This window comes from Leptodactylus fuscus, unplaced genomic scaffold (assembly GCF_031893055.1).
Source record: "Leptodactylus fuscus isolate aLepFus1 unplaced genomic scaffold, aLepFus1.hap2 HAP2_SCAFFOLD_194, whole genome shotgun sequence".
NCBI classification, from domain to species: domain Eukaryota; kingdom Metazoa; phylum Chordata; class Amphibia; order Anura; family Leptodactylidae; genus Leptodactylus; species Leptodactylus fuscus.
Window position 1 is genome coordinate 17802 of NW_027440217.1, and position 144179 is coordinate 161980.

General features: G+C 46.8%; 1 long non-coding RNA gene across 1 annotated transcript; it reads right to left on the reverse strand.

Moving 5' to 3' along the window:
• Window positions 1-26719: 26719 nt before the first annotated feature.
• LOC142187324 (uncharacterized) lies at window positions 26720-78443 on the reverse strand. Its single transcript, XR_012712551.1, has 3 exons — window positions 78321-78443; window positions 40803-40923; window positions 26720-26843 (listed from the first exon to the last, which is right to left on the reverse strand). It is a non-coding gene; the product is annotated as an uncharacterized LOC142187324 (long non-coding RNA).
• Window positions 78444-144179: the final 65736 nt, after the last annotated feature.

A 144179-nucleotide genomic window follows, 5' to 3' on the forward strand; every position in this document is an offset into this window, starting at 1 on the left:
TGTATTATACTCCAGAGCTGCGCTCACTATTCTGCTGGTACAGTCGCTGTGTACATACATTACATTACTTATCCTGTATTATACCCCAGAGCTGCGCTCACTATTCTGCTGGTACAGTCACTGTGTACATACATTACATTACTTATCCTGTATTATACTCCAGAGCTGCGCTCACTATTCTGCTGGTGCAGTCACTGTGTACATACATTACATTACTTCTCCTGTATTATACTCCAGAGCTGCGCTCACCATTCTGCTGGTGCAGTCACTGTGTACATACATTACATTACTTATCCTGTATTATACTCCAGAGCAGCGCTCACTATTCTGCTGGTGCAGTCACTGTGTACATACATTACATTACTTATCCTGTATTATACTCCAGAGCTGCGCTCACTATTCTGCTGGTACAGTCACTGTGTACATACATTACATTACTTATCCTGTATTATACTCCAGAGCTGCGCTCACTATTCTGCTGGTACAGTCACTGTGTACATACATTACATTACTTATCGTGTATTATACCCCAGAGCTGCGCTCACTATTCTGCTGGTACAGTCACTGTGTACATACATTACATTACTTATCCTGTATTATACCCCAGAGCTGCGCTCACTATTCTGCTGGTACAGTCACTGTGTACATACATTACATTACTTCTCCTGTATTATACTCCAGAGCTGCGCTCACTATTCTGCTGGTGCAGTCACTGTGTACATACATTACATTACTTATCCTGTATTATACTCCAGAGCTGCGCTCACTATTCTGCTGGTACAGTCACTGTGTACATACATTACTTATCCTGTATTATACTCCAGAGCTGCACTCACTATTCTGCTGGTACAGTCACTGTGTACATACATTACTTATCCTGTATTATACTCCAGAGCTGCGCTCACTATTCTGCTGGTGCAGTCACTGTGTACATACATTACATTACTTCTCCTGTATTATACTCCAGAGCTGCGCTCACTATTCTGCTGGTGCAGTCACTGTGTACATACATTACATTACTTATCCTGTATTATACTCCAGAGCTGCGCTCACTATTCTGCTGGTACAGTCACTGTGTACATACATTACATTACTTATCGTGTATTATACCCCAGAGCTACGCTCACTATTCTGCTGGTACAGTCACTGTGTATATACATTACATTACTTCTCCTGTATTATACTCCAGAGCTGCGCTCACTATTCTGCTGGTGCAGTCACTGTGTACATACATTACTTATCCTGTATTATACTCCAGAGCTGCGCTCACTATTCTGCTGGTACAGTCACTGTGTACATACATTACATTACTTATCCTGTATTATACTCCAGAGCTGCGCTCACTATTCTGCTGGTACAGTCACTGTGTACATACATTACATTACTTATCCTGTATTATACTCCAGGGCTGCGCTCACTATTCTGCTGGTACAGTCACTGTGTACATACATTACATTACTTATCCTGTATTATACTCCAGAGCTGCGCTCACTATTCTGCTGGAACAGTCACTGTGTACATACATTACATTACTTATCCTGTATTATACCCCAGAGCTGCACTCACTATTCTGCTGGTACAGTCACTGTGTACATACATTACTTATCCTGTATTATACTCCAGAGCTGCGCTCACTATTCTGCTGGTGCAGTCACTGTGTACATACATTACATTACTTCTCCTGTATTATACTCCAGAGCTGCGCTCACTATTCTGCTGGTACAGTCACTGTGTACATACATTACATTACTTATCCTGTATTATACCCCAGAGCTGCGCTCACTATTCTGCTGGTACAGTCACTGTGTACATACATTACATTACTTATCGTGTATTATACCCCAGAGCTGCGCTCACTATTCTGCTGGTACAGTCACTGTGTATATACATTACATTACTTCTCCTGTATTATACTCCAGAGCTGCGCTCACTATTCTGCTGGTGCAGTCACTGTGTACATACATTACATTACTTATCCTGTATTATACTCCAGAGCTGCGCTCACTATTTTGCTGGTGCAGTCACTGTGTACATACATTACATTACTTATCCTGTATTATACTCCAGAGCTGCGCTCACTATTCTGCTGGTACAGTCACTGTGTACATACATTACATTACTTATCCTGTATTATACTCCAGAGCTGCGCTCACTATTCTGCTGGTGCAGTCACTGTGTATATACATTACATTACTTATCCTGTATTATACTCTAGAGCTGCGCTCACTATTCTGCTGGTGCAGTCACTGTGTATATACATTACATTACTTATCCTGTATTATACTCCAGAGCTGCGCTCACTATTCTGCTGGTACAGTCACTGTGTATATACATTACATTACTTATCCTGTATTATACTCCAGAGCTGCGCTCACTATTCTGCTGGTGCAGTCACTGTGTACATACATTACATTACTTATCCTGTATTATACTCCAGAGCTGCGCTCACTATTCTGCTGGTGCAGTCACTGTGTACATACATTACATTACTTATCCTGTATTATACTCCAGAGCTGCGCTCACTATTCTGCTGGTGCAGTCACTGTGTACATACATTACATTACTTATCCTGTATTATACTCCAGAGCTACGCTCACTATTCTGCTGGTACAGTCACTGTGTACATACATTACATTACTTATCCTGTATTATACTCCAGAGCTGCGCTCATTATTCTGCTGGTGCAGTCACTGTGTACATACATTACATTACATATCCTGTATTATACCCCAGAGCTGCGCTCACTATTCTGCTGGTACAGTCACTGTGTATATACATTACATTACTTATCATGTATTATACTCCAGAGCTGCGCTCACTATTCTGCTGGTGCAGTCACTGTGTACATACATTACATTACTTATCCTGTATTATACTCCAGAGCTGCGCTCACTATTCTGCTGGTACAGTCACTGTGTACATACATTACATTACTTATCCTGTATTACACTCCAGAGCTGCGCTCACTATTCTGCTGGTGCAGTCACTGTGTACATACATTACATTACTTATCCTGTATTATACCCCAGAGCTGCGCTCACTATTCTGCTGGTACAGTCACTGTGTATATACATTACATTACTTATCCTGTATTATACTCCAGAGCTGCGCTCACTATTCTGCCGGTACAGTCACTGTGTACATACATTACATTACTTATCCTGTATTATACTCCAGAGCTGCGCTCACTATTCTGCTGGTACAGTCACTGTGTACATACATTACATTACTTATCCTGTATTATACTCCAGAGCTGCGCTCACTATTCTGCCGGTACAGTCACTGTGTACATACATTACATTACTTATCCTGTATTATACTCCAGAGCTGCGCTCACTATTCTGCCGGTACAGTCACTGTGTACATACATTACATTACTTATCCTGTATTATACTCCAGAGCTGCGCTCACTATTCTGCTGGTACAGTCACTGTGTACATACATTACATTACTTATCCTGTATTATACTCCAGAGCTGCGCTCACTATTCTGCTGGTGCAGTCACTGTGTATATACATTACATTACTTATCCTGTATTATACTCCAGAGCTGCGCTCACTATTCTGCTGGTGCAGTCACTGTGTATATACATTACATTACTTATCCTGTATTATACTCCAGAGCTGCGCTCACTATTCTGCTGGTGCAGTCACTGTGTACATACATTACATTACTTATCCTGTATTATACTCCAGAGCTGCGCTCACTATTCTGCTGGTACAGTCACTGTGTATATACATTACATTACTTATCCTGTATTATACTCCAGAGCTGCGCTCACTATTCTGCTGGTACAGTCACTGTGTACATACATTACATTACTTATCCTGTATTATACTCCAGAGCTGCGCTCACTATTCTGCTGGTACAGTTACTGTGTACATACATTACATTACTTATCCTGTATTATACTCCAGAGCTGCGCTCACTATTCTGCTGGTCACTGTGTACATACATTACATTACTTATCCTGTATTATACTCCAGAGCTACGCTCACTATTCTGCTGGTACAGTCACTGTGTACATACATTACATTACTTATCCTGTATTATACTCCAGAGCTGCGCTCATTATTCTGCTGGTGCAGTCACTGTGTACATACATTACATTACATATCCTGTATTATACCCCAGAGCTGCGCTCACTATTCTGCTGGTACAGTCACTGTGTATATACATTACATTACTTATCATGTATTATACTCCAGAGCTGCGCTCACTATTCTGCTGGTGCAGTCACTGTGTACATACATTACATTACTTATCCTGTATTATACTCCAGAGCTGCGCTCACTATTCTGCTGGTACAGTCACTGTGTACATACATTACATTACTTATCCTGTATTACACTCCAGAGCTGCGCTCACTATTCTGCTGGTGCAGTCACTGTGTACATACATTACATTACTTATCCTGTATTATACCCCAGAGCTGCGCTCACTATTCTGCTGGTACAGTCACTGTGTATATACATTACATTACTTATCCTGTATTATACTCCAGAGCTGCGCTCACTATTCTGCCGGTACAGTCACTGTGTACATACATTACATTACTTATCCTGTATTATACTCCAGAGCTGCGCTCACTATTCTGCCGGTACAGTCACTGTGTACATACATTACATTACTTATCCTGTATTATACTCCAGAGCTGCGCTCACTATTCTGCCGGTACAGTCACTGTGTACATACATTACATTACTTATCCTGTATTATACTCCAGAGCTGCGCTCACTATTCTGCCGGTACAGTCACTGTGTACATACATTACATTACTTATCCTGTATTATACTCCAGAGCTGCGCTCACTATTCTGCCGGTACAGTCACTGTGTACATACATTACATTACTTATCCTGTATTATACTCCAGAGCTGCGCTCACTATTCTGCTGGTACAGTCACTGTGTACATACATTACATTACTTATCCTGTATTATACTCTAGAGCTGCGCTCACTATTCTGCTGGTGCAGTCACTGTGTACATACATTACATTACTTATCCTGTATTATACTCTAGAGCTGCGCTCACTATTCTGCTGGTGCAGTCACTGTGTATATACATTACATTACTTATCCTGTATTATACTCCAGAGCTGCGCTCACTATTCTGCTGGTGCAGTCACTGTGTATATACATTACATTACTTATCCTGTATTATACTCCAGAGCTGCGCTCACTATTCTGCTGGTGCAGTCACTGTGTACATACATTACATTACTTATCCTGTATTATACTCCAGAGCTGCGCTCACTATTCTGCTGGTACAGTCACTGTGTATATACATTACATTACTTATCCTGTATTATACTCCAGAGCTGCGCTCACTATTCTGCTGGTACAGTCACTGTGTACATACATTACATTACTTATCCTGTATTATACTCCAGAGCTGCGCTCACTATTCTGCTGGTACAGTCACTGTGTATATACATTACATTACTTATCCTGTATTATACCCCAGAGCTGCGCTCACTATTATGCTGGTACAGTCACTGTGTACATACATTACATTACTTATCCTGTATTATACCCCAGAGCTGCGCTCACTATTCTGCTGGTGCAGTCACTGTGTACATACATTACATTACTTATCCTGTATTATACACCAGAGCTGCGCTCACTATTCTGCTGGTACAGTCACTGTGTACATACATTACATTACTTATCCTGTATTATACTCCAGAGCTGCGCTCACTATTCTGCTGGTGCAGTCACTGTGTATATACATTACATTACTTATCCTGTATTATACTCCAGAGCTGCGCTCACTATTCTGCTGGTGCAGTCACTGTGTACATACAATACATTACTTATCCTGTATTATACTCCAGAGCTGCGCTCACTATTCTGCTGGTACAGTCACTGTGTACATACATTACATTACTTATCCTGTATTATACTCCAGAGCTGCGCTCACTATTCTGCTGGTACAGTCACTGTGTACATACATTACATTACTTATCCTGTATTATACTCCAGAGCTGCGCTCACTATTCTGCTGGTGCAGTCACTGTGTATATACATTACATTACTTATCCTGTATTATACTCCAGAGCTGCGCTCACTATTCTGCTGGTGCAGTCACTGTGTACATACAATACATTACTTATCCTGTATTATACTCCAGAGCTGCGCTCACTATTCTGCTGGTGCAGTCACTGTGTACATACAATACATTACTTATCCTGTATTATACTCCAGAGCTGCGCTCACTATTCTGCTGGTGCAGTCACTGTGTACATACATTACATTACTTATCCTGTATTATACTCCAGAGCTGCGCTCACTATTCTGCTGGTACAGTCACTGTGTACATACATTACATTACTTATCCTGTATTATACTCCAGAGCTGCGCTCACTATTCTGCTGGTACAGTCACTGTGTACATACATTACATTACTTATCCTGTATTATACTCCAGAGCTGTGCTCACTATTCTGCTGGTACAGTCACTGTGTACATACATTACATTACTTATCCTGTATTATACTCCAGAGCTGCACTCACTATTCTGCTGGTACAGTCACTGTGTACATACATTACATTACTTATCCTGTATTATACTCCAGAGCTGTGCTCACTATTCTGCTGGTGCAGTCACTGTGTACATACATTACATTACTTATCCTGTATTATACTCCAGAGCTGCACTCACTATTCTGCTGGTACAGTCACTGTGTACATACATTACATTACTTATCCTGTATTATACTCCAGAGCTGCGCTCACTATTCTGCTGGTACAGTCACTGTGTACATACATTACATTACTTATCCTGTATTATACTCCAGAGCTGCGCTCACTATTCTGCTGGTGCAGTCACTGTGTATATACAGTATATACTCTGGCCCCTATAGCTGTTATAGTAGATCTCCTTCCACCTGAGAGTAGCGCCAGCCCAGACAAGCAGTGACCCCACTGCCCCCCACCCCCCCATGTCTTGGCAGCACATGACCCAGCCCTTCCCAGTATAGCAGACTATAGACAATATACACCCACTATAGACATGATATATTCCCCCTACAGACACGGTATATACCCCCTACAGACACGGTATATACCCCCTACAGACACGGTATATACCCCCTACAGACACGGTATGTACCCCCTACAGACACGGTATATACCCCCTACAGACACGGTATGTACCCCCTACAGACACGGTATATACCCCCTACAGACACGGTATATACCCCCACTACAGGTGCTGCCCCCTGAGCCCATAGACCAGGTAGGTTGGCAGGGCCCCTCCGGGCGGGGGTGACGCCGTGACCTACCGCACACAGCCCCATCAGAGCTTCTCCCCAGATCCGCGCAGACTATGAACAGTCGGAGCTGTACGAGCCCCTCAGGTGCGCTCCGTCTCGCTCTCGCTGGCGTTCTGACCCCTGGGATTGGAGCGCAGGACGAGCAGCATTTCAGGGGCGGACGAAAGAGGGAGAGGGTTACTGGTTCCTGATATAAATCCGCCCGGGACAATAGCGCCCTGCGGAAGTCTACGTTACTTGAAAGGGCGACACATCGTTTATCTGCCAGGCTGACAAGCTTTCACAGGGGCTCAAACAAGTGAGTCCTAAGTCCCTGGCCCCCCCATAAGATGTGCAGAGGAGGGGGCGCCGCTCCATTCCCAGGCGCTGCCCCCATCCACTTGCTCCGCAGCACTTTCTCTACTTTCTATTCAGCCCTTGTTGCGGTGAAAGGCACAGAAGCCCCCGAGCCCCCCGCCCTAGCGCCGCACAAAGGAAGGGAACTTCTGACCTTCTTCTTTTTGGTGTCTCAACCAACTTGGAAGACGACAAAACGTTTAACGCCAGGAGAAGGGGGCAGCGAAGGAAGCGTCCCTGAGGACAGAAGAATCCCCCCTTGTCTTCTGGACGCCCCCATGGCCCGCCACCCGTATCTGCTATCTCCCCCGTCCCCCCCCCAATGTACATGTAGAGGAGGTAGGAAACAAGCAGCCCCCCCCCCCCCCCATAGGGTAAGGTATAATAAGTCAGAGGAGGCGGAGGACATAATTCCAGAGTGCAGCCCCGCAGTCGCCCCGGGAGCCCACTACAATGAGGCATTGACACAAAAGCAAACCTCTCTGTGTGTCCTTGTAGCCGCTGCCCTGCGCCCGCCTGGGCCTCGGAGTTCTCCTCTGCACCTGAGAACAGCTCTATAAGGTCACCCCTATATACACCAAGGGAGCTCCGAGCCTCCATGGCTGAAGTACTACTGCATAGTGTGTACAGTGACCTGGATAAGGGCTGCACCTACTCTACACTGCAGCTCTGGATGTGACAGAGGGGACCCAGCAGTCAGATCCTGCAGAAAATGCAGCTCTGGAAGTGACTGGAGTAGGACAGTATCTTGGATGGAAAGTCAAGAATCTTTCAGACCATATATCAAAAATATTTGAAAAACTTTAGTCAGCAGCATCCTATATAATATAAGACAAAAAGATCCCGGGGATACGCTCCACCCCCGCAGGTCTTTAGAGAAGGCATAGACAGCTAAATAAGACAGAGGAGACTGGAGGAAAACTGAAAGGTCTGGAGGGAGACAGAAGGGAAACAGATGAGGGGGATAGAGGGGACTGGAGGAGAGGACAGAGGATTCTAGAAAGACAGAGAATTCTGGAGGGAGACAGAGGAGTCTGGAGGGGAATAGAAGTGTCTGGAGGAGGACAGAGGAGTCTGGAGGGAGACAGAGGAGTCTGGAGGGAATAGAAATGTCTGGAGGAGGACAGAGGAGTCTGGAGGGGAATAGAAATGTCTGGAGGAGGACAGAGGAGTCTGGAGGGGAATAGAAATGTCTGGAGGGAGACAGAGGAGTCTGGAGGGAGACAGAGGAGTCTGGAGGGAGACAGAGGAGTCTGGAGGGAGACAGAGGAGTCTGGAGAGAGACAGAGGAGTCTGGAGAGAGACAGAGGAGTCTGGAGAGAGACAGAGGAGTCTGGAGGGAGACAGAGGAGTCTGGAGGGGAATAGTAGTGTCTGGAGGGAGACAGAGGAGTCTGGAGGGAGACAGAGGAGTCTGGAGGGAGACAGAGGAGTCTGGAGAGAGACAGAGGAGTCTGGAGAGAGACAGAGGAGTCTGGAGGGGAATAGAAATGTCTGGAGGAGAACAGAGGAGTCTGGAGAGAGACAGAGGAGTCTGGAGGGAGACAGAGGAGTCTGGAGGGAGACAGAGGAGTCTGGAGGGAGACAGAGGAGTCTGGAGGGAGACAGAGGAGTCTGGAAGGGAATAGTAGTGTCTGGAGGAAGACAAAGGAGTCTGGAGGGAGACAGAGGAGTCTGGAGGGGAATAGAAATGTCTGGAGGAGGACAGAGGAGTCTGGAGAGAGACAGAGGAGTCTGGAGGGAGACAGAGGAGTCTGGAGAGAGACAGAGGAGTCTGGAGGGAGACAGAGGAGTCTGGAGGGAGACAGAGGAGTCTGGAGAGAGACAGAGGAGTCTGGAGAGAGACAGAGGAGTCTGGAGGGGAATAGTAGTGTCTGGAGGAAGACAAAGGAGTCTGGAGGGAGACAGAGGAGTCTGGAGGGAGACAGAGGAGTCTGGAGAGAGACAGAGGAGTCTGGAGAGAGACAGAAGAGTCTGGAGGGGAATAGTAGTGTCTGGAGGGAGACAGAGGAGTCTGGAGAGAGACAGAGGAGTCTGGAGGGAGACAGAGGAGTCTGGAGGGAGACAGAGGAGTCTGGAGGGGAATAGTAGTGTCTGGAGGGAGACAGAGGAGTCTGGAGGGAGACAGAGGAGTCTGGAGAGAGACAGAGGAGTCTGGAGGGGAATAGAAATGTCTGGAGGAGGACAGAGGAGTCTGGAGAGAGACAGAGGAGTCTGGAGGGAGACAGAGGAGTCTGGAGGGAGACAGAGGAGTCTGGAGGGAGACAGAGGAGTCTGGAGGGAGACAGAGGAGTCTGGAGGGAGACAGAGGAGTCTGGAAGGGAATAGTAGTGTCTGGAGGAAGACAAAGGAGTCTGGAGGGAGACAGAGGAGTCTGGAGGGAGACAGAGGAGTCTGGAGGGAGACAGAGGAGTCTGGAGAGAGACAGAGGAGTCTGGAGGGGAATAGTAGTGTCTGGAGGAAGACAAAGGAGTCTGGAGGGAGACAGAGGAGTCTGGAGGGAGACAGAGGAGTCTGGAGAGAGACAGAGGAGTCTGGAGAGAGACAGAGGAGTCTGGAGAGAGACAGAGGAGTCTGGAGGGGAATAGTAGTATCTAGAGGAAGACAAATGAGTCTGGAGGGAGACAGAGGAGTTTGGAGGGGAATAGTAGTGTCTGGAGGAAGACAAAGGAGTCTGGAGAGAGACAGAGGAGTCAGGAGGGGAATAGTAGTGTCTGGAGGGAGACAGAGGAGTCTGGAGGGAGACAGAGGAGTCTGGAGAGAGGAGTCTGGAGGGAGACAGAGGAGTCTGGAGAGAGACAGAGGAGTCTGGAGGGGAATAGTAGTGTCTGGAGGAAGACAAAGGAGTCTGGAGGGAGACAGAGGAGTCTGGAGGGAGACAGAGGAGTCTGGAGAGAGACAGAGGAGTCTGGAGAGAGACAGAGGAGTCTGGAGAGAGACAGAGGAGTCTGGAGAGAGACAGAGGAGTCTGGAGAGAGACAGAGGAGTCTGGAGAGAGACAGAGGAGTCTGGAGGGGAATAGTAGTGTCTAGAGGAAGACAAAGGAGTCTGGAGGGAGACAGAGGAGTCTGGAGAGAGACAGAGGAGTCAGGAGGGGAATAGTAGTGTCTGGAGGGAGACAAGAGGAGTCTGGAGGGAGACAGAGGAGTCTGGAGGGGAATAGAAATGTCTGGAGGAAGGCAAAGGAGTCTGGAGGGAGACAGAGGAGTCTGGAGAGAGACAGAGGAGTCTGGAGGGGAATAGTAGTGTCTGGAGGAAGGCAAAGGAGTCAGGAGGGAGACAGAGGAGTCTGGAGGGAGACAGAGGAGTCTGGAGAGAGACAGAGGAGTCTGGAGAGAGACAGAGGAGTCTGGAGAGAGACAGAGGAGTCTGGAGGGAGACAGAGGAGTCTGGAGGGAGACAGAGGAGTCTGGAGGGAGACAGAGGAGTCTGGAGAGAGACAGAGGAGTCTGGAGGGAGACAGAGGAGTCTGGAGGGAGACAGAGGAGTCTGGAGGGGAATAGTAGTGTCTGGAGGGAGACAGAGGAGTCTGGAGGGAGACAGAGGAGTCTGGAGGGAGACAGAGGAGTCTGGAGGGAGACAGAGGAGTCTGGAGAGAGACAGAGGAGTCTGGAGAGAGACAGAGGAGTCTGGAGGGGAATAGAAATGTCTGGAGGAGAACAGAGGAGTCTGGAGAGAGACAGAGGAGTCTGGAGGGAGACAGAGGAGTCTGGAGGGAGACAGAGGAGTCTGGAGGGAGACAGAGGAGTCTGGAAGGGAATAGTAGTGTCTGGAGGAAGACAAAGGAGTCTGGAGGGAGACAGAGGAGTCTGGAGGGGAATAGAAATGTCTGGAGGAGGACAGAGGAGTCTGGAGAGAGACAGAGGAGTCTGGAGGGAGACAGAGGAGTCTGGAGAGAGACAGAGGAGTCTGGAGGGAGACAGAGGAGTCTGGAGGGAGACAGAGGAGTCTGGAGAGAGACAGAGGAGTCTGGAGAGAGACAGAGGAGTCTGGAGGGGAATAGTAGTGTCTGGAGGAAGACAAAGGAGTCTGGAGGGAGACAGAGGAGTCTGGAGGGAGACAGAGGAGTCTGGAGAGAGACAGAGGAGTCTGGAGAGAGACAGAAGAGTCTGGAGGGGAATAGTAGTGTCTGGAGGGAGACAGAGGAGTCTGGAGAGAGACAGAGGAGTCTGGAGGGAGACAGAGGAGTCTGGAGGGAGACAGAGGAGTCTGGAGGGGAATAGTAGTGTCTGGAGGGAGACAGAGGAGTCTGGAGGGAGACAGAGGAGTCTGGAGAGAGACAGAGGAGTCTGGAGGGGAATAGAAATGTCTGGAGGAGGACAGAGGAGTCTGGAGAGAGACAGAGGAGTCTGGAGGGAGACAGAGGAGTCTGGAGGGAGACAGAGGAGTCTGGAGGGAGACAGAGGAGTCTGGAGGGAGACAGAGGAGTCTGGAGGGAGACAGAGGAGTCTGGAAGGGAATAGTAGTGTCTGGAGGAAGACAAAGGAGTCTGGAGGGAGACAGAGGAGTCTGGAGGGAGACAGAGGAGTCTGGAGGGAGACAGAGGAGTCTGGAGAGAGACAGAGGAGTCTGGAGGGGAATAGTAGTGTCTGGAGGAAGACAAAGGAGTCTGGAGGGAGACAGAGGAGTCTGGAGGGAGACAGAGGAGTCTGGAGGGAGACAGAGGAGTCTGGAGAGAGACAGAGGAGTCTGGAGAGAGACAGAGGAGTCTGGAGAGAGACAGAGGAGTCTGGAGGGGAATAGTAGTATCTAGAGGAAGACAAATGAGTCTGGAGGGAGACAGAGGAGTTTGGAGGGGAATAGTAGTGTCTGGAGGAAGACAAAGGAGTCTGGAGAGAGACAGAGGAGTCAGGAGGGGAATAGTAGTGTCTGGAGGGAGACAGAGGAGTCTGGAGGGAGACAGAGGAGTCTGGAGAGAGGAGTCTGGAGGGAGACAGAGGAGTCTGGAGAGAGACAGAGGAGTCTGGAGGGGAATAGTAGTGTCTGGAGGAAGACAAAGGAGTCTGGAGGGAGACAGAGGAGTCTGGAGGGAGACAGAGGAGTCTGGAGAGAGACAGAGGAGTCTGGAGAGAGACAGAGGAGTCTGGAGAGAGACAGAGGAGTCTGGAGAGAGACAGAGGAGTCTGGAGAGAGACAGAGGAGTCTGGAGAGAGACAGAGGAGTCTGGAGGGGAATAGTAGTGTCTAGAGGAAGACAAAGGAGTCTGGAGGGAGACAGAGGAGTCTGGAGAGAGACAGAGGAGTCAGGAGGGGAATAGTAGTGTCTGGAGGGAGACAAGAGGAGTCTGGAGGGAGACAGAGGAGTCTGGAGGGGAATAGAAATGTCTGGAGGAAGGCAAAGGAGTCTGGAGGGAGACAGAGGAGTCTGGAGAGAGACAGAGGAGTCTGGAGGGGAATAGTAGTGTCTGGAGGAAGGCAAAGGAGTCAGGAGGGAGACAGAGGAGTCTGGAGAGAGACAGAGGAGTCTGGAGAGAGACAGAGGAGTCTGGAGAGAGACAGAGGAGTCTGGAGAGAGACAGAGGAGTCTGGAGGGGAATAGTAGTGTCTGGAGGAAGACAAAGGAGTCTGGAGGGAGACAGAGGAGTCTGGAGGGAGACAGAGGAGTCTGGAGGGAGACAGAGGAGTCTGGAGGGAGACAGAGGAGTCTGGAGGGAGACAGAGGAGTCTGGAGGGAGACAGAGGAGTCTGGAGGGAGACAGAGGAGTCTGGAGGGAGACAGAGGAGTCTGGAGAGAGACAGAGGAGTCTGGAGAGAGACAGAGGAGTCTGGAGGGGAATAGTAGTGTCTGGAGGGAGACAGAGGAGTCTGGAGGGAGACAGAGGAGTCTGGAGGGAGACAGAGGAGTCTGGAGAGAGACAGAGGAGTCTGGAGAGAGACAGAGGAGTCTGGAGAGAGAGTCTCCACTTTTCCCATTGAGAGTGGGTTGGGGGTAACGCGAGAAGCTCAGACTTCAGCTCAACAATGGGTTAAATGCCATTGGAAGATGTGGGGAAGGAGCAGGAGAGAATCCGCTGCCTTAATTATGTCTCATTAGAGGGGATCCAGCTGCTTCTCTCTGCCCCCCACCCTTATTTATTACACACCCGATTACACCGCTGCCTTCACTAAGGAGACCACAACACCCGGGCAAAGATTTTAACTTCTTGTTGGCACTGAGGGCGATTTTCACAGAGACACAAAATGGAGGGCAGTTGTTTGTAGCTCCATTCACTAGAACAGCGCACGTGTCACCATTACTCCACCGGCCCGCGCCAAACACAACGCTATGAGATTGGACCGGGTAATGTCCGAAACCCATCTGCCTCATCTGCACCACTTCTAGCGACATCAGCCAACCTGGCAAGAAACAGATAGAGCTAAGAAATGGATAAGAAACTTCTCATTGCAGAATAATCCAGAGTCTGAGTGGAGAACCAGAGGCAATGACTGGGCAGGCGCAGCGCCCCCTGGTGACCCCTCATCCAGTTATAGAAGGAAGATTCTGTAACATTCACTTCATTCAGATGGAGGAGACTCCATGTCAGGCAGTGGCGAGGTGAGGATCTGATCAACAAACATGACAAAGCCTCGCAGCCTCCTCCTGGCACTGAGGTCTTCAAGGAAGAGCAGCAAGCATAACATAGCAGATGGCAGTACCTCCACCCCATAACATGACAGGTGCCCTACAGTAGGCCCACCCTATAACATGACAGGTGCCCTACAGTACACCCACCCTATAACATGACAGGTGCCCTACAGTAGGCCCACACTATAACATGACAGGTGCCCTACAGTAGGCCCACACTATAACATGACAGGTGCCCTACAGTACACCCACCCTATAACATGACAGGTGCCCTACAGTAGGCCCACCCTATAACATGACAGGTGCCCTACAGTACACCCACCCTATAACATGACAGGTGCCCTACAGTAGGCCCACACTATAACATGACAGGTGCCCTACAGTAGGCCCACACTATAACATGACAGGTGCCCTACAGTACACCCACCCTATAACATGACAGGTGCCCTACAGTACACCCACCCTATAACATGACAGGTGCCCTACAGTAGGCCCACACTATAACATGACAGGTGCCCTACAGTAGGCCCACCCTATAACATGACAGGTGCCCTACAGTACGCCCACCCTATTACATGACAGGTGCCCTACAGTAGGCCCACCCTATAACATGACAGGTGCCCTACAGTAGGCCCACCCTATAACATGACAGGTGCCCTACAGTAGGCCCACCCTATAACATGACAGGTGCCCTACAGTAGGCCCACCCTATAACATGACAGGTGCCCTACAGTAGGCCCACCCTATAACATGACAGGTTCCCTACAGTAGGCCCACCCTATAACATGACAGGTGCCCTACAATACACCCACCCTATAACATGACAGGTGCCCTACAGTAGGCCCACCCTATAACATGACAGGTGCCCTACAGTAGGCCCACCCTATAACATGACAGGTGCCCTACAGTAGGCCCACCCTATAACATGACAGGTGCCCTACAGTACACCCACCCTATAACATGACAGGTGCCCTACAATACGCCCACCCCATAACATGACAGGTGCCCTACAATACGCCCACCCCATAACATGACAGGTGCCCTACAGTAGGCCCACCCTATAACATGACAGGTGCCCTACAGTACACCCACCCTATAACATGACAGGTGCCCTACAGTAGGCCCACCCTATAACATGACAGGTGCCCTACAGTAGGCCCACCCTATAACAGGACAGGTGCCCTACAGTAGGCCCACCCTATAACATGACAGGTGCCCTACAATACGCCCACACTATAACATGACAGGTGCCCTACAGTACACCCACCCTATAACATGACAGGTGCCCTACAGTAGGCCCACACTATAACATGACAGGTGCCCTACAGTAGGTCCACCCTATAACATGACAGGTGCCCTACAGTACACCCACCCTATAACATGACAGGTGCCCTACAGTACACCCACCCTATAACATGACAGGTGCCCTACAGTACACCCACCCTATAACATGACAGGTGCCCTACAGTACACCCACCCTATAACATGACAGGTGCCCTACAATACACCCACCCTATAACATGACAGGTGCCCTACAGTAGGCCCACCCTATAACATGACAGGTGCCCTACAGTAGGCCCACCCTATAACATGACAGGTGCCCTACAGTAGGCCCACCCTATAACATGACAGGTGCCCTACAGTAGGCCCACCCTATAACATGACAGGTGCCCTACAGTAGGCCCACCCTATAACATGACAGGTGCCCTACAATACGCCCACACTATAACATGACAGGTGCCCTACAGTACACCCACCCTATAACATGACAGGTGCCCTACAGTAGGCCCACACTATAACATGACAGGTGCCCTACAGTAGGCCCACCCTATAACATGACAGGTGCCCTACAGTAGGCCCACCCTATAACATGACAGGTGCCCTACAGTACACCCACCCTATAACATGACAGGTGCCCTACAGTAGGCCCACCCCATAACATGACAGGTGCCTTACAGTAGGCACACCCTATAACATGACAGGTTCCCTACAGTAGGCCCACCCTATAACATGACAGGTGCCCTACAGTAGGCCCACCCTATAACATGACAGGTGCCCTACAGTAGGCCCACCCTATAACATGACAGGTGCCCTACAGTAGGCCCACCCTATAACATGACAGGTGCCCTACAGTAGGCCCACCCTATAACATGACAGGTGCCCTACAGTAGGCCCACCCTATAACATGACAGGTGCCCTACAGTAGGCACACCCTATAACATGACAGGTGCCCTACAGTAGGCCCACCCTATAACATGACAGGTGCCCTACAGTAGGCCCACCCTATAACATGACAGGTGCCCTACAGTAGGCACACCCTATAACATGACAGGTGCCCTACAGTAGGCCCACCCTATAACATGACAGGTGCCCTACAGTAGGCCCACCCTATAACATGACAGGTGCCCTACAGTAGGCCCACCCTATAACATGACAGGTGCCCTACAGTAGGCCCACCCTATAACATGACAGGTGCCCTACAGTAGGCCCACCCTATAACATGACAGGTGCCCTACAGTAGGCCCACCCTATAACATGACAGGTGCCCTACAGTAGGCCCACCCTATAACATGACAGGTGCCCTACAGTAGGCACACCCTATAACATGACAGGTGCCCTACAGTAGGCCCACCCTATAACATGACAGGTGCCCTACAGTAGGCCCACCCTATAACATGACAGGTGCCCTACAGTAGGCACACCCTATAACATGACAGGTGCCCTACAGTAGGCCCACCCTATAACATGACAGGTGCCCTACAGTAGGCCCACCCTATAACATGACAGGTGCCCTACAGTAGGCCCACCCTATAACATGACAGGTGCCCTACAGTAGGCACACCCTATAACATGACAGGTGCCCTACAGTACACCCACCCTATAACATGACAGGTGCCCTACAGTAGGCCCACCCTATAACATGACAGGTGCCCTACAGTAGGCCCACCCTATAACATGACAGGTGCCCTACAGTAGGCACACCCTATAACATGACAGGTGCCCTACAGTAGGCACACCCTATAACATGACAGGTGCCCTACAGTAGGCCCACCCTATAACATGACAGGTGCCCTACAGTAGGCACACCCTATAACATGACAGGTGCCCTACAGTACACCCACCCTATAACATGACAGGTGCCCTACAGTAGGCCCACCCTATAACATGACAGGTGCCCTACAGTAGGCACACCCTATAACATGACAGGTGCCCTACAGTAGGCCCACCCTATAACATGACAGGTGCCCTACAGTAGGCACACCCTATAACATGACAGGTGCCCTACAGTAGGCACACCCTATAACATGACAGGTGCCCTACAGTAGGCACACCCTATAACATGACAGGTGCCCTACAGTAGGCCCACCCTATAACATGACAGGTGCCCTACAGTAGGCCCACCCTATAACATGACAGGTGCCCTACAGTAGGCACACCCTATAACATGACAGGTGCCCTACAGTAGGCACACCCTATAACATGACAGGTGCCCTACAGTAGGCCCACCCTATAACATGACAGGTGCCCTACAGTAGACCCACCCTATAACATGACAGGTGCCCTACAGTAGGCCCACCCTATAACATGACAGGTGCCCTACAGTAGGCACACCCTATAACATGACAGGTGCCCTACAGTAGGCACACCCTATAACATGACAGGTGCCCTACAGTAGGCCCACCCCCACAACACATGGTCCTGTACAAATCCCCCTTTCGTCACCATTCAGGGACATTGATACCAGACTCCCACCTGATGGGCCCCAATATTAGGGTGTGAGGCTCTTGCAGACTCCTGAGCGGATACAAAGGGTTAATATTTCGATGTCTCCCAGAACTTGTGAGATGAAATGCCAGAGATCAGGCGAGGTCTAATAGCAAATATAGAAAACGAACAGACGTGGACCAAATGGCCCCGCACCCCGCTCCTCGCTCCCCGCTGTCACTCCCCATCTACGCACTCGTTTCTCTGGCTGAACACGCCATTCACGTTATCTCCTGTGTTACAGAAGGTCGATGCCCCCGCCCCAAATAAAGGTTTATCTGGTGGACTAGAAGATGAGTCACAAGAGCCCCAACCACAGACCCTCCAACAACCCCCCCCCCCCCCCCCCCCCGCCCGGCTCTGTCAGATCTGGACGCCGCTTCTCTCCCTTTCCAGTTCCATTTCTCTACACATTTGGAGAATTTGGCTTGGAGGGTCCCAGCTGTTACCACGTGCGCAGCTACAAAGTGCCCTCACGAGAGAACACGTCCAAAAGCCAAGTGAAGCACAAACGAGACGTCCACCGAGCGAGGAGACCATATGTGTTCCCGAGAAAAGAGTCAGCAATCACACGGAGGCGGGTGAGGAGGTCCGGGCCCCGCTCCACATACTGCGCACCATAGCACGGGGCCAGTGAAGAACATTCTAGACCCTGGACCACAAAATAGCTCAACAAGGATCCCAACTGTATAGAAACAGAATAGAGAGCGCAGCTCTGGAGTATAATACAGGATAAGTAATGTAATGTATGTACACAGTGACTGCACCAGCAGAATAGTGAGTGCAGCTCTGGAGTATAATACAGGATAAGTAATGTAATGTATGTACACAGTGACTGCACCAGCAGAATAGTGAGCGCAGCTCTGGAGTATAATACAGGATAAGTAATGTATGTACACAGTGACTGTACCAGCAGAATAGTGAGCGCAGCTCTGGAGTATAATACAGGATAAGTAATGTAATGTATGTACACAGTGACCGTACCAGCAGAATAGTGAGCGCAGCTCTGGAGTATAATACAGGATAAGTAATGTAATGTATGTACACAGTGACTGCACCAGCAGGATAGTGAGCGCAGCTCTGGAGTATAATACAGGATAAGTAATGTAATGTATATACACAGTGACTGTACCAGCAGAATAGTGAGCGCAGCTCTGGAGTATAATACAGGATAAGTAATGTAATGTATGTACACAGTGACTGCACCAGCAGAATAGTGAGCGCAGCTCTGGAGTATAATACAGGATAAGTAATGTAATGTATGTACACAGTAACTGTACCAGCAGAATAGTGAGCGCAGCTCTGGAGTATAATACAGGATAAGTAATGTAATGTATGTACACAGTGACTGCACCAGCAGAATAGTGAGCGCAGCTCTGGAGTATAATACAGGATAAGTAATGTAATGTATGTACACAGTGACTGTACCAGCAGAATAGTGAGCGCAGCTCTGGAGTATAATACAGGATAAGTAATGTAATGTATGTACACAGTAACTGTACCAGCAGAATAGTGAGCGCAGCTCTGGAGTATAATACAGGATAAGTAATGTAATGTATGTACACAGTGACTGCACCAGCAGAATAGTGAGCGCAGCTCTGGAGTATAATACAGGATAAGTAATGTAATGTATGTACACAGTGACTGTACCAGCAGAATAGTGAGCGCAGCTCTGGAGTATAATACAGGATAAGTAATGTAATGTATGTACACAGTGACTGTACCAGCAGAATAGTGAGCGCAGCTCTGGGGTATAATACAGGATAAGTAATGTAATGTATGTACACAGTGACTGTACCAGCAGAATAGTGAGCGCAGCTCTGGAGTATAATACAGGATAAGTAATGTAATGTATGTACACAGTGACTGTACCAGCAGAATAGTGAGCGCAGCTCTGGAGTATAATACAGGATAAGTAATGTAATGTATGTACACAGTGACTGCACCAGCAGAATAGTGAGCGCAGCTCTGGAGTATAATACAGGATAAGTAATGTATGTACACAGTGACTGTACCAGCAGAATAGTGAGCGCAGCTCTGGAGTATAATACAGGATAAGTAATGTAATGTATGTACACAGTGACCGTACCAGCAGAATAGTGAGTGCAGCTCTGGAGTATAATACAGGATAAGTAATGTAATGTATGTACACAGTGACTGCACCAGCAGAATAGTGAGCGCAGCTCTGGAGTATAATACAGGATAAGTAATGTATGTACACAGTGACTGTACCAGCAGAATAGTGAGCGCAGCTCTGGAGTATAATACAGGATAAGTAATGTAATGTATGTACACAGTGACTGCACCAGCAGAATAGTGAGTGCAGCTCTGGAGTATAATACAGGATAAGTAATGTAATGTATGTACACAGTGACTGCACCAGCAGAATAGTGAGCGCAGCTCTGGAGTATAATACAGGATAAGTAATGTATGTACACAGTGACTGTACCAGCAGAATAGTGAGCGCAGCTCTGGAGTATAATACAGGATAAGTAATGTAATGTATGTACACAGTGACCGTACCAGCAGAATAGTGAGCGCAGCTCTGGAGTATAATACAGGATAAGTAATGTAATGTATGTACACAGTGACTGCACCAGCAGGATAGTGAGCGCAGCTCTGGAGTATAATACAGGATAAGTAATGTAATGTATATACACAGTGACTGTACCAGCAGAATAGTGAGCGCAGCTCTGGAGTATAATACAGGATAAGTAATGTAATGTATGTACACAGTGACTGCACCAGCAGAATAGTGAGCGCAGCTCTGGAGTATAATACAGGATAAGTAATGTAATGTATGTACACAGTAACTGTACCAGCAGAATAGTGAGCGCAGCTCTGGAGTATAATACAGGATAAGTAATGTAATGTATGTACACAGTGACTGCACCAGCAGAATAGTGAGCGCAGCTCTGGAGTATAATACAGGATAAGTAATGTAATGTATGTACACAGTGACTGTACCAGCAGAATAGTGAGCGCAGCTCTGGAGTATAATACAGGATAAGTAATGTAATGTATGTACACAGTAACTGTACCAGCAGAATAGTGAGCGCAGCTCTGGAGTATAATACAGGATAAGTAATGTAATGTATGTACACAGTGACTGCACCAGCAGAATAGTGAGCGCAGCTCTGGAGTATAATACAGGATAAGTAATGTAATGTATGTACACAGTGACTGTACCAGCAGAATAGTGAGCGCAGCTCTGGAGTATAATACAGGATAAGTAATGTAATGTATGTACACAGTGACCAGCAGAATAGTGAGCGCAGCTCTGCAGTATAATACAGGATAAGTAATGTAATGTATGTACACAGTGACTGTACCAGCAGAATAGTGAGCGCAGCTCTGGAGTATAATACAGGATAAGTAATGTAATGTATGTACACAGTGACTGTACCAGCAGAATAGTGAGCGCAGCTCTGGAGTATAATACAGGATAAGTAATGTGTGTACACAGTGACTGCACCAGCAGAATAGTGAGCGCAGCTCTGGAGTATAATACAGGATAAGTAATGTAATGTATGCACACAGTGACTGCACCAGCAGAATAGTGAGCGCAGCTCTGGAGTATAATACAGGATAAGTAATGTATGTACACAGTGACTGTACCAGCAGAATAGTGAGCGCAGCTCTGGAGTATAATACAGGATAAGTAATGTAATGTATGTACACAGTGACTGCACCAGCAGAATAGTGAGCGCAGCTCTGGAGTATAATACAGGATAAGTAATGTAATGTATGTACACAGTGACTGCACCAGCAGAATAGTGAGCGCAGCTCTGGAGTATAATACAGGATAAGTAATGTAATGTATGTACACAGTGACTGCACCAGCAGAATAGTGAGCGCAGCTCTGGAGTATAATACAGGATAAGTAATGTAATGTATGTACACAGTGACTGTACCAGCAGAATAGTGAGCGCAGCTCTGGAGTATAATACAGGATAAGTAATGTAATGTATGTACACAGTGACTGTACCAGCAGAATAGTGAGCGCAGCTCTGGAGTATAATACAGGATAAGTAATGTAATGTATGTACACAGTGACTGTACCAGCAGAATAGTGAGCGCAGCTCTGGAGTATAATACAGGATAAGTAATGTAATGTATGTACACAGTGACTGTACCAGCAGAATAGTGAGCGCAGCTCTGGAGTATAATACAGGATAAGTAATGTAATGTATGCACACAGTGACTGCACCAGCAGAATAGTGAGCGCAGCTCTGGAGTATAATACAGGATAAGTAATGTAATGTATGTACACAGTGACTGCACCAGCAGAATAGTGAGCGCAGCTCTGGAGTATAATACAGGATAAGTAATGTATGTACACAGTGACTGCACCAGCAGAATAGTGAGCGCAGCTCTGGAGTATAATACAGGATAAGTAATGTAATGTATGTACACAGTGACCAGCAGAATAGTGAGCGCAGCTCTGGAGTATAATACAGGAGAAGTAATGTAATGTATGTACACAGTGACTGTACCAGCAGAATAGTGAGCGCAGCTCTGGAGTATAATACAGGATAAGTAATGTAATGTATGTACACAGTGACTGCACCAGCAGAATAGTGAGCGCAGCTCTGGAGTATAATACAGGATAAGTAATGTATGTACACAGTGACTGCACCAGCAGAATAGTGAGCGCAGCTCTGGAGTATAATACAGGATAAGTAATGTAATGTATGTACACAGTGACCAGCAGAATAGTGAGCGCAGCTCTGGAGTATAATACAGGATAAGTAATGTAATGTATGTACACAGTAACTGTACCAGCAGAATAGTGAGCGCAGCTCTGGAGTATAATACAGGATAAGTAATGTAATGTATGTACACAGTGACTGTACCAGCAGAATAGTGAGCGCAGCTCTGGAGTATAATACAGGATAAGTAATGTAATGTATGTACACAGTGACTGTACCAGCAGAATAGTGAGCGGTGCTCTGGAGTATAATACAGGATAAGTAATGTAATGTATGTACACAGTGACTGCACCAGCAGAATAGTGAGCACAGCTCTGGAGTATAATACAGGATAAGTAATGTAATGTATGTACACAGTGACTGCACCAGCAGAATAGTGAGCGCAGCTCTGGAGTATAATACAGGATAAGTAATGTAATGTATGTACACAGTGACTGTACCAGCAGAATAGTGAGCGCAGCTCTGGAGTATAATACAGGATAAGTAATGTAATGTATGTACACAGTGACTGTACCAGCAGAATAGTGAGCGCAGCTCTGCAGTATAATACAGGATAAGTAATGTATGTATGTACACAGTGACTGCACCAGCAGAATAGTGAGCGCAGCTCTGGGGTATAATACAGGATAAGTAATGTAATGTATGTACACAGTGACTGCACCAGCAGAATAGTGAGCGCAGCTCTGGAGTATAATACAGGATAAGTAATGTAATGTATGCACACAGTGACTGCACCAGCAGAATAGTGAGCGCAGCTCTGGAGTATAATACAGGATAAGTAATGTAATGTATGTACACAGTGACTGTACCGGCAGAATAGTGAGCGCAGCTCTGGAGTATAATACAGGATAAGTAATGTAATGTATGTACACAGTGACTGCACCAGCAGAATAGTGAGCGCAGCTCTGGAGTATAATACAGGATAAGTAATGTAATGCATGTACACAGTGACTGCACCAGCAGAATAGTGAGCGCAGCTCTGGGGTATAATACAGGATAAGTAATGTAATGTATGTACACAGTGACTGTACCAGCAGAATAGTGAGCGCAGCTCTGGAGTATAATACAGGATAAGTAATGTATGTACACAGTGACTGTACCAGCAGAATAGTGAGCGCAGCTCTGGAGTATAATACAGGATAAGTAATGTAATGTATGCACACAGTGACTGCACCAGCAGAATAGTGAGCGCAGCTCTGGAGTATAATACAGGATAAGTAATGTAATGTATGTACACAGTGACTGTACCGGCAGAATAGTGAGCGCAGCTCTGGAGTATAATACAGGATAAGTAATGTAATGTATGTACACAGTGACTGCACCAGCAGAATAGTGAGCGCAGCTCTGGGGTATAATACAGGATAAGTAATGTATGTACACAGTGACTGTACCAGCAGAATAGTGAGCGCAGCTCTGGAGTATAATACAGGATAAGTAATGTAATGTATGTACACAGTGACTGCACCAGCAGAATAGTGAGCGCAGCTCTGGAGTATAATACAGGATAAGTAATGTAATGTATGTACACAGTGACTGTACCAGCAGAATAGTGAGCGCAGCTCTGGAGTATAATACAGGATAAGTAATGTAATGTATGTACACAGTGACTGCACCAGCAGAATAGTGAGCGCAGCTCTTGGAGTATAATACAGGATAAGTAATGTAATGTATGTACACAGTGACTGTACCGGCAGAATAGTGAGCGCAGCTCTGGAGTATAATACAGGATAAGTAATGTAATGTATGTACACAGTGACTGCACCAGCAGAATAGTGAGCGCAGCTCTGGGGTATAATACAGGATAAGTAATGTAATGTATGTACACAGAGACTGCACCAGCAGAATAGTGAGCGCAGCTCTGGGGTATAATACAGGATAAGTAATGTAATGCATGTACACAGTGACTGCACCAGCAGAATAGTGAGCGCAGCTCTGGGGTATAATACAGGATAAGTAATGTAATGTATGTACACAGTGACTGTACCAGCAGAATAGTGAGCGCAGCTCTGGGGTATAATACAGGATAAGTAATGTAATGTATGTACACAGTGACTGTACCAGCAGAATAGTGAGCGCAGCTCTGGAGTATAATACAGGATAAGTAATGTATGTACACAGTGACTGTACCAGCAGAATAGTGAGCGCAGCTCTGGAGTATAATACAGGATAAGTAATGTAATGTATGTACACAGTGACTGTACCAGCAGAATAGTGAGCGCAGCTCTGGGGTATAATACAGGATAAGTAATGTAATGTATGTACACAGTGACTGTACCAGCAGAATAGTGAGCGCAGCTCTGGAGTATAATACAGGATAAGTAATGTAATGTATGTACACAGTGACTGCACCAGCAGAATAATGAGCGCAGCTCTGGAGTATAATACAGGGTAAGTAATGTAATGTATGTGCACAGTGACTGTACCAGCAGAATAGTGAGCGCAGCTCTGGGGTATAATACAGGATAAGTAATGTAATGTATGTACACAGTGACTGTACCAGCAGAATAGTGAGCGCAGCTCTGGGGTATAATACAGGATAAGTAATGTAATGTATGTACACAGTGACTGTACCAGCAGAATAGTGAGCGCAGCTCTGGAGTATAATACAGGATAAGTAATGTATGTACACAGTGACTGTACCAGCAGAATAGTGAGCGCAGCTCTGGAGTATAATACAGGATAAGTAATGTAATGTATGTACACAGTGACTGTACCAGCAGAATAGTGAGCGCAGCTCTGGGGTATAATACAGGATAAGTAATGTAATGTATGTACACAGTGACTGTACCAGCAGAATAGTGAGCGCAGCTCTGGGGTATAATACAGGATAAGTAATGTAATGTATGTACACAGTGACTGTACCAGCAGAATAGTGAGCGCAGCTCTGGAGTATAATACAGGATAAGTAATGTAATGTATGTACACAGTGACTGTACCAGCAGAATAGTGAGCGCAGCTCTGGAGTATAATACAGGATGTAACTCAGGATCAGTACAGGATTCGTATAAATATATATATATCTGCATTGCCTTCTTTGACATTCCAGGAAATATTCATCCTAATCAGATTCTATATAGTGTCCCTTTTATCTGGACAGGTAACATATAGGTCAGAGCTTATAGATGTTGTTACACACTATATCCATGGTGGAAAACCTATGACATGCGTGCCAGAAGTGGCACTTAAAGCTCTCTCTGTGGGTACCCATCTGTGAAACAGATTGTACTGTGTGTGGGCCACTGTGGAGCAGATTGTACTGTGTGGGGGCCACTGTGGAGCACATTATACTGTGTGGGGGCCACCATGGAGCACATTATACTGTGTGGGGGCCACCGTGGAGCAGATTGTACTGTGTGGGGGTCACTGTGGAGCAGATTGTACTGTGTGGGGGCCACTGTGGAGCAGATTGTACTGTGTGGGGGCCACCGTGGAGCAGATTGTACGGTGTGCTGTAATAACATTGCGATGTAAGTAGTGAGTATTAATTGTTCACTACTACCACACGCCGAGACCTTCACCCTCTGTACAAAGTTGTTTGAATCATTGAAAGCTGGGCCCCATTCACACTAGCTTATTTTGGGGGTCTGTAATTGCGGATGCGCACAGTATGAGGTGTGAATTGGCGTGTTGGCACTTTGCAATGTGTTGGCGTTTGGGCGCTCAGTCTCTGCCCTATGTATTATACAGATGTGGGCGATTCCATCCATTACAGTTTGTGTATTTCGGAGGTGAGGTGGTTCCTCTCCATCTCTATACAGTGAGGTATAATGAGGGGGGGGGGTCTCTGTGAGGACAGGTGATGCTGCAGTGGGGGGAGCCTGACACGTGCACATGATGGAATGCTGCGTCAGCGCCCCCCTGAGGCAGAGTTTCCAGGTCATGGGCCTATTATACACATTCGGATGACTGGCTGTAAGTGGACCCATCTGTGGTTCTCTGTTAACCCCGTAGGCTACTGATCCCGTAACACAAGGCCGTACGCTGCGCGTTCTGACTAAGAGCAGGCGGCATATTAACCCTCTCCCTGCAGCGGAGAATGGTGCGGGTCCGATAGGCCATAGCCCACTGATCTCCCTACCTGGGCCCATTACCTGACTGCCGGTGATGTCATGTACTGCAGTGCATGATGATGTCATGTTCTGGAATAGATGATATGACGATGTCACAATGCAATACTTCATGATATGACACCCTGCAATAGATGAGGAATTCACACAACTATACATGATGATGTCACACAGTACTGTATAGTACATGATGATGTCACACAGTATAGTACATGATGATGTCACTCCCTGCAGTACATGATGATGTCACACACTATAGTACATGATGATGTCACACAGTATAGTACATGATGATGTCACTCCCTGCAGTACATGATGATGTCACTCCCTGCAGTACATGATGATGTCACACAGTATTTTACATGATGATGTCACACACTATAGTACATGATGATGTCACTCCCTGCAGTACATGATGATGTCACTCCCTGCAGTACATGATGATGTCACACAGTATTTTACATGATGATGTCACACACTATAGTACATGATGATGTCACTCCCTGCAGTACATGATGATGTCACACACTATAGTACATGATGATGTCACTCCCTGCAGTACATGATGATGTCACACAGTATAGTACATGATGATGTCACTCCCTGCAGTACATGATGATGTCACTCCCTGCAGTACATGATGATGTCACTCCCTGCAGTACATGATGATGTCACTCCCTGCAGTACATGATGATGTCACTCCCTGCAGTACATGATGATGTCACTCCCTGCAGTACATGATGATGTCTCACACGGTCAGTCAGTATTATTACTTTTAGTAACCTCCATTGAGTTGCGGTCGCCTCTGCCCCCATCACACAGTGGGTGCCCTCATTGCAGCACTATCACCCCCATCATCTGTCCGCCATTCTGTAATCTCACATTGAGACTTCTGTATTCTGTTGCCCTCAGTCAGACATGACTTTGTGTTTCCCCTTCATAGAGTGACCTTGATGTGATGGAGGCGACGGACCGCACCATATGCTGCTATAGCGGCGTCCATCTGCTGCAGCGACCCGCCCAGCGTCCATCACCGACATCAGTCCCAGTCATGGCTCCTACACTTTCTATAGGCTCCTCAGCACCGTCTCCTTGGGGTCACTGTTCTTGGCTGCGATCTCAGTATGTGATATAGAGTCAGTGATAAAGGCCTGGTACACAGTCATCTTAAAGGGGTGGCCCAGGGCGTGTCACTGACCTGTTCTGCTGGACTCTTGTTGATGGACCCCACCTGGGCCCAACCCCCAGGTCATGTGATCAAAAGCACTGCTCCACCCCCTACCCACCTGTGCTATAGGGGTTGGCTTGGTCAACCAGAACCCCCGGGGCCATCATCTGAAGTCCACTGTATACTCCCCAGACAAGCCCTATATATATACACACTGTATATAGATATAGCCCTAGATATATAAATCAGACCCCAGGAGAAGAAAACTCTGCGATCACAGCGGACTCTGCAGTATATACATGGTTATATTCAGGGGGTAGATATAGTATATAGATGGTTATATACGGGGGTAGATATAATCAACCGACCCGAAATCAAGACACTGCTCACAAACTTCCATACAAACAACTATCAGCCAGACCAACAGGGAGTCACCAGAGCTGTGAAGGATCTCAAGTACATCCTACAGACCACAGCAGAACTAGCAGGCCTGAAACCAACCAAACCCATAAGACAAACCAACAAACAGTCCCACAAATGGTTCGACAGCGACTGCAGAGCACTACGCCATACCCTAAGAACAGCCTCCAACCAAAAACACAGGGACCCCAACAACAAGGAGGTGAGGGAAGCCTACAGCAATCTATGCAAGCAATACAAGGGCACCCTCAGAGAGAAGAAACAGAGATACCTCTCCCACAAAATCCAGCAACTAGAGGACTCCCTCCAGGACAGCTCATTCTGGGAGACCTGGCACCACATGGGCACAAAGCCCAAGAAAAACTCTCTCCACATCCAAAATGGCAATATCTGGCTCAACTACTTCAGAGGTCTCTACAAAAACATCCCAGAAGAAGAACTAACTCCAGAACAGCAACAGATAATCACCAAACTGAGGGACATGGAGAAAGTCATCAAAGACTTCCAGAACCCTCTGGACTCGCCAATCACCATAAAAGATATACAGGAAAGAATTGTCCTGCTGAAAGGCAAAAAGGCCAGTGGCTCTGACGGCATCCTACCAGAGATGATCAAATACAGCTCTCCAGCAATACACGCGGCACTGGCAAAGCTATTCACCCTCGTGCTCAATGCTGGACACTTCCCCGAAGACTGGAACAAAGGGCTCATAACCCCCATCTACAAGAATGGGGACCAATATGACCCCAACAACTACAGAGGGATCTGCGTCAGCAGCACATAGCTGGGGAAACTGTTCAACAGCATCATCAATAACAGAATCCTCACCTTCCTCACACAACACGGGGTCCTCAGCAAGAGCCAAGCAGGGTTCATGCCAAACCACCGCACCACAGACCATATCTACACCCTGCACAGCCTCATCAAGACGCACGTCCACAACACCAGAAGAGGCAAGATATTCACCTGCTTCGTGGACTTTAAGAAGGCGTTTGATTCAGTATGGCACCCAGGCCTACTTCTAAAACTCCTAGAGAGTGGAATAGGAGGAAGAACGTACGACGTCATCAAGAGCTCCTACACCGGAAACCAGTGCAGTGTGAAGGTGAATGGGAAAAGGACCGCATACTTCCAACAGGCCCGAGGGGTCAGACAAGGCTGTAGCCTGAACCCAACGCTCTTCAACATCTATATCAATGAACTGGCTACAGCCCTGGAGGCCTCACCAACCCCAGGCCTCACCCTGAACAATCGAGAGGTGAAGTTCCTGCTATACGCCGATGACCTCCTACTCCTGGCCCCCACCGAGAAAGACCTCCAAGAAAGCCTGTCAGTGCTGGAAAAATTCAGCACCACATGGGCCCTACCCATCAACCAGAAGAAGACCAAAGTCATGGTATTCCAGAAGAAGGGCCACAATAAAGCCTCCACCACCTCACAATTCACACTGAACGGCTCCACACTGGAGAAAACCAACAGCTACACCGACCTGGGGCTGGAGCTCAGCCAATCAGGAAGCTTCAAAGCAGCAATAGAAACCCTGAAAGCAAAAGCCTGCAGAACCTTCTACGCCATCAGAAGACAACTGTACCACCTCAAACCACCGGTGAGGGTCTGGCTGAAGATATTTGACGCAGTCATCTCCCCGATCCTTCTCTATGGCAGCGAGGTTTGGGGCCCAGCCACCTACCCAGACCAGTCACAGTGGGATTCCAGCCCAACAGAGAACTTCCACCTGGAGTTCTGCAAGTACCTGCTCCATGTCCATCGCAACACCACCAACATGGCCTGCAGGGCAGAGCTAGGCAGACTCCCCCTATGGCTCACCATACAGAAGAGGGCGCTAGCTTTCCAGGCACACATCCAGGGGAGCGACTCCTACCACCACCAAGCATGGCTAAGCCACCTGAGCAAACCAGACACTCACCAACCAAACAGCAGCCAACCACCAAACCAAAAACACCAACAGATGATAACCAAGGCCGAAATAAAGGCGACCACAGAGGCAAACAGAGAGCGGTACATTGAAGAATGGAGAAACGAAATAAATAACTCCAAGAAACTCACCAATGTGTACCAATCCCTACAAAGGGACTACACCATGGCCACCTACCTGGAGAGAATACGCCACCCCAAGCACAGACAGACCCTGAGCCGATACAGACTGAGCGCCCACAACCTAGAGATAGAGACGGGGCGATACAGACAGACGTACAAGCCACGGGAGAAGAGACTGTGCCAGCACTGTGACCAGGGGGCCCTAGAAGACCAGACCCACTTCCTGCTACACTGCACCAAATACTCAGCTGTGAGGGCCGTCTACTACCAAAGACTCTCTGCCCACATCCCAGACTGGGAGAAGAGGAAACTCTACATCCTACTGGGAGAAGAAGAGGCCACTGTGGAGATCGCTGCCCAATACGTGTCCAGCTGTCACCAAACCAGAGGAAGATGAGACTCCATGGACTGTTATATTTATCCCAATACACCCGCCCCACCCCCACCTCCCCATATAGCAGCCACCAACGAAGAGGAAGATGAGACTCCACGGACTGTTATATTTATCCCAATACACCCGCCCCACCCCACCCCACCTCCCCATATAGCGGTCACCAACGAAGAGGAAGACGAGACTCCACGGACTGTTATATTTATCCCAATACACCCGCCCCACCCCCACCCTACCCCCACCTCCCCATATAGTGGTCACCAACGAAGAGGAAGATGAGACTCCGCGGACTGTTATATTTATCCCAATACACCCGCCCCGCCCCATATAGGGTATATAGATGGGTATATACAGGGGGTATAGTATATAGATGGGTATTTACAGGGGGTATAGTATATAGATGGGTATTTACAGGGGGTATAGTATATAGATGGGTATATACAGGGGGTATAGTATATAGATGGTTATATACAGGGGTAGATATAGTATATAGATGGTTATATACGGGAGTAGATATAGTATATAGATGGTTATATTCAGGGGGTAGATATAGTATATAGATGGGTATATATGGGAGTATAGTATATAGATGGGTATATACAGGGGGTATAGCATATAGCTGGTTATATACAGGGGGTAGATATATTATATAGATGGGTATATATGGGAGTATAGTATATAGATGGGTATATACAGGGGGTATAGTATATAGATGGGTATATCTGGGAGTATAGTATATAGATGGGTATATACAGGGGGTATAGTATATAGATGGGTATATATGGGAGTATAGTATATAGATGGGTATATACAGGGGGTATAGTATATAGCTGGTTATATACAGGGGGTAGATATAGTATATAGCTGGGTATATACAGGGGGTAGATATAGTATATAGCTGGGTATATACAGGGGGTAGATATAGTATATAGATGGGTATATATGGGAGTATATAGATGGGTATATATGGGAGTATATAGATGATTTTGCAGTTCCCTGGACATCAGTAAATAGGATTATCTGGAGTCGGCTCCCCCCCCCCTTCCCGCCTGATGTTTGGGTACACGGAGTCTGCAGGGGACGCTGGGGTCGCTGGGAACACATGACCCCAGATGAAAGAGGCAGCTATATACCTGCTGAGCCCAGACAGACAGACAAACATCCCCTCCCCCATCCCCCGCTGACAATCTCATAGCTGCCAGTACTAGCGCTCTCCAAGGGACTGCTACCCAGCTTTCCCAGAGCTCTGAGCAACCCCTTTATAGCCGTACAGCTTCTCACCCAGCTTTCCCAGAGCTCTGAGCAACCCCTTTATAGCCGTACAGCTTCTCACCCAGCTTTCCCAGAGCCCTGAACAACCCCTTTATAGCCGTACAGCTTCTCACCCAGCTTTCCCAGAGCCCTGAACAACCCCTTTATAGCCGTACAGCTTCTCACCCAGCTTTCCCAGAGCTCTGAGCAACCCCTTTATAGCCGTACAGCTTCTCACCCAGCTTTCCCAGAGCCCTGAACAATCCCTTTATAGCCGTACAGCTTCTCACCCAGCTTTCCCAGAGCCCTGAACAACCCCTTTATAGCCGTACAGCTTCTCACCCAGCTTTCCCAGAGCCCTGAACAACCCCTTTATAGCCGTACAGCTTCTCACCCAGCTTTCCCAGAGCCCTGAACAACCCCTTTATAGCCGTACAGCTTCTCACCCAGCTTTCCCAGAGCCCTGAACAATCCCTTTATAGCCGTACAGCTTCTCACCCAGCTTTCCCAGAGCCCTGAACAACCCCTTTATAGCCGTACAGCTTCTCACCCAGCTTTCCCAGAGCCCTGAACAACCCCTTTATAGCCGTACAGCTTCTCACCCAGCTTTCCCAGAGCCCTGAACAACCCCTTTATAGCCGTACAGCTTCTCACCCAGCTTTCCCAGAGCCCTGAACAACCCCTTTATAGCCGTACAGCTTCTCACCCAGCTTTCCCAGAGCCCTGAACAATCCCTTTATAGCCGTACAGCTTCTCACCCAGCTTTCCCAGAGCCCTGAACAACCCCTTTATAGCCGTACAGCTTCTCACCCAGCTTTCCCAGAGCCCTGAACAACCCCTTTATAGCCGTACAGCTTCTCACCCAGCTTTCCCAGAGCCCTGAACAATCCCTTTATAGCCGTACAGCTTCTCACCCAGCTTTCCCAGAGCCCTGAACAACCCCTTTATAGCCGTACAGCTTCTCACCCAGCTTTCCCAGAGCCCTGAACAACCCCTTTATAGCCGTACAGCTTCTCACCCAGCTTTCCCACATCTGATATTTAAAGGGGTTTTCTGGAAGTTTCCACTCTCCCCCTCCATCTCTAGTTGGCGCTGACCCTGGTGGCGTCGGGGCAAAAGGTCACGAGAAGGGTCAATGCTCAGCTGTGCTGAGGTATTTGAGCGTCAGACAATGAATGACCCCTGACCCCCAATATCTGTGCTGCTGAGAGTCGGAGGCCACGGCCCCCCAAGCAGCGTGCAGGTCACCTGTACCCCAGGAATACTGGGGGGCACTAACGCCCAGAAGGACTCCTCACACCAGGCACCCAGCTTTCCTCTAGCCTCTCCGTCCTGTCCTGGATTCCTCACTCAGCTTTCTGTCCACCCTGAGCAGCAAAGACTTTTGAGCACCATATGAGATATCATTCAGGGCGACACCCCCGCCATGGCGGCCATTAGTGACTGTCACCCAGTCCTTGTGTCCTCTGCACGGACGGTGTCTGACAACTACCTGGGTTTCTTACCAGTGCCAATAGTAGTCGTCATCCAGCTTTCCAGGCCTCTCTTTTCATGTCAGTGTTCACTGCACATCTAGCATTCTGTTCATATCTTGTCCCTGATAATAATCTGTGGCTATCAGCGGATTCCTCAGGGATCTGTCCTGCACTGATATTACCGCTCTATGGTTCTGCTGATGCACCGCCACTCACAGCCCCACCTGCAGGCTGGCCCTCACTTTTTGCCTGCGTATTTGGGGTTAATGAGGTGACCCAAGTCTAAGATTTGGCCTAGTCCTGCCCAGTGCCCAGAAGGTAATAACAAGGGGTTAATAGCCCCGCTCTCAGGAGAGGTCTGGACACGGAGATAGAGGCGTCTATGAATGACTGGTGTCAGCGCCGCCTGGTGTGTGCGCCCAGGGTGGGGTCACTGCTGTGAAGGATAAGGAGAGACCCCTCCCTGCACCGCCAGACCCCACTCACTACCAGAAACATCCTCCGCTAAGACTTAGTCACACAAAGCAGATTTCTGTGACTATCAGCTCCATCCATCTGAAAACTATACCGCCACTCTATATCACTACACCGCTACACTATATCACTACACCGCTACACTATATCACTATACCGCCACTCTATATCACTACACCGCTACACTATATCACTATACCGCTACACTATATCACTACACCGCTACACTATATCACTACACCGCTACACTATATCACTACACCGCTACACTATATCACTATACCGCCACTCTATATCACTACACCGCTACACTATATCACTACACCGCTACACTATATCACTATACCGCCACTCTATATCACTATACCGCTACACTATATCACTACACCGCTACACTATATCACTATACCGCTACACTATATCACTATACCGCTACACTATATCACTACACCGCTACACTATATCACTATACCGCTACACTATATCACTACACCGCTACACTATATCACTACACCGCTACACTATATCACTACACCGCTACACTATATCACTATACCGCCACTCTATATCACTATACTGCTACACTATATCACTACACCACTACACTATATCACTATACCGCCACTCTATATCACTATACTGCTACACTATATCACTACACCGCTACACTATATCACTATACCGCCACTCTATATCACTACACCGCTACACTATATCACTACACCGCTACACTATATCACTACACCGCTACACTATATCACTACACCGCTACACTATATCACTACACCGCTACACTATATCACTACACCGCTACACTATATCACTATACTGCTACACTATATCACTACACCGCTACACTATATCACTACACCGCTACTCTATATCACTACACCGCTACACTATATCACTACACCGCTACACTATATCACTACACCGCTACACTATATCACTACACCGCTACACTATATCACTATACCGCTACACTATATCACTACACCGCTACACTATATCACTATACCGCTACACTATATCACTATACCGCTACACTATATCACTATACCGCTACACTATATCACTACACCGCTACACTATATCACTATACCGCCACTCTATATCACTACACCGCTACACTATATCACTACACCGCTACACTATATCACTATACCGCCACTCTATATCACTATACCGCTACACTATATCACTACACCGCTACACTATATCACTATACCGCTACACTATATCACTATACCGCTACACTATATCACTACACCGCTACACTATATCACTATACCGCTACACTATATCACTACACCGCTACACTATATCACTACACCGCTACACTATATCACTACACCGCTACACTATATCACTATACCGCCACTCTATATCACTATACCGCTACACTATATCACTACACCGCTACACTATATCACTATACCGCCACTCTATATCACTATACTGCTACACTATATCACTACACCGCTACACTATATCACTATACCGCCACTCTATATCACTATACCGCTACACTATATCACTACACCGCTACACTATATCACTACACCGCTACACTATATCACTATACCGCTACACTATATCACTACACCGCTACACTATATCACTATACCGCCACTCTATATCACTATACTGCTACACTATATCACTACACCGCTACACTATATCACTATACCGCTACACTATATCACTATACCGCTACACTATATCACTATACCGCTACACTATATCACTATACCGCTACACTATATCACTACACCGCTACACTATATCACTACACCGCTACACTATATCACTATACCGCTACACTATATCACTATACCGCCACTCTATATCACTACACCGCTACACTATATCACTATACCGCTACAGTATATCACTATACCGCCACTCTATATCACTATACCGCTACACTATATCACTATACCGCCACTCTATATCACTACACCGCTACACTATATCACTATACCGCTACAGTATATCACTATACCGCTACACTATATCACTACACCGCTACACTATATCACTACACCGCTACACTATATCACTACACCGCTACACTATATCACTATACCGCTACACTATATCACTATACCGCTACACTATATCACTACACCGCTACACTATATCACTATACCGCCACTCTATATCACTACACCGCTACACTATATCACTATACCGCCACTCTATATATCACTACACCGCTACACTATATCACTATACCGCCACTCTATATCACTATACCGCTACACTATATCACTACACCGCTACACTATATCACTATACCGCTACACTATATCACTATACCGCTACACTATATCACTACACCGCTACACTATATCACTATACCGCCACTCTATATCACTACACCGCTACACTATATCCCTATACCGCCACTCTATATCACTATACCGCTACACTATATCACTACACCGCTAAACTATATCACTATACCGCCACTCTATATCACTACACCGCTACACTATATCCCTATACCGCCACTCTATATCACTATACCGCTACACTATATCACTACACCGCTAAACTATATCACTATACCGCCACTCTATATCACTATACCGCTACACTATATCACTACACCGCTACACTATATCACTATACCGCTACACTATATCACTACACCGCTACACTATATCACTATACCGCTACACTATATCACTATACCGCCACTCTATATCACTATACCGCCACTCTATATCACTATACTGCTACACTATATCACTACACCGCTACACTATATCACTATACCGCTACACTATATCACTACACCGCTACACTATATTACTATACCGCTACACTATATCACTATACCGCCACTCTATATCACTATACTGCTACACTATATCACTACACCGCTACACTATATCACTATACCGCTACACTATATCACTATACCGCTACACTATATCACTACACCGCTACACTATATCACTACACCGCTACACTATATCACTACACCGCTACACTATATCACTACACCGCTACACTATATCACTACACCGCTACACTATATCACTACACCGCTACACTATATCACTATACCGCTACACTATATCACTATACCGCTACACTATATCGCCACTCTATATCACTACACCGCTACACTATAACACTATACTGCTACACTATATCACTATACCGCTACACTATATCACTACACCGCTACACTATATCACTACACCGCTACTCTATATCACTACACCGCTACACTATATCACTACACCGCTACACTATAACACTATACTGCTACACTATATCACTATACCGCTACACTATATCACTATACCGCCACTCTATATCACTATACTGCTACACTATATCACTACACCGCTACACTATATCACTATACCGCTACACTATATCACTACACCGCTACACTATATCACTATACCGCTACACTATATCACTATACCGCTACACTATATCACTACACCGCTACACTATATCACTATACCGCTACACTATATCACTACACCGCTACACTATATCACTACACCGCTACTCTATATCACTACACCGCTACACTATATCACTATACCGCTACACTATATCACTATACCGCTACACTATATCACTACACCGCTACACTATATCACTATACCGCCACTCTATATCACTATACCGCCACTCTATATCACTATACCGCCACTCTATATCACTATACTGCCACTCTATATCACTATACCGCCACTCTATATCACTATACCGCTACACTATATCACTATACCGCTACACTATATCACTATACCGCTACACTATATCACTATACCGCTACACTATATCACTATACCGCCACTCTATATCACTATACTGCTACACTATATCGCTACACTATATCACTATACCGCTACACTATATCACTACACCGCTACACTATATTACTATACCGCTACACTATATCACTATACCGCCACTCTATATCACTATACTGCTACACTATATCACTACACCGCTACACTATATCACTACACCGCCACTCTATATCACTACACCGCTACACTATATCACTACACCGCCACTCTATATCACTACACCGCTACACTATATCACTATACCGCTACACTATATCACTACACCGCTACACTATATCACTACACCGCTACACTATATCACTACACCGCTACACTATATCACTATACCGCTACACTATATCACTACACCGCTACACTATATCACTATACCGCTACACTATATCACTACACCGCTACACTATATCACTACACCGCTACACTATATCACTACACCGCTACACTATATCACTACACCGCTACACTATATCACTACACCGCTACACTATATCACTACACCGCTACACTATATCACTATACCGCTACACTATATCACTATACCGCTACACTATATCGCCACTCTATATCACTACACCGCTACACTATAACACTATACTGCTACACTATATCACTATACCGCTACACTATATCACTACACCGCTACACTATATCACTACACCGCTACTCTATATCACTACACCGCTACACTATATCACTACACCGCTACACTATAACACTATACTGCTACACTATATCACTATACCGCTACACTATATCACTATACCGCCACTCTATATCACTATACTGCTACACTATATCACTACACCGCTACACTATATCACTATACCGCTACACTATATCACTACACCGCTACACTATATCACTATACCGCTACACTATATCACTATACCGCTACACTATATCACTACACCGCTACACTATATCACTATACCGCTACACTATATCACTACACCGCTACACTATATCACTACACCGCTACTCTATATCACTACACCGCTACACTATATCACTATACCGCTACACTATATCACTACACCGCTACACTATAACACTATACTGCTACACTATATCACTATACCGCTACACTATATCACTACACCGCTACACTATATCACTATACCGCCACTCTATATCACTACACCGCTACACTATATCACTATACCGCTACTCTATATCACTACACCGCTACACTATATCACTACACCGCTACACTATATCGCCACTCTATATCACTACACCGCTACACTATAACACTATACTGCTACACTATATCACTACACCGCTACACTATATCGCCACTCTATATCACTATACCGCTACACTATATCACTATACCGCTACACTATATCACTACACCGCTACACTATATCACTATACCGCTACACTATATCACTATACCGCCACTCTATATCACTACACCGCCACTCTATATCACTACACCGCTACACTATATCACTACACCGCTACACTATATCACTACACCGCTACACTATATCACTATACCGCTACACTATATCACTACACCGCTACACTATATCACTATACCGCCACTCTATATCACTATACCGCCACTCTATATCACTATACCGCCACTCTATATCACTATACTGCCACTCTATATCACTATACCGCCACTCTATATCACTATACCGCTACACTATATCACTATACCGCCACTCTATATCACTATACCGCCACTCTATATCACTATACCGCTACACTATATCACTATACCGCTACACTATATCACTATACCGCCACTCTATATCACTACACCGCCACTCTATATCACTACACCGCTACACTATATCACTACACCGCTACACTATATCACTATACCGCTACACTATATCACTACACCGCTACACTATATCACTATACCGCCACTCTATATCACTATACCGCCACTCTATATCACTATACCGCCACTCTATATCACTATACTGCCACTCTATATCACTATACCGCCACTCTATATCACTATACCGCTACACTATATCACTATACCGCCACTCTATATCACTATACCGCCACTCTATATCACTATACCGCTACACTATATCACTATACCGCTACACTATATCACTACACCGCTACACTATATCACTATACCGCTACACTATATCACTATACCGCTACACTATATCACTACACCGCTACACTATATCACTATACCGCCACTCTATATCACTATACCGCTACACTATATCACTACACCGCTACACTATATCACTATACCGCCACTCTATATCACTATACCGCCACTCTATATCACTATACCGCCACTCTATATCACTATACCGCCACTCTATATCACTATACCGCCACTCTATATCACTATACCGCTACACTATATCACTATACCGCCACTCTATATCACTATACCGCCACTCTATATCACTATACCGCCACTCTATATCACTATACCGCTACACTATATCACTATACCGCCACTCTATATCACTACACCGCTACACTATATCACTATACCGCCACTCTATATCACTACACTGCTACACTATATCACTATACCGCTACACTGTGACAGAATATACAGATCCGCCCACAAGCTCCCATTTCTGACCCCTGACCCTGTAGGTGATAGCCGGATATATATGACGCCTCCTCAGGTATCTCAGAGCCGGTTCTGCTGGCCGGGCGACCTGTGTCACACAAGCATGGGGGCTAGGCACGCCCCGCCATATACATCCTGTGACATCATCGCCAGGGAAAGTTTCAGTGTTTAAATTACAAAAATAATCAAAAAGTTTCTCTCTATTGTAGATGAGTATTGGAGGTCGGTGGAGAGCGTCAGTAAGCAGCATCGCCCTATGGCTGCAGGTGACTCTCCCCACCCCCTCCCAGTCACTGTGTCCAGTGTGAGGTGAGAACGTGTCGCCAGATGGTGGCGCCTCACACGTGTCCGACCTCACTGCAGTGACAATTTGTGTGTAATGCGCTGCGGTATAGGTCACCGCCATGTGTATAACGGGAACTCTTACCAGCATGCCGTCTCCACACTTTTCAGCCGCCATGGTGTGAGACGTGTTCCCGGTGCTGCTCCTCGCCGTTCGCGCGCTTGTGAAGGTCGCAGCGTCTGTGTCACTCCCGCAATTCTCTGAGCTGGAAAAAACAAACAAAGGATTTACTGCGAGGAAACAAAATCCCGGAACGTCCGGTAAATAAAGACTGTGTCACGCTCCTGTACACACCAGAGCAGGCGGGCGCTGCCATACCTCCAGGGGGCTCAGCGCCATCTGCACATACATGGTCTATACTGACCAGACCACATACACAGCTGAGAGTCTGTCACAATGTATCAGCGGGAGCCAAAGGGCCCCCAACAGCAAGCTTTGTTACAATGTATCAGTCTTGGTGTATAGCACCTCTTATAATAGATCCGAGACCTCCCTACGGTCACCCCTTCCCATATATAAGATCTCAGCCCCCTTATAGGTCACAGATCTCCTATTGAACCTTCCCCATAGTTCACAACCCGCCCTATAGATCCCACACCTCATAGATCACAGGCGGCCCCTCCTACAGATCACAGGCGGCCCCTCCTACAGATCACAGGCGGCCCCTCCTACAGATCACAGGTGGCCCCTCCTACACATCACAGGTGGCCCCTCCTACACATCACAGGCGTCTCCTCCTACAGATCACAGGCGGCCCCTCCTACAAGTCACAGGCGGCCCCTCCTACAAGTCACAGGCGGCCCCTCCTACAGATCACAGGCGGCCCCTCCTACAGATCACAGGTGGCCCCTCCTACAAGTCACAGGCGGCCCCTCCTACACGTCACAGGCGGCCCCTCCTACAGATCACAGGCGGCCCCTCCTACACATCACAGGCGGCCCCTCCTACAGATCACAGGCGGCCCCTCCTACAGATCACAGGCGGCTCCTCCTACAGATCACAGGCGGCCCCTCCTACAAGTCACAGGCGGCCCCTCCTACAGATCACAGGCGGCCCCTCCTACAAGTCACAGGCGGCCCCTCCTACAGATCACAGGCGGCCCCTCCTACAGATCACAGGCGGCCCCTCCTACAAGTCACAGGCGGCCCCTCCTACAGGTCACAGGCGGCCCCTCCTACAGATCACAGGCGGCCCCTCCTACACGTCACAGGCGGCCCCTCCTACACGTCACAGGCGGCCCCTCCTACACGTCACAGGCGGCCCCTCCTACACGTCACAGGCGGCCCCTCCTACAAGTCACAGGCGGCCCCTCCTACAAGTCACAGGCGGCCCCTCCTACAGATCACAGGCGGCCCCTCCTACAGGTCACAGGCGGCCCCTCCTACAAGTCACAGGCGGCCCCTCCTACAAGTCACAGGCGGCCCCTCCTACAGATCACAGGCGGCCCCTCCTACAGATCACAGGCGGCCCCTCCTATAAGTCACAGGCGGCCCCTCCTACAAGTCACAGGCGGCCCCTCCTACAGATCACAGGCGGCCACTCCTACAGATCACAGGCGGCCCCTCCTACAGATCACAGGCGGCCCCTCCTACAGATCACAGGCGACCCCTCCTACAAGTCACAGGCGGCCCCTCCTACAGATCACAGGCGGCCCCTCCTACACGTCACAGGCGGCCCCTCCTACACGTCACAGGCGGCCCCTCCTACAGATCACAGGCGGCCCCTCCTACAAGTCACAGGCGGCCCCTCCTACAAGTCACAGGCGGCCCCTCCTACAGATCACAGGCGGCCCCTCCTACAGATCACAGGCGGCCCCTCCTACAGATCACAGGTGGCCCCTCCTACAAGTCACAGGCGGCCCCTCCTACACGTCACAGGCGGCCCCTCCTACAGATCACAGGCGGCCCCTCCTACAGATCACAGGCGGCCCCTCCTACAAGTCACAGGCGGCCCCTCCTACAGATCACAGGCGGCCCCTCCTACAGATCACAGGGAGCCCCTCCTACAGATCACAGGCGGCCCCTCCTACAGATCACAGGCGGCCCCTCCTACAGATCACAGGCGGCCCCTCCTACAGATCACAGGCGGCCCCTCCTACAAGTCACAGGCGGCCCCTCCTACAGATCACAGGCGGCCCCTCCTACAGATCACAGGCGGCCCCTCCTACAGATCACAGGCGGCCCCTCCTACACGTCACAGGCGGCCCCTCCTACACGTCACAGGCGGCCCCTCCTACACGTCACAGGCGGCCCCTCCTACACGTCACAGGCGGCCCCTCCTACAGTTCACAGGCGGCCTCTCCTACAGATCACAGGCGGCCCCTCCTACAAGTCACAGACGGCCCCTCCTACAGATCACAGGCGGCCCCTCCTACAGATCACAGGCGGCCCCTCCTACAAGTCACAGGCGGCCCTTCCTACAGATCACAGGCGGCCCCTCCTACAGATCACAGGGAGCCCCTCCTACAGATCACAGGGGGCCCCTCCTACAGATCACAGGCGGCCCCTACTACAGATCACAGGCGGCCCCTCCTACAGATCACAGGCGGCCCCTCCTACAAGTCACAGGCGGCCCCTCCTACAGATCACAGACGGCCCCTCCTACAGATCACAGGCGGCCCCTCCTACAGATCACAGGCGGCCCCTCCTACAAGTCACAGGCGGCCCCTCCTACAGATCACAGGCGGCCACTCCTACAGATCACAGGCGGCCCCTCCTACAGATCACAGGCGGCCCCTCCTACAAGTCACAGGTGGCCCCTCCTACAGATCACAGGCGGCCCCTCCTACAGATCACAGGCGGCCACTCCTACAGATCACAGGCGGCCCCTCCTACAGATCACAGGCGGCCCCTCCTACAGATCACAGGCGACCCCTCCTACAAGTCACAGGCGGCCCCTCCTACAGATCACAGGCGGCCCCTCCTACACGTCACAGGCGGCCCCTCCTACACGTCACAGGCGGCCCCTCCTACAGATCACAGGCGGCCCCTCCTACAAGTCACAGGCGGCCCCTCCTACAAGTCACAGGCGGCCCCTCCTACAAGTCACAGGCGGCCCCTCCTACAGATCACAGGCGGCCCCTCCTACAGATCACAGGCGGCCCCTCCTACAGATCACAGGTGGCCCCTCCTACAAGTCACAGGCGGCCCCTCCTACACGTCACAGGCGGCCCCTCCTACAGATCACAGGCGGCCCCTCCTACAGATCACAGGCGGCCCCTCCTACAGATCACAGGCGGCCCCTCCTACAAGTCACAGGCGGCCCCTCCTACAGATCACAGGCGGCCCCTCCTACAGATCACAGGGAGCCCCTCCTACAGATCACAGGCGGCCCCTCCTACAGATCACAGGCGGCCCCTCCTACAGATCACAGGCGGCCCCTCCTACAAGTCACAGGCGGCCCCTCCTACAGATCACAGGCGGCCCCTCCTACAGATCACAGGCGGCCCCTCCTACAGATCACAGGCGGCCCCTCCTACACGTCACAGGCGGCCCCTCCTACACGTCACAGGCGGCCCCTCCTACACGTCACAGGCGGCCCCTCCTACACGTCACAGGCGGCCCCTCCTACAGTTCACAGGCGGCCTCTCCTACAGATCACAGGCGGCCCCTCCTACAAGTCACAGACACAGATCACAGGCGGCCCCTACTACAGATCGCAGGCGGCCCCTCCTACAGATCACAGGCGGCCCCTCCTACAAGTCACAGGCGGCCCCTCCTACAAGTCACAGGCGGCCCCTCCTACAAGTCACAGGCGGCCCCTCCTACAAGTCACAGGCGGCCCCTCCTACAAGTCACAGGCGGCCCCTCCTACAGATCACAGGCGGCCCCTCCTACAGATCACAGGCGGCCCCTCCTACAGATCACAGGCGGCCCCTCCTACAAGTCACAGGCGGCCCCTCCTACAAGTCACAGGCGGCCCCTACTACAGATCACAGGCGGCCCCTCCTACAGATCGCAGGCGGCCCCTCCTACAGATCTCAGGCGGCCCCTCCTACAGATCTCAGGCGGCCCCTCCTACAAGTCACAGGCGGCCCCTCCTACAAGTCACAGGCGGCCCCTCCTACAAGTCACAGGCGGCCCCTCCTACAAGTCACAGGCGGCCCCTCCTACAGATCACAGGCGGCCCCTCCTACAAGTCACAGGCGGCCCCTCCTACAGATCACAGGCGGCCCCTCCTACAGATCACAGGCGGCCCCTCCTACAGATCACAGGCGGCCCCTCCTACAGATCACAGGCGGCCCCTCCTACAGATCACAGGCGGCCCCTCCTACAGATCGCAGGCGGCCCCTCCTACAGATCGCAGGCGGCCCCTCCTACAGATCACAGGCGGCCCCTCCTACAGATCGCAGGCGGCCCCTCCTACAGATCACAGGCGACCCCTCCTACAAGTCACAGGCGGCCCCTCCTACAGATCACAGGCGGCCCCTCCTACAGATCACAGGCGGCCCCTCCTACAGATCACAGGCGGCCCCTCCTACAAGTCACAGGCGGCCCCTCCTACAGATCACAGGCGGCCCCTCCTACAAGTCACAGGCGGCCCCTCCTACAGATCACAGGCAGCCCCTCCTACAGATCACAGGCGGCCCCTCCTACAGATCACAGGCGGCCCCTCTAGGCGGCCCCTCCTACAGATCACAGGCGGCCCCTCCTACAGATCACAGGCGGCCCCTCCTACAGATCACAGGCGGCCCCTCCTACAGATCACAGGCGGCCCCTCCTACAGATCGCAGGCGGCCCCTCCTACAGGTCACAGGCGGCCCCTCCTACAGATCACAGGCGGCCCCTCTAGGCGGCCCCTCCTACAGATCACAGGCGGCCCCTCCTACAGATCACAGGCGGCCCCTCCTACAGATCACAGGCGGCCCCTCTAGGCGGCCCCTCCTACAGATCACAGGCGGCCCCTCTAGGCGGCCCCTCCTACAGATCACAGGCGGCCCCTCCTACAGATCACAGGCGGCCCCTCCTACAGATCACAGGCGGCCCCTCCTACAGATCGCAGGCGGCCCCTCCTACAGGTCACAGGCGGCCCCTCCTACAGATCACAGGCGGCCCCTCTAGGCGGCCCCTCCTACAGATCACAGGCGGCCCCTCCTACAGATCACAGGCGGCCCCTCCTACAGATCACAGGCGGCCCCTCTAGGCGGCCCCTCCTACAGATCACAGGCGGCCCCTCCTACAGATCACAGGTGGCCCCTCCTACAGGTCACAGGCGGCCCCTCCTACAGATCACAGGCGGCCCCTCCTACAGATCACAGGCGGCCCCTCCTACAGATCACAGGCGGCCACTCCTACAGATCACAGGCGGCCCCTCTAGGCGGCATTCTATTCATGGATCACGGGCTCAGGATGAACAGAGTTGTAGCCTGTAATAGATTGTGCAGATAGAAGAACAGTTAGAAGTAACAAGGCTACAGCTGTGATAGGAGAAGACAAAGACAATGCCATGTCCTGAGTGCTGGGAGTGCGGGTGCCTGGCAGAGCGGGCACAAAAACATCCTGCAGACAAAGGGCCGCCAATGTAAGGAGGAAACCCAGACACATCAGCAGCGGAGTGCAAACAAAGCAACACACCAGGGGGGGGCAACAAACATCAGGACCAGGCTGGGGGGCAACAAACATCAGGACCAGGCTGAGGGGCAGCAAACATCAGGACCAGGCTGGGGGGCAACAAACATCAGGACCAGGCTGGGGGGCGACAAACATCAGGACCAGGCTGGGGGGCAACAAACATCAGGACCAGGCTGGGGGGCGACAAACATCAGGACCAGGCTGAGGGGCAACAAACATCAGGACCAGGCTGGGGGGCAACAAACATCAGGACCAGGCTGGGGGGCAACAAACATCAGGACCAGGCTGGGGGGCAACAAACATCAGGACCAGGCTGGGGGGCAACAAACATCAGGACCAGGCTGGGGGGCAACAAACATCAGGACCAGGCTGGGGGGCGACAAACATCAGGACCAGGCTGGGGGGCAACAAACATCAGGACCAGGCTGGGGGGCGACAAACATCAGGACCAGGCTGGGGGGCGACAAACATCAGGACCAGGCTGGGGGGCAACAAACATCAGGACACAGCTGGTCATCAGACATCAGCCCTGGTCTCTGGCAGGATCCTGCTTCAGTCTTATTAGAATAAGGACCCTGGAGACGCCGGACACGGATTAAACATAAGAGGGTGAGGTGGATCACAGGGCCACACGGACTGTAAAGGGCCCAACATTGCAGCCTGACAGAACAAGGGTACAAGGGAGGCGACTGAAGCAACACCTGGAGGACAGGAGGACTACAAACTACTGCTATATATACAGTATACAGAACCTTCCAGGCCCTACCTACCAAGTGCCATTCAGAATAGTGCTGTCTACTTATTGGCTGAAGGGCTTTAGGACCCCGTAAAATACGGGAGCCCAGGTGTAGGTGCACCGCTGCGCCCCCTATAGCTGGGGTTGAGACACCTGAGAACAGGTAGCACCAGGCACACTGCTAGAGATAAAGGGCCGGTGTCCACCCTAAAGCTTCATGTCCTCACCCAAGAGCCAGTGCTGTGTATTACTGCACCCCAAAGGTCTAACAGCAAATGTAACTGGAGTAGAAGATGCAATGTAGTAGCAGAACTGTGAGTGCAGCTCTGGAGGTCACTGAAGTATATGACATGATGTAACAACTTAATTTTGAGTGCAAGTCTGGATGTGAACAAACTTACTGCTGGGCGATTACTCAAATTCAGAAGGTTCACAGGAGGAGGAATAAAATAGAACTTTTAATCATCAATAAAAACAAAGGGGGAACTACGCAGATCCCAGTATAGTGCGAAACAAACGATGTAGAACACCCACCACAGTCCCAACATATAGATAATCAAGACACTTGTCCCATAGATACTCTGTAACCTGGAGTAACATCGGCTACTTTGTATCCCGGTACATGACATGGCTTCACTACTGTTCTGGATTTATGGTCACATACTATATTACGTGTCCCATAGATACTCTGTAACCTGGAGTAACACATCGACTACTTTGTATCCCGGTACATGACATGGCTTCACTACTGTTCTGGATTTATGGTCACATACTATATTACGTGTCCCATAGATACTCTGTAACCTGGAGTAACATCGGCTACTTTGTATCCCGGTACATGACATGGCTTCACTACTGTTCTGGATTTATGGTCACATACTATATTACGTGTCCCATAGATACTCTGTAACCTGGAGTAACACATCGACTACTTTGTATCCCGGTACATGACATGGCTTCACTACTGTTCTGGATTTATGGTCACATACTATATTACGTGTCCCATAGATACTCTGTAACCTGGAGTAACATCGGCTACTTTGTATCCCGGTACATGACATGGCGTCACTACTGTTCTGGATTTATGGGCACATACTATAGTACATGTCCCATAGATACTCTGTAACCTGGAGTAACATCGGCTACTTTGTATCCCGGTACATGACATGGCTTCACTACTGTTCTGGATTTATGGTCACATACTATATTACACTGCTCCTGCAGCCGCTTATCTCAGGTCCCCGGTCTGTTATCTCTCTATGTAACACTCAGCTATCCCTCAGTCCATTGTGTACAAGCATCTGCATATTATCTGATCTGCTCCAGGCAGTGCTGACACACTGGAGGGGAAAACACCTTTACTCCACATTGACAGTTTGCTGATATTAAACATGGCGGGAAAAAGAAAATCTAATTTGTCGCAAAATTCTAAGACAATGAGAGCTATGAAGGAGCCAGAAGTCACAGAGTTCTCCTCAAGCGGAGCTGACGAGGATCATCGGCGCCAACAACACGCTCATTATATGGCGTCCCAGCGAGCTGCTGAGATGCAGGAACAATCACAGGCACAGTGTGAAGAACAAGTTCAGCAGCAGGACAGCTTAAGAGCTGCTGAAACGCCAGAGCAGGGAAGCCATCGATAGCAGCAATTTGCTGAATATAGGCGGATCATCGACACCAACAACCCGCAGACGAGGTCACGGGCAGAGGCTAGTATACATATATATATTATACTACTGTGTGTTATACTATACAGTGCTATATATTATACTATAGTGCTATATATTATACTATACAGTACTATATATTATATAGCTGTATACTATGGGTAGCAGTATATATATAGCTGTATACTATGGGTAGCAGTATATATATAGCTGTATACTATGGGTAGCAGTATATATATAGCTGTATACTATGGGTAGCAGTATATATATAGCTGTATACTATGGGTAGCAGTATATATATAGCTGTATACTATGGGTAGCAGTATATATATAGCTGTATACTATGGGTAGTTGTATATATATAGCTGTATACTATGGGTAGCAGTATATATATACCTGTATACTATGGGTAGCAGTATATATATAGCTGTATACTATGGGTAGCAGTATATAGCTGTATACTATGGGTAGCAGTATATATATAGCTGTATACTATGGGTAGCAGTATATATATAGCTGTATACTATGGGTAGCAGTATATAGCTGTATACTATGGGTAGCAGTATATATATATAGCTGTATACTATGGGTAGCAGTATATAGCTGTATACTATGGGTAGCAGTATATATATAGCTGTATACTATGGGTAGCAGTATATAGCTGTATACTATGGGTAGCAGTATATATATAGCTGTATACTATGGGTAGCAGTATATAGCTGTATACTATGGGTAGCAGTATATATATAGCTGTATACTATGGGTAGCAGTATATAGCTGTATACTATGGGTAGCAGTATATATATAGCTGTATACTATGGGTAGCAGTATATATATAGCTGTATACTATGGGTAGCAGTATATAGCTGTATACTATGGGTAGCAGTATATATATAGCTGTATACTATGGGTAGCAGTATATAGCTGTATACTATGGGTAGCAGTATATATATAGCTGTATACTATGGGTAGCAGTATATATATAGCTGTATACTATGGGTAGCAGTATATAGCTGTATACTATGGGTAGCAGTATATATATAGCTGTATACTATGGGTAGCAGTATATATATAGCTGTATACTATGGGTAGCAGTATATATATAGCTGTATACTATGGGTAGCAGTATATATATAGCTGTATACTATGGGTAGCAGTATATATATAGCTGTATACTATGGGTAGTTGTATATATATAGCTGTATACTATGGGTAGCAGTATATATATAGCTGTATACTATGGGTAGTTGTATATATATAGCTGTATACTATGGGTAGCAGTATATATATAGCTGTATACTATGGGTAGCTGTATATAGCTGTATACTATGGGTAGCAGTATATAGCTGTATACTATGGGTAGCAGTATATATATAGCTGTATACTATGGGTAGCAGTATATATATAGCTGTATACTATGGGTAGCAGTATATATATAGCTGTATACTATGGGTAGCAGTATATAGCTGTATACTATGGGTAGCAGTATATATATAGCTGTATACTATGGGTAGCAGTATATATATACCTGTATACTATGGGTAGCAGTATATATATAGCTGTATACTATGGGTAGCAGTATATATATAGCTGTATACTATGGGTAGCAGTATATATATAGCTGTATACTATGGGTAGCAGTATATATATAGCTGTATACTATGGGTAGCAGTATATAGCTGTATACTATGGGTAGCAGTATATATATAGCTGTATACTATGGGTAGCAGTATATAGCTGTATACTATGGGTAGCAGTATATAGCTGTATACTATGGGTAGTTGTATATATATAGCTGTATACTATGGGTAGCAGTATATATATAGCTGTATACTATGGGTAGCTGTATATAGCTGTATACTATGGGTAGCAGTATATAGCTGTATACTATGGGTAGCAGTATATATATAGCTGTATACTATGGGTAGCAGTATATATATAGCTGTATACTATGGGTAGCAGTATATATATAGCTGTATACTATGGGTAGCAGTATATATATAGCTGTATACTATGGGTAGCAGTATATATATACCTGTATACTATGGGTAGCAGTATATATATAGCTGTATACTATGGGTAGCAGTATATATATACCTGTATACTATGGGTAGCAGTATATATATAGCTGTATACTATGGGTAGCAGTATATAGCTGTATACTATGGGTAGCAGTATATATATAGCTGTATACTATGGGTAGCAGTATATAGCTGTATACTATGGGTAGCAGTATATATATAGCTGTATACTATGGGTAGCAGTATATAGCTGTATACTATGGGTAGCAGTATATATATAGCTGTATACTATGGGTAGCAGTATATAGCTGTATACTATGGGTAGCAGTATATATATAGCTGTATACTATGGGTAGCAGTATATAGCTGTATACTATGGGTAGCAGTATATATATAGCTGTATACTATGGGTAGCAGTATATATATAGCTGTATACTATGGGTAGCAGTATATAGCTGTATACTATGGGTAGCAGTATATATATAGCTGTATACTATGGGTAGCAGTATATAGCTGTATACTATGGGTAGCAGTATATATATAGCTGTATACTATGGGTAGCAGTATATATATAGCTGTATACTATGGGTAGCAGTATATATATAGCTGTATACTATGGGTAGCAGTATATAGCTGTATACTATGGGTAGCAGTATATATATAGCTGTATACTATGGGTAGCAGTATATAGCTGTATACTATGGGTAGCAGTATATATATAGCTGTATACTATGGGTAGCAGTATATAGCTGTATACTATGGGTAGCAGTATATAGCTGTATACTATGGGTAGCAGTATATATATAGCTGTATACTATGGGTAGCAGTATATATATAGCTGTATACTATGGGTAGCAGTATATATATAGCTGTATACTATGGGTAGCAGTATATATATAGCTGTATACTATGGGTAGCAGTATATAGCTGTATACTATGGGTAGCAGTATATATATAGCTGTATACTATGGGTAGCAGTATATATATAGCTGTATACTATGGGTAGCAGTATATAGCTGTATACTATGGGTAGCAGTATATATATAGCTGTATACTATGGGTAGCAGTATATAGCTGTATACTATGGGTAGCAGTATATATATAGCTGTATACTATGGGTAGCAGTATATAGCTGTATACTATGGGTAGCAGTATATAGCTGTATACTATGGGTAGCAGTATATAGCTGTATACTATGGGTAGCAGTATATATATAGCTGTATACTATGGGTAGCAGTATATATATAGCTGTATACTATGGGTAGCAGTATATATATAGCTGTATACTATGGGTAGCAGTATATATATAGCTGTATACTATGGGTAGCAGTATATAGCTGTATACTATGGGTAGCAGTATATATATAGCTGTATACTATGGGTAGCAGTATATAGCTGTATACCCTCTTTCCTTCTTCCTCTTGGGGGTTGTCGGCCGGAGACCCCTGGAGATCGGACACTGACTCTTTCCGCTGTAACTGAAATATATGGGGGGGGGGGGGGGGGGTCAGAGGAATCCCCTCCCCCGCACCACAGGAGACCCCACAGTACTGCGCCCCAATAATCAGCAGCTTCATCACCACAGCAACCAATCACAGCACAGCTAAGAAATGAAAGCTGAGCTCTGATTGGTTGCCATGGGAGATGAGGCCTAAGGGGCAGCCTGGTCTGTGACAGTAATGTAATGGGGAGGGGGAGGAGCCGGGGCAATAAGAGAGAGCCGGGGCAATAAGAGAGAGCCGGGGCAATAAGAGAGAACCGGGGCAATAAGAGAGAGCCGGGGCAATAAGAGAGACCCGGGGCAATAAGAGAGAACCGGGGCAATAAGAGAGAGCCGGGGCAATAAGAGAGAGCCGGGGCAATAAGAGAGAACCGGGGCAATAAGAGAGAGCCGGGGCAATAAGAGAGACCCGGGGCAATAAGAGAGAACCGGGGCAATAAGAGAGAGCCGGGGCAATAAGAGAGAGCCGGGGCAATAAGAGAGAGCCGGGGCAATAAGAGAGAGCCGGGGCAATAAGAGAGAGCCGGGGCAATAAGAGAGAGCCGGGGCAATAAGAGAGAACCGGGGCAATAAGAGAGAACCAGGGCAATAAGAGAGAACCGGGGCAATAAGAGAGAGCCGGGGCAATAAGAGAGAGCCAGGGCAATAAGAGAGAGCCGGGGCAATAAGAGAGAGCCGGGGCAATAACATAGAGCCGGGGCAATAACATAGAGCCGGGGCAATAAGAGAGAACCGGGGCAATAAGAGAGAGCCGGGGCAATAAGAGAGAACCGGGACAATAAGAGAGAACCGGGGCAATAAGAGAGAGCCGGGGCAATAAAAGAGAGCCGGGGCAATAAGAGAGAGCCGGGGCAATAAGAGAGAGCCGGGGCAATAAGAGAGAGCCGGGGCAATAAGAGAGAGCCGGGGCAATAAGAGAGAGCCGGGGCAATAAAAGAGAACCGGGGCAATAAGAGAGAACCGGGGCAATAAGAGAGAGCCGGGGCAATAACATAGAGCCGGGGCAATAAGAGAGAACCGGGGCAATAAGAGAGAACCGGGGCAATAAGAGAGAGCCGGGGCAATAAGAGAGAACCGGGGCAGTAAGAGAGAACCGGGGCAATAAGAGAGAACCGGGGCAATAAGAGAGACCCGGGGCAGTAGGGGCGCTATTAGTTATCAGGGGTACTATGTACTGAGATGAGGAGACACTCCTCATACTGTATTATATACCCCCTGTATACTCCTCATACTGTATTATATACCCCCTGTATACTCCTCATACTGTATTATATACCCCCTGTATACTCCTCATACTGTATTATATACCCCCTGTATACTCCTCATACTGTATTATATACCCCCCTGTATACTCCTCATACTGTATTATATACCCCCCTGTATACTCCTCATACTGTATTATATACCCCCTGTATACTCCTCATACTGTATTATATACCCCCTGTATACTCCTCATACTGTATTATATACCCCCTGTATACTCCTCATACTGTATTATATACCCCCTGTATACTCCTCATACTGTATTATATACCCCCTGTATACTCCTCATACTGTATTATATACCCCCTGTATACTCCTCATACTGTATTATATATCCCCCTGTATACTCCTCATACTGTATTATATACCCCCCTGTATACTCCTCATACTGTATTATATATCCCCTGTATACTCCTCATACTGTATTATATACCCCCCTGTATACTCCTCATACTGTATTATATACCCCCCTGTATACTCCTCATACTGTATTATATATCCCCTGTATACTCCTCATACTATATTATATACCCCCCTGTATACTCCTCATACTGTATTATATACCCCCCTGTATACTCCTCATACTGTATTATATACCCCCCTGTATACTCCTCATACTGTATTATATACCCCCTGTATACTCCTCATACTGTATTATATACCCCCTGTATACTCCTCATACTTTATTATATACCCCCCTGTATACTCCTCATACTGTATTATATACCCCCCTGTATACTCCTCATACTTTATTATATACCCCCTGTATACTCCTCATACTGTATTATATACCCCCCTGTATACTCCTCATACTGTATTATATACCCGCCTGTATACTCCTCATACTGTATTATATACCCCCTGTATACTCCTCATACTGTATTATATACCCCCCTGTATACTCCTCATACTGTATTATATACCCGCCTGTATACTCCTCATACTGTATTATATACCCCCTGTATACTCCTCATACTGTATTATATACCCCCTGTATACTCCTCATACTGTATTATATACCCGCCTGTATACTCCTCATACTGTATTATTGATTTTTTGATTTGATTTTTTTGATTTTTGATATATCCCCTGTATACTCCTCATACTGTATTATATACCCCCTGTATACTCCTCATACTGTATTATATATCCCCTGTATACTCCTCATACTGTATTATACACCCGCCTGTATACTCCTCATACTGTATTATATACCCCCTGTATACTCCTCATACTGTATTATATACCCCCTGTATACTCCTCATACTGTATTATATACCCCCTGTATACTCCTTATACTGTATTATATACCCCCTGTATACTCCTCATACTTTATTATATACCCCCCTGTATACTCCTCATACTGTATTATATACCCCCTGTATACTCCTCATACTGTATTATATACCCCCCTGTATACTCCTCATACTGTATTATATACCCCCCTGTATACTCCTCATACTGTATTATATACCCCCCTGTATACTCCTCATACTTTATTATATACCCCCCTGTATACTCCTCATACTGTATTATATACCCCCCTGTATACTCCTCATACTGTATTATATACCCCCTGTATACTCCTCATACTGTATTATATACCCGCCTGTATACTCCTCATACTGTATTATATACCCCCTGTATACTCCTCATACTGTATTATATACCCCCCTGTATACTCCTCATACTGTATTATATATCCCCTGTATACTCCTCATACTGTATTATACACCCCCCTGTATACTCCTCATACTGTATTATATACCCCCTGTATACTCCTCATACTGTATTATATATCCCCTGTATACTCCTCATACTGTATTATACACCCGCCTGTATACTCCTCATACTGTATTATATACCCCCTGTATACTCCTCATACTGTATTATATACCCCCTGTATACTCCTCATACTGTATTATATACCCCCTGTATACTCCTCATACTGTATTATATACCCCCTGTATACTCCTCATACTGTATTATATACCCCCTGTATACTCCTCATACTGTATTATATATCCCCTGTATACTCCTCATACTGTATTATATACCCCCTGTATACTCCTCATACTGTATTATATATCCCCTGTATACTCCTCATACTGTATTATATACCCCCCTGTATACTCCTCATACTGTATTATATATCCCCTGTATACTCCTCATACTGTATTATATACCCCCTGTATACTCCTCATACTGTATTATATATCCCCTGTATACTCCTCATACTGTATTATATACCCCCTGTATACTCCTCATACTGTATTATATACCCCCTGTATACTCCTCATACTGTATTATATACCCCCCTGTATACTCCTCATACTGTATTATATACCCCCCTGTATACTCCTCATACTGTATTATATACCCCCTGTATACTTCTCATACTGTATTATATACCCCCTGTATACTCCTCATACTGTATTATATACCCGCCTGTATACTCCTCATACTGTATTATATGCCCCCCTGTATACTCCTCATACTGTATTATATACCCCCCTGTATACTCCTCATACTGTATTATATACCCCCCTGTATACTCCTCATACTGTATTATATACCCCCTGTATACTCCTCATACTGTATTATATACCCCCTGTATACTCCTCATACTGTATTATATACCCCCTGTATACTCCTCATACTGTATTATACACCCCCCTGTATACTCCTCATACTGTATTATATACCCCCCTGTATACTCCTCATACTGTATTATATACCCCCTGTATACTCCTCATACTGTGTTATATACCCCCTGTATACTCCTCATACTGTATTATATACCCCCTGTATACTCCTCATACTGTATTATATACCCCCTGTATACTCCTCATACTTTATTATATACCCCCCTGTATACTCCTCATACTGTATTATATACCCCCTGTATACTCCTCATACTGTATTATATACCCCCCTGTATACTCCTCATACTGTATTATATACCCCCCTGTATACTCCTCATACTGTATTATATACCCCCTGTATACTCCTCATACTGTATTATATACCCGCCTGTATACTCCTCATACTGTATTATATATCCCCTGTATACTCCTCATACTGTATTATACACCCCCCTGTATACTCCTCATACTGTATTATATATCCCCTGTATACTCCTCATACTGTATTATACACCCGCCTGTATACTCCTCATACTGTATTATATACCCCCTGTATACTCCTCATACTGTATTATATACCCCCTGTATACTCCTCATACTGTATTATATACCCCCTGTATACTCCTCATACTGTATTATATACCCCCTGTATACTCCTCATACTGTATTATATACCCCCTGTATACTCCTCATACTGTATTATATATCCCCTGTATACTCCTCATACTGTATTATATACCCCCTGTATACTCCTCATACTGTATTATATATCCCCTGTATACTCCTCATACTGTATTATATAGCCCCCTGTATACTCCTCATACTGTATTATATACCCCCTGTATACTCCTCATACTGTATTATATACCCCCTGTATACTCCTCATACTGTATTATATACCCCCTGTATACTCCTCATACTGTATTATATATCCCCTGTATACTCCTCATACTGTATTATATAGCCCCCTGTATACTCCTCATACTGTATTATATACCCCCTGTATACTCCTCATACTGTATTATATACCCTCCTGTATACTCCTCATACTGTATTATATACCCCCCTGTATACTCCTCATACTGTATTATATACCCCCTGTATACTTCTCATACTGTATTATATACCCCCTGTATACTCCTCATACTGTATTATATACCCGCCTGTATACTCCTCATACTGTATTATATGCCCCCCTGTATACTCCTCATACTGTATTATATACCCCCCTGTATACTCCTCATACTGTATTATATACCCCCCTGTATACTCCTCATACTGTATTATATACCCCCTGTATACTCCTCATACTGTATTATATACCCCCTGTATACTCCTCATACTGTATTATATACCCCCTGTATACTCCTCATACTGTATTATACACCTCCCTGTATACTCCTCATACTGTATTATATACCCCCTGTATACTCCTCATACTGTATTATATACCCCCTGTATACTCCTCATACTGTGTTATATACCCCCTGTATACTCCTCATACTGTATTATATACCCCCTGTATACTCCTCATACTGTATTATATACCCCCTGTATACTCCTCATACTGTATTATATACCCCCTGTATACTCCTCATACTGTATTATATACCCCCTGTATACTCCTCATACTGTATTATACACCCCCCTGTATACTCCTCATACTGTATTATATACCCCCTGTATACTCCTCATACTGTATTATATACCCCCTGTATACTCCTCATACTGTATTATATACCCCCTGTATACTCCTCATACTGTATTATATACCCCCCTGTATACTACTCATACTGTATTATATACCCCCTGTATACTCCTCATACTGTATTATATACCCCCTGTATACTCCTCATACTGTATTATATACCCCCCTGTATACTACTCATACTGTATTATATACCCCCTGTATACTCCTCATACTGTATTATATACCCCCCTGTATACTACTCATACTGTATTATATACCCCCCTGTATACTCCTCATACTGTATTATATACCCCCCTGTATACTCCTCATACTGTATTATATATCCCCCTGTACACTCCTCATACTGTATTATATACCCCCTGTATACTCCTCATACTGTATTATATACCCCCTGTATACTACTCATACTGTATTATATACCCCCTGTATACTCCTCATACTGTATTATATACCCCCTGTATACTCCTCATACTGTATTATATACCCCCTGTATACTCCTCATACTGTATTATATACCCCCTGTATACTCCTCATACTGTATTATATACCCCCCTGTATACTCCTCATACTGTATTATATACCCCCCTGTATACTCCTCATACTGTATTATATACCCCCTGTATACTCCTCATACTGTATTATACACCCCCCTGTATACTCCTCATACTGTATTATATACCCTTTATACTCCTCATACTGTATTATATACCCCCCTGTATACTCCTCATACTGTATTATATATCCCCCTGTATACTCCTCATACTGTATTATATACCCCCCTGTATACTCCTCATACTGTATTATATATCCCCCTGTATACTCCTCATACTGTATTATATACCCCCCTGTATACTCCTCATACTGTATTATACACCCCCCTGTATACTCCTCATACTGTATTATACACCCCCCTGTATACTCCTCATACTGTATTATACACCCCCCTGTATACTCCTCATACTGTATTATACACCCCCCTGTATACTCCTCATACTGTATTATACACCCGCCTGTATACTCCTCATACTGTATTATATACCCCCTGTATACTCCTCATACTGTATTATATACCCCCTGTATACTCCTCATACTGTATTATATACCCCCTGTATACTCCTCATACTTTATTATATACCCCCTGTATACTCCTCATACTGTATTATATACCCCCCTGTATACTCCTCATACTGTATTATATACCCCCTGTATACTCCTCATACTGTATTATATACCCCCTGTATACTCCTCATACTGTATTATATATCCCCCTGTATACTCCTCATACTGTATTATATACCCCCCTGTATACTCATACTGTATTATATACCCCCTGTATACTCCTCATACTGTATTATATACCCCCCTGTATACTCCTCATACTGTATTATATACCCCCCTGTATACTCCTCATACTGTATTATATAGCCCCTGTATACTCCTCATACTGTATTATACACCCCCCTGTATACTCCTCATACTGTATTATACACCCCCCTGTATACTCCTCATACTGTATTATACACCCGCCTGTATACTCCTCATACTGTATTATATACCCCCTGTATACTCCTCATACTGTATTATATACCCCCTGTATACTCCTCATACTGTATTATATACCCCCTGTATACTCCTCATACTGTATTATATACCCCCCTGTATACTCCTCATACTGTATTATATACCCCCTGTATACTCCTCATACTGTATTATATACCCCCTGTATACTCCTCATACTGTATTATATATCCCCCTGTATACTCCTCATACTGTATTATATACCCCCCTGTATACTCATACTGTATTATATACCCCCTGTATACTCCTCATACTGTATTATATACCCCCCTGTATACTCCTCATACTGTATTATATACCCCCCTGTATACTCCTCATACTGTATTATATAGCCCCTGTATACTCCTCATACTGTATTATACACCCCCCTGTATACTCCTCATACTGTATTATACACCCCCCTGTATACTCCTCATACTGTATTATACACCCGCCTGTATACTCCTCATACTGTATTATATACCCCCTGTATACTCCTCATACTGTATTATATACCCCCTGTATACTCCTCATACTGTATTATATACCCCCTGTATACTCCTCATAACTGTATTATATATCCCCCTGTATACTCCTCATACTGTATTATATACCCCCTGTATACTCCTCATACTGTATTATATACCCCCTGTATACTCCTCATACTGTATTATATACCCCCCTGTATACTCATACTGTATTATATACCCCCTGTATACTCCTCATACTGTATTATATACCCCCCTGTATACTCCTCATACTGTATTATCTACCCCCCTGTATACTCCTCATACTGTATTATATACCCCCCTGTATACTCCTCATACTGTATTATATACCCCCCTGTATACTCCTCATACTGTATTATATACCCCCTGTATACTCCTCATACTGTATTATATATCCCCCTGTATACTCCTCATACTGTATTATATACCCCCTGTATACTCCTCATACTGTATTATATACCCCCTGTATACTCCTCATACTGTATTATATATCCCCCTGTATACTCCTCATACTGTATTATATACCCCCCTGTATACTCATACTGTATTATATACCCCCTGTATACTCCTCATACTGTATTATATACCCCCCTGTATACTCCTCATACTGTATTATCTACCCCCTCATTCATGTATCATATACAGTGAGGTGTAATAGTCTTCACCCTCCTGTCCCGATACTTTGGCTACAATCCCATCTACAAGTCTTTTGGGCTCGGTCTTTGCCCCCCTAGAGATGAGCTTTCGGCCCCTTCTTTGCAGTCAGATTGGTTGGAGCCTCTGTGATCAGTAATCTCACTGGGATTTGGGTCCGGCCTGTGACGGGGCCGCTCTAACCCCGGAATATTCTGTGATCTGAACCAGTGACTGGGGCTCGGGCCGGAGGTTTCGGGTCATTGCTGGAATTTCCTTCCCAGCCTCAGGTTTACACTTCTCCACAACTTTATCTGAGCTGTCTGGTGAGTTCCTTGGTGTTCATGATGCTGTTTGTTCCTGAGTGTTCTCTAACAAACCACTGAGGCCGTCACAGAGCAGATATATATATATACTGAGACTATATTACACACAGCTGGGCTAATATATTGACTCATTTAGTGACTTCTGAAGACAATTGTGTGCACTGGATTGTATTTAGGGGGATATGTATTTAGGGGTGTGAACACTTTTGCAAGGCTATGTACAGTCACTATGCGATATAATGTGTGGTCATGGTGAGGTGAGGTGGGATTTGGAGATTAGGGAGGAGAGTTTTTCGTCAGTTATGGAGGAGAAACAGGTCAGGGATGAGGAGCAGCGAGTAGTTGGGTAGAGGGGTTGTCGGGGGAGTAGGGTGAGACTGTCTCTGATGGTGTCAATTTTAGTTTTAAAGTAAGCGGCAAAGTTGTCAGCTGAGATAAGTGATGTCGGAGGAGGGGCGGGAGGAGGGAGATGAAGGTGGAGAAAAGCTGTTTGGGGTTGTGAGAGACTGCAGATATGAGTGTGGTGACGTACACCTGCTTGGCGGAGGTGAGTAGCGTTCTTAAATGAGAGCACTGCTTCTTTGTACCTGAGGAAATCCTCCTGGGAGTGGCTTTTCTTCCAGAGGCGTTCTGCAACCCGCGAGGCACGGTCTCAGTTTTTTAGTCAGGTCGGTGTGCCAGGGTTGTCTATTGGTCGGTCGGGCTCTGGTGTAGGGGGGCCACAGAGTCCAGGGCTGAGGTAATGGTGGTATTATAGAAGGCAGCAGCGGCATCTATGTCCTGGAGTGAGGAGATGTCAGCGAGTGGTAGGAGAGAGTCTGAGAGGGTGCAGGTGTCAAGGCGGTTGAGGTTCCTGCGGGGGCGTGTTGGTTTAGAGGTTGGGGTTTCTATTGGAGAGGAGAGGGCAGAGAATGTCAGCAGGTTGTGGTCCGAGAGCGTGGATGGAGAGTTAGAGAGGCTGCATATGGAGCAGAGGCGGGTGAATATGAGGTCTAGTGTGCCCCTTTATGTGGGTGGCAGAGGAGGACCATTGGGAGAGACCAAAGGAGGCGGTGAGGGACAAGAGACTGGAGGGCAGAAGGGTGGTCTGTGTTAATGGGGATGTTGAGGTCACCCATGATGATGGTGGGGGTGTCTGTGGATAGGAAGTGTGTGAGCCAGGTGGTGAAGTGGTCGATAAAGGCAGCGGTAGGTCCCGGCGGTCGATATATGACGGCCAGTTGGAGGTTGGAGGGTGAGTAGATAACGAACAGCGTGCACTTCAAAGGATGGGGGGGCTAAGGGCAGGTAGCGCCTAGATAGGGGCAAATGAGCACTTTGTCTGACAGGAGGACGCCTACACCTCCACCAGGTTTGTTGTTGGGGCGGGGGGGGGGGGGGGAGGGTATGTGAGAAGTGCAGACCTCCATAGGAGAGGGCGGCGGGGGAGGCTGTGTCTGAGGGTGTCAGCCATGTTTCTGTGAGACAGAGAAATGTAAGTTTATTAAGAATAAAAAGGTCGTGGATGTAGGTAAGTTTATTACATACGGAGCGGGCATTCCATAGTGCACCGGGGAGGGGTAGGGTGTGAGTGTGATTGGTGTGAGATTTCGGAGGTTCCGTGTGCTAGCGCCAGGTGTGGGGATTTGCTGGGGAGTTAGGAGATATGTCACCAGAAGTAAGGAGGAGCAGAGAGAGGGACAGCAGGTGTAGGTAGGAGAGGCTGCGGGGGGGTTGTATGTGTCTGGGGCAGAAAGCCTGCAGGAGTGTGAGGAGCAGAGAAAGTTATATGGTGGGGTAGGAGAGAGGGAGAGATGAGGAGGTAGTTACTGACCAGGCTGGTTTGGGGTGGAAAAGTGGTTTTTACAAGGATTGGGAGAAGAACAGGGATTAAGGTGAGAAGCATTTCTGTTAGACAAGTGAGCAGTTTACAGCAGTTGGATTATGTTACCTTCTGTTCCCTTCTGGTTCAGTCCTGGTATAATTCTGAAGTCTACACTTAGATGCACACTTGGATTGCACACTGATAGCACACTGATTGCACACTGATTGCACACTGATAGCACAAATGACCAGAGGTCTTACATTTATACCAGCCAGAGTTTGTCAGATGTCTATCAGGTGTGAATGGGCTGTGCATATAAGCAGACGCAATCAGGCCAGAATCAAAGTAAAGGAAATTGAGACCAGGGGGAGCCCAGCAGGGTGTACAGACAGGGGGAGCCCGGCAGGGTGTACAGACAGGGGGAGCCCGGCAGGGTGTACAGACAGGGGGAGCGCAGCAGGGTGTACAGACAGGGGCAGCGCAGCAGGGTGTACAGACAGGGGGAGCCCGGCAGGGTGTACAGACAGGGGGAGCCCGGCAGGGTGTACAGACAGGGGGAGCGCGGCAGGGTGTACAGACAGGGGGAGCGCGGCAGGGTGTACAGACAGGGGGAGCGCGGCAGGGTGTACAGACAGGGGGAGCGCGGCAGGGTGTACAGACAGGGGGAGCGCGGCAGGGTGTACAGACAGGGGGAGCGCGGCAGGGTGTACAGACAGGGGGAGCACAGCAGGGTGTACAGACAGGGGGAGCGTGGCAGCGTGTACAGACAGGGGGAGCGCAGCAGGGTGTACAGACAGGGGGAGCACAGCAGGGTGTACAGACAGGGGGAGCGCAGCAGGGTGTACAGACAGGGGGAGCGCAGCAGGGTGTACAGACAGGGGGAGCGCAGCAGGGTGTACAGACAGGGGGAGCACAGCAGGGTGTACAGACAGGGGGAGCGCAGCAGGGTGTACAGACAGGGGGAGCCCGGCAGGGTGTACAGACAGGGGGAGCACAGCAGGGTGTACAGACAGGGGGAGCCCGGCAGGGATTACAGACAGGAGGAGCGCAGCAGGGTGTACAGACAGGGGGGAGCGCAGCAGGGTGTACAGACAGGGGGAGCGCAGCAGGGTGTACAGACAGGGGGAGCGCAGCAGGGTGTACAGACAGGGGGAGCGCAGCAGGGTGTACAGACAGGGGGAGCGCAGCAGGGTGTACAGACAGGGGCAGCGCAGCAGGGTGTACAGACAGGGGGAGCGCAGCAGGGTGTACAGACAGGGGGAGCACAGCAGGGGTGTACAGACAGGGGGAGCCCGGCAGGGTGTACAGACAGGGGGAGCGCAGCAGGGTGTACAGACAGGGGGAGCACAGCAGGGTGTACAGACAGGGGGAGCACAGCAGGGTGTACAGACAGGGGCAGCGCAGCAGGGTGTACAGACAGGGGGAGCCCGGCAGGGGTGTACAGACAGGGGGAGCACAGCAGGGTGTACAGACAGGGGGAGCGCAGCAGGGTGTACAGACAGGGGGAGCCCGGCAGGGTGTACAGACAGGGGGAGCGCAGCAGGGTGTACAGACAGGGGGAGCGCAGCAGGGTGTACAGACAGGGGGAGCGCAGCAGGGTGTACAGACAGGGGGAGCCCGGCAGGGTGTACAGACAGGGGGAGCACAGCAGGGTGTACAGACAGGGGGAGCACAGCAGGGTGTACAGACATGGGGAGCCCGGCAGGGTGTACAGACATGGGGAGCCCGGCAGGGTGTACAGACAGGGGGAGCGCAGCAGGGTGTACAGACAGGGGGAGCGCAGCAGGGTGTACAGACAGGGGGAGCCCGGCAGGGTGTACAGACAGGGGGAGCGCAGCAGGGTGTACAGACAGGGGGAGCCCGGCAGGGTGTACAGACAGGGGGGAGCGCAGCAGGGTGTACAGACAGGGGGAGCCCAGCACGGTGTACAGACAGGAGGAGCACAGCAGGGTGTACAGACAGGGGGAGCGCAGCAGGGTGTACAGACAGGGGGAGCCCGGCAGGGTGTACAGACAGGGGTGAGCCCGGCAGGGTGTACAGACAGGGGGAGCGCGGCAGGGTGTACAGACAGGGGGAGCGCAGCAGGGTGTACAGACAGGGGGAGCGCGGCAGGGTGTACAGACAGGGGGAGCCCGGCAGGGTGTACAGACAGGGTGAGCGCGGCAGGGTGTACAGACAGGGGGAGCGCGGCAGGGTGTACAGACAGGGGGAGCCCGGCAGGGTGTACAGACAGGGGGGAGCCCGGCAGGGTGTACAGACAGGAGGAGCCCGGCAGGGTGTACAGACAGGGGGAGCGCAGCAGGGTGTACAGACAGGGGGAGCACAGCAGGGTGTATAGACAGGTATCACAACTGATAGAATGGCTACAAAATGAGATACACATACCAGCAGAATGATTGATTGATAATAGCAGGTAGAAATACAGTTAGACTGGACACAGGAGTGAGACTGAAGTCACTATGCGGTGTAATGTGTGGTCATAGTGTTGGGGTATTGTATGGTGACAGTAGGTTGGTGATATACAGTCACTATGCGGTGTAATGTGTGGTCATAGTGTTGGGGTATTGTATGGTGACAGTAGGTTGGTAATATACAGTCACTATGCGGTATAATGTGTGGTCATAGTGTTGGGGTATTATATGATAACAGTAGGTTGGTGATATACAGTCACTATGCGGTGTAATGTGTGGTCATGGTGTTGGGGTATTGTATGGTGACAGTAAGTTGGTAATATACAGTCACTATGCGGTATAATGTGTGGTCATGGTGTTGGGGTATTATATGATAACAGTAAGTTGGTAATATACAGTCACTATGCGGTGTAATGTGTGGTCATGGTGTTGGGGTATTGTATGGTGACAGTAAGTTGGTAATATACAGTCACTATGCGGTATAATGTGTGGTCATGGTGTTGGGGTATTATATGATAACAGTAGGTTGGTGATATACAGTCACTATGCGGTGTAATGTGTGGTCATGGTGTTGGGGTATTGTATGGTGACAGTAGGTTGGTGATATACAGTCACTATGCGGTATAATGTGTGGTCATAGTGTTGGGGTATTGTATGGTAACAGTAGGTTGGTAATATAGAGTCACTATGCGGTGTAATGTGTGGTCATGGTGTTGGGGTATTATATGGTAACAGTAGGTTGGTAATATACAGTCACTATGCGGTGTAATGTGTGGTCATGGTGTTGGGGTATTATATGGTAACAGTAGGTTGGTAATATACAGTCACTATGCGGTGTAATGTGTGGTCATGGTGTTGGGGTATTGTATGATAACAGTAGGTTGGTAATATACAGTCACTATGCGGTGTAATGTGTGGTCATGGTGTTGGGGTATTATATGGTAACAGTAGGTTGGTGATATACAGTCACTATGCGGTGTAATGTGTGGTCATGGTGTTGGGGTATTGTATGGTAACAGTAGGTTGGTAATATACAGTCACTATGCGGTGTAATGTGTGGTCATGGTATTGGGGTATTATATGATAACAGTAGGTTGGTAATATAGAGTCACTATGCGGTGTAATTTGTGGTCATGGTGTTGGGGTATTGTATGGTAACAGTAGGTTGGTAATATACAGTCACTATGCGGTGTAATGTGTGGTCATGGTGTTGGGGTATTGTATGATAACAGTAGGTTGGTAATATACAGTCACTATGCGGTATAATGTGTGGTCATGGTGTTGGGGTATTATATGATAACAGTAGGTTGGTGATATACAGTCACTATGCGGTGTAATGTGTGGTCATGGTGTTGGGGTATTATATGATAACAGTAGGTTGGTGATATACAGTCACTATGCAGTGTAATGTATGGTCATAGTGTTAGGGTATTGTATGGTAACAGTAGGTTGGTAATATAGAGTCACTATGCGGTGTAATGTGTGGTCATGGTGTTGGGGTATTATATGGTAACAGTAAGTTGGTAATATACAGTCACTATGCGGTGTAATGTGTGGTCATGGTGTTGGGGTATTGTATGGTAACAGTAGGTTGGTAATATACAGTCACTATGCGGTGTAATGTGTGGTCATGGTGTTGGGGTATTGTATGATAACAGTAGGTTGGTAATATACAGTCACTATGCGGTGTAATGTGTGGTCATAGTGTTGGGGTATTGTATGGTAACAGTAGGTTGGTAATATACAGTCACTATGCGGTGTAATGTGTGGTCATGGTGTTGGGGTATTGTATGATAACAGTAGGTTGGTAATATACAGTCACTATGCGGTATAATGTGTGGTCATGGTGTTGGGGTATTATATGGTAACAGTAGGTTGGTGATATACAGTCACTATGCGGTGTAATGTGTGGTCATAGTGTTGGGGTATTGTATGGTGACAGTAGGTTGGTAATATACAGTCACTATGCGGTATAATGTGTGGTCATGGTGTTGGGGTATTATATGATAACAGTAGGTTGGTAATATAGAGTCACTATGCGGTGTAATTTGTGGTCATGGTGTTGGGGTATTGTATGGTAACAGTAGGTTGGTAATATACAGTCACTATGCGGTGTAATGTGTGGTCATGGTGTTGGGGTATTGTATGGTAACAGTAGGTTGGTGATATACAGTCACTATGCGGGGTAATGTGTGGTCATGGTGTTGGGGTATTGTATGATAACAGTAGGTTGGTAATATACAGTCACTATGCGGTATAATGTGTGGTCATGGTGTTGGGGTATTATATGATAACAGTAGGTTGGTGATATACAGTCACTATGCGGTGTAATGTGTGGTCATGGTATTGGGGTATTGTATGGTAACAGTAGGTTGGTAATATACAGTCACTATGCGGTATAATGTGTGGTGCGGTATAATGTGTGGTCATGGTGTTGGGGTATTATATGATAACAGTAGGTTGGTGATATACAGTCACTATGCGGTGTAATGTATGGTCATAGTGTTGGGGTATTATATGGTGACAGTAGGTTGGTAATATACAGTCACTATGCGGTGTAATGTGTGGTCATAGTGTTGGGGTATTGTATGGTAACAGTAGGTTGGTGATATACAGTCACTATGCGGTGTAATGTGTGGTCATGGTATTGGGGTATTGTATGGTAACAGTAGGTTGGTAATATACAGTCACTATGCGGGGTAATGTGTGGTCATAGTGTTGGGGTATTATATGATAACAGTAGGTTGGTGATATACAGTCACTATGCGGTGTAATGTGTGGTCATGGTGTTGGGGTATTGTATGGTAACAGTAAGTTGGTAATATACTGTCACTATGCGGTGTAATGTGTGGTCATGGTGTTGGGGTATTATATGATAACAGTAGGTGGTAATATACAGTCACTATGCGGTGTAATGTGTGGTCTAGTGTTGGGGTATTGTATTGATAACAGTAGGTGGTAATATACAGTCATTCTATGCGGTGTAATGTGTGGTCATAGTGTGGGGTATTGTATGGTGACAGTAGGTTGGTAATATACAGTCACTATGCGGTGTAATGTGTGGTCATGGTGTTGGGGTATTATATGATAACAGTAGGTTGGTAATATACAGTCACTATGCGGTGTAATGTGTGGTCATGGTGTTGGGGTATTGTATGGTGACAGTAAGTTGGTAATATACAGTCACTATGCGGTGTAATGTGTGGTCATGGTGTTGGGGTATTATATGATAACAGTAGGTTGGTAATATACAGTCACTACTGCGGTGTAATGTGTGGTCATGGTGTTGGGGGTATTGTATGGTAACAGTAGGTTGGTAATATACAGTCACTATGCGGTGTAATGTGTGGTCATGGTATTGGGGTATTGTATGATAACAGTAGGTTGGTAATTAGAGTCACTATGCGGTGGTAATGTTGTGGTCATGGTGTTGGGGTATTATATGATAACAGTAGGTTGGTAATATACAGTCACTATGCGGTGTAATGTGTGGTCATGGTGTTGGGGTATTGTATGGTAACAGTAAGTTGGTAATATACAGTCACTATGCGGTGTAATGTGTGGTCATAGTGTTGGGGTATTGTATGATAACAGTAGGTTGGTAATATACAGTCACTATGCGGTGTAATGTGTGGTCAAGGTATTGGGGTATTGTATGATAACAGTAGGTTGGTAATATAGAGTCACTATGCGGTGTAATGTGTGGTCATAGTGTTGGGGTATTATATGATAACAGTAGGTTGGTAATATACAGTCACTATGCGGTGTAATGTGTGGTCATGGTATTGGGGTATTATATGGTAACAGTAGGTTGGTAATATACAGTCACTATGCGGTGTAATGTGTGGTCATGGTGTTGGGGTATTATATGATAACAGTAGGTTGGTGATATACAGTCACTATGCGGTGTAATGTGTGGTCATAGTGTTGGGGTATTGTATGGTGACAGTAAGTTGGTAATATACAGTCACTATGCGGTGTAATGTGTGGTCATGGTGTTGGGGTATTATATGATAACAGTAGGTTGGTGATATACAGTCACTATGCGGTGTAATGTGTGGTCATGGTGTTGGGGTATTATATGATAACAGTAGGTTGGTGATATACAGTCACTATGCGGTATAATGTGTGGTCATGGTGTTGGGGTATTATATGGTAACAGTAGGTTGGTAATATACAGTCACTATGCGGTATAATGTGTGGTCATAGTGTTGGGGTATTGTATGGTGACAGTAAGTTGGTGATATACAGTCACTATGCGGTGTAATGTGTGGTCATGGTGTTGGGGTATTGTATGGTGACAGTAGGTTGGTGATATACAGTCACTATGTGGTATAATGTGTGGTCATGGTGTTGGGGTATTGTATGGTAACAGTAGGTTGGTAATATACAGTCACTATGCGGTGTAATGTGTGGTCATGGTGTTGGGGTATTGTATGGTGACAGTAAGTTGGTAATATACAGTCACTATGCGGTGTAATGTGTGGTCATGGTGTTGGGGTATTATATGATAACAGTAGGTTGGTAATATACAGTCACTATGCGGTGTAATGTGTGGTCATAGTGTTGGGGTATTATATGGTAACAGTAGGTTGGTAATATACAGTCACTATGCGGTATAATGTGTGGTCATGGTGTTGGGGTATTATATGGTGACAGTAGGTTGGTGATATACAGTCACTATGCGGTGTAATGTGTGGTCATGGTATTGGGGTATTGTATGATAACAGTAGGTTGGTAATATACAGTCACTATGCGGTGTAATGTGTGGTCATGGTGTTGGGGTATTATATGATAACAGTAGGTTGGTGATATACAGTCACTATGCGGTGTAATGTGTGGTCATAGTGTTGGGGTATTGTATGGTAACAGTAGGTTGGTAATATACAGTCACTATGCGGTGTAATGTGTGGTCATAGTGTTGGGGTATTATATGATAACAGTAGGTTGGTGATATACAGTCACTATGCGGTGTAATGTGTGGTCATAGTGTTGGGGTATTGTATGATAACAGTAGGTTGGTAATATACAGTCACTATGCGGTGTAATGTGTGGTCATGGTGTTGGGGTATTATATGGTAACAGTAGGTTGGTAATATACAGTCACTATGCGGTGTAATGTGTGGTCATGGTGTTGGGGTATTATATGGTAACAGTAGGTTGGTAATATACAGTCACTATGCGGTGTAATGTGTGGTCATGGTGTTGCGGTATTGTATGGTGACAGTAAGTTGGTAATATACAGTCAGCGCACAACACTCAGTTTGCCCTAAATCTCAAAATGTTTCTAAAATCCAAGTGTGAAATCCCGCTCTGTGTGAAGTCATGCACTAGCCACACCCCTAGCCACACCTTTTTTTTTACCATGACCAGTATTTTTGGTGGGAAAGGTGGTACCCCTAATCCTGGATGAGGGCACCCCTCCTCCCCTTCCTGACAAGTCTATTGTTAATTGGCTGACACCTCAGAGGGCCCCACATCAATGGCGGCTGCGTGTTCCTGTGGTGACATCACAAGATAAGTACAGACAGGAAGTGGGAGGAGCCACCTAAAAGAACCAATCACATCCCTGCATTCCAATGAAGGGATCAGTAAAATTCTAGAATAATCTCATTTCTTTGGTGACGGCCTTGCACAGGATGGATATAGAGCAGCGAGCGGGGTCCAAGAAGCCGGTATACAGCGAGGGGGGGGGGGTCACAAACATATATAAAGCCACTCGTCACGGGCAGCGGGGGCGTCCACAAACAGCACCTCATGCCTCTGTTTTGGGGCCTGCTTCAGGAATAAGATGAGGACGATTATTTCCTCTGGATCGGCCACGGTTCTCACAACGTATTCCCGACCTTATCAACTTACAGTGTAAATAACAAGCGTCATCTCTACAAAGAGCAGCTCGTGATGGCGACGACCGCCGCAACGTGCCAGCTGTATGCCTGCGGCAGAGCCACGAGGGATGACTGTGCCAGAACCCCACAAAATCCAGATGTACCCCGGACTGAAATAGGCCATAAATACACCTCAAAACATGGCGGCCAAAGGGGCGTCAACATAGACGACGTCACTACAATGTATGGCGCAATAATACAAGACTGGAGGAAAGTCGCCAGAACTCCCCGACTAATGTTCCCGGCACCATTGGAACTCCTACAGGTGGAGGAGAGAACGGAGACCTCTATGGCGGCACTGACGTCCCGGACCTACCAATGGCGCAGCAAACAGACCCTGACACTGAGGGATACCGAGCAGACAGCTGCGCATCCAGCCGACCGCTAACGGCTCAGCCACTGACTAATTAGACTAATCAGAGGAGTCAGCGGATGCTCAGCGGCCACTGCAGCTGCTCCAACACATGGGGCAGACAGAACTAGACGATGGAGCGTGTGATCCGAAACCCTCACTATCAGCGACAGGCCGTCCTGAAGATAGATTGTAAGCCCTCGCGGGCAGCGCCCTCTACCCCACTGTGCCAGTCATTGTTAGTATTATATCTACCTGTATATTCTGTGTATTGTATGTAACCCCCAAATGTAAAGCACCATGGGATTAATATAATAATGTACAGAGCACCATGGGATTAATATAATAATGTACAGAGCACCATGGGATTAATATAATAATGTACAGCACCATGGGATTAATATAATAATGTACAGAGCACCATGGGATTAATATAATAATGTACAGCACCATGGGATTAATATAATAATGTACAGCACCATGGCATTAATATAATAATGTACAGAGCACCATGGGATTAATATAATAATGTACAGCGCACCATGGGATTAATATAATAATGTACAGAGCACCATGGGAGTAATATAATAATGTACAGAGCACCATGGGATTAATATAATAATGTACAGAGCACCATGAGATTAATATAATAATGTACAGAGCACCATGAGATTAATATAATAATGTACAGAGCACCATGGGATTAATATAATAATGTACAGAGCACCATGGGATTAATATAATAATGTACAGAGCACCATGGGATTAATACAATAATGTACAGAGCACCATGGGATTAATATAATAATGTACAGAGCACCATGGGATTAATATAATAATGTACAGAGCACCATGAGATTAATATAATAATGTACAGAGCACCATGAGATTAATATAATAATGTACAGAGCACCATGGGATTAATATAATAATGTACAGAGCACCATGGGATTAATATAATAATGTACAGCACCATGGGATTAATATAATAATGTACAGCACCATGGCATTAATATAATAATGTACAGAGCACCATGGGATTAATATAATAATGTACAGCGCACCATGGGATTAATATAATAATGTACAGAGCACCATGGGATTAATATAATAATGTACAGAGCACCATGGGATTAATATAATAATGTACAGTGCACCATGGGATTAATATAATAATGTACAGTGCACCATGGGATTAATATAATAATGTACAGAGCACCATGGGATTAATATAATAATGTACAGAGCACCATGGGATTAATATAATAATGTACAGAGCACCATGGGATTAATATAATAATGTACAGAGCACCATGGGATTAATATAATAATGTACAGAGCACCATGGGATTAATATAATAATGTACAGAGCACCATGGGATTAATATAATAATGTACAGCACCATGGGATTAATATAATAATGTACAGAGCACCATGGGGTTAATATAATAATGTACAGGGCACCATGGGATTAATATAATAATGTACAGAGCACCATGGGATTAATATAATAATGTACAGAGCACCATGGGATTAATATAATAATGTACAGAGCACCACGGGATTAATATAATAATGTACAGCGCACCATGGGATTAATATAATAATGTAAAGCACCATGGAATTAATGGTGCTATATAAATAAATAATAATAATGAACAACCCCCCAAGTACACAGGCACCCCAAAATACCCAACTTTACCACTATACAGTGTAGTGTATTATAGTGTAGTGTAGTATAGTGTATTACAGTGTAGTGTAGTGTAGTATAGTGTAGTGTAGTATAGTGTAGTATTCTGTAGTGTAGCTGGTGTATGTCTTGTTGTGTGTTACATCAGCTGCCACGTGTTGCTCACTGTGTGTTGTGGCTGACAGGCCACGCCCCTTGCACATGGTATGGAAAGTTACAGCGGACAGCAGTTCGGCTCCTTCCCATAACACAGACCCCTAATACAACACATCCCATAGCCCCTGGGTACCCAAACCCCTTGTTACCACCAAAGCGGGGAGACCCCCAGACTGTGAGCACTAGACCTTGAAGAGGAGACCCCCACTCTGCAAGCATCAGACCCCAAAGAGGAGCCCCCCCAGACTGCAAGCACCAGAGCATAAATAACAGACCCCCATATTAAGAGCACCAGATCCCAAAGAGGAGATCTCCAGAGTTAAGTACCAGACCCCCAGATTGTGCGCACCAGACCTTGAAGAGGAGACCCCCACTCTGCAAGCATCAGACCCCAAAGAGGAGACCCCCAGACTGAGGAACCAGACCATAAAGAGGAGACCACCAGACTGAGGAACCAGACTCTAAAGAGGAGACCCCCAGACTGAGGAACCAGACCCTAAAGAGGAGACCCCCAGACTGAGGAACCAGACCCTAAAGAGGAGACCCTCAGACTGAGGAACCAGACCCTAAAGAGGAGACCTCCAGACTGAGGAACCAGACTCTAAAGAGGAGTCCCCCAGACTGAGGAACCAGACCCTAAAGAGGAGACCTCCAGACTGAGGAACCAGACTCTAAAGAGGAGACCTCCAGACTGAGGAACCAGACTCTAAAGAGGAGTCCCCCAGACTGAGGAACCAGACCCTAAAGAGGAGACCTCCAGACTGAGGAACCAGACCATAAAGAGGAGACCACCAGACTGAGGAACCAGACTCTAAAGAGGAGACCCCCAGACTGAGGAACCAGACCCTAAAGAGGAGACCTCCAGACTGAGGAACCAGACTCTAAAGAGGAGACCTCCAGACTGAGGAACCAGACTCTAAAGAGGAGTCCCCCAGACTGAGGAACCAGACCCTAAAGAGGAGACCTCCAGACTGAGGAACCAGACCATAAAGAGGAGACCACCAGACTGAGGAACCAGACTCTAAAGAGGAGACCCCCAGACTGAGGAACCAGACCCTAAAGAGGAGACCTCCAGACTGAGGAACCAGACTCTAAAGAGGAGACCCCCAGACTGAGGAACCAGACTCTAAAGAGGAGTCCTCCAGACTGAGGAACCAGACCCCAAAGAGGAGACCCCCAGACTGAGGAACCAGACCATAAAGAGGAGACCACCAGACTGAGGAACCAGACTCTAAAGAGGAGACCCCCAGACTGAGGAACCAGACTCTAAAGAGGAGACCCCCAGACTGAGGAACCAGACCCTAAAGAAGAGACCCCCAGACTGAGGAACCAGACCCTAAAGAGGAGACCCCCAGACTGAGGAACCAGACCCTAAAGAGGAGACCCCCAGACTGAGGAACCAGACCCTAAAGAGAAGACCTCCAGACTGAGGAACCAGACTCTAAAGAGGAGACCACCAGACTGAGGAACCAGACTCTAAAGAGGAGACCACCAGACTGAGGAACCAGACTCTAAAGAGGAGACCCCCAGACTAAGGAACCAGACCCTAAAGAGAAGACCTCCAGACTGAGGAACCAGACTCTAAAGAGGAGACCACCAGACTGAGGAACCAGACTCTAAAGAGGAGACCCCCAGACTAAGGAACCAGACCCTAAAGAGGAGACCCCCAGACTGAGGAACCAGACCCTAAAGAAGAGACCCCCAGACTGAGGAACCAGACCCTAAAGAGGAGACCCCCAGACTGAGGAACCAGACCCTAAAGAGGAGACCCCCAGACTGAGGAACCAGACCCTAAAGAGGAGACCCCCAGACTGAGGAACCAGACCCTAAAGAGGAGACCCCCAGACTGAGGAACCAGACCCTAAAGAGGAGACCCCCAGACTGAGGAACCAGACCCTAAAGAGGAGACCCCCAGACTGAGGAACCAGACCCTAAAGAGGAGACCTCCAGACTGAGGAACCAGACCCTAAAGAGGAGACCCCCAGACTGAGGAACCAGACCCTAAAGAGGAGACCTCCAGACTGAGGAACCAGACCCTAAAGAGGAGACCCCCAGACTGAGGAACCAGACCCTAAAGAGGAGACCCCCAGACTGAGCAACCAGACCCTAAAGAGGAGACCCCCCAGACTGAGGAACCAGACCCTAAAGAGGAGACCCCCAGACTGAGGAACCAGACCCTAAAGAGGAGACCCCCAGACTGAGGAACCAGAGGAGACCTCCAGACTGAGGAACCAGACCCTAAAGAGGAGACCTCCAGACTGAGGAACCAGACCCTAAAGAGGAGACCCCTAGACTGAGGAACCAGACCCTAAAAGGAGACCCCCAGACTGAGGAACCAGACCCTAAAGAGGAGACCTCCAGACTGAGGAACCAGACCCTAAAGAGGAGACCCCCAGACTGAGGAACCAGACCCTAAAGAGGAGACCCCCAGACTGAGGAACCAGACTCTAAAGAGGAGACCTCCAGACTGAGGAACCAGACCCTAAAGAGGAGACCCCCAGACTGAGGAACCAGACCCTAAAGAGGAGACCTCCAGACTGAGGAACCAGACCCTAAAGAGGAGACCCCCAGACTGAGGAACCAGACCCTAAAGAGGAGACCCCCAGACTGAGGAACCAGACCCTAAAGAGGAGACCTCCAGACTGAGGAACCAGACCCTAAAGAGGAGACCCCCAGACTGAGGAACCAGACCCTAAAGAGGAGACCTCCAGACTGAGGAACCAGACCCTAAAGAGGAGACCCCCAGACTGAGGAACCAGACCCTAAAGAGGAGACCTCCAGACTGAGGAACCAGACCCTAAAGAGGAGACCCCCCAGACTGAGGAACCAGACCCTAAAGAGGAGACCCCCAGACTGAGGAACCAGACCCTAAAGAGGAGACCCCCAGACTGAGGAACCAGACCCTAAAGAGGAGACCTCCAGACTGAGGAACCAGACCCTAAAGAGGAGACCTCCAGACTGAGGAACCAGACCCTAAAGAGGAGACCCCCAGACTGAGCAACCAGACCCTAAAGAGGAGACCCCCCAGACTGAGGAACCAGACCCTAAAGAGGAGACCACCAGACTGAGGAACCAGACCCTAAAGAGGAGACCCCCAGACTGAGGAACCAGACCCTAAAGAGGAGACCCCCAGACTGAGGAACCAGACCCTAAAGAGGAGACCCCCAGACTGAGGAACCAGACCCTAAAGAGGAGACCCCCAGACTGAGGAACCAGACCCTAAAGAGGAGACCTCCAGACTGAGGAACCAGACCCTAAAGAGGAGACCTCCAGACTGAGGAACCAGACCCTAAAGAGGAGACCCCCAGACTGAGCAACCAGACCCTAAAGAGGAGACCCCCAGACTGAGCAACCAGACCCTAAAGAGGAGACCCCCAGACTGAGGAACCAGACCCTAAAGAGGAGACCTCCAGACTGAGGAACCAGACCCTAAAGAGGAGACCCCCAGACTGAGGAACCAGACCCTAAAGAGGAGACCCCCAGACTGAGGAACCAGACCCTAAAGAGGAGACCTCCAGACTGAGGAACCAGACCCTAAAGAGGAGACCCCCAGACTGAGGAACCAGACCCTAAAGAGGAGACCTCCAGACTGAGGAACCAGACCCTAAAGAGGAGACCCCCAGACTGAGGAACCAGACCCTAAAGAGGAGACCCCCAGACTGAGGAACCAGACCCTAAAGAGGAGACCTCCAGACTGAGGAACCAGACCCTAAAGAGGAGACCCCCAGACTGAGGAACCAGACCCTAAAGAGGAGACCTCCAGACTGAGGAACCAGACCCTAAAGAGGAGACCCCCAGACTGAGGAACCAGACCCTAAAGAGGAGACCTCCAGACTGAGGAACCAGACCCTAAAGAGGAGACCCCCCAGACTGAGGAACCAGACCCTAAAGAGGAGACCCCCAGACTGAGGAACCAGACCCTAAAGAGGAGACCCCCAGACTGAGGAACCAGACCCTAAAGAGGAGACCTCCAGACTGAGGAACCAGACCCTAAAGAGGAGACCTCCAGACTGAGGAACCAGACCCTAAAGAGGAGACCCCCAGACTGAGCAACCAGACCCTAAAGAGGAGACCCCCCAGACTGAGGAACCAGACCCTAAAGAGGAGACCACCAGACTGAGGAACCAGACCCTAAAGAGGAGACCCCCAGACTGAGGAACCAGACCCTAAAGAGGAGACCCCCAGACTGAGGAACCAGACCCTAAAGAGGAGACCCCCAGACTGAGGAACCAGACCCTAAAGAGGAGACCCCCAGACTGAGGAACCAGACCCTAAAGAGGAGACCTCCAGACTGAGGAACCAGACCCTAAAGAGGAGACCCCCAGACTGAGGAACCAGACCCTAAAGAGGAGTCCCCCAGACTGAGGAACCAGACCCTAAAGAGGAGACCCCCAGACTGAGGAACCAGACCCTAAAGAGGAGACCCCCAGACTGAGGAACCAGACCCTAAAGAGGAGACCCCCAGACTGAGGAACCAGACCCTAAAGAGGAGACCCCCAGACTGAGGAACCAGACCCTAAAGAGGAGACCCCCAGACTGAGGAACCAGACCCTAAAGAGGAGACCTCCAGACTGAGGAACCAGACCCTAAAGAGGAGACCTCCAGACTGAGGAACCAGACCCTAAAGAAGAGACCTCCAGACTGAGGAACCAGACCCTAAAGAGGAGACCTCCAGACTGAGGAACCAGACCCTAAAGAGGAGACCCCCAGACTGAGCAACCAGACCCTAAAGAAGAGACCCCCAGACTGAGGAACCAGACCCTAAAGAGGAGACCTCCAGACTGAGGAACCAGACCCTAAAGAGGAGTCCCCCAGACTGAGCAACCAGACCCTAAAGAGGAGACCTCCAGACTGAGGAACCAGACCCTAAAGAGGAGACCCCCAGACTGAGCAACCAGACCCTAAAGAGGAGACCCCCCAGACTGAGGAACCAGAGGAGACCTCCGCCGAACATCAAACTGTCTCGGAGACTGAGCGCATCTTGGACTCCCCGACAAGAGCTCGCCCGGCCGGGATCTCCTGACAGCTGTGTATACCCGGCACTCTGCACACGCTATATACTGTCTATAGGCGCCAGACAGTATATAGCCCCATGTCTGACACTATTATACCGCACATGTGTACGGGGACCAGTGTACAACAGTGGATAAAGTTCCCTTACCATGCTTCAATAGCCCCTGGAAGATGTCAGCGATGTGTGGCCCCTGGACTATAGATCGCTCCTGTAGTCGGATAGTGGCCCCTGGCTCCTGGACTATAGATCGCTCCTGTAGTCGGATAGTGGCCCCTGATGTATAGATCGCTCCTGCAGTCAGTACGTGGCCCTCAGTGAATAGATAACTCCTGTAGTCGGATAGTGGCCCCTGGAGCGTAGACAGCTCCTGCAGTAAGTGAGGGGCCCCGGCTCTTGGTGCATAGACAGCTCCTATAGTGGCCCCTGGTGTGCAGACAGTTCCTGCAGTCAGTGACTAGTCCTGGGGCTTAGTGTAGTCGGATTGTGGCTCCTGATGCTGCTGAGATGACACTTGTGGTTGGTGAGGGGCCCCTGCTGTGTGGACAGCTCGTGCAGTCAGTGAGTGGCCCCTGCTGTGTGGACAGCTCGTGCAGTCAGTGAGGGGCCCCGGCTCCTGGGAGAAGCTGCTCTCTCTCTCTCTCTAGCGACCAACTGTCATTGTCAGAGGGTTTTTCTTAAAGGCGAAGTTGCATCATCCTGCTTTTTGAGTGGAAGGAGGGCCCCAGTGCTGAGCTCCTCCTGCAGCTGCTCCCCCTCCCCTTGTCTGTGCAGCGGTGAGGAGTGCAGCTCCGGGGGCACACACGTGACTACCTGTTACATGTGGCAGCTACCAGGCTCCTTACTATTACCTGCTGCCATCACTGGCATCTACTGGAGCTTATGGCTCTTCTTATTGTTCGGGATATTTATTGCTCCCCCCCCCCCCGGCCATTTATTTGCTAATTTTTCTAAATACATATTGTTAATGTTCTGGATAATTGTAGTAATATATATATATATGTGTGTATAGATAGCTAGAGGTATATAGGCTGTCATTGTAGTATATATATATATATGTGTGTATAGATAGCTAGCGGTATATAGGCTGTCATTGTAGTATATATATGTATGTGTGTATAGATAGCTAGAGGTATATAGGCTGTCATTGTAGTATATATATATATATGTGTATAGATAGCTAGCGGTATATAGGCTGTCATTGTAGTATATATATATATGTGTGTATAGATAGCTAGAGGTATATAGGCTGTCATTGTAGTATATATATATATATGTGTATAGATAGCTAGCGGTATATAGGCTGTCATTGTAGTATATATATATATATATATATATGTGTGTATAGATAGCTAGAGGTATATAGGCTGTCATTGTAGTATATATATATGTATGTGTATATAGACAGCTAGAGGTATATAGGCTGTCATTGTAGTATATATATATATATATGTGTGTATAGATAGCTAGAGGTATATAGGCTGTCATTGTAGTATATATATATATATATATGTGTATAGATAGCTAGCGGTATATAGGCTGTCATTGTAATATATATATATATATATATATATATATATATATATATATATGTGTGTATAGATAGCTAGAGGTATATAGGCTGTCATTGTAGTATATATATATATATATATATATGTGTGTATAGATAGCTAGAGGTATATAGGCTGTCATTGTAGTATATATATATATATATATATATATATGTGTGTATAGATAGCTAGAGGTATATAGGCTGTCATTGTAGTATATATATATATATGTGTGTATAGATAGCTAGCGGTATATAGGCTGTCATTGTAGTATATATATATATATATATGTGTGTATAGATAGCTAGAGGTATATAGGCTGTCATTGTAGTATATATATATGTATGTGTATATAGACAGCTAGAGGTATATAGGCTGTCATTGTAGTATATATATATATATATGTGTGTATAGATAGCTAGAGGTATATAGGCTGTCATTGTAGTATATATATATATATATATATATGTGTATAGATAGCTAGCGGTATATAGGCTGTCATTGTAATATATATATATATATATATATATATATATATATATATGTGTATAGATAGCTAGCGGTATATAGGCTGTCATTGTAGTATATATATATATATGTGTGTATAGACAGCTAGAGGTATATAGGCTGTCATTGTAGTATATATATATATATATATGTGTATAGATAGCTAGCGGTATATAGGCTGTCATTGTAGTATATATATATATATGTGTGTATAGACAGCTAGAGGTATATAGGCTGTCATTGTAGTATATATATATATATATATATGTGTATAGATAGCTAGCGGTATATAGGCTGTCATTGTAGTATATATATATATATTATATATATATATATATATATGTGTATAGATAGCTAGCGGTATATAGGCTGTCATTGTAGTATATATATATATATGTTATAGATAGCTAGAGGTATATAGGCTGTCATTGTAGTATATATATATATATATATATATATATATATATATATATGTGTATAGATAGCTAGCGGTATATAGGCTGTCATTGTAGTATATATATATATATATATATATATGTGTGTATAGATAGCTAGAGGTATATAGGCTGTCATTGTAGTATATATATGTATGTGTATAGATAGCTAGAGGTATATAGGCTGTCATTGTAGTAATATATATACTAGCTGGTACCCAGACCTTGGTCTGCGGTGATTGTAGCAGTGGGTATATACAGGCGCGGGTAAGGTTTTCGTACTGTGTATAAGGTATGGGATATGAAATGTAACTTTGTATCTTGTTGTTGCTGTAATTCAGAGAATCCGTGAGACTTTTGTGTTGCAGTTACTTTGTATTAGAGCTGCTATATATACGGTGTTGGTATATACTGTATATAGTGACTTTGGGACAGAAGGATTTGAAGTTAACCCTTTCCCGCCGATGGCATTTGAAGAAAAAATGCATTTCTGCGACTTTCTTACGGGCTTTGGTTTTACGGCGTTCACTGTGCAACCAAAATGACATGTCCCCTGTATTCTGTGTTTCGTTACGATTCTGGTGATACCTCATTTATATGGTTTTATTTACATTTTGACCCCTTAAAAAAAATCCAAAACTGTGTTAAAAAATTATTTTTTGAAAAGTCGCCATATTCCGACAGCCGTAACTTTTTTATACTTGCGTGTACGGGGATACATAGGGCGTCTTTATTTGCGTGACCGGGTGTACTTTGTATTTCTACCATCTTCAGGAAATGTTATTGCTTTGATCACTTTTTATTCAAATTTTTATCAGACTCAAAACAGTGAAAAAACGGCGGTTTGGCACTTTTGACCATTTTTCCCGCTACGGCGTTTACCGAACAGGAAAAATATTTGTATAACTTTGTAGAGTGGGCGATTTCGGACGCGGGGATACCTAACATGTATGTGTTTCACAGTTTTTAACTACTTTTATATGTGTTCTAGGGAAAGGGGGGTGATTTGAATTTTTAATCCTTTTTATTTGTTTTTATTTTTTTTTTTACTTTTTTTTAAACTTTTTTTTTTTTGCATTTATTAGCCCGCCTAGGGGTATTGACATGGGTGGGCGGTGTCGCGGATTGTCAGAGCGGTGGGGGTCGGCAAACATGGCTGCTCCGGAGCGTTAAAGAGCGCCTCCTGGAGTATCGTATAAGGTGAGGGGCAAAGTGGTAAAGTCTATGTATATGTGATTGTGTGGGGTTAGGGGCGAGGCTGCAGAGGGCAATAGGAATTTAGTGGCTTCCTATGGTCCAAAGTGTGTGAGATTGCAGAGATGGTGGTGTGAGTTTGGGGTTTGTGGGGGTCCTGGCACAAACGTATGTGCGCTATTGTGACGAAAAGTAGCCTATTGCGCAATCGGGTGTATTAACTATGTTTGTGGAAAATTTCAGCCATATCGGTCGAGCGGGTTTTGCGTGATTGAGGAACAAACATCCGAACACACAAACTTTCACATTTATAATATTAATAGGATATATGTGTATAGATAGCTAGCGGTATATAGGCTGTCATTGTAGTATATATATATATGTGTGTATAGATAGCTAGAGGTCAAATCAAATCAATCAAATCAAAAAAGCTTTATTGGCACGTCCGAATAGGTATTTGGCATTGCCAAAGCTAGTAAAGTGTGTGTGTGGGGGGGGGGAGTTGGACTCGGGTGGGTGAGTGGTGGGGGTGGGGTGGGGCGGTTGGTTTGGGGTATAACAGTCCGTGGAGTCTCATCTTCCTCTTAGTTGGTGACTGCTATATGGGGAGGTGGGGGTGGGTGGGGCGGGTGTATTGGGATAAATATAACAGTCCATGGAGTCTCATCTTCCTCTTAGTTTATGACTGCTATATGGGGAGGTGGGGGTGGGGCGGGTGTATTGGGATAAATATAACAGTCCGTGGAGTCTCATCTTCCTCTGGTTTGGTGACAGCTGGACACGTATTGGGCAGCGATCTCCACAGTGGCCTCTTCTTCTCCCAGTAGGATGTAGAGTTTTCCTCTTCTCCCAGTCTGGGATGTGGGCAGAGAGTCTTTGGTAGTAGACGGCCCTCACAGCTGAGTATTTGGTGCAGTGTAGCAGGAAGTGGGTCTGGTCTTCTAGGGCCCCCTGGTCACAGTGCTGGCACAGTCTCTTCTCCCGTGGCTTGTACGTCTGCCTGTATCGCCCCGTCTCTATCTCTAGGTTGTGGGCGCTCAGTCTGTACCGGCTCAGGGTCTGTCTGTGCTTGGGGTGGCGTATTCTCTCCAGGTAGGTGGCCATGGTGTAGTCCCTTTGTAGGGATTGGTACACATTGGTGAGTTTCTTGGAGTTATTTATTTGGTTTCTCCATTCTTCAATGTACCGCTCTCTGTTTGCCTCTGTGGTCGCCTTTATTTCGGCCTTGGTTATCATCTGTTGGTGTTTTTGGTTTGGTGGTTGGCTGCTGTTTGGTTGGGGGGTGTCTGGTTTGCTCAGGTGGCTTAGCCATGCTTGGTGGTGGTAGGAGTCGCTCACCTGGATGTGTGCCTGGAAAGCTAGCGCCCTCTTCTGTATGGTGAGCCATAGGGGGAGTCTGCCTAGCTCTGCCCTGCAGGCTATGTTGGTGGTGTTGCGATGGACATGGAGCAGGTATTTGCAGAACTCCAGGTGGAAGTTCTCTGTTGGGCTGGAATCCCACTGTGACTGGTCTGGGTAGGTGGCTGGGCCCCAAACCTCGCTGCCATAGAGAAGGATCGGGGAGATGACAGCGTCAAATATCTTCATCCAGACCCTCACCGGTGGTTTGAGGTGGTACAGTTGTCTTCTGATGGCGTAGAAGGTTCTGCAGGCTTTTGCTTTCAGGGTTTCTATTGCTGCTTTGAAGCTTCCTGATTGGCTGAGCTCCAGCCCCAGGTCGGTGTAGCTGTTGGTTTTCTCCAGTGTGGAGCCGTTCAGTGTGAATTGTGAGGTGGTGGAGGCTTTATTGTGGCCCTTCTTCTGGAATACCATGACTTTGGTCTTCTTCTGGTTGATGGGTAGGGCCCATGTGGTGCTGAATTTTTCCAGCACTGACAGGCTTTCTTGGAGGTCTTTCTCGGTGGGGGCCAGGAGTAGGAGGTCGTCGGCGTATAGCAGGAACTTCACCTCTCGGTTGTTCAGGGTGAGGCCTGGGGTTGGTGAGGCCTCCAGGGCTGTAGCCAGTTCATTGATATAGATGTTGAAGAGCGTTGGGCTCAGGCTACAGCCTTGTCTGACCCCTCGGGCCTGTTGGAAGTATGCGGTCCTTTTCCCATTCACCTTCACACTGCACTGGTTTCCGGTGTAGGAGCTCTTGATGACGTCGTACGTTCTTCCTCCTATTCCACTCTCTAGGAGTTTTAGAAGTAGGCCTGGGTGCCATACTGAATCAAACGCCTTCTTAAAGTCCACGAAGCAGGCGAATATCTTGCCTCTTCTGGTGTTGTGGACAAGTGGTGCTAGGGGTCAGTGATCCTCCATAGTGGTCTCAGCTCTCTGTGTGTACAGTATAATAATAATAAATGTTATTTCTATAGCGCCAACATATTCCGCAGCGCTGCACAATTTGTAGGGTTCAAATACAGAAAGATAGATAACAAAGAACGTCATGTCACACAATGGGACTGAGGGCCCTGCTCACAAGAGCTTACACTCTATGAGGTAGAGGGGGTGACACAAGAGCTTACAATCTATGAGGTAGAGGGGTGACACAGGAGGTAGCAGGGGCGGCATTACTTATACAGGGGTCAGACACTTCTGTAATAGAGGTGACTGTCATTACACAAACATAAGACTTTATGAGCCGTCACCAGTCGTGTCCTGTAACATGTGGATGGAGCTCGGACCTATAAAGTTATCCTGAGATGACATCATATCATGTGGGGTAATGTGGGGGCGGGGACAGAGGAGGGGGAAGGGTTTACGTTAGACATTGTGATCGGCCGGTCTGATAAGATGCGTCTTTAGTTTACGTTTGAAGCTGTAGAAATTGGGAGTTCCTCTGATTGTCCGGGGTAGAGCATTCCAGAGAAGTGGTGCAGCTCGGGAGAAGTCTTGTATACGAGCGGGGGAGGTTCTGATAATAGAGGATGGAAGTGTTAGGTCATTGAGTGAGCGGAGAGCGGGGGTTGGGCGGTAGAGATGAGGGAGGAAATGTAGGGAGGTGCGGCATTATGGAGAGCCTTGTGGGGGAGGGGGAGAAGGTTATATTTTATTCTATAATGAATAGGCAGCCAGTGTAGTGACCGGCACAGACCGGAGGCCTCGCTGTAGTGACCGGCACAGACCGGAGGCCTCGCTGTAGTGACTGGCACAGACCGGAGGCCTCGCTGTAGTGACCGGCACAGACCGGAGGCCTCGCTGTAGTGACCGGCACAGACCGGAGGCCTCGCTGTAGTGACCGGCACAGACCGGAGGCCTCGCTGTAGTGACCGGCACAGACCGGAGGCCTCGCTGTAGTGACCGGCACAGACCGGAGGCCTCGCTGTAGCGTCTCGCCTGATAGATGAGCCGCTGCGTTCAGAATAGATTGTAGAGGGGAGAGTTTAGTGAGGGGAAGACGGATTAGTAAGGAGTTACAGTAGTCAAGGCGAGAATGAATCAGAGAGACAATAAGTGTCTTTAGTGTATCTCTGGTAAGGAAAGGGTGTATCCTGGAGATGTTTTTGAGGTGGAGGTGACATGAACGTGCGAGTGATTCAATATGAGGGGTGAAGGAAAGGTCTGCGTCACACATGACCCCGAGGCAGCGGGCCTGCTGCCTAGGAGTTATAGTAAGGCCTGAGACTGCAATGGATATATCAGGGACAGATCTGTTAGATGGTGGAAACAGTAGTAGTTCAGTCTTAGAGAGATTCAGTGTCAGATAGAGAGAGGACATGATATTAGAGACAGCAGAGAGACAGTCACTGGTGTTCTGTATGAGTGCAGGGGTGATGTCACGGGAAGATGTGTATAATTGGGTGTCATCAGCATAAAGATGGGACCTGAAGCCAAATCTGGCAATGGTTTGTCCAATGGGGGCTGTGTAGAGAGAAAAGAGCAGGGGGCCGAGGACCGAGCCCTGAGGAACCCCAACAGCAAGGGAAAGAGGGGAAGAGACAGAGCCCGCAAATGATAGACTGAAAGTGCTGAGAGATAAGAGGAGAACCAGGAGAGCGCAGTGTCCATGAGGCCGACTGAGCGGAGCAGAGTGAGGAGGAGATGATGGTCAACAGTGTCACAAGCTGCAGAGAGGTCCAGAAGAATAAGAAGAGAGAAGTCACCATTGGATTTAGCCATTAGGAGATCATTAGAGACTTTTGTGAGAGCTGTTTCAGTAGAGTGCAGAGCGCGGAAACCAGATTGTAAGGGGTCAAGCAGAGAGTTAGCGGAGAGATAGCGGATTAGACGAGAATAGACCAGGCGTTCCAAGAGTTTAGAGATGAAGGGGAGGTTAGAGACGGGTCGATAGTTAGCAGCACAGGACGGGTCCAGGGAGGGTTTTATCAATAGCGGAGTTATAACAGCATGAAGGAGGATGGGAAGATTCCAGAAGAGAGAGAGAGGTTAAATATTTTAGTAAGGTAAGTAGTGACAGCAGGCGACAGAGATTGGAGAAGGTGCGAGGAGAAAGGGTCACTACTGCAGGTTGTAGGGCGAGATGAAGAAAGTAGCTGAGAGACTTCCTCTTCTGTAACAGGTTCAAAAGATGAGAATGGACAGTCTGAAGTGCGGCTGGTGAGGGGGGATCAGTACTATGGTAGGTGATGGGATCAGTACTATGGTAGGTGAGGGGATCGGTACTATGGTAGGTGATGGGATCGGTACTATGGTAGGTGAGGGGGGATCGGTACTATGGTAGGTGAGGGGGGATCAGTACTATGGTAGGTGATGGGATCAGTACTATGGTAGGTGAGGGGATCAGTACTATGGTAGGTGAGGGGGGATCAGTACTATGGTAGGTGAGGGGATCAGTACTATGGTAGGTGAGGGGATCAGTACTATGGTAGGTGAGGGGATCAGTACTATGGTAGGTGAGGGGATCAGTACTATGGTAGGTGAGGGGATCAGTACTATGGTAGGTGATGGGATCAGTACTATGGTAGGTGAGGGGATCAGTACTATGGTAGGTGATGGGATCAGTACTATGGTAGGTGATGGGATCAGTACTATGGTAGGTGAGGGGATCAGTACTATGGTAGGTGAGGGGATCAGTACTATGGTAGGTGAGGGGATCGGTACTATGGTAGGTGATGGGATCGGTACTATGGTAGGTGAGGGGATCGGTACTATGGTAGGTGAGGGGATCGGTACTATGGTAGGTGATGGGATCGGTACTATGGTAGGTGAGGGGATCGGTACTATTGTAGGTGAGGGGATCGGTACTATGGTAGGTGAGGGGATCGGTACTATGGTAGGTGAGGGGATCAGTACTATGGTAGGTGATGGGATCAGTACTATGGTAGGTGAGGGGATCAGTACTATGGTAGGTGGTGGGATCAGTACTATGGTAGGTGATGGGATCAGTACTATGGTAGGTGAGGGGATCAGTACTATGGTAGGTGAGGGGGGATCAGTACTATGGTAGGTGAGGGGGGATCAGTACTATGGTAGGTGAGGGGGGATCAGTACTATGGTAGGTGATGGGATCAGTACTATGGTAGGTGATGGGATCAGTATTATGGTAGGTGATGGGATCAGTACTATGGTAGGTGATGGGATCAGTACTATGGTAGGTGAGGGGATCAGTACTATGGTAGGTGAGGGGGGATCAGTACTATGGTAGGTGAGGGGGGATCAGTACTATGGTAGGTGAGGGGGGATCAGTACTATGGTAGGTGAGGGGGGATCAGTACTATGGTAGGTGAGGGGATCAGTACTATGGTAGGTGAGGGGGGATCAGTACTATGGTAGGTGAGGGGGGATCTGTACTATGGTAGGTGATGGGATCAGTACTATGGTAGGTGAGGGGATCAGTACTATGGTAGGTGATGGGATCAGTACTATGGTAGGTGAGGGGATCAGTACTATGGTAGGTGATGGGATCAGTACTATGGTAGGTGAGGGGATCAGTAGTATGGTAGGTGAGGGGATCAGTACTATGGTAGGTGATGGGATCAGTACTATGGTAGGTGAGGGGATCAGTACTATGGTAGGTGAGGGGATCAGTACTATGGTAGGTGAGGGGATCAGTACTATGGTAGGTGATGAAGGGATCAGTACTATGGTAGGTGAGGGGATCAGTACTATGGTAGGTGATGAAGGGATCAGTACTATGGTAGGTGATGGGATCAGTGCTATGGTAGGTGATGGGATCAGTACTATGGTAGGTGATGGGATCAGTACTATGGTAGGTGATGAGGGGATCAGTACTATGGTAGGTGAGGGGGATCAGTAGTATGGTAGGTGAGGGGATCAGTACTATGGTAGGTGATGGGATCAGTACTATGGTAGGTGAGGGGGATCAGTACTATGGTAGGTGATGGGATCAGTACTATGGTAGGTGAGGGGATCAGTACTATGGTAGGTGAGGGGATCAGTACTATGGTAGGTGAGGGGATCAGTACTATGGTAGGTGATGAAGGGATCAGTACTATGGTAGGTGATGGGATCAGTGCTATGGTAGGTGATGGGATCAGTACTATGGTAGGTGATGGGATCAGTACTATGGTAGGTGATGAGGGGATCAGTACTATGGTAGGTGATGAGGGGATCAGTACTATGGTAGGTGATGGGATCAGTACTATGGTAGGTGAGGGGGGATCAGTACTATGGTAGGTGAGGGGGGATCAGTACTATGGTAGGTGAGGGGATCAGTACTATGGTAGGTGAGGGGGGATCAGTACTATGGTAGGTGAGGGGGGATCAGTACTATGGTAGGTGAGGGGGGATCAGTACTATGGTAGGTGAGGGGATCAGTACTATGGTAGGTGAGGGGATCAGTACTATGGTAGGTGAGGGGATCAGTACTATGGTAGGTGAGGGGATCAGTACTATGGTAGGTGAGGGGGATCAGTACTATGGTAGGTGATGGGATCAGTACTATGGTAGGTGAGGGGGGATCAGTACTATGGTAGGTGAGGGGATCAGTACTATGGTAGGTGAGGGGGGATCAGTACTATGGTAGGTGAGGGGGGATCAGTACTATGGTAGGTGATGGGATCAGTACTATGGTAGGTGAGGGGGGATCAGTACTATGGTAGGTGATGGGATCAGTACTATGGTAGGTGATGGGATCAGTACTATGGTAGGTGAGGGGATCAGTACTATGGTAGGTGATGGGATCAGTACTATGGTAGGTGATGGGATCAGTACTATGGTAGGTGAGGGGGGATCAGTACTATGGTAGGTGAGGGGGGATCAGTACTATGGTAGGTGAGGGGATCAGTACTATGGTAGGTGAGGGGGGATCAGTACTATGGTAGGTGATGGGATCAGTACTATGGTAGGTGAGGGGGGATCAGTACTATGGTAGGTGATGGGATCAGTACTATGGTAGGTGAGGGGGGATCAGTACTATGGTAGGTGAGGGGGGATCAGTACTATGGTAGGTGAGGGGGATCAGTACTATGGTAGGTGATGGGATCAGTACTATGGTAGGTGATGGGATCAGTACTATGGTAGGTGAGGGGATCAGTACTATGGTAGGTGAGGGGGATCAGTACTATGGTAGGTGATTGGATCAGTACTATGGTAGGTGAGGGGATCAGTACTATGGTAGGTGAGGGGATCAGTACTATGGTAGGTGAGGGGGGATCAGTACTATGGTAGGTGATGGGATCAGTACTATGGTAGGTGATGGGATCAGTACTATGGTAGGTGGGGGGATCAGTACTATGGTAGGTGAGGGGGGATCAGTACTATGGTAGGTGAGGGGATCAGTACTAGGGTAGGTGAGGGGGATCAGTACTAGGGTAGGTGAGGGGATCAGTACTATGGTAGGTGAGGGGATCAGTACTATGGTAGGTGAGGGGGATCAGTACTATGGTAGGTGAGGGGGGATCAGTACTATGGTAGGTGAGGGGATCAGTACTATGGTAGGTGAGGGGATCAGTACTATGGTAGGTGATGGGATCAGTACTATGGTAGGTGAGGGGGGATCAGTACTATGGTAGGTGATGGGATCAGTACTATGGTAGGTGAGGGGATCAGTACTATGGTAGGTGATGGGATCAGTACTATGGTAGGTGATGGGATCAGTACTATGGTAGGTGAGGGGATCAGTACTATGGTAGGTGAGGGGATCAGTACTATGGTAGGTGATGGGATCAGTACTATGGTAGGTGGTGGGATCAGTATTATGGTAGGTGATGGGATCAGTACTATGGTAGGTGATGGGATCAGTACTATGGTAGGTGAGGGGATCAGTACTATGGTAGGTGATGGGATCAGTACTATGGTAGGTGATGGGATCTGTACTATGGTAGGTGGGGGGATCAGTACTATGGTAGGTGAGGGGATCAGTACTATGGTAGGTGAGGGGATCAGTACTATGGTAGGTAAGGGGGTCAGTACTATGGTAGGTGATGGGATCAGTACTATGGTAGGTGATGGGATTAATGCCACCTGGGGCTTGGGCAGTTATTTCCTGACTGATCTTATCAATTTTATCATGGAAATACGTGGCCAGGTCATCGGCACTGAGGTCTGTGAATGGCGTCTGCACCTTGGGTGTGATTAAGGAGTGAAAGGTTTCAAAAAGCCTTTTAGGGTTGCTGGAGAGAGAAGAGATGAGGGCGGTGGAATAGGGTTAAGGGTTTCATTATAGTGACTGGTGGCCAGATTGGGACAGGAGATTGAGGAGATGGGGGACAGAGAGGACTGTAGAGTATCTAAGAGGTGCTGGGTGTCGATAGCACGTAAGTTCCTATATGTGTGTTGAGTAGGGGTATCTTGTGAAGGGGAGAGGGCGCTGATGGTGAGAGATAGAAGGTTATGATAACAGAGGGGCAGAGAAGAGTTAGTAAATTTAGAAACTGTGAGGAGTCGATGGAAGACAAGATCAATCGTTGCCATCTACATGTGTGGTACATCTACATCTACAGTATAGGTGCTGCTAGGGATTAGGGACTTTCCGTGGTGGTTGCAGCTATCTGTGTGTACAGTATAGGTGCTGCTAGGGGTCAGTGATCCTCCATGGTGGTCTCAGCTATCTGTGTGTACAGTATAGGAGCCTCTAGGGGTCAGTGATCCTCCATGGTGGTCTCAGCTATCTGTGTGTACAGTATAGGTGCTGCTAGGGGTCAGTGATCCTCCATGGTGGTCTCAGCTATCTGTGTGTACAGTATAGGAGCCTCTAGGGGTCAGTGATCCTCCATGGTGGTCTCAGCTATCTGTGTGTACAGTATAGGTACTGCTAAGGGTCAGTGATCCTCCATGGTGGTCTCAGCTATCTGTGTGTACAGTATAGGAGCCTCTAGGGGTCAGTGATCCTCCATGGCGGTCTCAGCTATCTGTGTGTACAGTATAGGTACTGCTAAGGGTCAGTGATCCTCCATGGTGGTCTCAGCTATCTGTGTGTACAGTATAGGAGCCTCTAGGGGTCAGTGATCCTCCATGGTGGTCTCAGCTATCTGTGTGTACAGTATAGGAGCCTCTAGGGGTCAGTGATCCTCCATGGTGGTCTCATCTATCTGTGTGTACAGTATAGGTACTGCTAGGGGTCAGTGATCCTCCATGGTGGTCTCAGCTATCTGTGTGTACAGTATAGGTACTGCTAGGGGTCAGTGATCCTCCATGGTGGTCTCAGCTATCTGTGTGTACAGTATAGGTGCTGCTAGGGGTCAGTGATCCTCCATGGCGGTCTCAGCTATCTGTGTGTACAGTATAGGTACTGCTAGGGGTCAGTGATCCTCCATGGTGGTCTCAGCTATCTGTGTGTACAGTATAGGTACTGCTAGGGGTCAGTGATCCTCCATGGTGGTCTCAGCTATCTGTGTGTACAGTATAGGAGCCTCTAGGGGTCAGTGATCCTCCATGGTGGTCTCAGCTATCTGTGTGTACAGTATAGGTACTGCTAGGGGTCAGTGATCCTCCATGGTGGTCTCACCTATCTGTGTGTACAGTATAGGTGCTGCTAGGGGTCAGTGATCCTCCATGGTGGTCTCAGCTATCTGTGTGTACAGTATAGGTACTGCTAGGGGTCAGTGATCCTCCATGGTGGTCTCAGCTATCTGTGTGTACAGTATAGGTGCTGCTAGGGGTCAGTGATCCTCCATGGTGGTCTCAGCTATCTGTGTGTACAGTATAGGTACTGCTAGGGGTCAGTGATCCTCCATGGTGGTCTCACCTATCTGTGTGTACAGTATAGGTGCTGCTAGGGGTCAGTGATCCTCCATGGTGGTCTCAGCTATCTGTGTGTACAGTATAGGTACTGCTAGGGGTCAGTGATCCTCCATGGTGGTCTCAGCTATCTGTGTGTACAGTATAGGTACTGCTAGGGGTCAGGGACTTTCTGTGGTGGTTGCAGCAGGCTGAACATAGCTATAAATCATTGCAGAGCTTTCTTCTTATTTGTCCTCAGATATTAGTGGAGTGTTATGAAGTTTATGCAAAGTTTTAGCAAACAGTTGCTCTGACGCCTCCCGCAGTCACGTTGTTGCTCAGCACAAGCCACAGGGTGCGGCTCCGGTCATTTGCATTGCGCTTTATTGTGATCCAGAGGGGCCAAGTGCAATGGTGGCAGGTTCATACAGGGAGCTGCCCCGGCGCCATCTCCACCTCTAATGCCTGGAGAATGACACTGCAGAAGCGACCTTCATTACATGTGGGATTACACAGGGCTCTGCAGTCTCTTACCATGGAGACGCATAGGAAGGCAGAGGAGCTGCAGCTTTACAATGAACTTTTTGACTTTAGTTGACATGGCTTCATTTTCCTTTGAAAAAGTTTTGCAATAAACTAAAGGTTGATAGTGAAAGTGGAGATAATTCCTAAAGCCAGAGCAGGCCCCTCCCCTTAATAAGACCCTCCCCTTTCCTCACTGTAATGTGATTATTTCTGTTATATGGACGAGCTGAAGTGTAAAGCATGGAGGACACAGCCGAAACATGTAATGAGAGCAGAGGGTCAGCACAATGATGGGGCCAGGAGTGAGGACCTGAGCCCTCGCCCCCTGCCGGCCCCCAACCATCTATGTGCTGCAGCACCCCCACTTCTCACAGGATGATGATGATGATGACGACTACTACCCCCATCCTCTAGTACATGGGGCAGGTGACCAGAAAGTAATTGATCTGGATCAAAAGGAAAGCAGAGCAGAATCCGGAGGCGAGGACGTCCGCGCAGACCCTCACCCCATGTGTGGTAGGACAAGGACAGGGGGTGCGCGCTCCAGCCATTCCAGTAGGTTATTGGTAACTTACCCCCTCCCTCCTGAGATGGCCACATAGGGGAGGGCTGCAGCTGCTCACACCCCTGTGGGCTCCAGGGCCCGAGGGTCACCACATTTCTGGGATTCCAGCAGAGAAGGATTGACGTCTCAGGTAGAGTCCTGGGGAGGGTGGGGGGAGGACTTGATCTCTGACGGCCCTGCCCTCCCCCCACACACCCTGACAACCATCTGAATATAGAAGAAAACATCTGGCGGTAACTGAGGAATAGCATGCAACATGGCGGTGGCCATGGCTGCGCACATGGTGCAGACACACTGCAGCACAGTCATTCAGCAAGTCGCGTCTATGAGAGCAGAGAGGTACGAGATATGGAGGGTCACAACAGGCGCATCATCTCCACGAAATCTATTATCTTGTCTGGACAATAAAATATATACAGTCCCCACTAGAGGGAGCTGAAGAGCCGACCACAGACTGATTATATACAGTCACCACTAGAGGGAGCTGAGGAGCCGACCGCAGACTGATTATATACAGTCCCCACTAGAGGGAGCTGAGGAGCCGACCGCAGACTGATTATATACAGTCCCCACTAGAGGGAGCTGAGGAGCCGACCGCAGACTGATTATATACAGTCACCACTAGAGGGAGCTGAGGAGCCGACCGCAGACTGATTATATACAGTCCCCACTAGAGGGAGCTGAGGAGCCGACCGCAGACTGATTATATACAGTCACCACTAGAGGGAGCTGAGGAGCCGACCGCAGACTGATTATATACAGTCCCCACTAGAGGGAGCTCAGGAGCTGACCACAGACTGATTATATACAGTCCCCACTAGAGGGAGCTGAGGAGCCGACCACAGACTGATTATATACAGTCACCACTAGAGGGAGCTGAGGAGCCGACCGCAGACTGATTATATACAGTCCCCACTAGAGGGAGCTGAGGAGCCGACCGCAGACTGATTATATACAGTCACCACTAGAGGGAGCTGAGGAGCCGACCGCAGACTGATTATATACAGTCACCACTAGAGGGAGCTGAGGAGCCGACCGCAGACTGATTATATACAGTCCCCACTAGAGGGAGCTGAGGAGCCGACCGCAGACTGATTATATACAGTCACCACTAGAGGGAGCTGAGGAGCCGACCGCAGACTGATTATATACAGTCCCCACTAGAGGGAGCTCAGGAGCTGACCACAGACTGATTATATACAGTCCCCACTAGAGGGAGCTGAGGAGCCGACCGCAGACTGATTATATACAGTCCCCACTAGAGGGAGCTGAGGAGCCGACCGCAGACTGATTATATACAGTCCCCACTAGAGGGAGCTGAGGAGCCGACCGCAGACTGATTATATACAGTCACCACTAGAGGGAGCTGAGGAGCCGACCGCAGACTGATTATATACAGTCCCCACTAGAGGGAGCTGAGGAGCCGACCGCAGACTGATTATATACAGTCACCACTAGAGGGAGCTGAGGAGCCGACCGCAGACTGATTATATACAGTCCCCACTAGAGGGAGCTCAGGAGCTGACCACAGACTGATTATATACAGTCACCACTAGAGGGAGCTGAGGAGCCGACCGCAGACTGATTATATACAGTCACCACTAGAGGGAGCTGAGGAGCCGACCGCAGACTGATTATATACAGTCCCCACTAGAGGGAGCTGAGGAGCCGACCGCAGACTGATTATATACAGTCACCACTAGAGGGAGCTGAGGAGCCGACCGCAGACTGATTATATACAGTCCCCACTAGAGGGAGCTCAGGAGCTGACCACAGACTGATTATATACAGTCACCACTAGAGGGAGCTGAGGAGCCGACCGCAGACTGATTATATACAGTCACCACTAGAGGGAGCTGAGGAGCCGACCGCAGACTGATTATATACAGTCACCACTAGAGGGAGCTCAGGAGCCGACCGCAGACTGATTATATACAGTCCCCACTAGAGGGAGCTGAGGAGCCGACCGCAGACTGATTATATACAGTAATATATATATATATATATATATATATATACAGTAAATTATATAGTATTACATTGTATTATATAGGGTAGTGTACAGTATTATATAGTATTACATTGTATTATATAGGGTAGTAATGTACAGTATTATATAGTATTACATTGTATTATATAGGGTAGTGTACAGTATTATATAGTATTACATTGTATTATATAGGGTAGTAATGTACAGTATTATATAGTATTACATTGTATTATATAGGGTAGTGTACATTATTATATAGTATTACATTGTATTATATAGGGTAGTAATGTACAGTATTATATAGTATTACATTGTATTATATAGGGTAGTGTACAGTATTATATAGTATTACATTGTATTATATAGGGTAGTGTACATTATTATATAGTATTACATTGTATTATATAGGGTAGTAATGTACAGTATTATATAGTATTACATAGTATTACATAGGGTAGTGTACAGTATTATATAGTATTATATAGGGTAGTGTACGGTATTATATAGTATTACATTGTATTATATAGGGTAGTAATGTACAGTATTATATAGTATTACATTGTATTATATAGGGTAGTAATGTACAGTATTATATAGTATTACATTGTATTATATAGGGTAGTAATGTACAGTATTATATAGTATTACATTGTATTATATAGGGTAGTGTACGGTATTATATAGTATTACATTGTATTATATAGGGTAGTGTACAGTATTATATAGTATTACATTGTATTATATAGGGTAGTGTACAGTATTATATAGTATTACATTGTATTATATAGGGTAGTAATTAGAGTATTATATAGTATTACATTGTATTATATAGGGTAGTAATGTAGAAGTATTATATAGTATTACATTGTATTATATAGGGTAGTAATGTACAGTATTATATAGTATTACATTGTATTATATAGGGTAGTGTACAGTATTATATAGTATTACATTGTATTATACAGGGTAGTGTACAGTATTATATAGTATTACATTGTATTATATAGGGTAGTAATGTACAGTATTATATAGTATTACATTGTATTATATAGGGTAGTAATATAGAGTATTATATAGTATTACATTGTATTATACAGGGTAGTGTACGGTATTATATAGTATTACATTGTATTATATAGGGTAGTAATGTACAGTATTATATAGTATTACATTGTATTATATAGGGTAGTAATATAGAGTATTATATAGTATTACATTGTATTATACAGGGTAGTGTACGGTATTATATAGTATTACATTGTATTATATAGGGTAGTAATGTACATTATATAGTATTACATTGTATTATATAGGGTAGTGTACGGTATTATATAGTATTACATAGTATTATATAGGGTAGTGTAGAGTATTATATAGTATTATATAGGGTAGTGTACGGTATTATATAGTATTACATTGTATTATATAGGGTAGTAATATAGAGTATTATATAGTATTACATTGTATTATACAGGGTAGTGTACGGTATTATATAGTATTACATTGTATTATATAGGGTAGTAATGTAGAGTATTATATAGTATTACATTGTATTATATAGGGTAGTGTACAGTATTATATAGTATTACATTGTATTATATAGGGTAGTGTACAGTATTATATAGTATTACATTGTATTATATAGGGTAGTGTACAGTATTATATAGTATTACATTGTATTATATAGGGTAGTAATGTACAGTATTATATAGTATTACATTGTATTATATAGGGTAGTAATAGAGTATTATATAGTATTACATTGTATTATATAGGGTAGTAATGTACAGTATTATATAGTATTACATTGTATTATATAGGGTAGTAATATAGAGTATTATATAGTATTACATTGTATTATACAGGGTAGTGTACGGTATTATATAGTATTACATTGTATTATATAGGGTAGTAATGTAGAGTATTATATAGTATTACATTGTATTATATAGGGTAGTGTACAGTATTATATAGTATTACATTGTATTATATAGGGTAATGTACAGTATTATATAGTATTACATTGTATTATATAGGGTAATGTACAGTATTATATAGTATTACATTGTATTATATAGGGTAGTAATGTACAGTATTATATAGTATTACATTGTATTATATAGGGTAGTAATGTAGAGTATTATATAGTATTACATAGTATTACATAGGGTAGTGTACAGTATTATATAGTATTATATAGGGTAGTGTACGGTATTATATAGTATTACATTGTATTATATAGGGTAGTAATATAGAGTATTATATAGTATTACATTGTATTATATAGGGTAGTGTACGGTATTATATAGTATTACATTGTATTATATAGGGTAGTGTACAGTATTATATAGTATTACATTGTATTATATAGGGTAGTGTACAGTATTATATAGTATTACATTGTATTATATAGGGTAGTAATATAGAGTATTATATAGTATTACATTGTATTATATAGGGTAGTAATATAGAGTATTATATAGTATTACATTGTATTATATAGGGTAGTAATGTGCAGTATTATATAGTATTACCTAGTATTATATAGGGTAGTGTAGAGTATTATATAGTATTATATAGGGTAGTGTACGGTATTATATAGTATTACATTGTATTATATAGGGTAGTGTACAGTATTATATAGTATTACATTGTATTATATAGGGTAGTAATGTACAGTATTATATAGTATTACATTGTATTATATAGGGTAGTAATGTACAGTATTATATAGTATTACATTGTATTATATAGGGTAGTAATGTACAGTATTATATAGTATTACATTGTATTATATAGGGTAGTAATGTAGAGTATTATATAGTATTACATTGTATTATATAGGGTAGTGTACAGTATTATATAGTATTACATTGTATTATACAGGGTAGTGTACAGTATTATATAGTATTACATTGTATTATATAGGGTAGTAATGTACAGTATTATATAGTATTACATTGTATTATATAGGGTAGTAATGTACAGTATTATATAGTATTACATTGTATTATATAGGGTAGTAATATAGAGTATTATATAGTATTACATTGTATTATACAGGGTAGTGTACGGTATTATATAGTATTACATTGTATTATATAGGGTAGTAATGTACATTATATAGTATTACATTGTATTATATAGGGTAGTGTACGGTATTATATAGTATTACATAGTATTATATAGGGTAGTGTAGAGTATTATATAGTATTATATAGGGTAGTGTACGGTATTATATAGTATTACATTGTATTATATAGGGTAGTAATATAGAGTATTATATAGTATTACATTGTATTATACAGGGTAGTGTACGGTATTATATAGTATTACATTGTATTATATAGGGTAGTAATGTAGAGTATTATATAGTATTACATTGTATTATATAGGGTAGTGTACAGTATTATATAGTATTACATTGTATTATATAGGGTAGTGTACAGTATTATATAGTATTACATTGTATTATATAGGGTAGTGTACAGTATTATATAGTATTACATTGTATTATATAGGGTAGTAATGTACAGTATTATATAGTATTACATTGTATTATATAGGGTAGTAATGTACAGTATTATATAGTATTACATTGTATTATATAGGGTAGTAATATAGAGTATTATATAGTATTACATTGTATTATACAGGGTAGTGTACGGTATTATATAGTATTACATTGTATTATACAGGGTAGTAATGTACAGTATTATATAGTATTACATTGTATTATACAGGGTAGTGTATGGTATTATATAGTATTACATTGTATTATATAGGGTAGTAATATAGAGTATTATATAGTATTACATAGTATTATATAGGGTAGTGTACAGTATTATATAGTATTACATTGTATTATATAGGGTAGTGTACAGTATTATATAGTATTACATTGTATTATACAGGGTAGTGTACGGTATTATATAGTATTACATTGTATTATATAGGGTAGTAATATAGAGTATTATATAGTATTACATAGTATTATATAGGGTAGTGTACAGTATTATATAGTATTATATAGGGTAGTGTACGGTATTATATAGTATTACATTGTATTATATAGGGTAGTAATATAGAGTATTATATAGTATTACATGGTATTATATAGGGTAGTAATATACAGTATTATATAGTATTACATTGTATTATACAGGGTAGTGTACGGTATTATATAGTATTACATTGTATTATATAGGGTAGTAATATAGAGTATTATATAGTATTACATAGTATTATATAGGGTAGTGTACAGTATTATATAGTATTATATAGGGTAGTGTACGGTATTATATAGTATTACATTGTATTATATAGGGTAGTAATATAGAGTATTATATAGTATTACATTGTATTATATAGGGTAGTAATGTAGAGTATTATATAGTATTACATTGTATTATATAGGGTAGTAATATAGAGTATTATATAGTATTACATTGTATTATACAGGGTAGTGTACGGTATTATATAGTATTACATTGTATTATATAGGGTAGTGTACGGTATTATATAGTATTACATTGTATTATATAGGGTAGTAATGTAGAGTATTATATAGTATTACATTGTATTATATAGGGTAGTGTACGGTATTATATAGTATTACATTGTATTATATAGGGTAGTAATATAGAGTATTATATAGTATTACATTGTATTATACAGGGTAGTGTACGGTATTATATAGTATTACATTGTATTATATAGGGTAGTAATATAGAGTATTATATAGTATTACATGGTATTATACAGGGTAGTGTACGGTATTATATAGTATTACATTGTATTATATAGGGTAGTGTACGGTATTATATAGTATTACATTGTATTATATAGGGTAATGTACGGTATTATATAGTATTACATTGTATTATATAGGGTAGTAATATAGAGTATTATATAGTATTACATTGTATTATATAGGGTAGTGTATGGTATTATATAGTATTATATAGGGTAGTAATGTTTTACAGTACTCTATTGTGTTATTGTATTCCATATTGATATAATGTGATACAGAGTTCTATAACATTGTGTCCTCTTATATTGTAGAAGGTGTTTCCTTAGGTTATAATATAACTTATTGTATGGGGGAGGGGCACTGGAGAACTTTCCTTCTGGACCTCTGGGTGGGCTGTGATTCCCTTGGACCACTTGTCACAGTGTAACGTGAGTGTCGCAGCTATTAATACCCCGCCGCACGGAGGCCTCGCAGAATTGATCAAATGTTCCACTATGACCCTGATCCCGTCACATTTTCCTGCAAATTTTCAAAATTTTGTTTTGTGATGTTTCTGCAGAATCCTGGACAAAGAATGATGTGATATCAGGTCAGTAGCCCAAGCGGTAGCCAACCTGCTCCATACACAATGGGCTCTGCTACATCACCCAGACAGAAGTGCAAGGTAAGAAATCATATCATCACCTATAAGTATCTGACCTGTGATGTATCGGAGATGACCAGCTTAGATACACCGCTCAGTATACAGTATCACACAGGATAGGATTAGATACACGGCTCAGTATACAGTATCACACAGGATAGGATTAGATACACCGCTCAGTATACAGTATCACACAGGATAGGATTAGATACACGGCTCAGTATACAGTATCACACAGGAGAGGATTAGATACACGGCTCAGTATACAGTATCACACAGGATAGGATTAGATACACGGCTCAGTATACAGTATCACACAGGAGAGGATTAGATACACGGCTCAGTATACAGTATCACACAGGATAGGATTAGATACACAGCTCAGTATACAGTATCACACAGGATAGGATTAGATACACCGCTCAGTATACAGTATCACACAGGATAGGATTAGATACACAGCTCAGTATACAGTATCACACAGGATAGGATTAGATACAGCTCAGTATACAGTATCACACAGGATAGGATTAGATACACAGCTCAGTATACAGTATCACACAGGATAGGATTAGATACACCGCTCAGTATACAGTATCACACAGGATAGGATTAGATACACGGCTCAGTATACAGTATCACACAGGATAGGATTAGATACACGGCTCAGTATACAGTATCACACAGGATAGGATTAGATACACGGCTCAGTATACAGTATCACACAGGAGAGGATTAGATACACGGCTCAGTATACAGTATCACACAGGATAGGATTAGATACACGGCTCAGTATACAGTATCACACAGGAGAGGATTAGATACACGGCTCAGTATACAGTATCACACAGGATAGGATTAGATACACGGCTCAGTATACAGTATCACACAGGATAGGATTAGATACAGCTCAGTATACAGTATCACACAGGATAGGATTAGATACACAGCTCAGTATACAGTATCACACAGGATAGGATTAGATACAGCTCAGTATACAGTATCATACAGGATAGGATTAGATACACCGCTCAGTATACAGTATCACACAGGATAGGATTAGATACACGGCTCAGTATACAGTATCACACAGGATAGGATTAGATACACAGCTCAGTATACAGTATCACACAGGATAGGATTAGATACAACGCTCAGTATACAGTATCACACAGGATAGGATTAGATACACGGCTCAGTATACAGTATCACACAGGATAGGATTAGATACACGGCTCAGTATACAGTATCACACAGGATAGGATTAGATACACCGCTCAGTATACAGTATCACACAGGATAGGATTAGATACACCGCTCAGTATACAGTATCACACAGGATAGGATTAGATACACCGCTCAGTATACAGTATCACACAGGATAGGATTAGATACACAGCTCAGTATACAGTATCACACAGGATAGGATTAGATACACAGCTCAGTATACAGTATCACACAGGATAGGATTAGATACACAGCTCAGTATACAGTATCACACAGGATAGGATTAGATACACAGCTCAGTATACAGTATCACACAGGATAGGATTAGATACAACGCTCAGTATACAGTATCACACAGGATAGGATTAGATACACAGCTCAGTATACAGTATCACACAGGATAGGATTAGATACACAGCTCAGTATACAGTATCACACAGGATAGGATTAGATACAACGCTCAGTATACAGTATCACACAGGAGAGGATTAGATACACGGCTCAGTATACAGTATCACACAGGATAGGATTAGATACAGCTCAGTATACAGTATCGCACAGGATAGGATTAGATACACAGCTCAGTATACAGTATCGCACAGGATAGGATTAGATACACAGCTCAGTATACAGTATCACACAGGATAGGATTAGATACAGCTCAGTATACAGTATCACACGGGATAGGATTAGATACACAGCTCAGTATACAGTATCACACGGGATAGGATTAGATACACGGCTCAGTATACAGTATCACACGGGATAGGATTAGATACAGCTCAGTATACAGTATCACACAGGATAGGATTAGATACACAGCTCAGTATACAGTATCACACAGGATAGGATTAGATACACAGCTCAGTATACAGTATCACACAGGATAGGATTAGATACACCGCTCAGTATCACACAGGATAGGATTAGATACACCGCTCAGTATACAGTATCACACAGGATAGGATTAGATACACAGCTCAGTATACAGTATCACACAGGATAGGATTAGATACAGCTCAGTATACAGTATCACACAGGATAGGATTAGATACACAGCTCAGTATACAGTATCACACAGGATAGGATTAGATACAGCTCAGTATACAGTATCACACAGGATAGGATTAGATACAGCTCAGTATACAGTATCACACAGGATAGGATTAGATACACAGCTCAGTATACAGTATCACACAGGATAGGATTAGATACAGCTCAGTATACAGTATCACACAGGATAGGATTAGATACACAGCTCAGTATACAGTATCACACAGGATAGGATTAGATACACAGCTCAGTATACAGTATAACACAGGATAGGATTAGATACACAGCTCAGTATACAGTATCACACAGGATAGGATTAGATACAGCTCAGTATACAGTATCACACAGGCTAGGATTAGATACACAGCTCAGTATACAGTATCACACAGGATAGGATTAGATACACGGCTCAGTATACAGTATCACACAGGATAGGATTAGATACACAGCTCAGTATACAGTATCACACAGGATAGGATTAGATACACAGCTCAGTATACAGTATCACACAGGATAGGATTAGATACACCGCTCAGTATACAGTATCACACAGGATAGGATTAGATACAGCTCAGTATACAGTATCACACAGGATAGGATTAGATACACGGCTCAGTATACAGTATCACACAGGATAGGATTAGATACAGCTCAGTATACTGTATCACACAGGATAGGATTAGATACATCTCAGTATACAGTATCACACAGGATAGGATTAGATACACAGCTCAGTATACAGTATCACACAGGATAGGATTAGATACACAGCTCAGTATACAGTATCACACAGGATAGGATTAGATACATCTCAGTATACAGTATCACACAGGATAGGATTAGATACACAGCTCAGTATACAGTATCACACAGGATAGGATTAGATACACAGCTCAGTATACAGTATCACACAGGATAGGATTAGATACACAGCTCAGTATACAGTATCACACAGGATAGGATTAGATACAGCTCAGTATACAGTATCACACAGGATAGGATTAGATACAGCTCAGTATACAGTATCACACAGGATAGGATTAGATACACAGCTCAGTATACAGTATCACACAGGATAGGATTAGATACAGCTCAGTATACAGTATCACACAGGATAGGATTAGATACACAGCTCAGTATACAGTATCACACAGGATAGGATTAGATACACAGCTCAGTATACAGTATCACACAGGATAGGATTAGATACAGCTCAGTATACAGTATCACACAGAATAGGATTAGATACAGCTCAGTATACAGTATCACACAGGATAGGATTAGATACAGCTCAGTATACAGTATCACACAGGATAGGATTAGATACAGCTCAGTATACAGTATCACACAGGATAGGATTAGATACACAGCTCAGTATACAGTATCACACAGGATAGGATTAGATACACCGCTCAGTATCACACAGGATAGGATTAGATACACCGCTCAGTATCACACAGGATAGGATTAGATACACAGCTCAGTATACAGTATCACACAGGATAGGATTAGATACACAGCTCAGTATACAGTATCACACAGGATAGGATTAGATACACAGCTCAGTATACAGTATCACACAGGATAGGATTAGATACAGCTCAGTATACAGTATCACACAGGATAGGATTAGATACAGCTCAGTATACAGTATCACACAGGATAGGATTAGATACACAGCTCAGTATACAGTATCACACAGGATAGGATTAGATACAGCTCAGTATACAGTATCACACAGGATAGGATTAGATACACAGCTCAGTATACAGTATCACACAGGATAGGATTAGATACACAGCTCAGTATACAGTATAACACAGGATAGGATTAGATACACAGCTCAGTATACAGTATCACACAGGATAGGATTAGATACAGCTCAGTATACAGTATCACACAGGCTAGGATTAGATACACAGCTCAGTATACAGTATCACACAGGATAGGATTAGATACACGGCTCAGTATACAGTATCACACAGGATAGGATTAGATACACAGCTCAGTATACAGTATCACACAGGATAGGATTAGATACACAGCTCAGTATACAGTATCACACAGGATAGGATTAGATACACCGCTCAGTATACAGTATCACACAGGATAGGATTAGATACAGCTCAGTATACAGTATCACACAGGATAGGATTAGATACACGGCTCAGTATACAGTATCACACAGGATAGGATTAGATACAGCTCAGTATACTGTATCACACAGGATAGGATTAGATACATCTCAGTATACAGTATCACACAGGATAGGATTAGATACACAGCTCAGTATACAGTATCACACAGGATAGGATTAGATACACAGCTCAGTATACAGTATCACACAGGATAGGATTAGATACATCTCAGTATACAGTATCACACAGGATAGGATTAGATACACAGCTCAGTATACAGTATCACACAGGATAGGATTAGATACACAGCTCAGTATACAGTATCACACAGGATAGGATTAGATACACAGCTCAGTATACAGTATCACACAGGATAGGATTAGATACAGCTCAGTATACAGTATCACACAGGATAGGATTAGATACAGCTCAGTATACAGTATCACACAGGATAGGATTAGATACACAGCTCAGTATACAGTATCACACAGGATAGGATTAGATACAGCTCAGTATACAGTATCACACAGGATAGGATTAGATACACAGCTCAGTATACAGTATCACACAGGATAGGATTAGATACACAGCTCAGTATACAGTATCACACAGGATAGGATTAGATACAGCTCAGTATACAGTATCACACAGAATAGGATTAGATACAGCTCAGTATACAGTATCACACAGGATAGGATTAGATACAGCTCAGTATACAGTATCACACAGGATAGGATTAGATACAGCTCAGTATACAGTATCACACAGGATAGGATTAGATACACAGCTCAGTATACAGTATCACACAGGATAGGATTAGATACAGCTCAGTATACAGTATCACACAGGATAGGATTAGATACACAGCTCAGTATACAGTATCACACAGGATAGGATTAGATACACAGCTCAGTATACAGTATCACACAGGATAGGATTAGATACACGGCTCAGTATACAGTATCACACAGGATAGGATTAGATACACAGCTCAGTATACTGTATCACACAGGATAGGATTAGATACACAGCTCAGTATACAGTATCACACAGGATAGGATTAGACACAGCTCAGTATACAGTATCACACAGGATAGGATTAGATACACAGCTCAGTATACAGTATCACACAGGATAGGATTAGATACAGCTCAGTATACAGTATCACACAGGATAGGATTAGATACACAGCTCAGTATACAGTATCACACAGGATAGGATTAGATACAGCTCAGTATACTGTATCACACAGGATAGGATTAGATACACGGCTCAGTATACAGTATCACACAGGATAGGATTAGATACAGCTCAGTATACAGTATCACACAGGATAGGATTAGATACACGGCTCAGTATACAGTATCACACAGGATAGGATTAGATACACAGCTCAGTATACTGTATCACACAGGATAGGATTAGATACACAGCTCAGTATACAGTATCACACAGGATAGGATTAGATACACAGCTCAGTATACAGTATCACACAGGATAGGATTAGATACAGCTCAGTATACAGTATCACACCGGATAGGATTAGATACACAGCTCAGTATACAGTATCACACAGGATAGGATTAGATACAGCTCAGTATACAGTATAACACAGGATAGGATTAGATACACAGCTCAGTATACAGTATCACACAGGATAGGATTAGATACAGCTCAGTATACAGTATCACACAGGATAGGATTAGATACACAGCTCAGTATACAGTATCACACAGGATAGGATTAGATACACGGCTCAGTATACAGTATCACACAGGATAGGATTAGATACACAGCTCAGTATACAGTATCACACAGGATAGGATTAGATACACAGCTCAGTATACAGTATCACACAGGATAGGATTAGATACAGCTCAGTATACTGTATCACACAGGATAGGATTAGATACAGCTCAGTATACAGTATCACACAGGATAGGATTAGATACACGGCTCAGTATACAGTATCACACAGGATAGGATTAGATACAGCTCAGTATACAGTATCACACAGGATAGGATTAGATACACGGCTCAGTATACAGTATCACACAGGATAGGATTAGATACACAGCTCAGTATACTGTATCACACAGGATAGGATTAGATACACAGCTCAGTATACAGTATCACACAGGATAGGATTAGATACAGCTCAGTATACAGTATCACACAGGATAGGATTAGATACACGGCTCAGTATACAGTATCACACAGGATAGGATTAGATACACAGCTCAGTATACTGTATCACACAGGATAGGATTAGATACACAGCTCAGTATACAGTATCACACAGGATAGGATTAGATACACAGCTCAGTATACAGTATCACACAGGATAGGATTAGATACAGCTCAGTATACAGTATCACACAGGATAGGATTAGATACAGCTCAGTATACAGTATCACACAGGATAGGATTAGATACACAGCTCAGTATACAGTATCACACAGGATAGGATTAGATACACAGCTCAGTATACTGTATCACACAGGATAGGATTAGATACACAGCTCAGTATACAGTATCACACAAGATAGGATTAGATACACAGCTCAGTATACAGTATCACACAGGATAGGATTAGATACAGCTCAGTATACAGTATCACACAGGATAGGATTAAATACACCGCTCAGTATACAGTATCACACAGGATAGGATTAGATACACAGCTCAGTATACTGTATCACACAGGATAGGATTAGATACACGGCTCAGTATACAGTATCACACAGGATAGGATTAGATACACAGCTCAGTATACAGTATCACACAGGATAGGATTAGATACACAGCTCAGTATACAATATCACACAGGATAGGATTAGATACACGGCTCAGTATACAGTATCACACAGGATAGGATTAGATACACAGCTCAGTATACAGTATCACACAGGATAGGATTAGATACACAGCTCAGTATACAGTATCACACAGGATAGGATTAGATACACAGCTCAGTATACAGTATCACACAGGATAGGATTAGATACAGCTCAGTATACAGTATCACACAGGATAGGATTAGATACACAGCTCAGTATACAGTATCACACAGGATAGGATTAGATACACAGCTCAGTATACAGTATCACACAGGATAGGATTAGATACACAGCTCAGTATACAGTATCACACAGGATAGGATTAGATACACGGCTCAGTATACAGTATCACACAGGATAGGATTAGATACACAGCTCAGTATACTGTATCACACAGGATAGGATTAGATACACAGCTCAGTATACAGTATCACACAGGATAGGATTAGATACAGCTCAGTATACAGTATCACACAGGAGAGGATTAGATACACAGCTCAGTATACAGTATCACACAGGATAGGATTAGATACACAGCTCAGTATACAGTATCACACAGGATAGGATTAGATACAGCTCAGTATACAGTATCACACAGGATAGGATTAGATACACAGCTCAGTATACTGTATCACACATGATAGGATTAGATACACAGCTCAGTATACAGTATCACACAGGATAGGATTAGATACACAGCTCAGTATACAGTATCACACAGGATAGGATTAGATACACAGCTCAGTATACAGTATCACACAGGATAGGATTAGATACAGCTCAGTATACAGTATCACACAGGATAGGATTAGATACACAGCTCAGCATACAGTATCACACAGGATAGGATTAGATACACAGCTCAGTATACAGTATCACACAGGATAGGATTAGATACACAGCTCAGTATACAGTATCACACAGGATAGGATTAGATACAGCTCAGTATACAGTATCACACAGGATAGGATTAGATACACAGCTCAGCATACAGTATCACACAGGATAGGATTAGATACAGTAGTATCTGATTATTGGGAGGAGATGTTGTCAGGTTTAGTTTTGGATTCTGCTTTGTTTCTATGTTTCGGAATAATGATCTGATTTCGCCCTCTGCTGGACATGTAAATATCTGCAGCTCTTATTGATACAAAGTTGCTGTTAGCGGTGAGGAGAATCAGTTCTATCATCTATAAATACAATAAAAACAATAAAAACCTGCAACATAATATCTGCCCTTGTTACAAATGTTTTATTGTAGGAAGAGAAAGGCCCATTTTATATTTTGCTTTAGGATCATGTCAGTACACAGGAGCAGTATACATTATATATAGAGAGAGAGGATACAGGGCCCTGCACTTATACATTATACAGTCCTATGAGAAAGTTAGTGCCCCCCTATTAATCTCTGTAAATATTTTGGTGTTTGCCATGTCAGTCTGATCTCTTTAATAACTGATGGACACAGTAATATTTCAAGATTGGAATGAGGTTTATTGTAGTAACAGAGAATGCGCAATATGCATTACACCAAAATGTGACCGGTGCAGAAGTCTGGGCGCCCCCACAGATCAGTGCCAGTAATATTTCGTAGCTCCTCCTCCTTTTGCCTCTAGTCGCTTCCTGTAGCTGTTAATCAGTTCCTGGATCCTGGATGAAGGGATTTTGGACCGTTCCTCTTTACAATTCGCGTTCAGTTCAGTTAGATGGTCGCCGAGCATGGACAGCCCGCTTCACATCATCCCACAGATGTTCAATGATATTCAGGTCTGGGGACTGGGATGGCCATTCCAGAACATTGTAATTGTTCCTCTGCATGAATGCCTGAGGATTTGGAGCTTTGGTGTTTTGGATCATTGTCTTGCTGAAATATCCATCCCCGGCGTAACTTCAACTTCCTCACTGATTCTGGAACATTATTCTCAAGAATCTGCTGATACTGAGTGGAATCCATGCGACTCTCAACTTTACCAAGATTCCCAGTGCCGGCATTGGCCACACAGCCCCAAAGCATGATGGAACCTCCACCAAATCTTACAGTGGGTAGCATGTGTTTTTCTTGGAATGCTGTTTTTGGACGCCATGCATAACGCCTTTTTGTATGACCAAACAACTCAATCTTTGTTTCATCAGTCCACAGGACCTTCTTCCATAATGAAGCTGCCTTGTCCCAATGTGCTTTTTCATACCTCAGGCGACTCTGTTTGTGGCGTGCTTGCAGAAACGGCTTCTTTCTCATCACTCTCCCATACAGCTTCTATTTGTGCAAAGTGCGCTGTATAGTTACCGATGCACAGTGACACCATCTGCAGCAAGATGATGCTGCAGCTCTTTGGAGGTGTCTGTGGATTGTCCTTGACTCTTCTCACCATTCTTCTTCTGTGCCTTTCTGATATTTTTCTTGGCCTGCCACTTCTGGGCTTAACAAGAACTGTCCCTGTGCTCTTCCATTTCCTTACTATGTTCCTCACAGTGGAAACTGACAGGTTAAATCTCTGAGACAACTTCTTGTATCCTTCCCCTGAATAACTATGTGGAACAATCTTTGTTTTCAGATCATTTGAGAGCGGGCTGTCCATGCTCGGCCACCATCAAACTGAACTGAACGCGAATTGTAAAGAGAAACGGTCCAAAATCCCTTCATCCAGGATCCAGGAACTGATTAACAGCAACAGGAAGCGACTAGAGGCAAAAGGAGGAGGAGCTACGAAATATTACTGGCACTGTTCTGTGGGGCGCCCAGACTTCTGCACCGGTCACATTTTGGTGTAATGCATATGGCACATTTTCTGTTAGTACAATAAACCTCATTTCAATCCTGAGATATTACTGTGCAGCAGTATATATATATACAGGGAGGAGTAGTACTGTGTCCATCAGTTATTAGATAGATCAGACTGACATGGCAAACACCAAAATATTTACAGCGATTAATAGGGGGGCACTAACTTTCTCATAGGACTGTACTTTATACAGGATACAGGGCCCTGCACTAATACATTATATATATATATACAGGATACAGGGCCCTGCACTGCAGGACAGCTCATTACAAGGTTTACACACTGAAGATGAAATCACTAACTATCAGTAGTTGGAACATACAAGGGCTGAACGCCTCAGCCTATAGATCTAACCCAAAAGATCCAGACTTCATAGACAGACTAAAAAACATAGACATCCAAATCCTCCTAGAGACATGGACCCGGGCAGATGACGAGTCCCTAACACCCATGGGCTACAAGGAACTCTCAGTGCCCGCCCAGAAAAATAAGACCACCAAACATGGCCGCCACTCAGGAGGCATACTAATATGGTACAAGGAGGAGCTCAAAGAACACGTAAAAGCTACCAAACGTGGAACTAATCACATATGGATAAAAATAAGCAGCTCCATCCTCAGCGGCCAGCAGGACATCTATCTCTGTGCAGTATATATGCCCCCACCAGGGTCCCCCTACCACCACCCCGACACTTACGAGGTCCTACAAAGGGAAGCCGTCCACTTCCAACCCAAAGGCAGAGTACTAATATGCGGAGACCTGAATGCAAGGACAGGCACAGAGTTAGACTACCTGCCTCCTGACGACAACCCACATACGCACGGTAGTGAGATCCACCACCCAGAACCCACACAGACAAGAAGAAACAGCCAAGACAGAATTGTCAACAAGAGTGGGAGACAACTGCTGAACATGTGCCGAAGCCTAGGACTGTACATAATAAACGGACGTACCACAGGCGATCCCAGAGGACGCTTCACACTAAACTCTCAAGTGGGCAACAGCGTGGTGGACTATGCCATTACAGACGCAGACCTGTCAGACATTGAAGACTTCACAATCGCACCTGACTCCCATCTATCAGACCACAACCAGATCCTACTATACATGAGAACCAGGAACAAAACACCCATACATGAGCCCCAACAGTCCGGCCTCTACAACCTACCAAGACATTTCACATGGGCCAACCACCAGGCCATAGAATATAGCAACGCAACCAACCGACCCGAAATCAAGACACTGCTCACAAACTTCCATACAAACAACTATCAGCCAGACCAACAGGGAGTCACCAGAGCTGTGAAGGATCTCAAGTACATCCTACAGACCACAGCAGAACTAGCAGGCCTGAAACCAACCAAACCCATAAGACAAACCAACAAACAGTCCCACAAATGGTTCCACAGCGACTGCAGAGCACTACGCCATACCCTAAGAACAGCCTCCAACGTACAAGCCACGGGAGAAGAGACTGTGCCAGCACTGTGACCAGGGGGCCCTAGAAGACCAGACCCACTTCCTGCTACACTGCACCAAATACTCAGCTGTGAGGGCCGTCTACTACCAAAGACTCTCTGCCCACATCCCAGACTGGGAGAAGAGGAAACTCTACATCCTACTGGGAGAAGAAGAGGCCACTGTGGAGATCGCTGCCCAATACGTGTCCAGCTGTCACCAAACCAGAGGAAGATGAGACTCCACGGACTGTTATATTTATCCCAATACACCCACCCCACCCCACCTCCACCTCCCCATATAACGGTCACCAACTAAGAGGAAGACGAGACTCCACGGAGTGTTATACACATTGGCAGTTTGCTGATATTAAACATGGCGGAAAAAGAAAATCTAATTTCTCACAAACACCGAGATCTATGAAGGAGCCAGAAGTCACAGAGTTCTCCTCAAGCGGAGCTGACGGGGATCATCGGCGCCAACAACACACTCATTATATGGCGTCCCAGCGAGCTGCTGAGATGCCGGAACAATCACAGGCACAGTGTGATTAAGAGCTTAAGAGCTGCTGAAACACCAGAGCAGGCAAACCATCGCCAGCAGCAATTTGCTGAATACAGGCGGATCATCGACACCGACAACAGCCAGACGAGGTCGCGGGCAGAGGCTAGTATATATATATATATATATATACAGGATACAGGGCCCTGCACTATATAGGCCAGGTGACGTCAGCTCGGATAGTTGGCATTCCACCCGTTCCTTGCTATTACGGTATATAGCGATCACCGCCACCATTATGTAATTTTGTGACTATAATTAACATTTCAGCATCAGAGGAGTTCTGTAACCATTGGCACCTCTGCACCCAGCTTTCCACAGACCCTGAGTGGTAGATACATATACCCCTGCCCCATCACTCTCACTGTGTCTGTCTGCATTGTGCTGATGAACCAGGCTGCTCAGGATGAACAGAGTTAGATCTCCCTCCTGCTGTCTCCCGGCAGGTTCAGTGGTTACGGAGGCGCCTGAGCGCGCTGGATCTCGGTGACTCAGTCTCCCCACATGACGAGACTGACGGCCAAAACCTCAAGATCAAAGGAATCAAATCGTAATGAAAAAATCCAACTACAAAAAAATTTCTCATTGATCGGCCGAGGAGACAACGCGACTGCTCATCACTCAGGTATGTGGGTCACCTGCTGCGCCTGCCGCAACGCAACCTGCTGGACCCGTGACTGGAAGGATCCGGCTTATAGGGGGCAGGGGAATGACAAGCTGATACTTGGGGTACAGGATAATGACAGGCTGATACTCGGGGTACAGGATAATGACAGGCTGATACTCGGGGTACAGGATAATGACAGGCTGATACTCGGGGTACAGGATAATGACAGGCTGATACTCGGGGTACAGGGTAATGACAGGCTGATACTCGGGGTACAGGATAATGACAGGCTGATACTTGGGGTACAGGATAATGACAGGCTGATACTTGGGGTACAGGATAATGACAGGCTGATACTCGGGGTACAGGATAATGACAGGTTGATACTTGGGGTACAGGATAATGACAGGCTGACACTCGGGGTACGGGATAATGACAGGCTGATACTCGGGGTACAGGGTAATGACACTTGGGGTGCAGGATAATGACAGGCTGATACTTGGGGTACAGGGTAATGACAGGCTGATACTCGGGGTACAGGATAGTGACAGGCTGATACTCGGGGTACAGGATAATGACAGGCTGATACTTGGGGTACAGGATAATGACAGGCTGATACTTGGGGTACAGGATAATGACAGGCTGATACTCGGGGTACAGGATAATGACAGGCTGATACTTGGGGTACAGGATAATGACAGGCTGATACTTGGGGTACAGGATAATGACAGGCTGATACTCGGGGTACAGGATAATGACAGGCTGATACTTGGGGTACAGGATAATGACAGGCTGATACTTGGGGTACAGGGTAATGACAGGCTGATACTTGGGGTACAGGGTAATGACAGGCTGATACTCGGGGTACAGGATAATGACAGGCTGATACTTGGGGTACAGGATAATGACAGGCTGATACTCGGGGTACAGGATAATGACAGGCTGATACTTGGGGTACAGGGTAATGACAGGCTGATACTCGGGGTACAGGATAATGACAGGCTGATACTCGGGGTACAGGATAATGACAGGCTGATACTCGGGGTACAGGATAATGACAGGTTGATACTTGGGGTACAGGATAATGACAGGCTGATACTCGGGGTACAGGATAATGACAGGTTGATACTTGGGGTACAGGATAATGACAGGCTGATACTCGGGGTACAGGATAATGACAGGTTGATACTTGGGGTACAGGATAATGACAGGCTGACACTCGGGGTACGGGATAATGACAGGCTGATACTCGGGGTACAGGATAATGACAGGCTGATACTCGGGGTACAGGGTAATGACACTTGGGGTGCAGGATAATGACAGGCTGATACTCGGGGTACAGGATAATGACAGGCTGATACTCGGGGTACAGGGTAATGACACTTGGGGTGCAGGATAATGACAGGCTGATACTTGGGGTACAGGGTAATGACAGGCTGATACTCGGGGTACAGGATAGTGACAGGCTGATACTCGGGGTACAGGATAATGACAGGCTGATACTTGGGGTACAGGATAATGACAGGCTGATACTCGGGGTACAGGATAGTGACAGGCTGATACTCGGGGTACAGGATAATGACAGGCTGATACTTGGGGTACAGGATAGTGACAGGCTGATACTCGGGGTACAGGGTAATGACAGGCTGATACTCGGGGTACAGGGTAATGACACTTGGGGTGCAGGATAATGACAGGCTGATACTTGGGGTACAGGATAATGACAGGCTGATACTCGGGGTACAGGATAGTGACAGGCTGATACTTGGGGTACAGGATAGTGACAGGCTGATACTCGGGGTACGGGATAATGACAGGCTGATACTTGGGGTACAGGGTAATGACAGGCTGATACTCGGGGTACAGGATAATGACAGGCTGATACTCGGGGTACAGGATAATGACAGGCTGATACTTGGGGTACAGGATAAGGACAGGCTGATACTTGGGGTACAGGGTAATGACAGGCTGATACTCGGGGTACGGGATAATGACAGGCTGATACTTGGGGTACAGGATAATGACAGGCTGATACTTGGGGTACAGGATAATGACAGGCTGATACTCGGGGTACAGGATAGTGACAGGCTGATACTTGGGGTACAGGATAATGACAGGCTGATACTTGGGGTACAGGATAGTGACAGGCTGATACTCGGGGTACAGGATAATGACAGGCTGATACTTGGGGTACAGGATAAGGACAGGCTGATACTCGAGGTACAGGATAATGACAGGCTGATACTCGGGGTACAGGATAATGACAGGCTGATACTTGGGGTACAGGATAATGACAGGCTGATACTCGGGGTACAGGGTAATGACAGGCTGATACTCGGGGTACAGGATAATGACAGGCTGATACTCGGGGTACAGGGTAATGACAGGCTGATACTCGGGGTACAGGATAGTGACAGGCTGATACTCGGGGTACAGGATAATGACAGGCTGATACTTGGGGTACAGGATAGTGACAGGCTGATACTCGGGGTACAGGGTAATGACAGGCTGATACTCGGGGTACAGGGTAATGACACTTGGGGTGCAGGATAATGACAGGCTGATACTTGGGGTACAGGATAATGACAGGCTGATACTCGGGGTACAGGGTAATGACACTTGGGGTGCAGGATAATGACAGGCTGATACTTGGGGTACAGGATAATGACAGGCTGATACTCGGGGTACAGGATAGTGACAGGCTGATACTTGGGGTACAGGATAATGACAGGCTGATACTCGGGGTACAGGATAATGACAGGCTGATACTTGGGGTACAGGATAATGACAGGCTGATACTCGGGGTACAGGATAATGACAGGCTGATACTTGGGGTACAGGATAGTGACAGGCTGATACTCGGGGTACAGGATAATGACAGGCTGATACTTGGGGTACAGGATAAGGACAGGCTGATACTTGGGGTACAGGGTAATGACAGGCTGATACTCGGGGTACGGGATAATGACAGGCTGATACTTGGGGTACAGGATAATGACAGGCTGATACTTGGGGTACAGGATAATGACAGGCTGATACTTGGGGTACAGGATAGTGACAGGCTGATACTCGGGGTACAGGATAATGACAGGCTGATACTTGGGGTACAGGATAAGGACAGGCTGATACTCGAGGTACAGGATAATGACAGGCTGATACTCGGGGTACAGGATAATGACAGGCTGATACTTGGGGTACAGGATAAGGACAGGCTGATACTCGAGGTACAGGATAATGACAGGCTGATACTCGGGGTACAGGACAATGACAGGCTGATACTCGGGGTACAGGATAGTGACAGGCTGATACTCGGGGTACAGGGTAATGACAGGCTGATACTCGGGGTACAGGATAGTGACAGGCTGATACTTGGGGTACAGGATAATGACAGGCTGATACTCGGGGTACAGGATAGTGACAGGCTGATACTCGGGGTACAGGATAATGACAGGCTGATACTCGGGGTACAGGATAATGACAGGCTGATACTTGGGGTACAGGATAATGACAGGCTGATACTCGGGGTACAGGATAGTGACAGGCTGATACTCGGGGTACAGGATAATGACAGGCTGATACTCGGGGTACAGGATAGTGACAGGCTGATACTCGGGGTACAGGGTAATGACAGGCTGATACTCGGGGTACAGGGTAATGACACTTGGGGTGCAGGATAATGACAGGCTGATACTTGGGGTACAGGATAATGACAGGCTGATACTCGGGGTACAGGATAGTGACAGGCTGATACTCGGGGTACAGGATAATGACAGGCTGATACTTGGGGTACAGGGTAATGACAGGCTGATACTTGGGGTACAGGGTAATGACAGGCTGATACTCGGGGTACAGGATAATGACAGGCTGATACTTGGGGTACAGGATAATGACAGGCTGATACTTGGGGTACAGGATAGTGACAGGCTGATACTCGGGGTACAGGATAATGACAGGCTGATACTTGGGGTACAGGGTAATGACAGGCTGATACTTGGGGTACAGGGTAATGACAGGCTGATACTCGGGGTACAGGATAATGACAGGCTGATACTTGGGGTACAGGATAATGACAGGCTGATACTCGGGGTACAGGATAGTGACAGGCTGATACTCGGGGTACAGGATAATGACAGGCTGATACTCGGGGTACAGGGTAATGGCAGGCTGATACTTGGGGTACAGGGTAATGGCAGGCTGATACTTGGGGTACAGGGTAATGGCAGGCTGATACTCGGGGTACAGGATAATGACAGGCTGATACTCGGGGTACAGGGTAATGGCAGGCTGATACTTGGGGTACAGGGTAATGGCAGGCTGATACTTGGGGTACAGGGTAATGGCAGGCTGATACTCGGGGTACAGGATAATGACAGGCTGATACTTGGGGTACAGGATAATGACAGGCTGATACTTGGGGTACAGGGTAATGGCAGGCTGATACTTGGGGTACAGGGTAATGGCAGGCTGATACTTGGGGTACAGGGTAATGGCAGGCTGATACTCGGGGTACAGGATAATGACAGGCTGATACTTGGGGTACAGGATAGTGACAGGCTGATACTCGGGGTACAGGATAATGACAGGCTGATACTCGGGGTATGGGATAATGACAGGCTGATACTCGGGGTACAGGATAATGACAGGCTGATACTTGGGGTACAGGGTAATGACAGGCTGATACTCGGGGTACAGGATAATGACAGGCTGATACTCGGGGTACAGGATAATGACAGGCTGATACTCGGGGTACAGGATAATGACAGGCTGATACTTGGGGTACAGGATAATGACAGGCTGATACTCGGGGTACAGGATAATGACAGGCTGATACTCGGGGTACAGGATAATGACAGGCTGATACTCGGGGTACAGGATAATGACAGGCTGATACTCGGGGTACAGGATAATGACAGGCTGATACTCGGGGTACAGGATAATGACAGGCTGATACTTGGGGTACAGGATAATGACAGGCTGATACTTGGGGTACAGGATAATGACAGGCTGATACTCGGGGTACAGGATAATGACAGGCTGATACTTGGGGTACAGGGTAATGACAGGCTGATACTCGGGGTACAGGGTAATGACAGGCTGATACTCGGGGTACAGGATAATGACAGGCTGATACTTGATCATCGGCGCCAACAACACGCTCATTATATGGCGTCCCAGCGAGCTGCTGAGATACCGGAACAATCACAGGCACAGCGAGGAACAAGTTCAGCGGCAGGACAGCTCAAGAGCTGCCGAAACACTGGAGCAGGCAAACCATTGACGGCAGCAATTTGCTGAATATAGGCGGATCATCGACGCCAACAACACGCAGAGGCTAGTATATATATATATATATATATATATATATATATATATATATATATATATACTCTGTGTTGAGTAACAAGGCGGCCGCCTCAGACAGATCCGGGGTCCGGACTCCAGGGCTGATATTACATGGAGCTGCCAATTTGCCTGCAGGTTGTTGTACGTCCCAGTGTGACCCCCCCAGCCCCCCCCCCCCCACACCCCGACATATCTCTGGGTTTTCCGGTTTGTTCTGTACAGTATGTGGCTCTCTCGGTCTGGGTGCAGCGCGTTCTCACTGCTATAGAGCCCAAGGCCACACAAACTTGGCAGCTGCTGCTGACACTCCTGCGCTGCCTACTCCCCCCAGCAGGGGGCACTGCACACTCATACAATTTGCCCTCCTGTGCATAGGTATGGCTGTGGTGAGGGGTGTCCCCCCACATCCTGCCCTCCAGAGTCACCAAATGCACCCCACTCCTCAGTAGGAGTCAGTGATCCAGGGGCCTCATGTGGCCCTCCAAACCCCTGACCCCTGGCAGAGAAGCAGCAGCTTCAGCAGAGCTCCTGTGCTGTAACCATTACCGGCCGCTTCCTCATAATCTCGCTGTCGTATATCCAATTACATTATTATACAGAGAGCAAATAATCAGTCTTGTACGGAACTAGGAAATGGCGACTTCCAGGAGGATCCGAGACCGGCCACCCCAAACCGGACTGCAGAATCCAGAGCTGTGCACACTATTCTGCTGCTGTTTATGGGCGAAACCACTATAATAAAGAGGGGGGGGGGGGGGGGCAAAGAATGTACAGACAATGAGCAAGCAGGGGATGCAAGTGCAGAGAGAGAGCAGAGGAGAGAACAGAGAGAGCAGAAAGACAGCAGAGGAGAGCAGAGAGAGAACAGAGAGAGAGCAGAGAGAGAGCAGAGAGAGAGCAGAGGAGAGAACAGAGAGAGCAGAAAGACAGCAGAGGAGAGCAGAGAGAGAACAGAGAGAGAACAGAGGAGAGAACAGAGAGAGAACAGAGAGAGAGCAGAGAGAGAGCAGAGAGAGAGCAGAGAGAGAGCAGAGGAGAGAACAGAGAGAACAGAGAGAGAGCAGAGGAGAGCAGAGAGAACAGAGAGAGAGCAGAGAGAGAGCAGAGGAGAGAACAGAGAGAACAGAGGAGAGAACAGAGAGAACAGAGGAAAGAACAGAGAGAGAGCAGAGAGAGAGTAGAGGAGAGAACAGAGAGAACAGGAGAGAGAGCAGAGGAGAGAACAGAGAGAACAGAGGAGAGAACAGAGGAGAGAACAGAGAGAACAGAGGAAAGAACAGAGAGAGAGCAGAGGAGAGAACAGAGAGAACAGGAGAGAGAGCAGAGGAGAGAACAGAGAGAGAACAGAGGATAGAACAGAGAGAGAGCGGAGGAGAGAACAGAGAGAGAACAGAGAGAGCAGAGGAGAGAGCAGAGAGAACAGAGAGAGCAGAGGAGAGAACAGAGAAGAGAACAGAGAGAGCAGAGAGCAGAAAGAGAGCAGAGAGAGAACAGAGTGAGAGTAGAGGAAAGAACAGAGAGAGAGAACAGGAGAGAGAGCAGAGGAGAGAAAAGAACAGAGGAGAGAACGGAGGAGAGAACGGAGAGAGAGCAGAGGGGAGATCAGAGAGATAGAGCAGAGGAGAGAGCAGAGAGAGAGCAGAGAGAGAGCAGAGAGAGAGCAGAGAGAGAGAGAGAGCAGAGAGAGAGAGCAGAGGAGAGAACAGAGAGCAGAGGAGAGAACAGAGGAGAGAACAGAGAGAGATCAGAGCGGGAGAGCAGAGAGAGAGAGCAGAGAGAGCAGAGAGAGAGCAGAGAGAGAACGAGCAGAGTAGAGAACAGAGAGAGAGAGCAGAAAGAGAGCAGAGAGAGAACAGAGAGAGCAGAGGAGAGAACACAGAGAGAGAGAGAGCAGAGAACACAGAGAGAGAGGAGAGAGCAGAGGAGAGAGAGAAGAGGAGAGAACAGAGAGAGAGAGCAGAGGAGAGAGCAGAGGAGAGAACAGAGAGAGAGCAGAGGAGAGAACAGAGAGAGAGCAGAGGAGAGAACAGAGAGAGAGAACAGAGGATAGAAGAGAGAGAGCGGAGGAGAGAACAGAGAGAGAGCAGAGTAGAGAACAGAGAGAACAGAGAGAGAGCAGAGGAGAGAACAGAGAGAGCAGAGGAGAGAACAGAGAGAACAGAGAGAGAGCAGAAAGAGCAGAGAGAGAGCAGATGAGATAGCAGAGGAGAGAACAGAGAGAGCTGAGGAGATAGCAGAGGAGAGAACAGAGAGAGCAGAGGAGAGAACAGAGGAGAGAACAGAGAGAAAACAGAGAGAGCAGAGAGAGAGCAGAGAGAGAACAGAGAGAGAACAGAGAGAGCAGAGGAGAGAACAGAGAGAGAACAGAGAGAACAGAGAGAGAACAGAGAGAGAGCAGAGGAGAGAACAGAGAGAGAGAGCAGAGGAGAGAACAGAGAGAGAACAAAGGAGAGAACAGAGAGAGCGCTGAGGAGAGAACAGAGAGAGAGCAGAGGAGAGAACAGAGAGAGAGCAGAGAGAGCAGAGGAGAGAACAGAGAGAGAACATAGAGAACAGAGTGAGCAGAGAGACAAAGCAGAGGATAGAACAGAGGAGAGAACAGAGAGAGAGCAAAGAGGAGAGGAGAGAACAGAGAGAGAGCAGAGGAGAGAACAGAGAGAGAGAGCAGAGGAGAGAGCAGAGAGAGAGAGAACAGAGGATAGAACAGAGAGAGAGCAGAGGAGAGAACAGAGAGAGAGAGCAGAGGAGAGAGCGAACAGAGGATAGAACAGAGAGAGCGCAGAGGAGAGAACAGAGAGAGCAGAGAGAGAGAGCAGAGGAGAGAACAGAGAGAGCAGAGAGAGAGCAGAAGGAGAACAGAGTGAGAGCAGAGGAAAGAAAAGAGAGAGAGAGCAGAGGAGAGAGCAGAGAGAACAGAGAGCAGAGGTGAGAATAGAGAGAGAGCAGAGAGAGAACAGAGAGAGCAGAGAGAGCAGAGGAGAGAACAGAGAGAAGAGGAGAGAACAGAGAGAGAGAACAGAGGATAGAAGAGAGAGAGCAGAGTAGAGAACAGAGAACAGAGGAGAGAACAGAGAGAGCAAAAGAGAGAGCAGAAAGAGCAGAGAGAGAGCAGAGGAGAGAACAGAGGAGAGAGCAGAGAGACAGAGCAGAGAGACAGAGCAGAGAGACAGAGCAGAGAGACAGAGCAGAGAGACAGAGCAGAGAGACAGAGCAGAGAGACAGAGCAGAGAGACAGAGCAGAGAGACAGAACAGAGAGAGAGAGCAGAGGAGAGAACAGAGAGAGAGCAGAGGAGAGAACAGAGAGCAGAGGAGAGGAGAGAGCAGAGGAGAGAGAACAGAGAGCAGAGGAGAGAACAGAGAGAGAGAGCAGAGAGAGAACAGAGAGAGAACAGAGAGACAGAGCAGAGAGACAGAGCAGAGAGACAGAGCAGAGAGACAGAGCAGAGGAGAGAGCAGAGGAGAGCGCAGAGAGAGCGCAGAGAGAGCGCAGAGAGAGCGCAGAGAGAGAGCAGAGAGAGGAGAGGAGAGAGAGAGCAGAGGAGAGAACAGAGGAGAGAGCAGAGGAGAGAACAGAGAGAGAGCAGAGAGAGAAGAGGAGAGGACAGAGAGAGAGAGAACAGAGGATAGAACAGAGAGAGCGGAGGAGAGAACAGAGAGAGAGAGAGCAGAGTGGAGAACAGAGAGAGAACAGAGAGAGCAGAGGAGAGAGCAGAGAGAACAGAGAGAGCAGAGGAGAGAACAGAGAGAGCAGAAAGAGAGCAGAGAGAGAACAGAGTGAGAGTAGAGGAAAGAACAGAGAGAGAAAACAGAGGAGAGAGCAGAGAGAGAGCAGAGGAGAGCAGAGGAGAGAAGAGAAGAGAACAGAGGAGAGAACGGAGGAGAGAACGGAGAGAGCAGAGGAGAGAACGGAGAGAGAGAGCAAAGGAAAAATCAGAGAGAGAGCAGAGAGAGAAAAGAGAGAGCAGAGGAGAAAACAGAGAGAGAGCAGAGAGAGAGAGCAGAAAGAGCAGAGGAGAGAACAGAGAGAGCAGAGGGGAGAACAGAGAGAGAGTGCAGAGGAGAGAGCAGAGAGAGAGCAGAGGAGAGAACAAAGAGAGCAGAGGAGAGAACAGAGAGAGCAGAGAGAACAGAGAGAGAGCAGAGTAGAGAACAGAGAGAGAGCAGAGAGAGAACAGAGAGAACAGAGGAGAGAGCAGAGGAGAGAACAGAGAGAGCAGAGGAGAGAGCAGAGGAGAGAGCAGAGGAGAGAACAGAGAGAGCAGAGGAGAGAGCAGAGGAGAGAATAGAGAGAGGAGAGAATAGAGAGAGCAGAGGAGAGAGCAGAGAGAGAGCAGAGAGAAAGCAGAGAGAAAGCAGAGAGAAAGCAGAGAGAAAGCAGAGAGAGAGAGCAGAGAGAGAGCAGAGGAGAGAACAGAGGAGAGAACAGAGGAGAGAACAGAGGAGAGAACAGAGAGATAGCAGAGAGAGCAGAAAGAGAGCAGAGGAGAGAACAGAGAGAGCAGAGGAGAGAACAGAGAGAGATCAGAGCGGGAGAGCAGAGAGAGAGCAGAGAGATCAGAGCGAGAGCAGAGAGATAGCAGAGAGATAGCAGAGAGATAGCAGAGAGATAGCAGAGGAGAGAATAGAGAGAGAACGAGCAGAGTAGAGAACAGAGAGAGCAGAGGAGAGAACACAGAGAGAGCAGAGGAGAGAGCAGAGGAGAGAGAGCAGAGGAGAGAACAGAGAGAGCAGAGGAGAGAACACAGAGAGAGCAGAGGAGAGAGAGAAGAGGAGAGAACAGAGAGAGGGTAGAGAGAGCAGAGGAGAGAGCAGAGGAGAGAGCAGAGGAGAGAGCAGAGGAGAGAACAGAGGAGAGAACAGAGGAGAGAACAGAGAGAGAGCAGAAAGAACAGAGGAGAGAGCAGAGGAGAGAGCAGAGAGAGAACAGAGGGAGAGCAGAGGAGAGAACAGAGAGAGCAGAGGAGAGAGCAGAGGAGAGAGCAGAGGAGAGAGCAGAGGAGAGAGCAGAGGAGAGAGCAGAGAGAGAGCAGAGAGAAAGCAGAGAGAAAGCAGAGAGAGAGAGAGCAGAGAGAGAGCAGAGGAGAGAACAGAGGAGAGAACAGAGGAGAGAACAGAGGAGAGAACAGAGAAGAGAACAGAGAGAGCAGAAAGAGAGCAGAGGAGAGAACAGAGAGAGCAGAGGAGAGAACAGAGAGAGATCAGAGCGGGAGAGCAGAGAGAGAGCAGAGAGAGATCAGAGCGAGAGCAGAGAGATAGCAGAGAGATAGCAGAGAGATAGCAGAGAGATAGCAGAGGAGAGAATAGAGAGAGAACGAGCAGAGTAGAGAACAGAGAGAGCAGAGGAGAGAACACAGAGAGAGAGCAGAGGAGAGAGCAGAGGAGAGAGAGCAGAGGAGAGAACAGAGAGAGCAGAGGAGAGAACACAGAGAGAGCAGAGGAGAGAGAGAAGAGGAGAGAACAGAGAGAGGGTAGAGAGAGCAGAGGAGAGAACAGAGGAGAGAACAGAGGAGAGAACAGAGGAGAGAACAGAGGAGAGAACAGAGGAGAGAACATAGAGAGAGCAGAGGAGAGAGCAGAGAGAGAACAGAGGGAGAGCAGAGGAGAGAACAGAGAGAGCAGAGGAGAGAACAGAGGAGAGAGCAGAGGAGAGAGCAGAGGAGAGAACATAGAGAGAGCAGAGAGAGCAGAAAGAGAACAGAGAGAGCAGAAAGAGAGCAGAAAGCAGAGGAGAGAGAACAGAGGGAGAGCAGAAGAGAGAACAGAGAGAGAGAGCAGAGGAGAGAGCAGAGAGAGAGAGCAGAGATAGAGCAGGAAGAGAACAGAGAGAGCAGAAAGAGCAGAGGAGAGAACATAGAGAGAGCAGAGAGCAGAAAGAGAACAGAAAGAGAGCAGAGGAGAGAGCAGAGGAGAGAGCAGAGGAGAGAGCAGAGAGAGAGAGCAGAGAGAGAGAGCAGAGGAGAGCAGAGAGGGTAGAGAGAGCAGAGGAGAGAACAGAGAGAGAGCAGAGGAGAGAGCAGAGGAGAGAACAGAGGAGAGAACAGAGGAGAGAGCAGAGGAGAGAGCAGAGGAGAGAGCAGAGGAGAGAGCAGAAGAGAGAGCAGAGGAGAGAGCAGAAAGAGCAGAGGAGAGAACAGAGAGAGAGAGCAGAGGAGAGCAGAGAGGGTAGAGAGAGCAGAGGAGAGAACAGAGAGAGAGCAGAGAGAGCAGAGGAGAGAACATAGAGAGAGCAAAGAGAGCAGAAAGAGAGCAGAAAGAGAGCAGAAAGAGAGCAGAAAGAGAGCAGAGGAGAGAACAGAGAGAGAGAGAGCAGAGGAGAGCAGAGGGTAGAGAGAGCAGAGGAGAGAACAGAGAGAGAGCAGAGGAGAGAACAGAGAGAGAGCAGAGAGAGAGCAGAAAGAGAACAGAGAGAGAGCAGAAAGAGAACAGAGAGAGAGCAGAAAGAGCAGAGGAGAGAACAGAGAGAGAGAGCAGAGGAGAGAACAGAGAGAGAGCAGAGGAGAGAACAGAGAGAGAGCAGAGAGAGAGCAGAAAGAGAACAGAGAAAGAGCAGAGGAGAGAACAGAGAGAGAGCAGAGGAGAGCAGAGGGTAGAGAGAGCAGAGGAGAGAACAGAGAGAGAGCAGAGAGAGAGCAGAAAGAACAGAGAAAGAGGAGAGAACAGAGAGAGAGAGCAGAGGAGAGCAGAGGGTAGAGAGAGCAGAGGAGAGAACAGAGAGAGAGCAGAGGAGAGAACAGAGAGAGAGAGCAGAGAGAGCAGAAAGAGAACAGAGAGAGAGCAGAAAGAGAACAGAGAGAGAGCAGAGGAGAGAACAGAGAGAGAGAGCAGAGGAGAGCAGAGGGTAGAGAGAGCAGAGAGAGAGCAGAAAGAGAGCAGAAAGAGAGCAGAAAGAGAGCAGAGGAGAGAACAGAGGAGAGAACAGAGGAGAGAACAGAGGAGAGAACAGAGGAGAGAACAGAGGAGAGAACAGAGAGAGCAGAGGAGAGAACAGAGGAGAGAATAGAGAGAGAGCAGAGATAGAGCAGGAAGAGAGCAGAAAGAGAGCAGAGGAGAGAACAGAGAGAGAGAGCAGAGGAGAGAACAGAGAGAGAGAGCAGAGGAGAGAACAGAGAGAGCAGAGGAGAGAACAGAGGAGAGAATAGAGAGAGAGCAGAGGAGAGAGCAGAGAGAGAGCAGAGGAGAGAACAGAGAGAGCAGAGGAGAGAACAGAGAGAGAGCAGAGAGAGAGCAGAAAGAGAACAGAGAGAGAGAGCAGAGGAGAGAACAGAGAGAGAGAGCAGAGGAGAGCAGAGAGGGTAGAGAGAGCAGAGAGAGAAGAGGAGAGGACAGAGAGAGAGAGCAGAGGAGAGAACAGAGAGAGAGAGCAGAGGAGAGCAGAGAGGGTAGAGAGAGCAGAGGAGAGAACAGAGAGAGAGAGCAGAGGAGAGCAGAGAGGGTAGAGAGAGCAGAGGAGAGAACAGAGAGAGAGCAGAGGAGAGAACAGAGAGAGAGCAGAGAGAGCAGAAAGAGAACAGAGGAGAGAACAGAGAGAGAGCAGAGGAGAGAACAGAGGAGAGAACAGAGGAGAGAACAGAGGAGAGAACAGAGGAGAGAACAGAGGAGAGAACAGAGGAGAGAACAGAGAGATAGAGGAGAGAACAGAGAGAGAGAGTAGAGAAGAGAACATAGAGAGAGCAGAGGAGAGATCAGAGAGAGAGCAGAGGAGAGAACAGAGAGAGAGGGCAGAGAGAGCAGAGGAGAGAGCAGAGAGAGAGAGCAGAGAGAGAGAGCAGAGAGATAGCAGAGGAGAGAACAGAGAGAGCAGAGGAGAGAACAGAGAGAGAGCAGAGGAGAGAACAGAGAGAGAGCAGAGGAGAGAACAGAGAGAGAGCAGAGGAGAGAACAGAGAGAGAGAGCAGAGGAGAGATCAGAGAGAGAGCAGAGGAGAGAACAGAGAGAGAGGGCAGAGAGAGCAGAGGAGAGAGCAGAGAGAGAGAGCAGAGATAGAGCAGGAAGAGAACAGAGAGAGCAGAAAGAGCAGAGGAGAGAACATAGAGAGAGCAGAGAGCAGAAAGAGAACAGAAAGAGAGCAGAGGAGAGAACAGAGAGAGAGAGCAGAGGAGAGAATAGAGAGAGAGCAGAGGAGAGAGCAGAGGAGAGAGCAGAGGAGAGAGCAGAGAGAGAGAGCAGAGAGAGAGAGCAGAGGAGAGCAGAGAGGGTAGAGAGAGCAGAGGAGAGAACAGAGAGAGAGCAGAGGAGAGAGCAGAGGAGAGAACAGAGGAGAGAACAGAGGAGAGAGCAGAGGAGAGAACAGAGGAGAGAGCAGAGGAGAGAGCAGAAGAGAGAGCAGAGGAGAGAGCAGAAAGAGCAGAGGAGAGAACAGAGAGAGAGAGCAGAGGAGAGCAGAGAGGGTAGAGAGAGCAGAGGAGAGAACAGAGAGAGAGCAGAGAGAGCAGAGGAGAGAACATAGAGAGAGCAAAGAGAGCAGAAAGAGAGCAGAAAGAGAGCAGAAAGAGAGCAGAGGAGAGAACAGAGAGAGAGAGAGCAGAGGAGAGCAGAGGGTAGAGAGAGCAGAGGAGAGAACAGAGAGAGAGCAGAGGAGAGAACAGAGAGAGAGCAGAGAGAGAGCAGAAAGAGAACAGAGAGAGAGCAGAAAGAGAACAGAGAGAGAGCAGAAAGAGCAGAGGAGAGAACAGAGAGAGAGAGCAGAGGAGAGAACAGAGAGAGAGCAGAGGAGAGAACAGAGAGAGAGCAGAGAGAGAGCAGAAAGAGAACAGAGAAAGAGCAGAGGAGAGAACAGAGAGAGAGCAGAGGGTAGAGAGAGCAGAGGAGAGAACAGAGAGAGAGCAGAGAGAGAGCAGAAAGAACAGAGAAAGAGGAGAGAACAGAGAGAGAGAGCAGAGGAGAGCAGAGGGTAGAGAGAGCAGAGGAGAGAACAGAGAGAGAGCAGAGGAGAGAACAGAGAGAGAGCAGAGAGAGAGCAGAAAGAGAACAGAGAGAGAGCAGAAAGAGAACAGAGAGAGAGCAGAAAGAGCAGAGGAGAGAACAGAGAGAGAGAGCAGAGGAGAGAACAGAGAGAGAGCAGAGGAGAGAACAGAGAGAGAGCAGAGAGAGAGCAGAAAGAGAACAGAGAAAGAGCAGAGGAGAGAACAGAGAGAGAGCAGAGGAGAGCAGAGGGTAGAGAGAGCAGAGGAGAGAACAGAGAGAGAGCAGAGAGAGAGCAGAAAGAACAGAGAAAGAGGAGAGAACAGAGAGAGAGAGCAGAGGAGAGCAGAGGGTAGAGAGAGCAGAGGAGAGAACAGAGAGAGAGCAGAGGAGAGAACAGAGAGAGAGAGCAGAGAGAGAGCAGAAAGAGAACAGAGAGAGAGCAGAAAGAGAACAGAGAGAGAGCAGAAAGAGAACAGAGAGAGAGCAGAAAGAGCAGAGGAGAGAACAGAGAGAGAGAGCAGAGGAGAGAACAGAGAGAGAGCAGAGGAGAGAACAGAGAGAGAGCAGAGAGAGAGCAGAAAGAGAACAGAGAGAGAGCAGAGGAGAGAACAGAGAGAGAGCAGAGGAGAGAACAGAGAGAGAGCAGAGAGAGAGCAGAAAGAGAACAGAGAGAGAGCAGAAAGAGAACAGAGAGAGAGCAGAAAGAGCAGAGGAGAGAACAGAGAGAGAGAGCAGAGGAGAGAACAGAGAGAGAGCAGAGGAGAGAACAGAGAGAGAGAGCAGAGAGAGAGCAGAAAGAGAACAGAGAAAGAGCAGAGGAGAGAACAGAGAGAGAGCAGAGGAGAGCAGAGGGTAGAGAGAGCAGAGGAGAGAACAGAGAGAGAGCAGAGAGAGAGCAGAAAGAACAGAGAAAGAGGAGAGAACAGAGAGAGAGAGCAGAGGAGAGCAGAGGGTAGAGAGAGCAGAGGAGAGAACAGAGAGAGAGCAGAGGAGAGAACAGAGAGAGAGCAGAGAGAGAGCAGAAAGAGAACAGAGAGAGAGCAGAAAGAGAACAGAGAGAGAGCAGAGGAGAGAACAGAGAGAGAGTGCAGAGGAGAGCAGAGGGTAGAGAGAGCAGAGAGAGAGCAGAAAGAGAGCAGAAAGAGAGCAGAAAGAGAGCAGAGGAGAGAACAGAGGAGAGAACAGAGGAGAGAACAGAGGAGAGAACAGAGGAGAGAACAGAGGAGAGAACAGAGAGAGCAGAGGAGAGAACAGAGGAGAGAATAGAGAGAGAGCAGAGATAGAGCAGGAAGAGAGCAGAAAGAGAGCAGAGGAGAGAACAGAGAGAGAGAGCAGAGGAGAGAACAGAGAGAGAGAGCAGAGGAGAGAACAGAGAGAGAGCAGAGGAGAGAACAGAGGAGAGAATAGAGAGAGAGCAGAGGAGAGAACAGAGAGAGAGCAGAGGAGAGAACAGAGAGAGAGCAGAGGAGAGAACAGAGAGAGAGAGAGCAGAGGAGAGATCAGAGAGAGAGCAGAGGAGAGAACAGAGAGAGAGGGCAGAGAGAGCAGAGGAGAGAGCAGAGAGAGAGAGCAGAGAGAGAGAGCAGAGAGATAGCAGAGGAGAGAACAGAGAGAGCAGAGGAGAGAACAGAGAGAGAGCAGAGGAGAGAACAGAGAGAGAGCAGAGGAGAGAACAGAGAGAGAGCAGAGGAGAGAACAGAGAGAGAGCAGAGGAGAGAACAGAGAGAGAGCAGAGGAGAGAACAGAGAGAGAGCAGAGGAGAGAACAGAGAGAGAGCAGAGAGAGAGCAGAAAGAGAACAGAGAGAGAGCAGAAAGAGAACAGAGAGAGAGCAGAAAGAGCAGAGGAGAGAACAGAGAGAGAGAGCAGAGGAGAGAACAGAGAGAGAGCAGAGGAGAGAACAGAGAGAGAGCAGAGAGAGAGCAGAAAGAGAACAGAGAAAGAGCAGAGGAGAGAACAGAGAGAGAGCAGAGGAGAGCAGAGGGTAGAGAGAGCAGAGGAGAGAACAGAGAGAGAGCAGAGAGAGAGCAGAAAGAACAGAGAAAGAGGAGAGAACAGAGAGAGAGAGCAGAGGAGAGCAGAGGGTAGAGAGAGCAGAGGAGAGAACAGAGAGAGAGCAGAGGAGAGAACAGAGAGAGAGCAGAGAGAGAGCAGAAAGAGAACAGAGAGAGAGCAGAAAGAGAACAGAGAGAGAGCAGAGGAGAGAACAGAGAGAGAGTGCAGAGGAGAGCAGAGGGTAGAGAGAGCAGAGAGAGAGCAGAAAGAGAGCAGAAAGAGAGCAGAAAGAGAGCAGAGGAGAGAACAGAGGAGAGAACAGAGGAGAGAACAGAGGAGAGAACAGAGGAGAGAACAGAGGAGAGAACAGAGGAGAGAACAGAGAGAGCAGAGGAGAGAACAGAGGAGAGAATAGAGAGAGAGCAGAGATAGAGCAGGAAGAGAGCAGAAAGAGAGCAGAGGAGAGAACAGAGAGAGAGAGCAGAGGAGAGAACAGAGAGAGAGAGCAGAGGAGAGAACAGAGAGAGAGCAGAGGAGAGAACAGAGGAGAGAATAGAGAGAGAGCAGAGGAGAGAGCAGAGAGAGAGCAGAGGAGAGAACAGAGAGAGCAGAGGAGAGAACAGAGAGAGAGCAGAGAGAGAGCAGAAAGAGAACAGAGAGAGAGAGCAGAGGAGAGAACAGAGAGAGAGAGCAGAGGAGAGCAGAGAGGGTAGAGAGAGCAGAGAGAGAAGAGGAGAGGACAGAGAGAGAGAGCAGAGGAGAGAACAGAGAGAGAGAGCAGAGGAGAGCAGAGAGGGTAGAGAGAGCAGAGGAGAGAACAGAGAGAGAGAGCAGAGGAGAGCAGAGAGGGTAGAGAGAGCAGAGGAGAGAACAGAGAGAGAGCAGAGGAGAGAACAGAGAGAGAGCAGAGAGAGCAGAAAGAGAACAGAAAGAGAACAGAGGAGAGAACAGAGAGAGAGCAGAGGAGAGAACAGAGGAGAGAACAGAGGAGAGAACAGAGGAGAGAACAGAGGAGAGAACAGAGGAGAGAACAGAGAGATAGAGGAGAGAACAGAGAGAGAGAGTAGAGAAGAGAACATAGAGAGAGCAGAGGAGAGATCAGAGAGAGAGCAGAGGAGAGAACAGAGAGAGAGGGCAGAGAGAGCAGAGGAGAGAGCAGAGAGAGAGAGCAGAGAGAGAGAGCAGAGAGATAGCAGAGGAGAGAACAGAGAGAGCAGAGGAGAGAACAGAGAGAGAGCAGAGGAGAGAACAGAGAGAGAGCAGAGGAGAGAACAGAGAGAGAGCAGAGGAGAGAACAGAGAGAGAGAGAGCAGAGGAGAGATCAGAGAGAGAGCAGAGGAGAGAACAGAGAGAGAGGGCAGAGAGAGCAGAGGAGAGAGCAGAGAGAGAGAGCAGAGAGAGAGAGCAGAGAGATAGCAGAGGAGAGAACAGAGAGAGCAGAGGAGAGAACAGAGAGAGAGCAGAGGAGAGAACAGAGAGAGAGCAGAGGAGAGAACAGAGAGAGAGCAGAGGAGAGAACAGAGAGAGAGCAGAGGAGAGAACAGAGAGAGAGCAGAGGAGAGAACAGAGAGAGAGCAGAGGAGAGAACAGAGTGAGTGAAAAATGACACACTTGCAAAGCAATGATAAAAGAGAGAGAAGGGGAGAATATAACTCCATATGGCATTCAGGGTCCTTCGAAAGCTGGGTGATGTCTCCTGTAATAGCAGTATTATGACGTGTGGAGTACGCGCGGCGCGGTTGCTAGGCAGTGTCACAGTGTTTATATACAGGAGGGAATGGCGCTTGTGTCTGTGATTACACTAGTGAGGAGCGGCGCCCCGGAATCCCCGCACTCTCTCACGCCTCTCTCTGCCTGTGTTTACTATGTGTCAGTCCCCGCACAGAACTCCTGGAGAATGATGAGGCTTATACTGCAGGGCGTGAGCAGCACAGACACATGGTGCAGCTACATGGCGCCGCTCTATACCGTCATGTGGGGGGCACCAGGAGGGAAAATCTCTGACAATAGTGGCCCCATATAGTAACACCTGCACAGCATCACAGGGGGCGACTCCACAGCATCACAGGGGGCGACTCCACAGCATCACAGGGGGCGACTCCACAGCATCACAGGGGGCGACTCCACAGCATCACAGGGGGCGACTCCACAGCATCACAAGGGGCGACTCCACAGCATCACAGGGGGCGACTCCACAGCATCACAGGGGGCAACTCAAAAGCATCACAGGGCAACAAAATCACAGGGGAAAAATTCCCAGTCTCACTTTTTTGAACAAGTGAATTATAAACAAGGATCAGCTATTACTGGATATTATTATTACCAGGGACAGGAGCAAAATCTCTCTCTATATGGTAAAGTGTCAGAAATATCAGTATAGGACTGGAGGGGCCAAGACAACAGGAGAGAGGCAAAGCCTGAGCCCACGAGAAGTGATAGTAATTAGAGATGAGCGGACGCTGTTCCATCCAATATCAGGCTGTTCGAGGTGTTTAATTACAATCGAATACCACGCGGCAAACGCAGTAAAAATTTGTGTCCCCTCCCACCTTCCCTGGCGCATTTTTTACACCAATAACAGCGCAGGGGAGGTGGGACAGGAACTACGACAACGGAGGCAGTGAAAAAAAAAAAATCAGAAAAACCCATTGGCTGCCGAAATCAGGTGACCTCCAATTTAGACGAATAGTGAATTTAACATTCGGTTAATTTGGGACTGTGAACTCTGTGACTGTGAGACAGGGACAGATGTACAGGAGGGTGAGCTAGGGGTTACCTTTATTTAGGGAGGGTGTCACTCACCAGCTCTTTGGGGTCTATCTGGTCGGGATCCCTGGCAGCGTGCGATATGCAGGAGCTGACTTTTTCCCATAGGAATGCATTGACCAGCGTTGATTGGCCGAATGCCATACAGAGTACAGTACCAAAAGGAGGCCAAATGTATCCTACAGTATATATAGTGCAAAGTGCAATAAGACAAACACACAATGAAGCTAAAAGTATATGAGCATTGAGAACTTATAGACAAGAAAACATGGCCACAAAGTAGATTGTAAAAGACTGAATCAGCGGCAGCAGCGGTTACACAGCAGGTCTATCATATTAATGACTGGAAGTGCAGCTTACCCATCATATAAACCACGTAAGTAGAGGGGCAATAGAGGAAACCGCCGGCTCGCACCCAACACGCACGTTTCGGCACGCCTGCCTTAGTCTGGGGGTGAGGGGAAATCAGCAAAAGTGTGGATTTTATGTCCAGGTAACAGAACTCCAACCAATGGGAGCCGCATAACACACCAGGACGCTCTAAATGAATGGTGATACAATACACCGGTATAGTCGGCGCATGCGCAGTGATGCACCGAACCCAGTCACATGACTACGGCCGAAAGTGAGGCCTGGACTACCAAGCCTCGATCTGGTTCGGACATGTGATGTGCTGGTCGGTGGTGAATCACACAGGTGTAATAAACCAGAATGGGAATAGTAACCTCAAAGCAAAGAGGAGATTTAAAGGGGCACTCCAAGCCTCACTTTCGGCCGTAGTCATGTGACTGGGTTCGGTGCATGACTGCGCATGCGCCGACTATACAGGTGTATTTTATCACCATTTATTTAGAGCGTCTGGTGTGTTATGCGGCTCCCATTGGTTGGAGTTCTGTTACCTGGACATAAAATACACACTTTTGCTGATTTCCCCTCACCCCCAGACTAAGGCTGCATGCACACTACGTAACGCCGGGCGTGTATGAGAGCCGTACACGCCGGCGTTACAGCAGGGCTGCCGAACACTTCCCATTCACTTCAATGGGAGCGCTCGTAACAGCGGCGTTTACGAGCGCTCCCATTGAAGTGAATGGGAAGTGTTCGGCAGCCTTGCTGTAACGCCGGCGTGTACGGCTCTCATACACGCCCGGCGTTACGTAGTGTGCATGCACCCTAAGGCAGGCGTGCCGAAACGTGTGTGTTGGGTGCGAGCCGGCGGTTTCCTCTATTGCCCCTCTACTTACGTGGTTTATATGATGGGTAAGCTGTACTTCCAGTCATTAATATGATAGACCTGCTGTGTAACCGCTGCTGCCGCTGATTCAGTCTTTTACAATCTACTTTGTGGCCATGTTTTCTTGTCTATAAGTTCTCAATGCTCACATACTTTTAGCTTCATTGTGTGTTTGCCTTCTTGCACTTTGCACTATATATACTGTAGGATACATTTGTATAATCCGGCCTTATGCTTTAGCTTACCTTGCTGGTCCCTGTGGTGTATATATATATATATATATTCTGTTACCACTCCCGTGTACCTCCATGTAATAACTCTCCGGGGCAGTGTTGGACTCTTTGCTCTTTTTTTTTTGTACATGTATCTGTGTGTTACTCGCATCATCTATTTTGTATAACTTTTTAATGTCATACTAGTAAAGTTTGTATATTCTTAGTACGAGTTTTGGTCTATTTTTGACCTCACTATTTTGAGTGTCTGTATACCTATTTCTGTGTTTTTTCTACATAATAGTGATGGTGGTGATAGGAAGACCCCGGACACATAATAGTGATAATAGTGATGGTGGTGATAGGAGGACTCCGGACACATAATAGTGATAATAGTGATGGTGGTGATAGGAGGACTCCGGACACATAATAGTGATAATAGTGATGGTGGTGATAGGAGGACCCCGGACACATAATAGTGATGGTGGTGATAGGAGGACCCCGGACACATAATAGTGATAATAGTGATGGTGGTGATAGGAAGACCCCGGACACATAATAGTGATAATAGTGATGGTGGTGATAGGAGGACTCCGGACACATAATAGTGATAATAGTGATGGTGGTGATAGGAGGACCCCGGACACATAATAGTGATGGTGGTGATAGGAGGACCCCGGACACATAATAGTGATGGTGGTGATAGGAGGACTCCGGACACATAATAGTGATAATAGTGATGGTGGTGATAGGAGGACTCCGGACACATAATAGTGATAATAGTGATGGTTGTGATAGGAGGACTCCGGACACATAATAGTGATAATAGTGATGGTGGTGATAGGAGGACCCCGGACACATAATAGTGATGGTGGTGATAGGAGGACTCCGGACACATAATAGTGATAATAGTGATGGTGGTGATAGGAGGACTCCGGACACATAATAGTGATAATAGTGATGGTTGTGATAGGAGGACTCCGGACACATAATAGTGATAATAGTGATGGTGGTGATAGGAGGACTCCGGACACATAATAGTGATAATAGTGATGGTGGTGATAGGAGGACTCCGGACACATAATAGTGATGGTGGTGATAGGAGGACTCCGGACACATAATAGTGATGGTGGTGATAGCAGGACTCCGGACACATAATAGTGATGGTGGTGATAGGAGGACCCCGGACACATAATAGTGAAGGTGGTGATAGGAGGACCCCGGACACATAATAGTGATGGTGGTGATAGCAGGACTCCGGACACATAATAGTGATGGTGGTGATAGGAGGACCCCGGACACATAATAGTGATAATAGTGATGGTGGTGATAGGAGGACTCCGGACACATAATAGTGATGGTGGTGATAGCAGGACTCCGGACACATAATAGTGATGGTGGTGATAGGAGGACCCCGGACACATAATAGTGAAGGTGGTGATAGGAGGACCCCGGACACATAATAGTGATGGCGGTGATAGGAGGACCCCGGACACATAATAGTGATGGCGGTGATAGGAGGACCCCGGACACATAATAGTGATAATAGTGATGGTGGTGATAGGAGGACCCTGGACACATAATAGTGATGGCGGTGATAGGAGGACTCCGGACACATAATAGTGATAATAGTGATGGTGGTGATAGGAAGACCCCGGACACATAATAGTGATAATAGTGATGGTGGTGATAGGAGGACTCCGGACACATAATAGTGATAATAGTGATGGTGGTGATAGGAGGACCCCGGACACATAATAGTGATGGCGGTGATAGGAGGACCCCGGACACATAATAGTGATGGCGGTGATAGGAGGACCCCGGACACATAATAGTGATAATAGTGATGGTGGTGATAGGAGGACCCTGGACACATAATAGTGATGGCGGTGATAGGAGGACTCCGGACACATAATAGTGATAATAGTGATGGTGGTGATAGGAAGACCCCGGACACATAATAGTGATAATAGTGATGGTGGTGATAGGAGGACTCCGGACACATAATAGTGATAATAGTGATGGTGGTGATAGGAGGACCCCGGACACATAATAGTGATGGTGGTGATAGGAGGACCCCGGACACATAATAGTGATGGTGGTGATAGGAGGACTCCGGACACATAATAGTGATAATAGTGATGGTGGTGATAGGAGGACTCCGGACACATAATAGTGATAATAGTGATGGTTGTGATAGGAGGACTCCGGACACATAATAGTGATAATAGTGATGGTGGTGATAGGAGGACCCCGGACACATAATAGTGATGGTGGTGATAGGAGGACTCCGGACACATAATAGTGATAATAGTGATGGTGGTGATAGGAGGACTCCGGACACATAATAGTGATAATAGTGATGGTTGTGATAGGAGGACTCCGGACACATAATAGTGATAATAGTGATGGTGGTGATAGGAGGACTCCGGACACATAATAGTGATGGTGGTGATAGGAGGACTCCGGACACATAATAGTGATGGTGGTGATAGGAGGACTCCGGACACATAATGGTGATAATAGTGATGGTGGTGATAGCAGGACTCCGGACACATAATAGTGATGGTGGTGATAGGAGGACCCCGGACACATAATAGTGAAGGTGGTGATAGGAGGACTCCGGACACATAATAGTGATGGTGGTGATAGGAGGACTCCGGACACATAATAGTGATGGTGGTGATAGGAGGACTCCGGACACATAATGGTGATAATAGTGATGGTGGTGATAGCAGGACTCCGGACACATAATAGTGATGGTGGTGATAGGAGGACCCCGGACACATAATAGTGAAGGTGGTGATAGGAGGACCCCGGACACATAATAGTGATGGCGGTGATAGGAGGACCCCGGACACATAATAGTGATGGCGGTGATAGGAGGACCCCGGACACATAATAGTGATAATAGTGATGGTGGTGATAGGAGGACCCTGGACACATAATAGTGATGGCGGTGATAGGAGGACTCCGGACACATAATAGTGATAATAGTGATGGTGGTGATAGGAGGACTCCGGACACATAATAGTGATGGCGGTGATAGGAGGACCCCGGACACATAATAGTGATAATAGTGATGGTGGTGATAGGAGGACTCCGGACACATAATAGTGATGGTGGTGATAGGAGGACCCCGGACACATAATAGTGATGGTGGTGATAGGAGGACCCCGGACACATAATAGTGATGGTGGTGATAGCAGGACTCCGGACACATAATAGTGATGGTGGTGATAGGAGGACCCCGGACACATAATAGTGATGGTGGTGATAGGAGGACCCCGGACACATAATAGTGATAATAGTGATGGTGGTGATAGGAGGACCCCGGACACATAATAGTGATGGTGGTGATAGGAGGACCCCGGACACATAATAGTGATAATAGTGATGGTGGTGATAGGAGGACTCTGGACACATAATAGTGATGGCGGTGATAGGAGGACCCCGGACACATAATAGTGATAATAGTGATGGTGGTGATAGGAGGACTCCGGACACATAATAGTGATAATAGTGATGGTGGTGATAGGAGGACTCCGGACACATAATAGTAATGGTGGTGATAGGAGGACTCTGGACACATAATAGTGATGGCGGTGATAGGAGGACCCCGGACACATAATAGTGATAATAGTGATGGTGGTGATAGGAGGACCCCGGACACATAATAGTGATAATAGTGATGGTGGTGATAGGAGGACTCCGGACACATAATAGTGATAATAGTGATGGTTGTGATAGGAGGACTCCGGACACATAATAGTGATAATAGTGATGGTGGTGATAGGAGGACCCCGGACACATAATAGTGATGGTGGTGATAGGAGGACTCCGGACACATAATAGTGATAATAGTGATGGTGGTGATAGGAGGACTCCGGACACATAATAGTGATAATAGTGATGGTTGTGATAGGAGGACTCCGGACACATAATAGTGATAATAGTGATGGTGGTGATAGGAGGACTCCGGACACATAATAGTGATAATAGTGATGGTGGTGATAGGAGGACTCCGGACACATAATAGTGATGGTGGTGATAGGAGGACTCCGGACACATAATAGTGATGGTGGTGATAGGAGGACTCCGGACACATAATGGTGATAATAGTGATGGTGGTGATAGCAGGACTCCGGACACATAATAGTGATGGTGGTGATAGGAGGACCCCGGACACATAATAGTGAAGGTGGTGATAGGAGGACCCCGGACACATAATAGTGATGGCGGTGATAGGAGGACCCCGGACACATAATAGTGATGGCGGTGATAGGAGGACCCCGGACACATAATAGTGATAATAGTGATGGTGGTGATAGGAGGACCCTGGACACATAATAGTGATGGCGGTGATAGGAGGACTCCGGACACATAATAGTGATAATAGTGATGGTGGTGATAGGAGGACTCCGGACACATAATAGTGATGGCGGTGATAGGAGGACCCCGGACACATAATAGTGATAATAGTGATGGTGGTGATAGGAGGACTCCGGACACATAATAGTGATGGTGGTGATAGGAGGACCCCGGACACATAATAGTGATGGTGGTGATAGGAGGACCCCGGACACATAATAGTGATGGTGGTGATAGCAGGACTCCGGACACATAATAGTGATGGTGGTGATAGGAGGACCCCGGACACATAATAGTGATGGTGGTGATAGGAGGACCCCGGACACATAATAGTGATAATAGTGATGGTGGTGATAGGAGGACCCCGGACACATAATAGTGATGGTGGTGATAGGAGGACCCCGGACACATAATAGTGATAATAGTGATGGTGGTGATAGGAGGACTCTGGACACATAATAGTGATGGCGGTGATAGGAGGACCCCGGACACATAATAGTGATAATAGTGATGGTGGTGATAGGAGGACTCCGGACACATAATAGTGATAATAGTGATGGTGGTGATAGGAGGACTCCGGACACATAATAGTAATGGTGGTGATAGGAGGACCCCAGACACATAATAGTGATGGTGGTGATAGGAGGACTCTGGACACATAATAGTGATGGCGGTGATAGGAGGACCCCGGACACATAATAGTGATAATAGTGATGGTGGTGATAGGAGGACTCCGGACACATAATAGTGATAACAGTGATGGTGGTGATAGGAGGACCCCGGATACATAATAGTGATGGTGGTGATAGGAGGACTCCGGACACATAATAGTGATGGTGGTGATAGGAGGACTCCGGACACATAATAGTGATGGTGGTGATAGGAGGACTCCGGACACATAATAGTGATGGTGGTGATAGGAGGACCCCGGACACATAATAGTGATAATAGTGATGGTGGTGATAGGAGGACTCCGGACACATAATAGTGATAATAGTGATGGTGGTGATAGGAGGACCCCGGACACATAATAGTGATGGTGGTGATAGGAGGACTCCGGACACATAATAGTGATAATAGTGATGGTGGTGATAGGAGGACCCCGGACACATAATAGTGATGGTGGTGGTAGGAGGACCCCGAACACATAATAGTGATAATAGTGATGGTGGTGATAGGAGGACCCTGGACACATAATAGTGATGGTGGTGATAGGAGGACCCCGGACACATAATAGTGATAATAGTGATGGTGGTGATAGGAGGACTCCGGACACATAATAGTGATAATAGTGATGGTGGTGATAGGAGGACCCCGGACACATAATAGTGATAATAGTGATGGTGGTGATAGGAGGACTCCGGACGCATAATAGTGATAATAGTGATGGTGGTGATAGGAGGACCCCGGACACATAATAGTGATAGTGATGGTGGTGATAGGAGGACCCCGGACATATAATAGTGATAATAGTGATGGTGGTGATAGGAGGACCCCAGACACATAATAGTGATAGTGATGGTGGTGATAGGAGGACCCCGGACACATAATAGTGATGGTGGTGATAGGAGGACTCCGGACACATAATAGTGATGGTGGTGATAGGAGGACTCCGGACACATAATAGTGATGGTGGTGATAGGAGGACCCCGGACACATAATAGTGATAATAGTGATGGTGGTGATAGGAGGACTCTGGACACATAATAGTGATGGTGGTGATAGGAGGACCCCGGACACATAATAGTGATAATAGTGATGGTGGTGATAGGAGGACTCCGGACACATAATAGTGATGGTTGTGATAGGAGGACTCCGGACACATAATAGTGATAATAGTGATAGTGGTGATAGGAGGACTCTGGACACATAATAGTGATGGTGGTGATAGGAGGACTCCGGACACATAATAGTGATAATAGTGATGGTTGTGATAGGAGGACTCCGGACACATAACAGTGATAATAGTGATGGTGGTGATAGGAGGACTCCGGACACATAATAGTGATAATAGTGATGGTGGTGATAGGAGGACTCCGGACACATAATAGTGATGGTGGTGATAGGAGGACTCCGGACACATAATAGTGATGGTGGTGATAGGAGGACTCCGGACACATAATAGTGATGGTGGTGATAGGAGGACTCCGGACACATAATAGTGATGGTGGTGATAGGAGGACCCCGGACACATAATAGTGATGGTGGTGATTTTATTATTTAGTTAATAAATGGTCCAAAATCCCTTCATCCAGGGTCCAGGAACTGATTAACAGCTACAGGAAGCGACTAGAGGCAAAAGGAGGAGGAGCTACGAAATATTACTGGCACTGATCTGTGGGGGCGCCCAGACTTCTGCACCGGTCACATTTTGGTGTAATGCATATTGCACATTCTCTGTTAGTACAATAAACCTCATTCCAATCCTGAGATATTACTGTGTCCATCAGTTATTAGAGAGATCAGACTGAAATGGCAAACACCAGAATATTTACAGCGATTAATAGGGGGGCACTAACTTATACATAGGACTGTATGAATGTATATATAATGGTCAGACACTCTATAGGTATTGGGCTATACTAATGGTCAGACACATGTGACAGACATCGCCATCTCTTATCACCTCCTATCTGCAGACTGTTGCTCTCCTTCCCATCTGTAGCGGTAGGTTAATGGTTAGCTCTTCGGTACACAGCGCTCCTGACAATGGCGCGGTCCTGCCGTGAATCATCCTGTTTGCTCTGTAATAATATTTACCGCTGGCAGCACCGGGGGAATGTTTACCGAGGACGCATGACAGCAGTGCACCTGCAAGTGCCAGCACCGCCCTGTACTCAGGGTTTATCTGCATCTGGAAAAGCTGGGTGACAACCAATAGGACTGCCACAAAGCAAAGGTGAGGGACAATTCCTACTGTGACTGGGGGAATACTGTAGGGAGTGTGATTATTCACTGCAGGGATAAAGACTCCTCCCACTAGACTCTACAATGATAGACACGCCCCCTGGACTCATTCAGGTTTCATTTTTCTAAAAAGAGGGTATTTCAGAAAATGTCAGGAAAGACTCTCTGATGTCATGAATTCTAACTCGCTGACAATGACGGCCAAATACTGTTACATCCTTAACGTACAGTATTTGGTATAAAGTAACTTTAGTGTCCGGGGTCCTCCTATCTGACCTGGAGCCTAGACATCACACCGTGTCCGGGGTCCTCCTGTATGACCTGGAGCCTAGACATCACACCGTGTCCGGGGTCCTCCTGTATGACCTGGAGCCTAGACATCACACCGTGTCCGGGGTCCTCCTGTATGACCTGGAGCCTAGACATCACTCCGTGTCCGGGGTCCTCCTGTCTGACCTGGAGCCTAGACATCACACCGTGTCCGGGGTCCTCCTGTATGACCTGGAGCCTAGACATCACACCGTGTCCGGGGTCCTCCTGTATGACCTGGAGCCTAGACATCACTCCGTGTCCGGGGTCCTCCTGTCTGACCTGGAGCCTAGACATCACACCGTGTCCGGGGTCCTCCTGTATGACCTGGAGCCTAGACATCACACCGTGTCCGGGGTCCTCCTATCTGACCTGGAGCCTAGACATCACACCGTGTCCGGGGTCCTCCTGTCTGACCTGGAGCCTAGACATCACACCGTGTCCGGGGTCCTCCTATCTGACCTGGAGCCTAGACATCACACCGTGTCCGGGGTCCTCCTGTATGACCTGGAGCCTAGACATCACTCCGTGTCCGGGGTCCTCCTGTATGACCTGGAGCCTAGACATCACACCGTGTCCGGGGTCCTCCTGTATGACCTGGAGCCTAGACATCACACCGTGTCTGGGGTCCTCCTGTATGACCTGGAGCCTAGACATCACACCGTCTCCGGGGTCCTCCTGTATGACCTGGAGCCTAGACATCACACCGTGTCCGGGGTCCTCCTGTATGACCTGGAGCCTAGACATCACTCCGTGTCCGGGGTCCTCCTGTATGACCTGGAGCCTAGACATCACTCCGTGTCCGGGGTCCTCCTGTATGACCTGGAGCCTAGACATCACACCGTGTCCGGGGTCCTCCTGTATGACCTGGAGCCTAGACATCACACCGTGTCCGGGGTCCTCCTGTATGACCTGGAGCCTAGACATCACTCCGTGTCCGGGGTCCTCCTGTATGACCTGGAGCCTAGACATCACACCGTGTCCGGGGTCCTCCTATCTGACCTGGAGCCTAGACATCACACCGTGCCCGGGGTCCTCCTGTATGACCTGGAGCCTAGACATCACTCCGTGTCCGGGATCCTCCTGTATGACCTGGAGCCTAGACATCACTCCGTGTCCGGGGTCCTCCTGTATGACCTGGAGCCTAGACATCACACCGTGTCCGGGGTCCTCCTGTATGACCTGGAGCCTAGACATCACACCGTGTCCGGGGTCCTCCTGTATGACCTGGAGCCTAGACATCACACCGTGTCCGGGGTCCTCCTGTATGACCTGGAGCCTAGACATCACTCCGTGTCCGGGGTCCTCCTGTATGACCTGGAGCCTAGACATCACACCGTGTCCGGGGTCCTCCTGTATGACCTGGAGCCTAGACATCACTCCGTGTCCGGGGTCCTCCTGTATGACCTGGAGCCTAGACATCACTCCGTGTCCGGGGTCCTCCTGTATGACCTGGAGCCTAGACATCACACTGTGTCCGGGGTCCTCCTATCTGACCTGGAGCCTAGACATCACTCCGTGTCCGGGGTCCTCCTGTATGACCTGGAGCCTAGACATCACACCGTGTCCGGGGTCCTCCTGTATGACCTGGAGCCTAGACATCACACCGTGTCCGGGGTCCTCCTGTATGACCTGTAGCCTAGACATCACTCCGTGTCCGGGGTCCTCCTGTATGACCTGGAGCCTAGACATCACACCGTGTCCGGGGTCCTCCTATCTGACCTGGAGCCTAGACATCACACCGTGCCCGGGGTCCTCCTGTATGACCTGGAGCCTAGACATCACTCCGTGTCCGGGATCCTCCTGTATGACCTGGAGCCTAGACATCACTCCGTGTCCGGGGTCCTCCTGTATGACCTGGAGCCTAGACATCACACCGTGTCCGGGGTCCTCCTGTATGACCTGGAGCCTAGACATCACACCGTGTCCGGGGTCCTCCTGTATGACCTGGAGCCTAGACATCACTCCGTGTCCGGGGTCCTCCTGTATGACCTGGAGCCTAGACATCACTCCGTGTCCGGGGTCCTCCTGTATGACCTGGAGCCTAGACATCACACCGTCTCCGGGGTCCTCCTGTATGACCTGGAGCCTAGACATCACTCCGTGTCCGGGGTCCTCCTGTATGACCTGGAGCCTAGACATCACACCGTGTCCGGGGTCCTCCTATCTGACCTGGAGCCTAGACATCACTCCGTGTCCGGGGTCCTCCTGTATGACCTGGAGCCTAGACATCACACCGTGTCCGGGGTCCTCCTGTATGACCTGGAGCCTAGACATCACTCCGTGTCCGGGGTCCTCCTGTATGACCTGGAGCCTAGACATCACACCGTGTCCGGGGTCCTCCTGTATGACCTGGAGCCTAGACATCACACCGTGTCCGGGGTCCTCCTGTATGACCTGGAGCCTAGACATCACTCCGTGTCCGGGGTCCTCCTGTATGACCTGGAGCCTAGACATCACACCGTGTCCGGGGTCCTCCTGTATGACCTGGAGCCTAGACATCACACCGTGTCCGGGGTCCTCCTATCTGACCTGGAGCCTAGACATCACACCGTGCCCGGGGTCCTCCTGTATGACCTGGAGCCTAGACATCACTCCGTGTCCGGGGTCCTCCTGTATGACCTGGAGCCTAGACATCACTCCGTGTCCGGGGTCCTCCTGTATGACCTGGAGCCTAGACATCACACCGTGTCCGGGGTCCTCCTGTATGACCTGGAGCCTAGACATCACACCGTGTCCGGGGTCCTCCTGTATGACCTGGAGCCTAGACATCACACCGTGTCCGGGGTCCTCCTGTATGACCTGGAGCCTAGACATCACTCCGTGTCCGGGGTCCTCCTGTATGACCTGGAGCCTAGACATCACTCCGTGTCCGGGGTCCTCCTGTATGACCTGGAGCCTAGACATCACACCGTGTCCGGGGTCCTCCTGTATGACCTGGAGCCTAGACATCACTCCGTGTCCGGGGTCCTCCTGTATGACCTGGAGCCTAGACATCACACCGTGTCCGGGGTCCTCCTGTATGACCTGGAGCCTAGACATCACACCGTGTCCGGGGTCCTCCTGTATGACCTG